The sequence below is a fragment of the Amborella trichopoda genome, chromosome 3 (assembly GCF_054954075.1).
Source record: "Amborella trichopoda isolate Santa Cruz 75 chromosome 3, AtrichopodaSantaCruz75HAP2 v2.0, whole genome shotgun sequence".
Classification (NCBI taxonomy): domain Eukaryota; kingdom Viridiplantae; phylum Streptophyta; class Magnoliopsida; order Amborellales; family Amborellaceae; genus Amborella; species Amborella trichopoda.
The window spans coordinates 12,956,888-13,101,066 of NC_142338.1; the positions used below are offsets into that span (position 1 = coordinate 12,956,888).

The 144,179-nt window shown below is 37.9% G+C and overlaps 2 protein-coding genes across 10 annotated transcripts; both read right to left on the minus strand.

Moving 5' to 3' along the window:
• Positions 1–1,628: 1,628 nt before the first annotated feature.
• On the minus strand, positions 1,629–19,902 carry LOC18432573 (uncharacterized). Of its 5 annotated transcripts, none has more exons than XR_016053079.1 (6): positions 19,387–19,902; positions 17,893–18,422; positions 17,709–17,774; positions 15,771–16,059; positions 11,129–11,214; positions 1,629–1,954 (listed from the first exon to the last, which is right to left on the minus strand). XR_016053079.1 is itself a non-coding variant. In XM_011624469.3 (5 exons), exons 2-5 carry the CDS (start codon positions 18,400–18,402, stop codon positions 1,935–1,937), a joined length of 885 nt encoding a protein of 294 aa, XP_011622771.1. In that variant the 5' UTR covers positions 18,403–18,422; positions 19,387–19,902; the 3' UTR covers positions 1,629–1,934. The 5 variants fall into 5 exon arrangements, 3 of the variants coding, with proteins under 3 accessions (XP_011622771.1, XP_088719623.1, XP_006842733.2); XR_016053080.1 differs by lacking the exon at positions 19,387–19,902 and adding an exon at positions 18,905–18,968; XM_011624469.3 differs by lacking the exon at positions 11,129–11,214.
• A 3,329-nt stretch (positions 19,903–23,231) lies between these two features.
• On the minus strand, positions 23,232–109,379 carry ALA3 (aminophospholipid ATPase 3). 5 transcript variants are annotated; one of them, XM_006842668.4, is made up of 27 exons: positions 108,848–109,379; positions 98,067–98,132; positions 97,863–97,924; positions 97,555–97,636; positions 97,080–97,190; positions 87,246–87,323; positions 87,043–87,139; positions 71,035–71,141; positions 50,741–50,806; positions 50,483–50,604; positions 50,124–50,208; positions 49,931–50,008; positions 49,711–49,827; positions 49,367–49,516; positions 49,170–49,274; positions 37,297–37,439; positions 35,884–35,985; positions 35,738–35,801; positions 35,440–35,652; positions 26,202–26,367; positions 26,015–26,094; positions 25,665–25,904; positions 25,091–25,312; positions 24,829–24,996; positions 24,361–24,723; positions 24,163–24,269; positions 23,232–23,809 (listed from the first exon to the last, which is right to left on the minus strand). In XM_006842668.4, the coding sequence occupies exons 1-27, from the start codon at positions 109,025–109,027 to the stop codon at positions 23,503–23,505; spliced, it is 3,681 nt and encodes a 1,226-aa protein (XP_006842731.1). In that variant the 5' UTR covers positions 109,028–109,379; the 3' UTR covers positions 23,232–23,502. The 5 variants fall into 5 exon arrangements, 4 of the variants coding, with proteins under 4 accessions (XP_006842731.1, XP_020521908.1, XP_088719621.1 ...); XM_020666249.2 differs by lacking the exon at positions 97,080–97,190; XR_016053078.1 differs by lacking the exons at positions 23,232–23,809; positions 24,163–24,269; positions 24,361–24,723; positions 24,829–24,996; positions 25,091–25,312 and having other exon boundaries at positions 25,872–25,904; positions 49,157–49,274.
• Between the last annotated feature and the right edge of the window lie 34,800 nt (positions 109,380–144,179).

Below are 144,179 nucleotides of genomic sequence, written 5' to 3' on the forward strand. Positions count from 1 at the left end.
AAAAAATTAAAAATAAAATAGTGTAGAGACATGACATTGTGATTGGGGCAATCTTAGCACTCGATTCAGAATGGACAGCTGGATAAAAAGAGAGTATAGAACTTCTATGTTGTAGGGAGAGTATAGAACTTCTATGCTGTAGGGAGAGCATAGAAAGCTTGCCTTTCGCTCTTTGTATTTTTTGCATATGTAATACTTTTCCTGTAAATATTTTCTTGTACACAGTTCCCCATGAACCAAACAACCATATGTAGGATGGTTTTGTAATAGATCATGTACACCTAATTGAAGTAAGGGAAAATTATAAATGGTTCATCAATTTGCGCTTTCGCTCTCTGGGCAGCCGTTCCTCCACAAATAAACAAATTAATTCTTTTGGATCAGAGCACCTTATTTTAACCTACCTTTGTTGTTTTCTTATGCCACTTTCTCTCTATAAGCCAGACGGTCACAACATGAATATAGAAGCAGTTTCGACACATTTCGAGCTAGACCGACTCAATTTCATTAAAGCAGGCCCAACACATTTTGTGTTGAACTAGCCAAATGTTATTAACATGAGCGAGTCAGGCACATTCTTTATATTAGATTGGCACATTTTGCCAGAAGCCGATCTAGTACATTTTAAGATAAGAAGTCGGTCCAACAAATTGGCAGACCAACACATGTGGGGCATCACATTTTGTAAGAGAAATGTGAGTTAAAATAGATGTATTTTAATTTTAAAAAAATCAACTTTTTTTCTCGGAAGATAGATGTAAGAGAAATAGTGTTGAAGCTAAAAATGTGATTGAAAAAGTATTGGGTGGAACAAGCCTCAAGTATAAATTGGAGGTACCATAATATTCCTAGAATTAAGGGGCTTGTTGGCTTTTCTGATTGGCAAGCGTGGAAGACATCTTGAGCTCAAAGCCCACTATGAATTGCTCAAGTCGTCTTTGGGCCCAAAGGCGCCTCTGTTTCCGAATTGCTAAGAAGAATCATCCCGAGAACCAAGCAACTCAATGTAAACCGTAATGAACCACACAGTTCAATATAGGGACTCAGGTAATACCCTAATCTTATTTCCCTCTCTCATGATTTTTTTATCACCAAGTTATTCTCAAGGCTCTAGATCAGAGAGAGCTAATTCAATCAGCGAGTGCCGTAGTCAGCTCCCTATTATTAGCATTATTAAAATTGGACAGACCATCGAATTGGTGAGTGGGTTAGTCCAATTGCCAGTTGAACCACTTGGATCAAATTTTTTTAAAAATAAAAAGAAATAATAAAAATTAAAAAATATAAATATATTAAAAAAAATTTGCCCAACTTTATTTTAATAGGTCAAACTGGCCAAAATGAATAGATCCAACTAGCGAAAATCAATAGTTGAAATGCAGAGAGGAGGGCGAGACCGACCATAAGGAGTCGTGACCCCAATTTTTGGGACCTTCTCCATCAGTCTCCCTCATTTACATTTAAATGGATTGTGAAGACCCTAAGAACTCTGATTTTCGCCAAGGCCTTGGAACTATAAGATGAATTCCCAACAAAAATAAATGGGACACAATGGCCAATAGCAATAATGTGAGGATATTTCCATATTCTCGAGTTATTTTACTTAATCCCATGCAGGCGATGAAATCTTCTCCAAAATGTATACATTCCATTAGACGAATTCAATTCTGGTATCATCAAATCAGATCAACATATATTCTGAATGGAGGATTGAGTAATATCATACACATGATGAAGTAACAAAACATCCAAAGTGGATTATGAATATGATATGCCATTGAGAAAACAATAAACTAACTAATGCCTGATGACCAAGTACAAAATGGCAATTACCTGATATCTAAAATTTATATACAAACTGTGGGGGAGGGGAAAAGGGCTGGGTTGGTTGTGTTGGTGTTTTCCAAGCCAAACGAGCTGTCCACTGATTGAGATCATCCAAAAGACTTTGCCACTGAGGAAAAGCAACAAGGTAAAAGATAAGGCAATTGAAAACAACAAAAATATGAAGCTTTTGAAATTAATTATCGTAAGGGCCATAATTCGTATTCCACACTAAAGCAGAACGTACTAAAATCTAACAACCTCTATAATACAAACTTCACTGCAGTATGTAAGAAGCAACAAATTCAAAGAAAATAAATAGAGTAACTTGTGAATATCTGACATTCAGATATAATCAACATTAACTACAAGAAGTGGTTATATGCGTAAGAGTCAGCATCATACAAGTCTTATACCAAACAAAATGCTTATGCATGCGCTAGTAAACGAAAGATCAGCGTGTGAAAAGATGGAAGATGAAGTGTCAACTAATAGAGATAAGAAACAAAAGTATAGCCATGTAAACTTTTTGGTAGCTAATGAATTGCACTTGAAAGGTAATTTCTATATCAGCTGGAGTACTAAGAAATAAAAAAGAGCAAACAATATACAATTTGGCTAATGAGGTGGTTTGACAGTGACTGCTATCTTGAGAAATTTTTTGAATATGGGATCATTAAAGTGTTAGAGAATTTTGTAGGAACTCTGTCAAAGGGATTATCTATCCAATTCGAAAACAAGAATTCCCAAAACATATACGTGAAAACATACAAAATTGTATATCAGAGCATCATATTATTATTTATTCCATCGATTTTGCAAAGCATTCTCAGCATAGCAGGCTTTTTTTACATATATCAACTAAAAGAAATTTCAAGCTAGTAGGTTTTAAGCTTCAATTCGTGCAACTTTTAATATTTCCATTGCAAGAAATTAACATATCTTTTCTTGGGGTGAATGACTTCATCTGGAGCAGTATTCTACAGAGTTCTGGATATTGCAGCTCTAGTTAAATATGACAAACTTTCAGAAAGGCTATAATAAGCATATGTATTTTGAGTTCATTAGTTGCTATATTTCAATAAATAGTAGCATCAGCCTTGAACAAAGTTCAAGAAACTGAAATCCGATTTTGAAGAATTTTAGTACCAATTTGGACATAAATTTCATTTAAGCAGTTCACAGAATATTTCAAGACAAGCATAGAGAAGTTTCAAAATTGTCTCTTGAGACTTAATCTTATCATTTTAATGTATCAGGGCAGGAAAATTCTCCCAAATCCTTGACTTATTTTATACCATTTCCATGGCATCCAATTGCTTCCAAACTGTGCCATTCATGAGGTGAGAAGTATATAACTCCATTCATGTAGAGATGCAATCTGCATTTTCTACCATGGTAGGAGGATTGCAGGCACTTTCCCTGCCCGTAAGCGACACCAAAACAAATTGAAACCACCAGAGGTTTCAGACATGATAACATGGTATCTCCTTAGATGACTGTTCACGATATCTTGTGTCAATGTGTTGATATGGGTATATTTTTTGAAAAGGATTCCAAATACCAGAGAGAGAACAATAAAAAAAAGCAACAATTTTCAACATATTTGGAAATCTGCATATGCAGGTGCAGGTTCAAAGTTCCCCAGGCTTGTACTTGTTAAGCCTCCCAACGTGTTTGGTACCAGCAAGATGCTCTTATTTCACCCCAAAAAATGTTGGAGTAGAGAAGTGAGGGGGACAAAACATCTCCCAAGGCAAGGAGAGTGTCCCTACACTTCAACTAGGCCAATGTATTTTTTTGAGCAGGCATGATCCAAAATCTGGAGGGTCGTTGGGCCTGAAATGGGTTGATTTGCCTAGTACCTAGGATTTCTAGCTTTATTTCAGTCTAGGTTGGTATTGGTATGAGGTTGGATAGGTTAGGGTTAAGTTTCTCTCTTTAGGGTTTTCTCTCACTAGAAGTCTTAAGCCCCAAGCTCACAACTAAATTTTCCAATCCAACCCCAAAAAATGGCTGACAGTTGGTGTATTTATAGAGTTTCAAACAAGGGCAGGAAATCAAAAATTCAGATCATACTAGGATGGAAACTAACCCTTTGCCCCATTTTTGATCTAAAGGACAAGTTATCCACAGTCTTTGCAATATCAACAATTTTCCCTTTGGGGTTTGAGTCACCTTAGAGCATCACGTTGTTATTTTGGCCAGATTTTGATGGCTTTGGCCCTTCGGGGCTTTCATTCACCTTATACAGTCACTTAGTTTGACCCTGAAGTAAAACTATTGATATGTATACAAAGGGAAAGGGGATGGAGTGAGGAACAATCCCTCCAAATTTCAGCTCATTTCATAGTAGGATTTGGGAGATATGGTCCTATCTGTGGCTGTTTTTGGGTCTCGAAAAAGTCACTGAATTTATGTTCATGTGCACCAGCGGTGTCTTAGAATAGTTACCAACAATGTACTTTGAGTGATCTCTTCGAAAGTGGTAACAAATGACATCGGATTGCCCTAAAATTTGGAACATAAGGTTTTTAGTGGCTAATCCATCACCTCGCCAAGTTTCAGCTCCATTGGACACTGTTTGCCAAGGGTCACTTTGTAAATTGACCCACTTCAAGGTCACAAATTGTATATGAATAATGCTCTGCCAGTGGCTTCTGTCTTTGAAACCCCATATCTAAAGCATCCGATATCGGCGTGCCGTGATATTTCGAAGATATCCAGGGGACATCTCAGATTAAATCTTCGGCCAATTTTGGTAAACAACTCAGCTCATTTGGTCAGGACTTGGCTCATCTCTCTTATGGACCGTCTGTGTAACAGTTCAGAGTCACACCGTTGACTTTTGCTGGAGAGGTCCCATTTCATATATTATGAGGATCCTTGTGACTTGACTCCAATATGAGACCATTTTGGTGGTTATCAGCAGGTTCTAGCAATTCCAGTGTATATGATATAGTTCGGATGTTTGACCAATCAACCCTGTGCTGCTGCAGTTGGCAAGTGACCGTTTTTTGGATCTCATCGTATTCTCTACCTCTCAAGGGTTTCTTGGCTAACATGGGTCCCGATGTCCATTCCTGAATTTTAATCCCACATTGCTGGAATGGGACAGCTATAGTATAATCCAGTCATGAGCTCCATACTCAATCATAGTAGTTGATGCCATTGTCAAATACATTTGATACAAAATACACCCAAACAATGACCCTACAAAAATTTTTATCCATGCCACTAGTGAGGCATTGGAAGAGTAGCAGAAGTACACATCAGTAACATGAAGGGAGTTGACATACAATTTGACAATCCATACACTGAGGTGTTCAAAATTGGCCTAGCCCACTCACTGATTGAGGACCCAAATTTCTCCATTCAAATAAGATCAGAAAGGGTGTTTAGACACCAGAGCAAGAGAATTAGACTAGTTCAAAGGTAGTAGGAGGGAAGATGTTGACAGACCTTAATGGTGGTCGATCCAAATCAACAATAGAATTGAGAGTGTGCGAGCAACAAGAGATAAAACCTATAATTGGGAATGTGTTAAACGAGTAAGACCATAGGCGTTGAGAGTGGGCAACGGAGTTGGATATGGAGTAAGGAATCATTGTTTGCCAAAAGCTCCCTAATTAAAGGATATTGATGCTTGGGATATCTTTGAAATTTAGTCCAGAAAAAATGTTTCCCCTTCTACAAAATCCAAAATTTACCTCCTGATCCATTTTGTAGGCTCTTCCTTGATAACATTAGTTTAAAGAGTTCCCTGGCAGACGAGGAACATGTGTACCCAAGAAAATGGGAATGCACTGGGAAACTGCTCCCATCCCCGAACTGCAGAACCACATTCCATGAGTGGGAGAGCCACCTTAGATGGAAGATACTAGTAACTATGATAAGAGACGGGTATTGAGGGGAGTAGAAGAGGTGTACCAAAGGACTTTGAAGGTGAAACTTCTTCATATAACAGGGACGAGGGAATAAATGGCTAGGGAATCACATTATACAAGGGACACACACATTGGTCATCAGCACTAGAGGAGCTAGCGTAGAACCTATAACTGAAGGGGCCTCTAACAAAGTCAAAACACATGTGCAAATGTTGCCAGGTGAACCAATGGTACATGTGTGCCGTAATGAATGCTCGGATATTCCAGCCATGTCAGTCTCTAGAAGAAGGATTTGTGTATGCTATGATTGATAAGCATAGATTTCAACTAGACATGGATCCGCAAGGGAAGAAGCCAAAATCTTGGTAGCTATAGGGAAAATTGTTGCTTGTCAGGCAAGGTTAGAGTAGGTGTTGACTGTAAAGACATATTTAGGTAGTGATGTCTACTTTGTAGGTGAGAGCTAAAGAGTTAGAAATTATAATAAAACGGACAAAAAGGGGTCAAAAGTGGAAAAACTTAGAAAAAAGAGGAAAAGGGGTGGACATGCGGAACGAATCACGACTATTAGTTGTGAGAAACACAGAAATCAAAAAGCAATGGCCCTTTGTTCATTAGAGGCCTTCTTTGCAATGCATCTATATGATGCGATCTATGATAGTTTTGAAATGTGGTGGGCTTATCCTTGGAGTCAATATTGAATGACCTTTGGTATAATTGCTTGCATATGTAATAAAGATAGAAAAATGCTGAGATGCACATAGGATATTGCAAGGTCCCATAACACTAGCTAAGGGATAACAAGTGCTTTAAAACCCAGCAATTCCAATCCAGCTCATTGATCCGGATGGGAACCGGTCGTGACGACCGATTTCAGAATGGTATGTGTCTCGGCCCAGTTCCCCCCTAAAATCCTCCTTTATAGGAAGCCCCTACGCAACGCCTATGGGTGAAAATGAACAGTGTTTTCGCCCATACGTTCGGCGCCATCCTATTTTTTCAGATGGCGTGGATAAATCAACTGCAACAAACATAGCATGTCCGATGCAATCAATTTTTCATGCAAAAAACACGGGAAACTGCAACGGGTTGAAACACTATTCATTTTTACCCTATGGCATTTTTAAGACTTTTCTATATATATATATATATATATATATATATATATATTTATAAGCTGAGCTAATGTTTTTTTAGATCCCATCTAATGCCCCTATTTTAATTTTTATTATATTGTTTTGAATTATCAATTCGGACCGATCCAAACCCAATCTGGATCGCCAATCCAGCGATCCAACACGGATCCATGAGTGAACAATCTGCCCCACCAATCCAGAATTCCTCAGTTCCCTTGATTTGAAGCACCTTGTTTAACGAGGGAATCAGTGTGAGAGTCGCTTTCACGCCATACATTTCACCACGACACCGTGAGACCCACACCTAGGTGAGGGATTTCTTCGAAAACATGCACTAGGGACCAGGGGTAAAAAGTGGTGCCAGAGGCCCAGCGAATTACGTTCTTTGAGTCGCCTTCGATTACCAGAGTTGAAGACCAGTTGCAATTGAAAAGCCTTAGGCCTTCAAGGAGAGCTACGGCCTTAGCCGAATGAGGATCGAAGTGGCCAATGTGTTTAGAGGAGGAGGCAAGGGTTGTGCCCTCATGATTCCTGAACAGATCACCAATACCAGCCGGACCAAGGTTGCCTACGGAGCAACCATAGAAATTAAGCTTGATAGAGTCGCGGTTAGCGGGTCTCCATAAAGAGGCGCAAGATATACGAGGTCTTGAGAGGTTGAGGAGGGGCAGCCAGTCGTGGTGAAAGGCCGAGAGGTGGATGCCTCTGAGTAACTTGTGGTTAGAGGCCAAAACAATTACTGCTGTTTTGATCTTGCGAAAAGGCCAGCTGTGAGGTTATACTGGCCTTAGAAAATTCGATGATTACGCTCATTCCACACAATACATAACAGGGCAAAGATGGATGCCTTTCAAAGGAGGATACTGGCTTGGGCTAGGGGTAAGGGTGAAGGGAAGAGAAGAGGTGAGGAATGGATTGGGGGGGGGGGTTGACCCGATGCCAGTAGAATAGGCAGAGAAGGTGACCCCAAAGGAGAGAAGCGACTGGCAGTGAAGGAACAGATGACTGTTGGTTTCCCCGGCTTCCAAACACATGATACATCGATTAGGAAGGGGAAGTCCTATCCTTTGAAGTCGGTTGACAGTGAGCACCCTTTGGTGGAGGGCGATCCAACTAAATACTTGGATCTTGGGAGGAGCAAGAGGAAACCAAGCCTTGGCCGTAATAGATGTAGGATTCAAAGGGAAAGTTGGTGGTTGGAGGAGCTTGCGGTAGAAAGATCACACCGAGATGAGCTTGTCCTCTCCATGGAGAGGAAGGAAGGTGGTATGAAGGATAGTGGGAAGGTCAAGGAATTCATGGACTTCATTATTAGAGGGAGACCTGCGGAAGAAGGGGGGAACCAAACTCTGCTAAACCCCTGGGTCCTAAATAGGTCAGCCATGATTTCCTGCCTCTTTAAGTGTAAGGAGGAAGAGGGAGGGGAAAAGATCTTTAAAGGGGGTGTGTCCTAACTATAACTCAGACCAGAACTTTGTACGGGTGCCATCCCAGGCCAGGATACAGGTATTGTGTTTGAAGAGAGTGAGGGTAGCAAGGAGAATGCACCAAACCCCTGAGGCTCTGCTGTTAACTCTAATGTTGGGTAGCCAAGCTGATGGTTCGAGGTTGTATTTCCGCTGCAAAACCAGTTGCCACAGGTGGTTACTTTCAGTGGCATAACACCACCACCACTTGCTCAACAGATCACTATTGTTCTCTTTAAGCTTTCAGATGCCAAGCCCCCCTTGGTGGTGTGGCAAGCAAACTGTATCCCAAGTTATGGGGTGGATTTTGTGCTTGTCTCCATCCCCTTCCCAAAGGAAGTTCTTCATGAGCTGGTTCAAGCGGGATAAGACTGTTGCTGGCATCTTGAAGAGTGACATTTGGTAAATTGGAATGTTGGACAAGGTGGCTTTGATGAGGGTTGACCTTCCAGCCAGTGAGAAGAAGCGACCTTTCCAGGCAGCGAGCCTGCGTTCAGACTTGTCGACAATGTGTGCCTAAGAGCTGAGTTTGGGCTTGCCAATGCACAAGGGGAGACCGAGGTAGGTGGAGGGGAGGTTTTCCATGCTATGTCTCCATGATTCAGTAAGGGAAAGGGTTGATTGTAGGTTGAGGGCCACCCCGGTCATTTTCAATTTGTTCATATTGACCTTGAAGCCTGTGGCCCAGTCGAAACATTTAAGGAAGCGGAGGAGGACATCGATTTCTTGGGGAGAAGCATCACAAAATACCAATGTGCCATCCGCGTACTGTAAATGCGCAATGGCAAGGTCATGGGGCCCGCAATTGAAGCCATACAAGAGCCATGCATGAAAGAGGTGAGAGATGGAGCGACTGAATACCTCAACCACTATCGTGAAGAGAAAAGGAGAGAGGGGGTCGCCTTGTCTGAGGCCCTGGGATGAAAGGAGGAAACCTCTAGGAGTTTGGTTAATGAGGTTAGAAAAGTAGGGGCTCAAAATACAGCCCCTGATCCACCTCATCCATCTTTATCCAAAGCCCATATGGTTGAGGGTCTCGTTGAGGATTAGTCAATCGACATGGTCGTAAGCTTTTTTACTCTCGAGTGGATGCATTCATGTGCCACTAGGGCCCCGTCAAGGATTTGGCGGTCCTTAACGAAGGCACCTTGCTGAGGCGAGATGACCAAGTGGAGGACCCCTCTGAGACAAGATGCCAACAACTTGGATAATATCTTATATGAACTATTAATGAGGGTCATAGGCCGGAAGTCCTTCAGCTCCTCGGGTCCTTCTACCTAGGGGACAAGGGTGATGAAAGTGGTATTGAGGCCCTTATGCACTATGCCCCTTTGGAAGAACTCCTCGAACAAGGAGAGGAAGTCTTAGTAGAAGGAGGTCCAATAGGTGCTGAAAATGGAGACGGGGAAATTGTAGGGGCCTGGGGCCCCTATCTTGGGCCAGGTCATTGATAGCACCGAGGATTTCGAAAATGGCCACCCCAACCAAGCAGCCATCTCGGGGAGGTGAGTTTGAAAAGACAGATCTCCCAAGGTAGGTCTCGACCTAGGGGGGTGAAGAAAAGATTATGGAAGAAGTCTAAGATTACCCTTTCAACATCGGCAGGGTACTCAAAAGTCGAGTCCGCAACCTTAATGTGGGTAATGGTGTTATCCCACCATGGCAATTAGCGATTTTGTGTTAAAATGAACTTGTACTTCTCATCTAATTAATAAATTTGTTTCTTATGCTTCACTTTCAATTTCCTTTCATGCTTACCTTTGCTCTACTTCCTATATTCCTATTCCCACAAAAGTTGCAGAGGCATTGGCTCATCCACACTAGAAAGCGGTCATGATTGAGGAAATGATTGCCTTAGAGATGCAATGAACTTGGGATACAATTAATCAGCCAGAAGGACGACATGTGGTTGGATGCAGGTGCGTGTATACCCTAAAGCACAAACCAGATGGTTTGATTGAGAGATACAAAGCTTGTCTAGAGGCTAAGAATTTTACACAATTATATGGGTTTGACTATAAGGAGACTTTTGCTCCTGTAACAAATTGGAATCAGTACGAGTACTTTTATTTATCGCTGTAAACAGGAAATGGCCACAGGCCACACCACCAAATAGACATGAAGAATGTCTTTCTTCATGGAGATCTGCAAAAGGAAGTGTGTATGGCATTACTACATGGGTTTTATCCTCAAAGGGAGAAAGGGAAGGTTGGTAAATTGAGAAAAGCTATATATGGACTGAAACAATTTAGGCTTAGTTCAAAAAATTCAGTATAGCAATATGTCAGTTCGGATTTCAGACAAGTGTTTCAGATCATTCAGCATTTCTTAAAAGAGATTCTTGTTATACCATAATACTAATAGTGTATGATGATGATATAGTGCTCACAGAAAATAATGACTACAATATTCAAAAAGTGAAAGCTTTCTTGGGTGATTTTTTTTACATCAGGATCTTGGTCCATTGAAATACTTCTTTGGAGTAGAGGTGGCTAAGTCTAAATAAGGAATTTTTTTTTCTCAAAAAAAGTTTTCTTCCGATCTTCTCAATCAAGCAAGAATGGTTGGAGCCAAACCAACAGAATCTCCTATTGAGATTAACCACAAATTGTATGATCAACAGTCAGAGCCTCTGCTGGTGTGTATATAAGAGATTAGTGGGGTAGACTTATTTACTTGATTGTTACACTTCAGACACTATATATGTTGAAAGTGTGGCAAGTTAACTTATGCATGCACATGCGCCCATCACTTGGAGGTTGTTTATCACATTTTAAGATATTTGAAATCTGCTCAAGTAGAGGGCTACTTTTACCAGTCATGGGCACCTTGGGGTGAGTGTTCTCTTGATCGATGATCTACAAGTGGCTACTTTAGGATAATTGGCGATAACTTAGTCACCTGGAAGAGTAAGAAACAGAGTGTTGTAGCTCAATTTTCAGTAGAAGCCAAGTATCGAGAAACGGAAAGTGCTACATGTGAAATAATTTAGCTTCGTTCTCTTATTCAAGAGATGGGTGTTAATGAATCAACTCATATTCCTCTACATTGTGTTAATTAAGCAACAATTTATATTGATTCAAATCCTTTATTTCAGGAAAGAACCAAGTATATTGAAGTTGATTGTCACTTCGTCAGAGAAAATGTCGCTTCAAAGACAATATGTACACCATTTGTTCGATCTAAGAATCAATTGGTAGACGTACTTACTTTTTTTTTGAGAGAAAGTTAACTTATTGGTAGACGTACTTACTAAGGCTTCTAATCGAGTTCGACTAGAGGATACTTTGGACAAGCTAGGCATCTATGATATATATGCTCCAGCTTGAGGAGAGGTCTAGTGACTATAACAACCTTGCATAATGGGTTGCAATAGCCAGATAACAGTCTTGCATAATGGGCTGTAATAGCAACATAATGAATTGTAAAGGCCATATAACAGACTTGCATAATGGGCTATAACAGCCATGAAACAGTCATGCATAATGGTGGTAACTCCCACAAGGATCAGTGTATATATAGGTCACATTGCCCCACGATGTGTATACTTTCTTTATCTTGTGCTTGAATTTACTTATCTCTCTTTCTCTCTTAATCTTAACAGAATTGATGCAAGAAAAACTTGTTCCTATTTTTACTTTATGTTTAATTTCAAAGTATGTGTATTTTAATTTAATTTTTATTTTATAGTTTTTAATTTTTTTTTAGGGATTATCGGATTTTTTTTTATATATTTTTAGGATTTTGGGAGTTGTTTAGAAAAGTAGTTAAGAGTGCTTATGGAATATTTCATTTTATTAGACGTGAAAATGTCACTATGAATTTTATGTTAACACTATTTAGTCAATCGTATTTTGGTGAAGGGTGTTATGGACCATGTACCACAATTAAGTTATAAAAGAGATACGTGGAGGTCTAAGGGGGATTCACATGATTTTGACATAATAAAAAAAGAGGAAATTTTAGCTTTGAAGCCCTAGTTAGGGTCTAGGGAAGAAAACATAGGTTTTGGGGAAGAAAACACAAGTTTCTTCAAACTTGTATATGTGCTTTGCTTGGAATTTATTTTTCTGCTTTCTTCATCAAATCTCTACATCAATTGGTATTTCAAGTACATGATTTTTCAACAGCAAGGGAGGAAATCTTCGGTCAAGTCTAGGGTTTGCTGGATTTAGGCCACGGTTTGTTGATTCCAGCACAAGGTTTACTGATTTCAGCATAGAACTTGCTCATTTTAGCTAGGGTTTGCCGATTTTCTGCCTAGGGTTTGTGATTTCCGTGAACATATGGCAGTAAGAAGGGATCATGGAAGAGAGTCTCTGGTAGACCGATCCCAAGATGCCAGAGACAAACAGATTGATGACATTACTACTCGTCAGCATCTATCATGGGCAAGATGGTGATCTTTCTGCCCAAAAAGATGTCGAGTACAACCCTTTTCATTGTCGTGCTCTACGTGAAGGGTCAAGTGGAGAGAAAAGTGGTAGAAGGCCTAGACGTGGAGAACATCACTCTAGGATTTTCAATACGAAAATAGACATTCTTGATTTTGACGCTGGTTGCGTCCAAAATCAGCTGGTTGTATACTGGAATTTGCCACCAAACGTAGATACATGCTCAAATGAATAACAAGACCTCTTAGGAGCTCCGATTTATGATAAGGTTCAAGATGAAGATCTTAAGGTTATCAAAGAGGTGGAACATTCAAAAGATTTAGGGTATTGGAATTATAGTACAGTGAACGCGTGGTCAAATTCATAAACCGCAAATTGAGGACTTGGATTCAAAATGTAATGAAATAGATGTCGTGAAAGCCTTTAAAGGCCAGAAGTTTTGAGTTTGAAGTTTAACACACGATTTTCATTGTGGGTTCAACGATAGATAAATTTATGATGATTTCTCAATATAAATATAAAGATCCATATCTTGAAGATTTCTACTTACCACAAATGATCTCTAAGCCAAGAAAGAAGAAGGTTAAAGAAAGTACTTTTGATGCTGAGTTCATCTTAGTACACTTGAAAACTCGAAGACACGTTTTCTCCAACCAAGAGACTCTGATGCAGGATAAAATTATTCTTATTTTTTTGTTTAATTTCAAAGGATGTGCATTAACTTAATTTTAGGATTTCTACTTTCTTTTAGAATTCTAGGGTTTTTCATATATTTAGGATTTTAGGAGTTATTTAGAAAGTAGTTTTCTTGTCAAGAGTAAAGCGTCATTAAGAACTTTGTTTTAAGTTAAGATTATTTAGTCAATCTTATTTTGGTGAAGGGTAATATAAACCTTAGGACCCCGATTAAGTTATAGAAGATATGAGTGGAGGTCTAAGAGGGGATTCACAAGATTTTGAAACAAAAACAAGGAAGCTTTTAGCTTTGAAGTCCTAGTTAGAGTCTAGAGAAGAAACCCTAGGTTTCTTCAAACTTGAGCTTGTGCTTTATTTGGAATTTCTTTAAATTTTTGTTTTCTTCATCAAATCTCAACAACAGGAATCCAATCAACTCCAACTCCCAATGGATCAAATGCATGGAAACCAGCTTTAGGAATCTAAATCAACAAGATTGGAAAGCCAAATGTGGCTCTAATTTGGAAGGCCTAGACCAACTAACAAAATTTGTCAACAAGGAACATGAAGATCAATTGGAAACAAGTAATTCGAAACTTCAGCAACAGTATTCAGATTCAAATAATTCCAGAGATCACAACCAACAATCTCATAATGGAAAACCCACCGCAACAGCCCCTTTCGAAGCCAGTCCCTTATGTTACCCCAATCTATGTTACCCCAATCTACCAGAGAAATTAAATCAGGGACTATATACTATGAGACCATTACCATTGTTACAAATAGGTCACAATCACTCCCAGTCATTAGATTGTTAAATTGGATAGCTTGGGCGAGTTACAAAATTTGAGAAATTTAATTTTGAACATTGAGTCTAGTTAATGACACAAGCACTTGATTTAAAATCTGATGGACAAAAGTGATTGTGACCTCCTTGTACTAAAAGTAAATAGTCTCTTTGTATACATTTCCTTTAGTGCACCAAGACTACCTAATGATCAAAACGTTTGGCAATTAGAGAAAGAGAAAACAAACACTTCAGCGATAAATCTCAATGGTCAAATAGGTCTTGCATAAGTAGCTTCTACCCAAATATTTATCCACAAACTGACAAATCATGAATAAACTCAAGTAACTAATTCAGTAAAGAGGTCTGGTCTGTTTGCCTTTCACTGATGGTTATGTAAAGCAAATAGTGAAGATCTGGAGCACCATTTTAGAATGGCCAGTAATCAAGTAAAGACCCCTGAATACTAAAATAGTCGGATCTTTGGTCGAACAGAATATCAGATACGGTCGAACGGCCAACACAATCCATTCTTTCACTTGGACCACCCACTCACTACCCGCTTCTTCCGCATTATATCATGGTTCCCTTCCGGCTGACTGAATAACTGTTGCCGTCGAGTGAATTACTGACGGTTTGATTAGATTGATTGACGGCCATACTAACTGATTAACTATGTTGGAGCACCATATTTCACTTATTGATTTGTTCAGATTTATCAAAGAGGTCAAATAGCGGCTCCAGTAGATTAACCATAGTCCATAGAATGGCACTCAGGAAGAATACTTGATGGGCACAAAGATTACAAAGGAAGCTCTCTAGCAGACAAATAAAGTGAAATATCTTTCATGTATGTTATTTGAGCCATACGGTGAAGAATTCATTAAATAGTCAGCTAATTCCAAAAAAAATCACCAATACTCGGCCAGTTCAACATGCCAACATGCCGCATGAGTGAAAAAACTAGGCCAAATGAAAGATCAGGAGCAAATCCAACAAGCAATGTTCATTCCAACCAGTATGTCGATGCTCAAAAGTGTTTGGTAACAAACATTGGATGGTGGATTCCTTTTTCTAGGGGCAATAGCCACAGTATCATCCTAGGGAACATGGTATAAATGATAGCAGCATCGAAGATATGTGCATTCAAGATTCCGCTCTCTCTCTCTCTCTCTCTCTCTCTCTCTCTCTCTCTCTCTCTCTCTCTCTCTGTATGTGATTATGCATTCGATAAACTCAGAAAAGGAGTTATCAATTACCATTACCAATCGGCACGTTGGAAGCAAAGGAACATTGCTATGTCCACACAAATTTATCTAGTTGACAAAATAAAAGAAAATCTTTAATGGAATCCATTCAAAAAGTACCAAGAAGGCAATTGGCCATGTTGCTCTTTTCAAACTTCAAAATAAGCAACAGAGAAGTGGAGAGTTAATGTCCAAACAAGCCAAACCAAATGCTGCATTCTAAAGGAAAAGTAAGCAGGAACTCAATATGATCTTACTAATTGGCAACTAATTTCAGTGACCAACTCTCCCGATAAAAACTAGAATAACAAGTTATATCAAACTAAACAAAGTAGAGCATGGGAAGAAGCATACACTTTGATGATGCGGGAACTATAACGACGTGCATAGTTGTATTGTTGGGGGGAAGTTGTAATCGCAGGGGATAAAGCCGCCCATTAAGTGGATTATGGGAACACACAATAATTTCACTAAGCCCGGTTTCCTCCTCCAGTTTATGGGTCAATTCGTGCAGATCTGTCCCTTTAAAAGTAAAGGAAGGCCACTCCAAGCCATCATTGACATTTCCATCATTGTCACCAACAGCAAAGTAAATAAGCCGTCCATCAGTCCTAGGTAGTGAGCTGGTTAAAGAAGGCATTGACTGCAAATATAACAATTTTTCAGGAATCAATATGTTAGGGACATGAATCTATAGAGAAATTGCCAACAAGTGAAGAGTATGAAATGGAGAACCACCATTGGATCAGGCCCAAGGGATAACAACCATGTATGACCAATAGAAAGTGAGAAAGTTTAGAGAATAAGGTGATGTCCAATGGTGGTTTTCCACTTTGAAGTATCGGGACTTGACTTGGCTAGGTTACTCACCAATTGGCCGAGGCAAGTTACTTAAGCCCTAAAGGAAAAATAAAAAGAAAACCAAATAACCATGTTATATATATACGACATGCCTTTCGTCCATAAAGTGCCTCGGTTAGATGTTGTGGGCTCTTTACAAGTGGTTTGGGGATCGAACCTTCCTATGGACAATTTTTTTAAGCCCCGTAATAAATAAATAAAATATATCTACATGGTATTTACGGGGCTTCGAACCCCAAATATGATAAACCACACATACTAGCCTCAAAGACATTTAGATATCATTTGAAGTAACTGGACATAATATTATTTTAAAACATAATATAGGGTGTAAAACTATTCAGCCTTGCCCATAAGTCCGAATGACTCGCACGAGTCTGATTCGACTCGGGCGAGTCATGGAACATTGGTTCTATAACCTAAGAAACTAATTCACACACAAGAGAAATTTTAACAAAATGAAACATCAAGACTTTGGAAGATTGCATTCAATGATAACGGGTTCCCATGCTAAACCCACTTCCTACATGTAATTATTTTGACCATCTAGGAAACTACATATGATAAACAAATAGATCCTGACAAAACAAAACAAATTCTAGCAAGTTTTTTTAATAGTACTTAAATGATAATGGGTTCCAATGCTAAGCCCATCTATTTTACTAGGGGAGAATAAATAAGAGCGTGAATTTGAATTTCGTTTCCATGACTGTTTTTTCCTTCCAATTTTCCAAAATTATTCTCTAGAAGAATCATGAAAAAGTTTATATCCTACATTATCTCATCATCACATTCCATTCTCAATATCTACCTTACATTAAAAAATCTACCTTTATCTCTGATTCCAATGAATTCTCTGATTCTCTCTCAAAAGTGTAGTGAAAAGTTTTTTTGTTTTGGTAATTCAGTGGAGAAGACAAGCCCCTACCCCTTTTTTCAAGTAGATTAGGAGTTAGCTTTTTGAAGGTGTTAGTGGGTCGTGTTAGTTGTGGGAATGGAAACCACAAAGTGGTGACTGGAGTGTGGGGTGCCACCACCACGACCCCAGCCCCTTTCCCTAGTGAAAAGTATTTTCCCATATAAGTCTTTCAATTCCCTATAATTTCAAATCTTTTATTTTATATTGGCATGAATTGCTTTTGTAAAAAAAAGAATATTCATAAATGCATTTTGTAAATAATTTCATTCAGAATAGTTAAAATTTAAATAGTTTTATTGAGGCATATAATATTAAAAAATTGTATAGAAAGTTAACATTCTCAAAAAAAAAAAAAAAAAAAAGTAAAAAATGACAAAATATGATAAATATTGTAAATAGAAAATTGAAAATTGGTGCAAAACACAAGTCATTCGCTAGTAAACACTATAAGAGAAGGAAACCAGACAAATGAAGAATAAGGCAGGTGAGACAAGATAAAACAAGAGACCAACCTCCAACCTAGCTAAACTGCTCGGAGTTTCATCGTCATGGCCATCAAAATCATGATTTGCAACTGACTGAAAAAAGTCGATCACAGAAAAAATTAGACAAATTATAAGATGATTGAAGTACACCGGAGCCAGGAATTTTTCTCACAAAAGAGTACATAAAAAATCCTAGGGGGAATACACACACCTCTTTGGACGACGGGCTTGAGGATTCAGCTTCAAGGGGCGGTCGAGGGGGCGAATCCGGCTGTACATCCACAATATCAACATCCCACAGGATCCAATCTTGGGTTGCAGTCCTATGGGGTATATCATGCGTCACAGAGTTCCTCCAGGGCGGAGGGCCTCCATTTGCACGCAAGAAGTTGGCGTATCGAGTCTTGAGCTTAATTTGAAACCCATCTCTAATGGCCTCCCATTCAACTGAGGAGTCCAGTTTCGTGGGGATGGTTTGCAAGACTTTGCGTCCTGTCACACCAAAGAGGAAGGGTACGTTCGAGGCAGTGAGGTAGCGGCCATAGCAGCTCTTCAGGCGGACGGCCTGAACGGCGCTGAAGATGAATTCGACAGTCCACTTAGCATTGCGGGAAGTGCCATTGCGATCTTGACGAACAGACTCCTCATCCTCTTCTGCAAAGAGGTACTTGTTGTGGTGGCTCCGGAGCCGAATGATCCTTGCTTTGTTAAAGAGCTCCATGGGTTGTACTCAATCTCAATCTAAAGAACCATGGAGAGAGAAGAACAAGAAGACAAGACCAGCCCGTCAAATCAGTACCGATAGTACTGAGAGCAGTACAGATGAAAGCTAGAGTTATTAAGAGTAATAATCATAGAAGAAGTAAACTCAAGAATAAAGGAGCAGACAAATTGAAAGCTAGAGTAATTAAGAGCAATAATCAAAGAAGAAGTAAACTCAAGAAGAAAGAGCAGAGGGAGCAAGCCAGGCCCTAAACCAATTCACCAATTACTTGCAGCAGCCAACTAGTGAGGTGTGAGAGAGAACACAGATTGAAACCAAAATAACTGAAAGATACAAAAATAAGATAAATTCGAAAGTGGGAACGACATAATGAACCCATAAGACAAAATAACTCGAAGGAACAAAATTAAGATAAATTAGAAAGTGGAACTACATAACCCAATAAAATAAAGTAAAAAATGGAAACTACATAATGAACCCAATACAACTGATCAATTACCCCCTGAATCTTCCAAATAATGAACCCAATGCAACTGATCAGTTACCCCTGAACTTCCAAAAACAGAAGAAATGAAGAGAGAAAAACAGAAAAAGAAAACAATATTCCGGGAGGTTCAGGTGGGACCCTCTCTCATAACAGCTCCCAACTACAAGCCAACAAGCACCTCTCTCTCTCTCTCTCTCTCTCTCTCTCTCTCTAAAAGGAGGCCACAATTGAAGTGACAAGTCAACGGGGGCACTGTCATAAAACGATTCCATGGACCTCCATACGGTGAGTGTGTGGCAGAGAAGAAAAGAGAGGAGTCATCGTCATATAAAATCCGTGATCGAAGAGAGAGAGAGGAATATAATAAAATTCACAAAAAAATCAACATAAGGGTACCTGGGGCAGGATATTCATCCATAAGTGGAGAGTGGATGTGCTAACAAAAAATTTAAAACCATAAAAATCAATCAAAAGAAAGGCAAAGAGAGGTGTACCTTTCAGAGAGGCCGAGCACGATATCCTTCAGGAGTTACAGAGAGAGAGAGAGGCCGAGCACGATATTCTTCAGGAGTTACAGAGAGAGAGAGAGAGAGAGAGAGAGAGGGAAGTTGATGACTGGAAATGATGCGGGGCGGAAATTGGCAGGAAGGGAGGATTAGAGTTGACACCGCCTTTCTTCGGTCTCGGCAGCGGTGGCGGGTCTCTCCCTCTTTCTCTTTCTCGATGGTGGGCCTTCCCCTCTCTTTCTCTCTCTACGGACACGCTTTCCACTCGGTCCGTGTTCTCTCTCTCCTCTATTCACAAGCCGGGAAAGGGTAATGAGAATGAATGATCTCTCTTCACAAGCTGGAAAAGGGTAATGAGAATGAATTTTCTCTTTTCACAAGCTGCAAAAAGAGTTACGAGAATGACTGTTCTCTCTTCACAAAGAGGAGAGGAGAGGAGAGGAGAGGGCGAGGCGGATTCAGAGGGCGAGGCGGGTTTCAGATGCGGCTGTCCATCATTTCATTAAGAGAGGAGAAGGACAAGAATGGTTTATTTGGGATTCGATGTCAGAGAGGCAGGCACACTTGGATTGAGGCGCGATAACAGAAACATGTGCTTATACTTGCACTTAGGCCGTCATATGTACGGATAGGTGCACCTTCACTTTTGCAAAGAGGTTCATGAAAAAAGGTCGCAACAAAAGTTAAGTTTGACTATTCAAAGAGAATTGAACGAATTAAACAAAGGAAAGGAAAGGAAAGGCAAGGGAAGGGTAGTCAAGAGGTGTTGATCATTTTAAAAGGAAAGCTATTAAAGAGGAAAGCAAAAGAAACTTATCAATAGACTGCTTTTACAGAGATACAAAAACCAGATGAGAGAGTTTTGCCACAAAGAAATTAGGGCTAATAGAACATAAATAAAAATACGCGGAGAGAACGATAAAAAAAGAAGTGAGGTCATGTCATATAGGCCCGAGTCGGATATCAAATTGCTTCGATTTGAATTTTCTGGTGAATTTTGAAACGTTTTATCAAGGAAAATGGTTTGATATAGCTGTTTTTCTATCAAAATAAGTAAAGCATCAGCTCACAACTCATTGGAAATTTTAATTTTAGCAATGAAAAACTTTTACATTGATCATCTCGACTTGAATATCATGGTCATAAAAAAATGCACTAGGACCAATTGGTGTGAAAAAGCTCACATCTAATCACGTGACGGAGTTTTTTTCATGTCAAAATACTTCCCGACAAGTATTTTCACGTGCACCAAACGTGCCCTCAAAGCCACAAAATGGTACAAATCGAGCTAATATATAAGCACTTAAAAATCTTAAAAATGGATGATCCAAATAATGTGCCACAAAATACATAATTTTAAAGACTTGAATTACAATTTCTTTCGTTTCACAGGTCTCGAGGTTGAGAAGATCAATCGGAGCATCAGTCCACTTGATTTTGCCGATGCACTTACTTTTATAATGTAAGGTTGACGCCTTAAAGTTTATATAAAAATCTCTTGTTTTTGACACCCATTTTTCACTCAATGTCTTTGGTTTTTTTTTTGAAAATATTCACAGGTGAATCCCAAAATTTCAAATAAAAGAATTTTCTCCCAAATAGCTCCTTCACCTCTAAATGCACAACATGCTCACGACAGGGAACATCAATGTACAATATGCTCACAGCAGCATAGGATACGCACTCTTCAAATTTTTCATTATTTTTCCTACTAAAGAAATCCTCTCTATTTTGTTGTTTTGGCTGTTTTGGAAGAAAATTTAGTTCCTTTCATGTATTAACTCATTTTGGCCCATTTTACATTAATTGGCAATTTTATGCCAGGAAATCTTTGTCCATGCTGCCTCCTCTTCATAAACAAATATAAGGATGATTCCCAAGGGATTGGCGGTTTAAAGTTTTAACATGTTCAAATGCCCGTTTTGTTCCCACAAATTACACTAAATAGCTCATCAATTTGGATATTCTAATGATAATTTGTTCGGTTTTCTCATTTTTTATTTAATTATGTGATATTTTATCTAACTTTAGATATAAAACCTGGCGTGACAAGTTCAACCACAAGTAGAGCAATAAAAGACCGGACCACGCATTTCCGTGCTCGGCGCTCGTCAGTTTTGAGCAGGTTTAGGAAAACTGGTCGGTTGCAAACGGAATCGGCCGGTTGGATCGGAACTGTTAGGGTTTTGAGTCCGGTTAGGACACGTTTTGTGTGTCTAGTAGCTTAGGTGATAACACGACAACATTTTCGCCCCAAAACCAACTGGTTTTGGGTTGAGCCGGCCGTGTTTTTGTCGAACTGGCCGGTTTTCAACTAACCAGCCTGGTTCGCCGATATAACGTCATTTTAGGAAATAACGGTAATATATAAATAACATCGTTGTTTTGAAATAGGGGCTATGTAGCAAGAAAACCATGAATCCAACTTTTCACCTTTTCTTATTTATTTTCCGGCCATTTGTTTTGGCTTTCTTTCCTGTTTTAATGTTGTAAATCACTATAAAATGAATATAAAACAAGGAACTTCGATTTTAACATTAAAAAAAAAGGAGTTTCTCTGATTGAAGCCGCGGATTTTTTAGATTTCTAAAAATTTCCACCATTCTTTCAATAATCTTCAATACCTAGTAATTCTTGAAGAAATTTGAGGGGTTTGATTGCTATTCAAAGTATTTACTAGATGCATGTTTCAATTTATTCAAAAAACCAAAGATCATGTGTTGATTTTTGCTAGAAAAGCTACTATTCTAAAAAGCCGTATTCGACAAAAAAACGCAGATTTTTTATCCAGCTTTTATCAAATTGAGTTGTGGATTTTAATCATTGAGGCTTCACATCTCAAATAAAATAGGTATGTTTATTTATAAATGAGTAAACTTTTTCAATTATTTGAACATTGAAGGCCATTTCTAGCTCAAAATGTTGCTCAATTTGAAGGGTTTTTGATAAATTGATTTTCTCCAAAAAATTATTTTGCTGAATAAAATTATGTTTTTTTATCAATATGGAAGTGTTGTCGATTTTGCTTAATAAAATCATTTTTTAATAAAATTACATTTTTTTATAAAAAAAATTATGTTTTTTAATAAAAAAATTATAGTTTTTGACGAATATGAAAAGTGTTTTTCCATTTTGCTTAATAAAATTATTTTTTTGATAAAATTAATGTTTTTTTAATAAGATTTTGTTTTATGATGAATATAGGAAGTGTTTTTCCATTTTGCCTAATACAATTATTTTTGTAGATAAAATTAATTTTTTAATAAAAGTGCGTTTTTTTGAAGAATATAGAAATTGTTTTTCTAATTTCCTTAATAAAATTATTTTTTGATAAAATTATTTGTTCTAATGTTCTTATATGGAAATGCAAAACAATAGCAACATCTAATCCTTATATGGAAATACATAACAATACCAGCATCCAATCCTGACTGAGGCATCAAAGGATGCTACTTGTAGAATAAATCATTGTCCTATCGCTTTCGTAACTGATCATTATATTTTCGAGCTAAAAGATCTGAAACCCTCTCAAATTTTAAGTTTTGGATTTGATAGCAAGCTTGAGAAAAGTGGTTATTGATCCTCCTTGGTTATCTACAAAAAAGGTTTTCTTAAGATAAATGTAGTTAATAAAATAATATACCTTAAATCTATGTTTTTCCCCACATCTGGATAACCATTCCTGTGCAATTTTTGCAAAACCGGTTTTTGAGAGCACTGCAGTAAATTCACAGTAAACAGAATAAAACGAGAAAAAAACACGCTGCAAACGGCACCAATCAAACTGCTCGGGAGCACCAGTAACGATTACTAATTCTTGCAAAGAGAAGGCAAGCTTGAAGGTATCCAATTCGTATAAAATTTCCCCAGAAGCCTCTTCAACCATGTTCTCGATACATCTCTGTGGAAAAGTATGGGCATGAAACCAACCTTTGGAAATTTTATACAAGCCTATGCGGTTGAAAAGGCTTATGTACAGTACATAAAATCAGGGGCAACACATTATAACCATAAAAGTGTGTGCGTGTGCGAGAGAGAGAGAGAGATGGCATAAGAAAGCTATTTTACATACTCTACTGGCAAATAAATAATATACATTGCCAGTCATCTTATGGATGTCCTGGGTTGTCGTGATCTCATACTTGCTCTGCGTGCAACATCCCATGCCCTCTGGGGCACGTTTACTCCATGAAGGGATGCAAAGAAGGATTCATACCCAGGTGAGTCAAAAGCAAAGCCAGTATGCTTTGAAGTTTCACGAGGAAGCTGAGAAATTGCGAAAGTTCTCTCCTCATCCACTGTCATAGCAGTCCCAATTTCAAGTAGATCAGGCCGGCTTCTCTGCTCTGGTTCGTGTCTATGGAGTTCTTGAATGATCTGATAATCATAAGGTGCGAACCACCTCTGAAGCCTGGCACAACCAGATGACCCCAATTCATTTCACATGTACCATATGAGATCAGCATGTAAGGTAAGGATAAAAGTTTTAGAGTTCCTGGTACAGTTGAATCCTTTCATACTCAAAAAGTTTCAGAACACGAAATAATCAGGTTTTCATTGGCAAGGGAGGATCATGGGCTTTCTTGGGACTAAACTTTTGAGGGATTTTGATGTCCTCTACAAATCAACCCAATAATGGAACGGAGAGCATTTATTGCAAAGCCAACAACTAGAAAAGCTACAAAGTAGTGGTTAAAGTAATTTATTCTTCTATCAAACTGAATCTAAATTTTCATCCAACAAAAAGCATTAAAAAGTTCTCACCCTTGATAAATTACGTCACCGAGCAGTGCAACTACAGGAACAAGCAGCAATGTGAGATAGAAGAAGAAAGTGCTCATCAACACATATATCACAAAATATATGTTCTCCTGAAATGAAATTTAATCAAATGTAAGCCCAGACAGCCTAGACAAATGATTAAAAAGAAACCCATATTAATGGTAGATCAGAAAGACTTACCTGTCTATCATAAGGAGTCATAATTCCTGAATATAAGAAGATAAAGATAAACCAAGCTAAGATGCTTCCAATGACACTTATGTGGTGCCATCTCGTGATGACATTGCAGGTCATGAGGAGACGTAAGTTAACAGTCACAACTACACAAGTGAAAGCCATTGTGCTCACATCCCAGAGCCCAAAAAGTTTTCCGGAGGCATTCTTGCTGTTACGACTGGCAGCAGTTGTGAAGTAAAAGAAGATCAACGACTGGTACACAGAAAAGACAGCCCAAACTGCAAGAACCCTCCATTTGAAGAACATGTTCTTTATTCCCTCCTTATACAGCTGCGGGTACCTTTTTGAGAGAGAGGCACTCACATCCTAACATAAGACAGATCGAGCATCACCTCTCTTCATTTTGTTTCTTACCATAATCAATATGATGTCACAAAGATGCGCCTATGAAATAATGATAGAATGGCATACCTTGTCAAATAGTCCCACTATGATCACGGGTAGAGCTGTAAATATAACATTATAGAGTGATTGAAACCAATCATCATAAAATCTCTGACCAGAGAACCCCGTTTGAAAAGTGAACCAGAATTGAGTCAAAGTGAAAGTAAGGTTTTTGTAGAAGAAGTATGTGACAACCTGCAAGGCAATAAGACATGCTAAGATGAAATAATCATACAAGGGACCAAAAAGAAGGAAAACAGAGTTTTCAGAAGGAGCATGAGCAACAAACTTTGCATATTCTGATATATGACCATCTCCCATGCACAAGAAGTAAATCTGTGAGGAAGCGGAACTGAGCTATTGCAAAATCACTCGCCATAACAGCCTGCATCCCTTCCAGCCCACTTATGCCAACGCCTACATGAGCAGCTTGGATCATGCTCACATCATTTGCACCATCACCGATGCTAAGAGTGATTTTCCGTGCTCCATTTTTTACTAGGCTAGTAACCTGCCATGAGGTAATTATTAATTCCAGAAACCTGTGTTTATCAAGGTGAAGCTGCATCATCATATTCATAGCATAATAGCAAGAGACAAAGAAAAACTTCACCATCAACTTCCATGCCAGTATAAAGCTTACGGATTGCTCTTATTAAAGAACACATAGATGCATCTGAAAGGAATCACAAAAATAATAGATTTCCCTAAAATCGGTTGCTTGATATATTTGATTCAACATTCTCATGCAGAACAGATTCTATATAAAACAAAACAAAGAAAACAGAACAAGAAATAAATTGGATGAATACGACCTCTCAGCATAATTCAGGTCCAAATGTGTCACTCTAAAAGAACCTTACCTGAGCCTTCTGTAAAGGGGACACTCGACAGCACACCACAGCATGGCAATTCAAGCTCAGATTGAGCAGAGTCACTCGTAACTGTGGGTCTAATGCATACATTAAGCACTTCCCATCTATTATAAGTGCCAGTTTGTTTCCAGATAAGGTATGCATAGAATGTTCTGCTTCCTGGATACATCTTTTCAGCTCTTTCTTCACTGATTCTTTCATAAAACGTGCAGTCTCAACTGTGTCACCCTAATCAGATCATATGGAAATTTAAAATTTCAGTGAAATAGTTCCTAATAGACAATCACCAATAGTTCACAAATAGGCAATCACAACTATGACAGTCATGAATCTCTTACCCGACTCTCGACCTCTCTGATTTCATCAGTTTCTGAACTGATGACAAATTGTTTCATGCTATTGTTAATTAAACTACAAGCTGTCAATGAAAACAGGAAGAAATTAAAGAAGTTTCTCAGAAGATTTGAACAGATCAGCGACGAAGAGATTAGAAAAATAGCATGTATAAAAAATATCAAAATTTACCATAGGCGATATTTATTGCCGTTTCCATCTTGTCGCCAGTCAAAACCCAAATCTTAATACCAGCTCTAGAAAGAGTCTCTATGCAAGAAGGCACTCCCTCTTGAAGTTTGTCTTCAATAGCTGTACATCCGATCAGTATAAGATCTGTTTCGATCAATTCTGCTACCTGTAGGCAATTCGCAAGCCATGACTGGAGTGAGCTTCTCAAAAGAATGGCCAAGGAATGTTCTTTACAAAAACATGCAGCTGCAAATACATGTGTATATCCTTCTACATAATAATAGTTCATATGCACATGCAGTATTTCTTTCTTTATTTGTTGATAAATGACTACGTACAAATAGTTATCCCAATGCAGAAAGGTACTGAAACACATCATGCGCACAGATGGGGATAGAAATACAGATGTCAACACAGAATAAACACAAATACAGAGACGCATAACTCACTGTATCAGCATTAGAATATATTTAACATGACATGTACCTTGTTTTTGAGGTGTACAATTCACACTATAACTGTCTAAACCCTGCCCATCTCAATGGAGCATTTATTGGTAGGTTTTGGGCCACTTATATCTTTGTGTTCAGTATGTGTGGGGTGTGTTTACATATATAGGGAATACGCCCTAAATGTAGCAACCTAATAAAAACAACAAACAGACACACATAGATGCAGCTGAAAAATCACCAGCAGCCAACAACCGGTGAATACAGCTGCGTTTTAAAGAGAAAAAATTTGAGAAGAGAATATACAAGAAAAGGCACAAACGTGGGGACCCGAGAGCTCCACCACGCACTATCAACAAGAGAAGACGAAAAGAAGAATAAAGAGCCAAGCTCTCTCTATCTCTCTCTCTTCTCTCTCCCTCTCTCTCTCTCTCTCTCTCTCTCTCTCCCCCACACACAAGTTAACTTTTCTTTTCATTCACTAAAACAAAATCATCCTTACAATGCAGTTGACACTGCATCCGTTTCTATCACCAATTCTCTAACCTCCTATCCTTGTCTTTCTAAAAAAGACTTCCCTTACCCAAAAAAAAAAGAACCTATCTTCCTAAAAGATTGGCTTGCTAAGAAAAAAACAGCCTCTTACTTATCCTACCCATGTTAACCATAGCTCTTCTCTTTCCATAACCTTCTATAGAATTATCTAAAAAGATAACTACTAGTATCTAAACCACTATTTCCTATCCTTAAAATAACTCATGAAATATATCTAAGAAAGGATGACCCATGTAGTCCATGTTCCTATCTAAAGGTCAACCTCCTATTTTTTTAAAAACAACTCTTCTAAAATGGTCTCCAAACAAAAAAAATGTACTTGTCATTCTAAAAGATCTCCTTATCAAAAACAAAAGACAAGCTTCCTTTCTAAAAAACACATAACATAACCTTGACTCTTAAAGTAAATATAATTCCTAAGAATTAACCCAAAAATCTACCTACATCTCTAAAGAATAAAAATATAAAAATAAAATTTGATTTCGAATTAACGTGTCTTTTATCTGCATCATTCTTCCTTGGTTGGAGAAAACCCATCCTCGAGTTTTGAAATAAGTTAAGATGAATTTTGCGTTAGTCCAGCAACATTTTTCAACCCAAATATTGAAAATATGATCCTAGGACTTGTGGTTTATTTCACTAGTCAAAACACAGTATGTGCATTGAAACTGAGAAATCCTCAAGGAAGTAAGTATCAAAAATTGACGATAGATCCCAATCAACCTTGATCTCCTTCAAAATCAACCTTGATCTCCTTCAAATGAAGTAGATCAATTGTAATATTAAAATCCCATGATCCACTCTCTCGAGCATGAGGCTCCCGACGAAGGCAACTTCTGATTCACTATCGTCATCATAGTGTGTCAGGGCTGGGGTTTTGCACTAAGTATTGAGTCAACTCCTCAACTTACCTTCTCAAGAATTCTATCTCAATGTCTTAGGGGTCTCGTTCTCACTGGATGGGCTCATTCCCAGTAACCGGCTGTCGAGCACTTCCACCAGCCATGATACCTTATCAACGAACACCGCAATCCCACAATAACTAATGGTTTGATACCAACATAGCTGAAAAATCACCGGCAACCAACAATCGACAAATACAACTGTGTTTTAGAGAGAAAAAAATTTGAGAAGAGAATATGCAAAAAAAGACACAAACGTGGGGATCCGAGACCTTCACCACGCACTATCAACAAGAGAAGATGACAAGAAGAATAAAGAGCCAAGCTTTCTCTCTGTCTCTCTCTCTCCACAAGTTAAATTTTCTTTTCATTCACTAATACAAAATCATCCTTACAATGCAGTTGACACTTCATCCCTTTTTATCAATGTTTCTCTAACCTCCTATCCTTGTCTTTCTAAAAGGAACTTAACTTACCAAAAAAATGAACTTATATTCCTAAAAGATTGGCTAGCTTAAAAGAACAGCCTCTTACTCCTTCCATAACCTTCTATCATCTAAACCACTATTTCCTATTCTTAAGATAATTCATAAAAGATATCTTAGAAAGGATAGTCCATGTAATCCACGTTCCTATCTAAAGATTAATGTCCTAAAAAACAATTCTAAACTGGACTCGAACAAAAAAAATATACTTATCGTTCTAAAAGATCTCCCTAACAAAAACAAAAGACACCTTGTAAAAAACAAAAGACAAGCTTCTTTTCAGAAAAACAAATAACATAACCTTGACTCCTAAAACAAATATAATTCCTAAGAATTAACCCAAAAATCTACCCATATCTGAAGAAAATTAATTAAAAAAAAAAATTAGATCTTGAATTAACCCGTTTCTTATTTGCATCACACATACATACACACAAGAAATGCAAATGTCAACATAGAATGAACATAAACATAGAGACACATAACTCACTATATCAGCTTTAGAATCGATTTAACATGCCATGTACCTTGCTTTTGAGATGTACAACTCACATTGCCACTATTTAAACCCTGCTCATCTCAATGGAGCATTGATTGGTTGGTTTTGGGTCTCTTATATCTTTGTGTTCTGTATGTATGGGTGTGTTTATATATACATATATATATATAGCTCTAAACAATCAAAGTAAAGCCCACCTTCAAATAGTGTCGAGAAATGTGGTTTTAATACTAGAAATCTTTGTGATAGATTTAAAATATATTTTCATCTTTAATTATAAAATTGAAAGCTTCAAAAATAGTGTAGGTCGAGTAGATCAATGAAAACTTGAAAATTAACGGTCCAAAAAAGATGCACTATTTCAAACACTTGAAATCCATTTTTTTCTCATGTCCTAGCATCTTGATGTTGAGATGATCAATGATCAATTTGAAGATACTTGGGTATCAAAACAACCTCTTCTAATGAAATTTTTGAGGTGGACTCTAATTTGATTGTTTAGAGCCTCAGCTCTATATAAACTCTTTTCTATACATATATATATATATATATATATATATATATATATATATATACCCTAAATGTACACATGCGCAGACACACGCATCCACACACACACACACACACAAACACATTATTTTAAAAAGTATCTAAGCTTCAAGAACAAGTGGTGACAAGTTCTCACATAGTCAAAACCAATGGTTTAAAAAGCGGATCAGTGACCCGGATCGGGCATCTCAAAAACCGATCCGGATCGGCAAATCGGCGATCCAGATAGGGAATCGACTGAATCGGTCGGATTAAAGCTTCAAAAAAATCCGAAAAAATGATTAAAATTCATTATAAATGTTGTTTTTTAGGAATCCAATAAGAAATGAGGGTACTACATTATTAACTTTCATTTTTCTCATCAATTTGTATATATTGAGATGCTCTTTCCCTGTATAAACTTAAATATTAAATTTGCATCACATAAAAAAAAAATCATAGAATTATCATGGATAAAATATATAATTATACATGGACTATTATAAAGTGTAGACTAATCAATGAAAGAATGGCCATTAAAATCTCGTTTAGGCGAAAAACTCTAATCCGCTAAAAAAACCCAAATTATTGCAGCCTAACTAACTATAATCCAAAATTATTACAACCTAACTAATTATAATATTATATACTGAAATTATAATTATTAGTTTACATTTTATAATTATTTTATTAGACAAATAATAACAAATTAAAAATATTTTAGAATATTATCTAATTGAAAAGTGATTAAAAAATTATTAGAAGAGGCTTCCATATCATATGACTAAAATTAAAAATAAAACCACCAATAAATTCTAATGTAATTATATTAAAAAATTCAAAATAACTTTATCCTATCGGCAATATGCACAATAGCTACAAAAAAATAAAATAAAAAATAAAATATTGTAATAAAACCCATCAAAAAAACTAGTTTACTAATAAACATTAAAAAAATTTATATGGCTATTTTTTAATTTGACACACTAAATTAATGAGTGCTATTAATTTATTTTTAAATTTTATATAGCTGTTTATTAGTGCTATTAATTTGACACGCGAAATTAAAACACTACACATATGGACAATGGCTTGCAATAGTTAATGGCTTGCAATAGTTAATGGCCGTTTATTAGGTAATGGCTTGTGTGACGATGGCTTGCATGTTGTTGAAGGCAAGTGGGAATTGTCCCACATCGGAAATATCAAGCGACTTCCAAGTTTATAAAAGATGTGAGGATGAGCTCTTCAACAACGTTCGGGCGAATGGTACATGGGGTAATGTGGTGCTGCCGTCCAACATGTCGAAAATTACCTTTATTTTTAAGACAAATATCCCAATTACCCTTGGAAACGTCATACATGCCGAGACATGACGTCACCATCCGATTCTATACAGTGATTTGGCCGGAATCGCCGATTCTCTTCTAGAAGCAGGCGATGTACAAAAATATTGGGCCAACCTTGCACCTGCGCACGTGTGAGTGCGCACAGACAAACGAGAGCATGTGCGTAAACCGGCTGAACCGGATGGGAACCGGCAGTTCTACTCTAGAACCGGGCGGTTCCCGGTTTTATGATGGAACCCGCACGAGCTGTGCCGGTTCCTGAGTCGAACCGGGTGAATCCGGTTCGACTCGCCGAGTTTTAAAACACTGGTCAAAACCAACGTTTAAAAAAAACAGATCGGCGTCCCGGATCGGTCACCCTAAAAACCTTGTCCGATCGGTGGATCGGTGATTCGGATAAGAGAATCTGCCGGATTGGCTGGTAACTATAATTTCTAAAAAATCTAGTGTTATAGGTTTCTAAAAGAAATAGTGGCAATTGCATTATGGTTTCTCATTATTATGTCAAAAATATGTAAATACCGAGAACCTCTCATGTCGAGTGTTTACTGTCTATTAAATTCATTTTATAGTCAAAATAAAGTTTAAAATGCAACATGACAATAAAATGAATCTTTTTAATCTTCTTTTTTTTTTGTATTAACTTAGGAGTTTTGAGTTTTGAAATAAGCTACATGGAAAAAATGTAGTGGTGTTAGTAGAGAGAGGTAGAAAGGGCGAGAGACACGAAGTTGGTGGGGGGGGGGGGGGGGGGAGAGAGAGAGAGAGAGAGAGGGAGAGATGAGAGAGAGGTTGTTAGCAGAGAAAGAGAGAATAACAGCGAAGAAAACTCTTACACCATGGAAGATTAGAGTGAAGCAGTATTCGTGCTTATAAAGTTGTGTCTTTAATGAGGTGGAACTTAATTGTCCCACATTGAAGGTTGTATGTAGCAAATGAGTATTTAAAATGGCTCACATATGGCATGTTGGTTGGATGGTGCAAGCAATGCACACTCATTAATGTGTGAAATGTATGACTAGTTGATGGGGCTCAAGTTAAGGTAACATTTTGAGATTAAAAATACATTGTCGACGGCTGCCCCTTGTTTTAATTTCTTTTTTTCAAAAGTGCCCTGAATTTTTTTTTTCAAAAAATGCACTTTTTTCATTCAAACCCGATCGAAACAGAACCTGTTGGTTTTGGTCAGACAAAATCGGACGGTTTCTATCAAAGATCTGGCCGGTTTAGGGAGAGACCCGGCTGGTACCCGATATATGACGAGAACAAGACCGGCTTAGACGATACCCCATCCAGATTGCCGAATTTTCAAACCTTGGTCAAAACTAAGCTCCGAACATCTAAAAAACCTTCCAACCACTATACAAAGAGTGCCCACACATCACACACACACACAAATGCATATAAACACATTATTTCAAAAGGCTTCAAGGCTTCAAAAACAACAAGTGGTGACAAGTTCTCGTATTGTCAAAACTAGCTCTGAACGTACTTCTAAATCAACTTTCAATCTCCGTAGGATCAATATTTTCTTGAAGAGGAAAGTATCCCATATAAATATAGGACCAGCAGAAAATTAAGTCCCAAATTCTTATTGCAACAGGGTCCCCAACATGTCAATGAACTCCACTTATTACCTTCTTTGACTCTTACCCTTCTTTTCCTCTTTGTCTATCCACAAATAATCCCGGACTAGACTCTTTCAAAGGCGAGATGATTGGCTATGGATAGAGGCTTCCCTACCTCAAAGTCGAGATGATTAGCTATGGAGGGTTGGCTCCCTTGTCCTGCATACCTTCTCTCACCCGTGATCTCTCATCAGTAATAAAAAAGGAACTTTCTCACGGTGTCTTTCCATAAAGGGAAAAATTGGATAAACTGGTTGCCCAATGCTTCCATCTCACTTCTCAAATCTGCTCCCAATGGACAGCAGTGGCACATACACAGAGAGAAAGAAGGTACGTACATGTTCTTTCCCGCATCAAAAAAAGGGATGTAGTTCAGTAAGTAATGAGAAATTGTAGTAGCTAGTCAAACGTTCAAAACTATGGAATTTTCCTAGTTTCATTGGACCATTTCGCTTCTTAGTGTCCTGCCCCGAGCTACAATTGGCAATCTAGGATTATAGAATTTTTCTGGAACAATGCAACATATTGATGCCATTTGTTTGTTGGTTTTGACTGTTAATGTCATCAAAGCATGTGGCAAGGAAGATAGGAGTTTACTATATAAGCTCATCACATCTTCTTTTAGCAGCCTGGTTACCCAAAAATGAAAATGAGACCACAGTTATCAGAAAAAGAGGTTATAGAACATCGATTTACAATGAAAACATAAAAACAATGCAAATGATGGACAAATATAGGTTTTTAGACCTAATAATCATTTTTTTTTGAAATTATTCATCTGGTGAAACAAAGGTATATTGCAAATTTTAAAATGATAAACATAGTTGCCGCAATCGGGAGAGGGAACAGTACCAAGATCGGGATCGGGAGAGAGGGAACTTGAAATGCTAAAAGATCCCTATGGTTGGGAAAGCTGTCCATACAATGCACATGTTAGGGATCGAGATCCCCAAATATTAGGTGTCGAGATTCCAACCTTTTGGGATCTTGATCCCAATTTTTTTGGGGATCTTGCTACCAACCTTAAACTAAGTGATAATCTAGGATTATGTGCACTATTTAAAGTTGGATCGAGATCCTTACTTTAGAAGTATAGCAGGCAAGCAATGCAACTATATTCGAAGTATAATTGTGCTGCTAACTGGCTATACACAAAGAAAATCATCAATTTGGTTGTTGTCTTGGTCTTTAGCATTGGGATCGATATCCCTAACAGCAGGAATCAAGATCCCTATCACTGAGGATCAAGATCCCAAAATTTAAAAATCAAGATCACTGAGAGATCTGTTCTAGGAGTGACAAAATTGAGATCCTACCAAAGTAGGATATCCAGGTAACTATGATGAAAAAACTCCTCCTAGGTGGGACTTTCGCCAACTGAAGTGTACAATCTACACCCATGGGATCATGCTATACACACGAGAGTGCACACAACCAAGCAAACACATGCACACGTGCATACACACATATTGATTGTGTTTCAGTTAACAAGCACAATACAAGCTACACAACGTGTAGACAACAAGAGACATAAACATGGAAGAGAGGGAAAAAGGAGAGGACTAAAGAATCTAAAGATGGAAATAGAAAGCTATGAATAATAATAACATCATCAAGCATTCTAACAAATTTAATTTATTTCTAAGTTCATGGTTCTTCTTTATTTTTTAAAATGTTTTAATGCATCATTTTGGAAAGTAGACATCAGTGATTGGGAGACCTTTTCCCTTAGAGAGATCATGGGGCACATCATAAATGCCAGATGGAAACGACTAGCCATACTTACTGCATCCCAATCATGTCCAATAATTTTTTCCTCATCAGATCATTTTCCCAACTATTTGGGGTGGATAATGTCCAACAATTTTCCAAGGAATGTTGATGTCCAAGAGGTTTTCCAGATGGCAACTTTGCTTGTTGAGAAGCATCCGGCTAACTTACCTTGGACGAGCAAACGAACGAATCGGAATATTTATAGCAACTATCACCAGGCCGCACTTCAGCAATGTAAATTAAATTCTCATTGGATGGTACTTCCTATAGAACATTAGGTAAACAAAATACAGCTTTATCTTACCTAAAAGGGCTGCATAATATTGTGCAAAATCTACAGATAGGGATGGAACTGTGTTTTTAGGAATAAATAATCAATCACTAAAGAAATCAAAACTAAAAAACAAAGGCGTACAACAGTTAGTGGCGGAGTAAAAGGCCTTGACAAAGACTAGTCAGACACTTCACATACTTTTAAATCTTATGTTTATTATTATATAGTTTCAGTAAGGCAACTGGAAACTGAAAGCAAGGCTCTGAAATAAAGCTGCAATCTTATCCATCATAAAAAAAGCAGATCACAACATTTCATATCCACTATTCAGCAAGGAAGTGCTGGTGAAATTTTAATGGCTTCATTTTTTAATAGATGTTAGTGAGAATGTTCCATTCATTCCAACAAATGCATGGTGTGGATGGGTTACAATCTAATTGCCCCTCTGGTCAATTGATTCGAAGCAAATAAGTTGACTAAAGGAAAAGAACATTGTGAGAAGAGAAGAGCTGTCAAAATAACAATATCCGTTGTTCAATTCAAAATCATTTCCTCCATGTCTTCATCTTTTCAAAGTTCCAATGGCAATTTGTTCCTTGCAGTATACAAGATAGGTACCCAGTATAACTTATGGCATAATCTGTTGTCCAAACTCAAAGGATTCAAGTATAATGAATGTCTATAACACTTAAGATTGATTTTGGGGGTTTTGCAAAGACAGTGGCATCCCATTAAAAGTGAATCACAGAAAATAGACAAGCTAACAGAAAACATGCAGGTTTTGAAGGGTCTGTACCTCATCCATCTTCTTTTCCCGATCCCGTAGAGTAGATTTGGCCTGGATAAATTTCTCATTCCAACTTTCATATAGCTCACTGTTCAAATCCCTATATGCAAGGCAGAGCGTACGCAAACCAGCAGAGCCAAACTGTTCTAAATGCCCCCTTGACACATTCTTTATGGTATCATTACCATAAGCTAATCTCTCATATATGACGGTGTCAGCTCCCTGAAAAGTACACATGATCCTGCAGGTCATCTAGCTTGGCATCCCAAAATTTGCAGATGGACCACATATAAGAAAAGAGGAATACCTTGCAATACAACACAAGCCTTCCATTTGGGTAGCGACAAATGACTGATTGACGCTTCCTCGTACTAATAACAAATGCAATTCAACATTATCAGCACAACAAATGATACAAGAATATATTTTCAATGTTGCATGATAGATGCATACCTGTTAAACTCTAAAACATTGAGAATCTCATAAGAAACATCTTGGATTTTACCAATCTTTTCAACATGTGACTCACGGACCATAATCATAGTTGGGGTACGTCTGGGAAAAATATAAACCACAGGAATATCAGAGAACAGGAAAAGAAAACATAAAACTTCACAATTGAATACAGGTAATAGAAAAGAGTGCATTTAAATCCTACTCAAATTCAAAGAACATGGATATTGAGTTCTTAGATAACATGCTAAAAGCAATATTTGCAACACAGCTGAGTCAGGTTTGGAGTCGACCCAATCTACAAAACCGAACAGAAAATGAAAAATTGGATGATTTACTAACTGAGAGACAGTGGACAGAGTCTTGCTCGAGTCACAAAACTCTGCCGATTCACGAACTAGTTGTAATTTATGGAAAAAGAATATATAAATCCATGTGAAGTCGAAACAACCACAAAAGCTGGTCAAGAAGACCAAATTATAAGGATGGAAATGGCACACGGCCCAACCTGGCTGGCCTGCCTCAGAAAAACTAGGGCCTCTGCCACAAAATAAGGCCCAAGGGCAGGGCCCAGGCTGCCCCAACCCAAGGATCAGGCTGGGCCGGGCCGGGCCAAGATCCACAAGTGACCCAACCCGCCACTATGCTTCCCTTATTTTTATTTATTGTATTTGTCAATCTAAGCAAGGAGCTTCTGTGGAGTTTCCCCAATCTGTCTCATATATGAGCTTCATTTCCCGGTTTTTGTGACCGTTTTGCGCATCTTTTGTACTTTGTACATATGCTTGTAGCCTTTTGTTTCACCACTCTTCTCGGTGGCTTTTTATGCCCTGGGCACAGGTATATTTTGTACTACTTATACTCTTACTCTTACTCTTAATACAAGGTTAACGGTTTAAAAATAAAAATGAATAGGTCATTATCATGGTTTAGCCAATATTTTTCAATCCATAATCCATCACCATAGGTATCCAAGTGTTAGCCCTAAACACTGCTGACAATTAATTCCTTCAAATACTCATTGGTTGGCTAAAGTATACAATGTACTAGAATTTTTGGTTACACAAATTGAGAAATACAGGACCAAGGGATGCTAGAAACAATGTAGGATAAATGAGAAATGAGATAGAGAGCATCACAAATCCAAGATAAATGCATCTGCAACTATTATGGAGTTTCATTTTACTGCACCACTGAAAATGTAACATCTGTATGGCAAACGGGTAAGAGAATCTCTCCATTTTTTTTGTAGGTGCTGAGTGTAGAAGTAATTAACATCAATCTTAGAGACAGAAATTCCAGACTCATGCCACTCAGGAAAAGAAAATAATAATAATTAAGGAGATTGTTAAACTGTAAAATTAGACATCCCTCAGAAAGATAGTACCCAAATATAAGGGAGGAAGATTATACCGGTAAAAAAAGAATCCAAAATTCTTGGCAGCAACAACCAGGGCAGCTTCATCTGGTGATGCAGCTTGATAAGTTATCTTCTCCGGAGATTCGTCACCTTCAGGAAGAACCGTGTGGCATATAGCAAGACACCTAAAGAACTCCTGCTTAACACCAAAAATTTTATATTCAGAACAAATAATCAGATATGAAAACAGACATGAGTTGTACCTAAAGATGTCCTAATCCAAGAAGAAGAAGTAAACAAATGGTGAGAGTACTACTGGAGGAATAAGGCATAAGGTACAAGAGAATATTAGAAAAAAAATGACATGGCAAATAAACTAATTTATCAAACACATAAAAGTAATTTTTAATATCGAAGGATAATGTTTACATACCATATAATGAAGAGTTCTATTTAATTTCCATCAATATGGCATATTTTTACTAGTAGACATTAAAAAAGATGTCGTCCTTTTAGAAGATCAAAGTCACAAGAACTCGTCACTCATCAAGTTAGCAACCACAAAACTTGGTAGTTACAGAATAACAAACAACAAATGCTTTTCACTCAACATATAGTTCAAAATATATAGCCAAGACACTTTCATGTTCAATGACTTACCAACTATCCTTAAGCAAATAAATGAATAAAAAGTAATACTCTACCCTCCACAAAACCTTTATACCAACAAAAAAAAATCTCAAGCATTTACTCCCAAAGAGGATGAGAGCCTGAGGTAGGTCTACAAATGAAACCAAGTAAAGCATATGGAACTAACCTGCATTTGTCTTCAATAGTAATCCCTACATCTATGAAACAAACTGATAGATAGTAATCCCCACATCTATGAACAAACTGATAGATAGTAATCCCCACATCTATGAAGCAAACTGATAGATGTGCATTTGTCTTCAATAGTAATCCCCACATCTATGAAACAAAGTGATAGATGGCATATATGCACCCATATTATGCCAAGAGACAATACATTTAGTTAATGTTGAATTGTTGACTTCCTATGGTTTCAATACGGAAACAAATAAAAATGTTGCACACTATTGCTTCACAAAGGACATTGAATTCTCTCAATCTCACTGTGCAAGCCAAGTCCTTTTCTTGTTTTCCTTCATCCTAGAATATAGCTATATTTCAACCCCCTCCGCCTCATCCCAAGAACATGTGTAAGATTTAAATGCCCTTGGACGGAAGTCTTGTACTAGGGCTGGAAAGCAAGCCCTAAATTAAACGGTAGGATATATTTTTTCTCATATCTGCTTCCAAAGACATCCCTTGTCTCGGTATGCTCATCAATGACTGATCCACATGATAATTGTTTTCCACATTATGGTATGAAAAATGGTTTATACTTTCACAATAGGTGATTCCTTCCGAGAATGGGCTCTCTTGACGTAATGGTGACCAATCAGATCACTTAACTCTTGAATGACATGTATATTCTATCATGACTAGTAATAAGGCTTATTCAAACATTTAGATCTATTTAGAAACCGAAAGGTAGAAGACTATTATGCGATCAGGCTGCATAGATTGTTTTGTTGATTTGGGTCACGTCTCATTTAAGACTCATCCAATGAAATCCCACTTATCACTCACTCATTTTTATATATTTTTATCTATTTATTTTAAAAAATAATTAGTGGTGAACAGTAATTAAATCGAGCTTCTAGAAATAGTCAATGGTCTTATCAATACACAAATGAGAATTTCAATTGTGCTAATATCCATCATATTAGGATGGTATGCAAGCTCTACACAACACCCTTTCATCAACGGATTTATGACATATATGAAGGATTTCATTCGACAAGGTCCCAACTCCATATCTATCTCTTGTCAAAGATGTTTGCATTTTCGAAACTCCATGGACATGCAGAAGAGATGCTATACCCACTCGTGCCAAGACAAATTTTACTAAAAGGAAACTTGACTGTGATATTTTGTTCCAAAAATAATTAAGGTGAAGCCAGGCCAAGAAAAACCACTTTCCGAGTGACAAACAAATCCATTTTGCAAGTCCGTAATATTGTCCATCTCTTTCTGCCATTCTATATCATATGTATTGTAGGTTGCGGTATCTATCATGTTCCCCAATCCCAAATATATCTTGAGCAACCATGAACTAAGATTCATAAACATTTTAATTTTGAAAACAACTATGATTATGATTGATTTTGATAGTTAGTTAATCACTGAAGCTGTAAGAATTAAAACTTGAATAGCACTTGGGAATAATCGAGGACCATGATAGGTACAAGAACGACTGAAGGGACCTTCTTACATTTGTATCTTTTTTAATTTATTTTCAAGTATTTTAATTTTCTCTATTTTCCAACGTAAATCTTTTTCATTTCTAGATATATCTGTATGCATTACATTAAACCAAATTAAAACTGAGTCTTTGTCATTCACGTTGTCGTCTAGTAGGTTTCTATAACATTTTTGCTCGAACAAAGCAAGTTAGAACATACCGCATTATCCAGCCACATTGAGGAAGCAGAAGCAAAGCCCATAGCTGCACATCTTCGGCCAGCCAAGGGAGGCATACATGATGCTCCCTAGGCTATACATCGGCCACATAAGTGGCCGCATTGAGGCGAGCCTATGAGGTAGCATAATTTAGACCTGTTGTAGGCAGTAATACAGCCCACGAGGAGGGGTAAATTTCATTCCTCCAAGAAGGGAAGGGGATGGTTTGGATGGCTATAACCCCCAAAACCCCTAGAATTGATTTTTTGTGGTTCTAAGGGGATTGAATAAAGAATATCAAAACCAAAGTTCTTTTATTTTAATTTTCCCAGAAAAACTTGTACATTTCACAGCAACAGGAGTTTATTTTGTGTGCACAGTGGCAGAAATTTTAGTGCATGATACTGGCGAATTGCTGCCACATCTAAGCTGCCACATGGTGTGTTACGCAGCTGCATTTATTAACTATGGACTGGGTCTAGTTATCTTTTAATTTTTTTTTATCATTATGTTTTGGTTTTGACTTTTTCCACTTTGATTGTACTAATCAATTACTTAGTATTTGGCTATACGCAACACTTGCTGCTTTCTAATTTCTTTTTTTTGATGACTGTTAACATTATATTACTTAAGAGAGTAAAAGTTAACAGGATCTAGAACTGAAAGCACCCTCACAGGGTGACTAACAGTAAAAAATACATTAGTCGTCCATTCTCGGTATAGGCTTATAAGATTCACCCAAGTTACAAGATTTACAAACATAAAAACTGAGTTGTGGCTTGCTTGTATGAAGTCGGGCTATGTAGTACGGCTGTGGTTCTGAACAAAAAAGGAGTTGGACCTGGCGTGGATATCCATATGTGAGCTAGCTCCCTCCTTCGCTAGTAGATCTGAGAGATTGTTGGATGTCTTCCAAGTATGCTGCCATGAGACGCTCGTACCCCTGCAGATATGGGAAATTTCATCAAAGATGGAGGACAGCTACCAAGGTGGAGGGGACAAGCCTCTTGCCCAAGATATGGTGTTCAAGGAATCTCCTTCCACAATCAGTGTTGTGCCCCAGGATGCATTGAGGTTTCTCAAACCCAATAGTAGAGCCATAGCTTCTGCATATTCGAAATCACAGATCCCGAGATGCACCGAAAAGGTGAAGAGGACGTTTCGCTGGCAATCTCTGAAAACACCCCCTGCGCCGGAAGGGCTAGGATTACCTAGAGAGCAGCTATCGAAGTTAAGCTTGACGCTGCCATCTGGTGGTGGTTGCCAATTGTTAGCTCTTAAGGGTTTGGAAGGCCCGTGGTTAAGAACATTTTTCCATTGAGAGAGAAGGGTGTTCCTAGAAAGGCCAGAAAAAGTCTTGTGATTTGAAGCCCAAAAGGTGGTCAGCGAGACAATCTTGTGGAAGAGAGCTAGCGGTAGTCGCTGAGCACCTTTGAAAATTCTGTTATTCCTTTCCAACCATAAAGTCCATATGGTGGCAGCCACAGTAGCCTTACATAATGATTTTCCAGCCAAGGGCCACTAAGAATCAAAGTTGTGACTGATCAAAGCACGGACCGTGGGTGGGGTGATCCATTGGATACCAAAAAGTTGAAGCACATGGGACCAAAGTTTATGGGAAAAGTCACAGAGGATGAAAAGGTGGGGGTTAGATTCCTCCACACAGAGACATAGAGCACATCTGTTGGGTGTAGAGAGGCCTCTTTTTTGTAATTGGTCAACTGCGAGGGCTCTTTGAGAGCAAGCAATCCAACTAAAAAACTGAATCTTTGGTGGGGCGATAGTGGACAACACTTTTGACAGGATAAAGGTGGTCAAATATCTTTGGTGGGGCGATATTGAACAACACTTTTGACAGGCAATTAATAATAGATGCTTGCTTTCTAATTTAATTGCCTGGTAGATTGACATGCCCTATTGTTTTTTAGTAAATTTGATGAATGGATTGAGTGGTTTTATTTTACATGTTGATTCTAGAGAATAGAGATAGGAAATGTCTTCAGTACTCAACAACAACTTAGCATGTATATTAGAGATAAATAATAATTTAATGCATCTACTATCAATTAAATCACATATTTGTATTAATCATTATAAACTTATAAATATCATATTTTTTTGGAATTTTTCATAGTTATTGTCTGAACAGGAAGTGATGTGCCTGCAATGAGGCGCATATCGCATCAAATTCCCCTAGTGCCTCCCACTACATCATGCATTTGGTAAGATTGAATTACAAAATAATAGTTGATGCAATGAATAATGAGTTCACTCATTTTCATAAATGATTGCTATATACTATATTATAAACAAATTTGATTTACTTGTAACAAAGACTGAGGTTTTGTCTAGCTAGCAAGAGGGCCCTTTCCTTCAAAAAGGAAGGAAGCAATGGTTGTCTTACCCCATAAAAGGAAGTGGTTTCATAAAACAATTCTACAGTAATATAATGAAAGAATCTTCAAAAGCTATGTTGTTAATATAATGAAACAATCTTCAAAAGCTATGTTAGGGCCATTTGCTTGACCCCAATTCTTAAATATACACTCTTTTCGATCCAATAGAAATCACAAAAAGGCAAAACTTGAAAATACACTCTAAAAAATGTTTAATTAGACCGATTAATATAGGCCATCCATTTTACCCTAAAAATGACGCCTAGGTGGCAACTGTCAAGTGTTTTTTGGAACATTGATCATATACATATAGGGTTATAGTAGGGTGCCCACACTATAGAGCATTTTATAATTGTAAACAAATTTTGGGCACTTATATATCCTTGTATTGTACATGAAAAAATTTTTTAGTAAGGGTTTTATGGTCATTAGGAAGGGTGTGACATCATCCATATGGAGCGTGACATCACCAGTATTTCAAAAAGCGCAAGGTGGGTCCTAGGAGGATTGGGGGGTCTAGGCTGCCTAGCGCCTAGGCGGGCGCCCAGAACCTAGGCGGGCCCAGTTGAATTCAAATAAGGATTTTGCAGTTAGACCATTTGCATGCTCTCACCTTCTTCCCAACCAGAGCCTTAGACCACTTGCATGCTCTCCACTCATCCGAGGTAAATGCCTCAACTACACTCTCCTCGAATGTATGCTATCTAGGCATCGCAAATCTCATGACCCCAGGCCTCACAATCACTTTCTTCTTTGTAAAGGTACGCATCATGTTGAGGGTGATATGGTGGCTATAAATGAAATTCGTAACATACTTGGCATTCTTCACTGCACCTGATATCTCGGTTAAACCGCCAAGAGCCTCAAGCATGAGGTCTATATAATGTGCTGCACATGGTGTCCAAAAGATTCTAAGATAAGCTATGCACAACAAATTAGATGCAGCAACATTGGGAGCAATATTGTCTGTGACAACCTGTACAACAAGATACTCCCCAACCTCCTTGATTCCCTTCTCTATCACTTGAAATATGTAATGGGCATCATGGATATAATCATAGACATCAATAGATACTGGACAATTCACAAGAAAATTCATTTGACTTCTCTCTTCCTATCACTCCAAGCATCAGTAATAAGAGAAACCCCATACTAAGCCCATGCATCTTTCTTAAGTTCTACAGCTTCCTTCGTGGCATTCACTGCCTTTTTAAAAAAAGGCTCTGAAAGCTCATATGGGGTTGGGGGTTTCATCTCAAGGCCAAATTGGCCAATTGACTCTGCTGCAACATAAAAGTTGTTCAAGCGAGCGGTATTGAAAGGAATGCCCGCCTAGCCGAATGATATGCAGCTCTATCTCTCTCTTCCTTCTTGATTCTATTTTCAATGGTGGTTTGCTTTTTTGTTTTCTCTCCTGCAATCTCAGGGTCAGGCCGAGGTAAGACACTATACCCGAGGCTTCTTAGTCCCAGAACCAGAAGCAATTACAACTCTCTTCCCCTTTCCCTTAATAATGGATTGCTGAACCTATTGACATCCCTCCCCAATCCTTTCCTAATCACTATCATCATCATCAAAATTGACTTGAACCCAAGACCTAATCTCTGCTATAGAGGCAAATCTCTCATCTTTTTTCATTTTCACCAGGTTCATAAAATTCTTTATTTCTTCTTTAACAGCATCAGGAGTCTTTTTACATGGGGCAACATCCCCCCTGATACCGGCAAGATGTTTCTTGAACCGGTTTATGCCTCCTTTTGTATCCTTTTCACAAAAATTGCATCTTACATAATTTTTACCATTAGGATCTGGGTTATAGCCATATTTCCAACCGGGATCACCACTCCTATGAGATCCCAAAGAAGACATCTCAAAAATAATGCAAATTACTAAAGCAATATAAAAAATCACTTACTTTGAGTTTGATTGCTCAATCTTCAAACTTCCACCTCAAAGATGTTTCTAAATACTAAAAATCTTCTAAACCACCCCCTAATAACTTTGCAAAACATCAAAAAGTAAATATAATACCAATGGGTGATGTTTTGATCAATTTTGGTTAACTTTGAGTAACCCTTTGATCATAAAAAATTTACCACAATCTAGTTTTATGGTAGTTTTCTCTCTCTAAATTTGGCTCAAACAAGGTTTAGGTTTCAAATGAACCTAAAACCCTAATTTTTGGGCCTTAAAAAAAAAATTACATAAAATGCCCTCACTATTTTTTCTTTCTTCCCCTGGGCGAGACGCAGGCCCTGGCGGCCGCCTAGGCGGCCCAGGGATAGACCGCCCAGTTTGGCCGCTTAGACTTGGGCGATGCGACCAGGTCTTTCGAACCACCTAGACGGCTGAGCGGTCCGCTTTTTGAATCACTAGACATCACCCACATGGAGCACACTATTGACATTTAATGCCCTAGGTGGGTGATGTCACACACCATGTGTAAGATGTCACATCCCTCCTAATGACCAAAAATACCCTTACTAAAAAGATCTTATATTATAAAACAAGGGTATATAAGTGTCCAAAATTTGCCGAGTACAATCATGAAATACTCTATTGTGTGAACACCCTAACAAAACCCATATATATATATATATATATATATATATATATATATATATATATATATATATATATATATATATATGCCACTATGCAACGCGTATGGGTGAAAATGAATAGTGCTTTTGCCTATAGACTCGGCACCATCTGATTTTTTCGGACGGCGAGGATTAAAGACCACCACAGACCTAGCATGTTCGAGGTGATAAAAAAAAACACGCAGAACCACCATGGACATAGCATTGTCCGTTACGGCTCCATTTAATAAACTGCCACAGACATGCTAGGTCTGTGGTAGGGTGAAACACTGTTGCCTATAGGCATTTTTAAAACTTTTCCTATATACGGAGATATTGAGTTACTCAATCTCCCCATGAGAAAGGAGAGACAAGGAAGATATTGCTCATAGAATTAGAGTTGGGTGGATAAGGTGGAGATGTGCTTTTGTCCATCGATTAAACTCGAGGGGAAGGTCTATACGACGGTTGTAAGACCATCCATGCTTAATAGGATAGAAAGTTGGGTGGTCAAGAAACAACATATGAGTGTAGCTAAGATAAGGATGTTGAGACAGATCACAGATGAGTGGTAAGACAAAAAAAGATAGAAATCGGATTGAATAAATTTGAGGGATCTTAAGGGTAATCCAATAGGTGATAAAGTGAAGGAAAGTAGACTTAGACAATTTGGTCATGTGCATCTGCAACCTAGAACAATACCAATTAGGAGGGGTGATTTGGTTCAAGTGGAAGGCTCTAAAAGAGAAAAAAGAAGGCTCCAAAGAACATGGATGAAAGTAGTGAGAAAAGAAATAGTGACTTATGGTCTAACTGAGGGTATGGCCTTTGATAATGCAAAATGGCAGAACATGATTCATGGACCCAACCCTAAATAGTTGGGAAAAGGGTCGGATGGTGATGATGATATATAACATTATAGTTACTGTGTTGAATTGCAATCTTTTAGGGCATTTGAATTGAAGAAATAAAAGAATCTTTGAAGACTCTAGAGAACAAACAATGAGAGACCGAGATATGATCATTTCTTAGGTTTTGATTCCGAATGAATTCTTTAAGTACTCAATCCAAGAAATCACAAGCAAATGGCTTATGTAGCTTGTAATCCAATAGAGACCGAGATATGATCATTTCTTAGGTTTTGATTCCAAATGAATTCTTCAAGTACTCGATCCAAGAAATCACAAGCAAATGGCTTATGTAGCTTGCAATCCAATAGAGACCGAGATATGGTCATTTCTTAGGTTTTGATTCCGAATGAATTCTTCAAGTACTCGATCCAAGAAATCACAAGAAAATGGCTTATGTAGCTTGTAATCCAAGGTGATAAAATCCATTTCTAGTGGAAGATGCCAGAGGGCTCTTATTTGTGGGTAATTCAGTGGGGAATACAAGCCCCTACCCGTTTTTTAAATGGTTAGGTTTCAAAGCAGTCAGTGGAATTGGAGAGCACGATTTGTGACTAAGGTATGGGGCATGCTACCACCACAACCTCAGCCACTTTCCTGCCAGAGGGTTTCCTAAAGCTAAACTTTGACAATAGCTCCTAGAGAAAACTAGTGCCCTTAGGGTATGAGGGGTGTGATTAAAGCAATGCTATCATATTCGCTTCGCTTCAGCCAAAGAGGCCAAAGTCTCTGGATTTTTGGCTTAGACCGAAGTGCAACAAAGCCCCGATGCATCCGCTTCAACCTGCTTTGGCTCGCTTTGGCCTGGCTTGGCCTCGTCAGCTGAAGCACATAATTGTCTGTTTTAAAATTATTTTCTTTATTTTTTTGAATTTTTTATTTTGACATTTTTTAGTATTTTAATATATTTGTAATATTTATTTATATTAAGTTTTTTTAAAAAATCCAAAATCTTGTTCCAAATCAACCAAGGCACCGAGTTGCTTTGCTTTCCCTACCAAACTGAAGAAGGCTCTAAAGCGAAGCACACAACACTAAATTAAAGATTAAAGACCACTCGGGGACCGTCCTCTATGGCTTTGACGACCCAACAAACAATGGTGATACAATATGATGCTAAGTGGTTTTTCATGGGTCTTGAAATGTCCCTAGAGTCCTTCATAGGCCCACCCATTGTGGAAGGGGCAGTCCATGAATGTTATCAGATGGTCCAGAAGGGAAGGACCATCCCCAAGGAGGTTGACTGATATTTTAGAGATGAAGACCTTTCTTAAACATTTCCATCTTCTCTCCCTCTTCTCCCCTTCCCACACGCATCTATCTTGGCTATGCCATTTGAAACAGCTAAAAATAATCAATTCCTGATGCAATTTTAGATACTTTTTGCAAGAAGAAAAAAAAATATTTTCAAAGTATAATTGATGCCAAATTTTAAAATGCTTAAAAAGTTTTTTTTTTTTTTTTTGAAATTTTGATTTTATTAATTTGATGATGTAAAAGGAATGTCGTAAACAAAATCGTGGCATATGTCAACATCAACTCAAACAAATAAAAACTAACAGAAAAGCCCATCAAAAGCAATGCAATATACACAATTCCTGGTGATGTATTACATCTTAAGCTATTAAATCAGCTAAGCTGATTCACTTCATTGCATCTTAAGCTATTGAATCAACTAAACTATTCACTTATCTCCATATAAGTGCAAAGCTTATTGAATGCCTATATTGGTAAAAAATTTGGTCAAAATGGTGAGCCAATCATAAGGGATGGGCATTCATTCCTTTGCTCATTTACTAACATTTGAAGGATCACCTTATATTTGTATTGATGTCTTGGGTCAAAAGACAGATTCCTAAGAGAAATGCAAGAGCATCTTCACTGGAATCAGTTGATCGTGCTGGTCCTGAAAAACTAACTCGTGTTTCGAGAGGGTTGCCAATCGGAGTGGGTCAACCGCCAACCAAGGTCCAGCTTGAGTCAAATCAGACCTAGAGGGTCGGGTCCAAGTCCAGATATTTGAACAAGCACATCCTGGATTTAACTAGGTCTAGTCAAGCTTGGATTGGGCCCAACCCGAACAGGTAGTTTTCATACACTTTATATCACAAAAAAATATGACATTTTATAGGGAAAACATCATGTCAGCCCATGGGCTGATGGAATAATATAAGCCCAACGGCCCAGATTAAATCTAGGCCAATCTAACGGTCACGATTGTATTTCGTATTTGAATTTTAAATCTTTTTTATACTAATCCAAATCATATGAAATTTGGGACATCAACTCTTCTCATCAATGCACACCTAATAAAAATATTAAATAAATTATTCTCAAAAAATAAATTGACCAAACTACTCCTAAAAGTTTCATAGATATTTGGTCCATTTAATATTTGGGTATTATTTTTTTGATATTTTTATTACATTCGCCTACTTTTTAAGAATATACAGATTTGTAGAAAAGCATTAAAATTCAAATACGAACTACAATCGTGACCGTTGGATCGGTCAAGATTCAATCCGAACCATTGGGTGTTTACTGTAGCTGTCGGCTAGCGGGATGACCTCAAACTCTCCCTATTTTATATAATTTCATTTACTTATTTTTATTTTGACACATACCCAACCCAACTGACCCGGTGGGATGAGTCTAGGTCTAATCTACATGGACCCAACAGGATCCAAGTCCATACAATTACTTTATAGCGTCAGGTCTTGGTCAGGCCTACCTAGACACGACCGACCCATTTAAACCCCTATATTGTACTATTTTGGCCTTGAAACACTCCCCAACACTGCTGGGACCTGGCTTCCTACCAAACTACCATCAAAACTAGATCTGATCGTATCCTATGGGGAAGTTTCCAGTCTCTTGATTGATTCTTGCTTTGTAAGTATAGAGTAATGAGGGCGAATGATTGAGAAATTATGAAGCACTCCAGAATTCCTATTTGATGCTTGCCCATTATACATTTGAGCGTTTATACCCTCCTTGATCTTGGAATGGTTGTTATTGGATTTCCAAAAGTTCCTCCTATTTTGTTCCCTCCACGATAACCAACAAATGGGTGCCAAGGAACGTCTGTATAAGTAGGAAATTATTCTATGTACTTATTTTTTATATTTTCAATAATTTCGTATAATTCCATTGCAGAAGTCCTCCATAAATGCCAAATAATTTTCTTTCTTCCTCGGCCAAACTGAAATGCGGGCCAAAGCAGAGGCAAAAATGATGGTTCAAGATGAAATTCATGTTAAATTAGGCCTTCCGGCAAGCTTCCCCTGGTTGGATAGAATTCATTCAATGTGATACTCAAGCATTCATGCAAACAATCAATCGCTCCTCTTGGATTTCATTTCGTTGCAATCATTTGTACATTATTACTAATTTTCACTTATGCAAAAGAGAGAGAGAGAGAGAGAGAGAGAGAGAGAGAGAGAATAGCCAGAACATAGAACAAGAGAATAATGTTTTAAAGACATACAATGTTCCACTTGCCTCAAACACAAACCTTGCAAGCATCAGGATCGTGCTCATTTCTCCACGCACCACGCATAAGCCTTGCATCATCAAAATTGAAACCCTTTTCATGCACTGCAGTACTTGATTTTTTTGTCTGAAAAACACTAGGTAAAATGAAATAATTAAATGACACGTATACAGAGAATAATATAACTTTCTACTTCATAAGCAATCATGTAGCCACACCTCATCAATTCGCAAACCACTTCTTTGTGCTCCTCCGCTTTCTATTTCAGTAATTCCATGACCATAAACCTCTCCAGCAATGGAACACTTGAAGAACTCCATCAGATTTCGCGTTAGAGTTCCTGTCTTGTCAGAAAATATATACTCAACCTGCCATATGTGTGAAAAAACTTTTGTATTGAGGTCCCTCAAATTTTTGATGAATTATGCCAAAGAACATACATTAACAGAAAAGCCCAAAGTAGCCAATGTTTTGATGAATGAAGTTAGTCTAAATTACAAGAACCAGTTCTCATTCCTAGATGCTGAAATAGCAAACGCAGAGCATCAAAAGTCAAAAGCACCTGTCCAAGCTCTTCATTCAAGTTGGAGGTCCGTGCCAATGCAGGGGTATTGCTTTCCCTGTGATACATATTCAGATCCTTGTTGATAAACTGAGTAGACTGAATGAATTTAATCATCTGAATCAAGGAAAAGAATATTAATAAAAATATCAATCAGCACGGCAAATTATGTTAAAACTGCAAAGGAGACTATCACACTGGTCAAAGATATAACCACAACCTCAATTGAGACGTAAAGTGAGATGGGAATAATGGTGGAATACAATGTAATGAGAGTGAACATGGTGAGAATAGCAACCTGTGCAAGAAATAGAAGAGGGCATTCAGTTTTGTAGACCAAATGGCAAGATTATAAAATTTAATGGCACAATCAGTTCAACAGAGTATAACAGGCTAACAGGAGTAATTTTTACCACAAATCTGTTGTTAGGATTAAACTGATCCTCTACACGATCATTGAGACCCAAGTAGTAGTGCTTACGGTTGATAAAAACTCCACTGAAAGATGGGAGAAAATCAATAGGCCATGTTAAATGTTTAAAAAAAATAAAGAGAAAAAAAAATAAATTTAGCTCAGATAAAGCATAACTAGAATCACAAAAGGCTATCCTCTCCTACAGAACAGCCTTGAGGAAAAATCACATTCCGTAAATTAAAAAATTCTGCATTTTCCAAATTGAGTAATTTACCACCCTAACTAAGGGTAAGATATGAAGAAAAACAGAATAACTCAGTTGCTCTCTTGAAAGAAGCCACAGGGACAGGAGAATACCTGCCAATAGCTCCAATGAAACACATAACAAAAAGTACACCAAAAAGCATCAGTATAAGTTTGTCAAGCTTTCTCTCCAAGGTACTCCGTTTGGAAGGAACATTCATAGCATTCATCATAACCTGGACAAAAATTTAATGCCAGTGAAAATTATGCGACAAAACTGGAATTTGTTATCTAATGACCAGCTTGAATCATTTAAGTCGTGAAAAACTGGAAACAAAACACTCAAATTATTTGCTAGCATAAAAATCTAACCTTTGTTTCATGTCCTGTAAAAATGACAGCTCCAACAATGTACTCAGTATTCCGAAGGCTGCAGCCCTGCAATGCATATTAGCTAACTAGTTATGGGGGGTGATTTTGCATCGTATTCAGAGCATGTTATATGTGGAGCGACCATACAGAAAGGTGAATAACAGATTCTTAAAGATAAAATAATGTGTCCACTACTTCTAAAGAGAAAGAAACAAATCAAAAGTAAGTTATCAATGACATCCCAAGGTCACCAGAAGAATAACTTGGAAGTATGACTTCCTTGTACTAATCATCAATTGCCTTCTATTCAGTAGTAACTCATATATTACCACAATTCAACAATGGCAAAAGCAAAAGATTGGAGGCATTATGCTTCAGAAACAACACTGTAAATCTGGAGGTTAGGATGTCATCTAAAGTTTACATAGAAGAGAAGTTCACAGCTATATTGTGAGTAACCAGCCAAATAGACCACAATGCAACATGCACTACTGATTTCCGAAAAATAGATTACAACTTTCTTGTTAGAAAAGATCCCCCCCAACTCTGTCCTCCAATTGAGCGGAAAAATAATTTACACAGGACTTTTGCAGGAGCCATCTAGATTTTACATACAAGTGAAATGCCTGCAAGATTATAAAATAAAAAATCAAGGCAAACTAGGGGTTATGCATGGAACCAAGAGAGGAAAAGGCAAATCTAAGAAACAATTTGCAGAACAAGAATAAGCATACATCCATAACCCGGTGTTCTTTTTTACTCAAGGAGGCAAAAGTCAGGATGATATGATCATCATGTGGCTATGAGCTCATCTGTAAAATTGAGTGATTATCCATCCATAGTACAAAAAGCATATAGGCCACAAGATACCCACTAAACTTAACGCCTCATGAAGTACGGAAAAATATACCATTGGCATGATAGGCTAACAAGGCTATCTTCTTCTGAGTTCTTCATAAAGATATTGATTTTGTTAACTACATCAAATTAAACAACAAATATAGAAATGCTGCTAAAACTGCATCTCTGCATATTTTTCATCAGTTTCGTTCCACTCAAAGACACATTCAACACTTAGGCATTGTACATTAACATTCAAAAAGGTTTCTCGACATTTTGTACCCAAAAGAAAAAGGAGGAAGCCTGAGGACAAGCCCAAGAGTAGTAAAAAATCAAATGAAGTCCGGCATAATATCCCTGTCCTACATGAACCCCAGCCATCAACTGAATACAAAGCCCACAGGTTCCATTTGGATCTCCATTAAGATACAACCAATATCAACCAGAGTGGGGTGGGATGTTTCAAACTTGTGGCAGCGGTGAGATCTAAAGCTGCTAACCACCCACCTCAAGCCAACATTTTCAAAATTTTGTCCTAACACCATGCAGAACTAGCATCCAAGACACTCAACTAATGATTCATTCTATACTCCAAAATAACACTACGAAAGGGAAAGGGTCAGTCAATAGCATAGCTCTTTCTTTCCCCCTTTCGAAGGAAAGGCCTTCGTATTCCTAAACTGGTAGGGCTGGCTGGCTTTGTTTGCCAGGTGAATCCCATCCCCGCACAACGCAACTTTGACCGCCCCGTAAACAACACTGTCATTCATGGAAATGCCTTTAAATACCAAATTGCTTAGTTGTTTCTTCGCTCTCCACACATCAATTGCAATGCAAGCCCTCCATAAAAAAGTGGTCATTACATAATTCCATAGGGGGGATCGGATAAAACATCCAGCAAAATAGTATCTACAATTTAACAAATGATAGCCAATCAGAACAATTTATGATTGAATTGAAATCATGCAGGAAATCAAGTAGTGAAAACTATAAACAATTCATTGTTTGATCAGTGTTGAAAAATTCAGATTTGGCTACCTAGGCAGGTACCTAATTTCCTAGGAGGCCCAAAGAAGGGGGACGTTTGAAAATATATCATTTTCTTTAATGAGCATGAGTGTATTAGGTTTTTGGAAAAGAATTGTCATCTCTCCTCACATATAGGCAGAGAGATTGACAACTTTACCCTCGCCTACCTCTTGTTTTCCTCTTTATTTATACTACATCTCTCCTCAGTTAATGCAGTCTCTCACCAATGTCGTCTCAAGCTTCTTTAATAATACCCCTTTTTCTCTTTCCGGACACTTAATGCATGTGTCTCTCTCTCTCTCACGTTTAATGCAAGCCTCTCTCTCCTTTAAAGCAGGAGATTGACATCTATGCACTCATCGTCCTCACTCATTTATCTTCTTTAATAAATCCCATCTCTCTACTTCTCTCCTCACATCTAATGTAGTCTCTTTCCACGGTCCTCTCACACTTCCTTAATAATACCCCATCTCTTGTCTCACATTTAACGCACACACAGTCTCTCTCTCCAAGGGGTCAATCTCCACACATTTAATGCAGTTCGTCTCATAGGTATCAATCTCCTAACAGTTAATGTGGTCTCTCTTCTTAACACATTTACCCTATATGTCAACCAAGTTTTAACAATATGTTGAGGCACCTAGGTGCAGGCGGGTGCCTGGTAAGTCTTAGGCAAACAGGCACATAGCCTGCTAGGTCCCTACGGTGGCCTGCCAAGGCCACCTAGGCAGCCAGGCAGCCCCATTTTTTAACACTAGTTAGTAAGCAAACAAATAACATTTCTAACCCATGAATTTCAAGAAATTTCTTTTGAAGAATTTTGGGCAGGATGGCTTTTCCAATTATGCTGAAGGCAGTGATCAGGTTTTATGCATATAGCAGCATCAACCGCAGGTTCAACCTATTTCATGCCCTGCATTGAAATTTGATAGAATTTTGAATTAACCAACGGAATCAATGCAATTGCAAAAGTCTATTCCACTCTACCCAAGATGCCATATTTGTTATGCTAAACTACAGTCTCATAAATAGGGTCACTATAAATTCAGTTCCAAGGGTCACTCTTAAAATTCAAACACCAGTTCGGAATTACACATTTAAAAAAAAAAAGTACTGATTTACCAAGTATCCACTTGTCTCAAGGCTAGTTCATATCCAATGACAGTATATCAGTTCATATATAAATCATGATACTAAAACAGGAAATACTTTTTGCTACTTTGCCATTTTGAAGGAGAACCACCCTGAGATTTCTTACGTTGTTTTATTACAAAAAAAAGAAAAATCAGAATGATACAATGTAAAACATGAAGAGCTGTTGCCATGTGCATAAGGCAATAATTATAAACATAATTCCACTAAATGTGTGCAGTTTTTCATTTTCCATCTGGGTATAACTAAAGTGTAAGTACAATATGCAAGCACAAAAGAGGCATTTTGTCATATAGATTTGGATCACAACTTTTTTTTTAGAGAAGTTCACTATATTTATATTTCACAATAGCCATTACAAAGGGTGGTGACCGCAGTGGTCACACCAAACAAGCCCAAAAAGGGACCAAAAAGAAAGGCCAAAACACAGAGGCCAAAGCAAACTAAAGGCGGAAAAGCCAAAGAAGAAGAACTAAGGAGAGCCCCTTCTTTGGCCAAGCAGTCAGCTTCAGAATTGGCTTCACTGAAAGCATTGCGCCAAGAGATCTTGTAGTTGCTTGACAAATACATTATCTCTTCAAAAATGTTGTCAAGGCGCCAAGGCCATGAAGAATGGTTGGATGCCCAGAGTATGATGTTTTTGATGTCCCCTTCCACCACTATGTTGTGACTTCAAGTGTGATCAAACTTGCGAAGGCCCTCCAAAAGGGCCAGGGCCTCAGCAAGAGTGGAGTCCCCAAAACTAATAGGTAGTGAATAGGTCAACAAGGTACTGAAGTCACTAAGGAGAGCCCCTTCTTTGGCCAAGCAGTCAGCTTCAGAATTGACTTCACTGAAAGCATTGCGTGAAGAGATCTTGTAGTTGCTTGACAAATACATTATCTCTTCAAAAATGTTGTAAAGGCGCCAAGGCCATGAAGAATGGTTGGATGCCCAGAGTATGATGTTTTTGATGTCCCCTTCCACCACTATGTTGTGACTTCAAGTGTGATCAAACTTGCGAAGGCCCTCCAAAAGGGCCAGGGCCTCAGCAAGAGTGGAGTCCCCAAAACTAATAGGTAGTGAATAGGTCAACAAGGTACTGAAGTCACTAAGGAGATCTTTGGCCAAGCAGTCAGCTTCAGAATTGACTTCACTGAAAGCATTGCGTGAAGAGATCTTGTAGTTGCTTGACAAATACATTATCTCTTCAAAAATGTTGTCGAGGCGCCAAGGCCATGAAGAGTGGTTGGATGCCTAGCGTATGATGTTTTTGATGTCCCCTTCCACCACTATGTTGTGACTCCAAGTGTGATCAAACTTGCGAAGGCCCTCCAAAAGGGCCAGGGCCTCACCAAGAGTGGAGTCCCCAAAACTAATAAGTAGTGAATAGGTCAACAAGGTACTGACATCACTAGAGTGAGAGAGCCCCCCAATTCTTGAAGGACCAGGGTTACTGAACGAGTAGCCATCGAAGTTAAGTTTCACCACTCCCACTTCGAGTGGTCTCCACCATGATGCCCTCGAAGTTCTAAGGTTTGATAAAAGTAACAAGTTGGACCAATTGCTATAGTAAGTCAGAGAAGGAAGAAAACTTGAAGAGAGAGTGATTGGAGGCCCAAAAGGCTACTAAGTTCTTGATTTTCTCCACCAACTGATAGACTGTTAACCTCACACCCGGAAAAATTATGTGATTTCTCTCTGTCCACAGCATCCAAGTGGTAGCTGAGACCGCAACTTTCCAAAGAAGCCTGCCTGCCTTGGGCCAAGGGGTAGAGAGACACCCTTGAAACAAATGAGGAATGTTGGATGGGGTTACCCATACCCAGTCGAATAAGCTCAGGGTAGAGCTCCAAACTGCTCGGGAGAAGACGCAGTGGAGGAGAAGTTGCGAGTTGGACTCCTCCATCAAACAAAGGTCGCATCTGTTTGGGAGTTGCACTCCTCTTCTTAGGAGCTGGTCCACAGTCAACAACCTTTCGTGCAAGGCAATCCAGTAAAATACATGTACTCTGGGAGGAATACAAGGGTTCCAGGCCTTGGACGCAAGGGCCTGGAAAGGCCCAAGGGGTTGGCAGGGGCAGATAAGGTGTTAATAAAGGAAAGCACCGAGGGGTTAGAAGGGGCAGATAAGATGTCAAAAAAGGAAGCCACCGAGAAAATACCCAAGGCCGAGGGTGTCTAAACAATCCTGTCCTCCCCCGAGGAAGGAAGGAAAACCAAGTGTAAGCATTCTGCCAAAGAACTAAGGGATTGGAGCTCATGGTCGAAGATGGGTCTCCTGAACAAAGGCCTCCAAGTTATGAGGGCTCTGAGAGACTAAAGTTCTTAGCTACTGAGGACTGACCATCTTGGGCTAGATGGAAAAGAGTGGGAAACTGATCCCTAAGGGGGGTATGCCTATCCAGGTATCGGTTCAAAATTTGACCCTTGTCCCCTCCCTAGGCCGGAAACGGATGTAGCTGAGAAACATCCTTCGAGTCCAAGGATGGACCTCCAAAAACCCGAGATCAGGCTAGTAGTTTTGCATTCCGGAGTCCAATGGCTATTCCCGTAACAATATTTGTTCCTAATGACCTCCGTCCATAGGTGGCCCAGTTGGGGATTTGGACCACAGCTTCCTCGAAGCTCTTCCAACATTTAAAAAAATTGTCAGAACTTTGTGCAGCAGTTACTCAACCCACATTGAAACAACACCAATGATGCTCACAACACCAAAGTCTCTTTGGCATCTACTTCAAAGACCTCTATTTAGGAGCTTTGAGCACCATGTGCCATAGCTTTCTTTGGTACTCTTTTAACATGTAGAACACTCTTTCTAGCATATATTTATTAATATGCACTCTTTACATGCACATATACTTAAGAATAATCCCTTCAATTAGAAACTTTTTAATTTTTGGAATCTCTAACTGCTAGTCTTTATTGTTGTTGAGCAATGGTAAATGTTGAGACACCGCCAGGTGTTGCCTCTAATGGATTGCCCATGTTCTTTAGTTGCACAAACGCTTTATTACTGAGCCAAAGATGGCCATCAAAACTGCATCCCACATCCTGTATGCAAATGACGCCAACATCTTTTGCAATGCATGTCCCACCCAACTAGATAAAATCCTATTATTCCTCCAAAGCTTCAAGTTAGCATAAGAGATTTTGAAACACTAGAGCAATGTTTTAAAACATGGGGATTTGGATCAGAATCACCCGATCCAAATCAGTAATCAGCGAGACTAGTTTGATTCCCAATATATATATTGGGAACCGCCTAGTCCCAGAAACAACCAGATGGTCTAGTCATGGAATCGAACGACTCAACCTGGTTCCCAATTTTTTATTTCTTTTCAATTTCATTTAAAATTTTGGAAATTTTTTATTTTAAAAGAGGGGTAGTGGAGTAGCCCACCCCTCTCCATGTGCAACCACGAAGCTTCTTCCGTCTCATGACTTAATTAGCCGTGCACCTCCTCTTTATAACCTTGCCCCCCTAATAAAGATTCAAACATCCCCAATGTGGGACTAATAAAAGAAGGGTTTTTCAAAAATGGAACATTTCAAGCTGGAAACTATCGTTTTATTGAAGGCGTGCATTTTATTGAAGGGATAGAGTGATGTCAAAATTATGCAAATGATCTATAGTTTTTAAGGGATAGGCACTTAGAGAGGTGAAACCATCTGCTTACTATTAAGGACTGTTAGAATGATCCATATCACACTTACCCTTGAATAAAACCTGGTTCTTATTCGATTTCAAAAAAATAAAAGAGCCTAGTTTTACTTGTATTCTTTTTCTCATTTCTTTTTACTTGTTTTTTCCTTCCTTTCTTTTATTTCCCACATAAATTATAAGCTCAATATTGTCTCTTCTCCATACAGACTGTCCACACAATAAAACCTAGTTTTACTTGTGTTTTTCTTATTTTTCCTTCTACTTTTGTTTTCTTCTTTTTCTTTTCTTTTCCATATAGATTATGTGCTCAATATTTTTTCTTCTTTTTCTTTTTACTTGATTTTTTTTCTCTTTGGTGTGCTAAAATTACGTATTTTTGGTAAATAATAAGAAAACATAATGCAATACACTTATTTTCTGGAAAACTTAAAAACTAGATTTTTAAGAAATTTAAGCAATTTTTTGAAATTTTTAAAACCAGTGACCGGTTTTTAGGCAAGTGATCCTGGTCACTAATCCGTTTTTTAAAACATTGCACTAGAGTGGCCATTAAAGATGCTAGGGATCAGCATTTGGGCTGCGGTGTTGCAAATTTACATACAAAATACCTTGTCTTACCCTTGTGTGTAGGAAAACCAAAGAATTGCCAATTGGAAAGATCGTTTCCTTTCTTTGGGGGGGAGAGGGGGATTAGTCTAACTAATGCAATTTAAGCCAATGTTCGCATTTACAACATGTCCCTTTTCCATGTGCCTTCTACTGCGCTCTCAAAGCTGGAAGTCTTTACAAGAAATTACCTCTGCTCAGGACCGGACTTTGGCCATAAGATACATCTCATTGGATGGGAAAAGATGTGCTGCCCAAAAAAAGTCAATGACCTTGGGATTAGATGTCTTAAGCAGACAATTTGGCTCTACAAGGAAAATGGTGGTGGAAGTTTGCGGTTGTGACAACCAGCTGTAGAGGAGCCAATCAAGGCGAGATATGGGATGGAGAAAGGAGGCTAGCTCCCCAAGTACCCGCAATACCGAACCTCGGGGGCTCAGAACAGTATTGCAAAACCCCTTCATAAGTAATATCAGACACCAAGTTGGATGGGGAAATAGAATTAGATTTTGGAAAGATCCTTGGGTAGGGGTCAAGACCTCGGGGGTTAGATGGCTAGCCCATTATTTAATGGCCCTTGATGTGGATACTCTGTTTTGGAGTCAGTTAAATGAGAGGGGGGCCACCCTGTTTGGTCACCGATGTTCAAGAGAGCCCTCTTGGACTCCGAAAGTTCTCAAATTGTAGCCCTCGTCACTACATTCCAAGATTTTTATGTCCCACTCGGAGGTTTCAACTGACTACCTAGGTCCCCTACCTCTTAGGGTAACTACACCATCGCTTCCTTCTATGCGACCCTCAGCTCGCCTGTATCTCCTCTCCTACCCTAAAAATTTGGCCAGCTCCTGCCCCCGCAAGGTCCAAAGCTTCTTTTGGATCATGGCTCACATTAGGGAGCTTACAGGGGAACAACTCCTAAGGGAGGTTTTCATCTACCTAATAGATATGTGATGTGTCTCCAAGCAAAAGTGACTATAGATCACCTCTTCCTCCACTGTTAGGTCACTTACTCTCTTTAGCCTAATCTCCTCCAGTTCTTTGGTGTGCTATGCATCACCCCTCAATCAGTTGAGCAGATCCTCATTGTGTTTATGTCCCCACCCATTCCTAGAATTGGTTGACTTCTTTGGTCCGCCCAAGTTTTTGCCCGGTATTAGGGTTGTGAAAAGAAAGGAATGAGTGTATTTTTCGCAATCTATGCCAAATATTGGGCCAAACGCTTGCCAAGGTGCAGCAATTTGGGTAACATGGTCTTCCTAAGCAACTAGCAAAACATTGCTCATCTTACCCACAAGTCTCAGCTTATTCGTGGTATCCAGTCCACCTCACCTACAGGGTATCTAATGTTGACAGGTGATTCATCGACAATCTCGGCCCTTCAGGTTTTGGAGGCAGATTAGCCAACAATGAGGGAGTCATTTTGTCTTTCTTATGGTACATCGATCATATGGACACAACTATGGCCGAGTCAGTTGTAATCTTGGAAGGCCTCAGCACTCCCTCACTTTCATTTCCGCTTTTGATAGCCTTATTGTAGAGGTCTAGAGGGTGACTCAAAATATGTGATGTCTGGGGTTCCGACAGAATCCCGACCATCTTAAAGATTTGCCCACTTATTCTACCTTATCCATGTCTTACGCAGGAAGGCTTAGGTAACTTCCCGCTATATTCCGAGGGCAGCCAATATTGCTGCTGACCTTTTGGCAAAGGAGGGAGCTGCCAGCAGCCTATCGTTCATCTGCTCCACTTCTTGATTGTAGCTCCTCTCTCTTGGAATATGTGCCTTTCGCTTTTCTTCTCTTCCTCACTTTTCTAGCTCTATCTTCCTCTTCATAATTCAAACTTCCACTCTCCTCTTACATTACCTCTTTTTTCTTTCGAGCCAGCTCCTCTTTTCCTCCCCATTTCTCACACTATTCTCTCTATTCCCTAACCCAATGGTTTAAAAACCGGATCGGTGACCCGGATCGGGCTTTTCAAAAACCGATCCGGATCGGCGAATCGGCGATCCGGATCGGCGAATCGGCGGTCCGGATCGGAATCGGGTGAATCGGTCAGAATAAAGCTTCAAAAAAATCCGAAAAAATTATTAAAATTCATTATAAATATTGTTTTTTAGGAATTCAATAAAAAATGAGGGTACTCCATTAAGAATTTTCATGTTTTTGGATGAATATGCGAATATTGATATGTCCTATGTTTGGCAATTTTTTTACCTTTGCTAGCATTAAGAATTGCCACCATCTGTTTTTTTACATTACTAGGGACACTAGTGCATGCAGAAACTTCTCCCTTAACCCCTGCCAAGTGTTGCTTGAACCTATGTACCCCACTACTTATCACTCTTTGACAGTAATTACAAATAATTTTGTCTTTCTTGTTGAGATCAAGTCTGACCCCATGTTGCCATGCAGGGTCTTCTATAGATCTTGACATGATTCAACTGTTTTAAGATGTAAAAAGTTTAAATTAACCTGACAGTTCAAAAAGAAAAATAATCACAATATGTAGTGATAATATGTTGCGGTAGTTCATGTAGTCATATTCGTTGTTATTTGTTATTGCAAAATACCTTTTTTGACAATAATATTTCGTACATATCAATTACAAACATTTAGAATAATACAAAATGCAAGCTCCAAACATGGCTACAACTCAATTATCAAGAACATACATTTTTTGCATTAAAAAATTAATAATAAAAACAATTCTTCAAAGAGCCGGCTAACATCAGTCATTCCAACTTAAAAATCCATGAACAACAAATAAAAAAAATACAGTTTTGTATTGAAAATATAATAACATGCATTTTTTTGCATAAATAATCCATCAACATACAATTTTTTCAACAAAAACTTTAACAATAAAAATTTAAAATATGGTTTAATACCTCATGATAATTAAAACCTTGTCACGATTTTCACATCTTTTCGGAAAATCATCAATTTTCAAAAAATTCGATCATGAAAAAAAAAAAAAAAAAAATTACAGCAAACTCAAACAATAAAAATTAAAAATTAGGTTTAAATGTTTAATACATCATGATAATCAAAACTTTATCACGATTTTCACATCTTTTCGAAAAATCATCATTTTTCAAAAAATTCGATCATGGATAAAAAGAAATAAAAAAAAAAAGTACAGCAAATTTTCAAAAAATTCGATCATGGATTAAAAAAAAAATTAACAAATTTTCAAAAAGTTCGATCATGGATTAAAAAAAAAAATTCATAAATTTTCTAAAAATTCGATCATGGATTACATAAAATTCGATCATGGATTACATAAAATTCGATCATGGATTACAAAAAAAAAAAAAAACATAAAAAAACAAAAAATTCGATCGTGGATTACAAGAACAAAAAAAAACAATTCCATCATGGATTACAAAAAATTCAATCATGGGTTACAAAAAAAAAAAAAACACAAAAAATTCGATCAAGGATTACAAGTAAAAAAAACAAACATTTTGATCATGGATTACAAAAAAGTTGATCATGGATTACAGAAAATTCGATCATGGATTACAAAAAATTCGATCATGGATTACATAAAATTCGATCATGGATTACAAAAAAGTCGATCATGGATTACAGAAAATTCTATCATGGATTACAAGAAATTCGTTCATGGATTACATAAAATTCGATCATGCATTACAAAAAAAAAAAACAAAAAAAAACAAAAAATTCGATCGTGGATTACTAAAAAAGAAAAAAACAATTACATCATGGATAACAAAAAATTCAATCATAGATTACAAAAAACTCTATCATGGGTTACATAAAAAACAAAAAACAAAAAATTCGATCATGGATTACAAAAAAAAACAAACATTTCGATCATGGATTACAAAACATTCGATCATGGATTACAAAAAATTCTATCATGGGTTACAAAAATAAAAAATAAAATTCGATCATGGATTACAAGAAAAAAAAACAAACATTTTGATCATGGATTACAAAAAATTCGATCATAGATTACAAAAAATTCTATCATGGGCTACAAAAAAAAAAAAAAAAAAAAAAAAAAAAAAAAAAAAAAAAAAAAAAATTTGTTCTTCACAGAGTCGTTTTATATAAGCGATTTTAACTCAAAAATTCACCTCCAAGTGAATAAATTACATCCAATTGACTATATTTTCTGATAAACAACAATATAAGGAATCAAAAACCTAAATTTTTAACACATTATTTCTAATATATCATGAAAACAAAATCAAAAGGCGGAAAAAAAAAAAAAAAACAGCGGAATTTTTTTCCCCTGACATCTCACTGTTCATATCAAATTTCTTGCTGTAATTGACCAGATTACGTAAAATTAAAAATTTTAAATCATACTAGACACAATAAAGATTAAAAACCCTAATTATTGAACTCATTTTGTTCAAAATATGCCATGAAATAAATCAAATGGCGGAAAAACAAAAAAACCCAAAGTTCTTACCTGTTTTTGTGAACCGAAGCCTTCAATCTCCAAAAAAGTCTGTTTTTCTCAACGATTTTCACAAATTAGTAACAAAATCTTTTGATTCACAGCTTTAAGATCAATATGCCAACAAATTTTGAAAGATTCATGCCCTATTTGGCATGAAATTTCAAAAATGGCGGAAACCCTAAACCCCGAATTTTTCTTGATCCAAAAACAACCAATTTTTCCACCATTAAATCGTTAAAAAAGCTGAATAAAGCTGTTTACAGCCTGAAAAACAGATCATGTGCCGAAAAAAACAAAAAAAATGATCAAAAAATGACAAATTTGAAAAAAATCCGTGAAGAACACTGTGCAACCCGTGTTCTTCACGGACTCGCCGATTCCGCACAGTGAATCGGCGAGTCACTGTGCGGAATCGTCCGGTTCTCTCTAGAACCGGACGATTCCCGGTTTTTGAACAGATCCGGTCCCTTTTTCGTGAATTCCGAGTCGAACCGGGCGAGTCCGGTTCGACTCGGCGATTTTTAAAACGCTGCCCTAACCTATCTCTCTTCGCCCCTCTCCTTTCATCTCATGCTTCCCCTTCTTTATCTCTCTTTCTTTCTCGATCCTCACTGCTCCAGTCTTGAAAGCCACTGGCTACTTCCTTCAGGAACTGCAAGGCTCCCCTTTCCCCTTATAATTGAAGAGCTCCAGATTTGTCTCTCTCTCTCTCCTTCTCTCTCTCTCTCTCCCTCTCTCTCTCTCTCTCTCATATTCTGGCAGGGGTTTGGCCAGCAGTCTATCTCTTGCAGGCTGTGCATGTACATGTTTTGGTTCTCATATGCACCATTTTTTTCTATTATAGCTCCCAGTCAGTGGGGTAGCCATATTGGGGATTTTGTACAAGATAATTAATATTAATATGGTCCATCTCTTCCTCAAAAAAAAAAAAAAAAAAGGAAAAGAAAAAGGAAATATGAGGAAAATAAAATGGAAAGAAGATTTTTTTTTTCCAGGTCGAACTCTCTGATTTTTGGTTTTCAATTTTCTTCTAAGGAATTTATTTTCAGCAATAGGGGCTATTTCGTTTTCTCCTGGAATAAGAGAGATTGATAAAAGAAAAGAAAACCAAAGGACTTCGAAAGAAGAATTTAGGGGAAATGACTAAAAGAAGATTGATAAAAGGAATTAGGGTTAAAAGGGAACGATTCAAAGAAGATTGAAAAAAGGTATTAAAGAAAGGAGTAATCAGATTGGGGGTGGGGGGCGGGGGGAGAAAACCAAAAAAAAAAAAGAGATAGAATTCTTTTTTTTTTTATAACTAAAAAAAAAAAAAAAAGAGATGGAATTCAGGATTACCTGGACAGAACTTTATCGGCTCTTGTACAGTGTAAGAAATAAATGCTGAAAAAGAAACAGAGGCAGCACATGGTAGGGTTGCAAGTAGCTTCCACCTTTGGTATCAGTGGATTGACTAATCACATTGCAACTTAACATTAAATTAATATCCCCTTGATGCATAATATATGACTGTACATTAAGCCGAATATAAATTTACAGAACTCCTAGATGACACTTACTAACAGTATCGGCATAAAATAGAATACAAAAATTACATATGAGATGCATCCCTCCTCCAGGTGAGGCTTTTCAAGAAAGTTATTCCCCAATACCACCACTATAAGGTACATAGACCAAGAAGAAAGGACCATATTACCGAACAATCTGCACACCCTTGTGACACTTATGGATGCTAAGCATGCAGAGAAGAGGTATCAATTCCACTAAGAGAACTCTCCCAAAGGATTTTGATAAATAATAATTTTATTAAAAACAAGAAATAATATTATGACTTCTCTTGCTAAAATTTTTTTGAGACTGTAAGAAAACCTAGTCTCACAATGACATGCACACTTGGTTCTGTTCATAAAATTAAGGCAACATAGATATGAGAATCACAAATCTACCCTTGAAGGAGAATTCTAAAATACAATTTACACAATGATTACATAAAAAAAAAAAAAATACAATTTACACAATGATTACATAAAAAAAAAAGAATCTCTTAATACTCCCCCAAAAGATGGACACGAAAGCATGATAAAGGGCAGCATCTTTTTAAGCTACTGAAAGTGAGCTCCTTAGGTGAGATTCTTACAAATAAAGTGAAAAATCAGCCTCAACATGCTTTGGCCAAGCACAAGAAACTGGATAGACAGCTGTATAAATGGCACTGAGCACACAAGGGAAACTTGAAACACCATGCATGGGGAGCTTTCCTATCACCATAAACAGATTTGGAGAACATAGGCACAGATTTGGAGCCTCAAGCCCAAGAGGTTGTTGCATATGAACCTCATCATTGACTATACTATGAAAATAGCATTCGGAGTGTTAAATTGCTGAACAAGCCAACGTCATGAGGTAGAAAGGGGTAAATCTCTACGAATATTGACCAGCTTAAATGCTGGACCAAAGGCCTCATAGAAAACAAGACCTTTTCCACTAAAGTAGTGTGGGATTTGGTGGGAACTCCAACGTTTTTATTAATTCAAATATAAAAAATTATAGTTGAGCATGTGACGAACATCACACTAAAGAGGCTCATGAAGCCTCTTATTATTACATATATTTACAAAGAAACAAAATTGTCTTTGAAATACTCTCTTTTACTCATTTTTATGTTATCCTAGGCTTTTGTTGATTCATTGGGAAAATTTTGGGGCATGGTCCTCATAAAACATTTCTTAGGCATCATTAGACTACCTTCAAAAGGAAATTTTGATAAGGTCGCACATTATAGTCCTACAGATTATACGTCTTTTCCCTCATAGGAATATGAAATATCCTAATTTGTTTGAGGCCCACAAAACCATGGGATGGCTCTTGGCCTATCAAGAAACACCATGGTACTAATTGTACATAGCCTTTGGCAAACAATCAAGCTTCATGTTATCCAATGATGCAAATAGACAAATACTTCAACAGTAAGCCCAGTGACTTCCAAGGTGAATATATCACTTCAAAACACTAGTAGTGCAGTAGATAGTTCTGGTGAAAGGGCATATTTGTTAGAAGTTCCTTTCGAAGCCTCAAACTCTCTACAGCAACCCACCCCCTCCCCCCGAAACCAAACCCCCCAGTCCGTCCACAAAAAACGGGATAACAATTTTCTTTTCCGCCCCAAGGTCTTTCCATTCTCCCCAACCAGGTCGCCACACTTTCTATAGAAAAACATCCATAGACAATGGTAGATACAAGTAACCCGAGGAGACATCATCCTAATTTTTCCCCCATTACCTTATTAATTAAGGACAAAATTTCTACGAGTCCATGTAGAATATACCTCGTGTACCACATATGTAGAAATGCAGTCCACACCACATGAAACAATTTTCCTTTAATTAAAGCATACAAATGAAAACTATAAATTCAGCAAAATGAATATATCAAAATTCAATAAATTCCACTCTTTACTTTTGCGTGTTAACTTCTCAACTCTTCCTCGTCTCCATGAAGATTGTCTCTTGGAATATCAAAGGCCTGGGCCACCCTAAGAAAAGGAAAGCCCTTAAGGACCTGTCCTCCATACACTACCCTCTCATTTTAGCCATTACTGAAACAAAGTGTCATGAGCCCTCCCTACTCCAAGTCCGTCAGATTTGGAGCAGACGACCTTGCCAGTGGGTAGCTCTACCGGCAGAAGGTGCATCGGGGGGCATTTGGGTTATTTGGAAACCCACTGATCACACCCTTGTTTCCTCACATGTTGGGGACTTCTCAGTCGCCATTCTGCTGTCCAGAGTCTCTGATGGCCTGGAATGGACATTCACGGCCATTTATGGCCCCTGCTCTTCAACTAATAGACCGCGGCTCTAGTCCGAATTGGACTATGTTGCGTCTCTCCCCCACCCTATCTAGCCTGGGTAGGGACTTTAATACCACACGGTAGTCCAAACGTAACTCCACCTAGCGTATCTCTCAAGGGATGGTAGAGTTTTTTTACTTTATCACCAGGAATGACTAGCTTGACATTCCCCTCCAAGGTAACAGGTTTACCTGGTTTAGTCACTCTTCCAAACCTGTCCTTTCCAAATTGGATAGGGTTTTGTTTTCCCTTGCATGGGAAGAAAATTTCCCTGGCTCTCACGCTCTCAACCTGCCTAAACCTATTTCTGATCATTGCCCTATCCTTTTGTTTACCTTAGCTGTTGCCAGGGGTCCTAAACCTTTTAGGTTCGAGCTAGCCTGGATGGAAGCAAAGTCCCTCTCCACTCTGATCCCTACCGGGTGGACTTCCTTCTCTGCTCAGATCAGCGGTAGAGCAAGATTCAGACTTCAGTCGAAAATTCAGCTCCTCAAGGCTGCTCTCAAGTCTAGGAGTATGTCTGTTTCGGGGAATTTTAACCTAATCAAGGCCGAACTCCTAAAGACTCTACAAGAACTGGGTAGCCTAGAAGAATCGCGTCCCCTGTCTCTCCCTGAAGCTGACCTCATAAGCCAATCTACACTTAAATACCTCTCCACTCTGAAAAAGGAGGAGATCTATTGGTACCAGAGGTCTAGGGTCAACTGGCTTAAAACACACAACCACAATACCCACTTCTTCCACAAGATTGCTAATTGTCGTAGGAGAGACAATACAATCTCGACCATCAAAGTTAACAGCTATTTTCTGGAACAACCGGCAGAGAATGAATCTGCAATCATCCCTTATTTCCAAAACCTTTACACTGCTACTTGTGGCCATAAACCTCCCATGGCTGACCTAGATTTCCTGAGCCTCTCCAATGAACAGGCCATGTGGTTCGAGCGTCCTATTCTCGAAGAGGAAATTCTTAAAGCTCTGGATGATCTTGCTAAAGACAAAGCTCCCGGCCCTGGGGGTTTCCAATGGCCCCCTTTAAGACCTTTTGGTAGACTTTTCGGTCGGATTTCTTACGCTTCTTCACTGAGTTTTTTCATTGAGGGATTCTTAACAAATTCATCAACGCTATGTTCATCGCCCTGGTCCCTAAGGTTGAAGGGGCAGAGGAACTTAAGGATTTCCAGCCCATAAGTTTGCTCAACTCCTCCTAAAAAATTCTTTCAAAGGTTCTGGCCTCTCGGTTTCAGCAGGTCCTGCCTTCGGTCATCTCCCCCTCGCAGTCGGCCTTTATCAATTGTAGACAAATCCTTGATGGGGTCTTGATAGAAAACGAATGCTTTCACTTGAGACACCTAGCCAAAAACCCGATCTCATTTTTACGATTGACTGGGAGAAGGCCTATGACCATGTTGACTGGTCGGTTTTGAATGAGACTATGGCCAGTATGGGCTTTCGAGATCGCCGGTGAAAGTGGATGAGGGGGAGTTTTTCTCACCCATGCTTCTCTATCCTTATCAATGGTACTCTCAAAGGGTAGTTCCAGTCCTCGAGAGGCCTGTGGCAAGGGGATCCGCTTTCCCCCTTCCTTTTCACAATCTCAGTCAAGGTTTTTAGCCGATCCCTCGATCGACTTTACCATGCTAATCTTCTTTCTGGCTTTGGGTCCTTTAGAAGAGCGCCCACTATGTCACATCTGCAATATGCAGACGACACCATGGTCTTCCTTGACGCCTCCCCCACGGAGGTGGAAAACCTCAGAATCTACCTCAAGTGTTTCCAGAGGGCCACTGGATTCAAGGTTAACATGGTGAAATAAAAAATGATGGGTATTGCCATCACCACCAACACTATTAGAGACCTGATTCCAGAATGGGAATGCAAGGTGGAGGACCTCCCAACTTCATACTTGGGCCTTCCCTTTAAGACTTGGAAAACCTAAAAAGAACCACTGGTCCCACGTTTTAGATAAGGTTGGCTGGTTGGAAAGGGAGGTATCTGTCTCAAGCAGGTAGAACCACCCTTATCAAAGCAACTCTAACCAATGCACCAATATATATGATGTCCGTATTTCAAATACCGGTCTCGATGGCTAATCGCCTGAATCAGCTCATGAGGAACTTCCTCTGATCAGGACAAGCAGATAAAAGTAAATTTCATCTCATCTCCTGGGACAAGGTCCTTTTACCCAAAAATCAAGGGGGGACTGAGAATTAGAAACTTGAGAAAACACAACATTGCCCTTTTAGGGAAATGGTGGTGGCATTTGGCCACCCAAACTGAATCTCTGTGGGCTCAAGTACTTCGAAATAAGTATAATACTCTGGTCTAGTCTTGGATCCTAGAGACTAGACCTTGGACCAATGCTTCAGGGATGTGGAGGTCCCTAACGGCATCCCTTGATTCATTTAGAAAACACATTAGACTACGCCCAAGAGTTGGTACAAGAGTGAGATTTTGGACTGACATATGGATAGGTCATGTCCCCTCAAAGGAAACCTATCCTTTGTTGTTCTCAATCACGGTGAATAGAGATGCAACTATTGAGGATGAGTTCAGAGTCGAAGAAGGAAGAAGACGCTAGAACCCCTCTTTTAGAATGAACCTTTATGAGGGGGAATCTCTTCAATTCCTCTCTCTATCATCTCTGCTCTACAACACTTTTATCCCGGTCCAGGGAAGGGACAAGTTGGTGTGGTCGCTTACCCCTTCAGGGGATTTTACTATGACTTCCTTCTACAAAAGGCTCATCCAACCCCCCACTTTCCCCCTCAATCCTACGTCAATCCTTGCAAAAGTTTGGCTGACCATTGCACCCCCAAAGGTGCAAACTTTTAACTAGATCGCAGGTTCAAATAGGATGCTCACAGTGGATCACCTACAAAGGAAAGGAATTCTTATTCCTAATAGGTGCGTCATGTGTTTGTGCCAAGAGGAATCCAATAACCACCTGTTTCTGCATTGTAACGTGCCTCATGAGATTTGGAGTCTAGTTCTACAACTGTTTGGGGTGCTTTGGGTTTTACCTCCAACGGTAAAAGACCTTTTCGCTTTGAATCTGGCTGCACATTGGCCAAAGGAGGGCAGAATCCTTTGGAAAGCAACTATGGCAGCAACAATTTGAACCATTTGGAAAGAAAGAAATGGGCGTATTTTTCAGGGATAAGTCTTCCCTACTCCTTCGCTATTCTCGAAGGGTACATCCTTAGTAACCTTCTGGGCGGCTAACCACCCCTGCTTCAAGGGCATTCCTATGGACTCTTTCAGCCGGAATTGGGAGCATATTTTATTCCACAACCCGAAGAAAAACAAAGTTAAATCAGCTTAGATTGCTCCTCCCCAAGGAGCAATCAAACTGAATTTTGATGGTTGCTCTTAAGGCAATCCTGGCCACGCAGGTGCAGGAGGGGTCTTTAGAGACCATCTTCAAAACATCCTCTTCTCTTACTCCGAACTCATTAGTGTCCAAGATTCGTAGTTCGCCTAATCAATGGCTCTCCTTAGAGACATACAGAGCTTCGATCGGTCTTGGGGACATACTCTCTTTGTGGAGGGTGACGTCAGGAACATTATCTCTTGGGCGTCCAAGACAGCTTCTCCCCCTTGGTACCTCATGCCCATTTATGACGAAATTGAACATATTTGTGGGGATACGCCAATGTTATGGATGCCTATCTCAAGGACGTCGAACGAGTTCGCCCATACACTAGCTAAGGACGGAGCCATGGCCTGCACTAAAGTTTTGGCACTATAGCGGTTTGTTTTTGGAATGGACACAGCTTGCACCCTACTAGAACCCTTCTGGACTGGGTCCTTTTTTTAGCTTTACTTATATGGTCCTGATTGTATCTTGTTTGTACATCTACAGTTCACCTTGTAAGGGGAAATTCTTATAACCCCATGTTGTATATGGTCTGTTGACTTATTCTTTTTACCAGGAGTCCTAGGTGTTAGGCACTCTTGGACTAAACTTCTTCTCTTGTACCTATCTTTTCATATCTATACAATTGTTAACAGTTATCAAAAAAAAAAAACATTAAGCTTACATAGAAATACTAGGAATTTATTAATACCCAAATGGAAAAGCAAATCATATTGTATCCAGCACACAATCAATATGTTCCATTTAACCTCGACCGTCCATTGTCAACAACAGAGTTCAGATGAACAGCTCCACAGCCCAAGCCCATAAATGTGCACTTGAGCAAATGCTTCCCACGGTTGACAATTGATGGCTGAGGTAACTTACAGCATAGTATAATCCCATAATCCATTTGGCCAAAAAAACACGTATTATTTTGTTGTATCAAACATCATTTCCTACCCAAAATTCTACTCATAGAGAGGCCTACCTCTTATGTCAACTAGCCGAAGCATTGAGCTTTGAAGCACATAAAATTAAGGATCTAGGGCTTAAGCAATCAACAAATAATAAATGCACAGATTCATAACCATGATGAAAATAGGAATCCCAATAAGACTCCTTTGCCAAATAGGAATCCTTTGAAGATACAAAAGATGTCATGAATTATCTATTACATAAGAGTATTCAACTTGTCATACTAGTGGGTACAACTCCCAAATTTAGCCAGCAAAAAATAAATAAGAAAAAACAACACAAGTAATAGGACAAAAATAAACAAGAAGTATTTCAACAGAAAACCATAAAATGCAATGAACAGTAATACAACAACAAAAGTAGTTTTCTGAAAAGAAATATGAGAAAAAGGACCTTACCCGCAATAGAATTTGATTTGGGGAAATCGGTAAAGTTTGTTTCCCAATAATAAGGTTTCCAGTGAAAGTATATAGAGAATTATTTGGCTGTTCACATTGTATTTCACCTGTATTTTTGACAAGTGCAAAAAAAGAAGTGTCAAAGAATGTGCCTACAAGAAAACACATGCTTTAAGCAACAAACTTGAACTTCCAAAAATTAGTCAAAAAGTGATCAGGAACCACTCCAATACATTTCCATCCCACTGATCCTAACAAGAAAAGGCACTCCTTTTGAACCAAAAAAAAAACAGAACAACCATTCCTAGTCATAAGCATCCCAGTCAACTGGCATTTTTTGTACAGCATCACAACACCATGTGGGCATCACACCAAGATTATCAAAACAAGAATGTCCAAGTTATACACATTGAATAATTTTACCCAGAATTGGATATAGTATTCATAAGCCTTGAAATCATAGTTTCTCAAAACAGGAGGGGTAACGAATGAGGGATTCGTGGCAAGAAGAAGTCCCAGTTTGGGAACATCATAGGAATGCTCTCACAATAAACATACATTAAAATGTGAAAACCAAAACAATTAAAAGTCATGATTTCTATATTTTACATACACAGACATATGAGTAATATATTCGTTTTACTTACAATATTGTTTTCTCAAGTAAATTATAAAACTCAATTATTTATTCAAGTCGGATCATATTAAAGTCATGCATAATAATATAGCAAAGTTATTTATTTGATCAATATATTTAAATTTTTAATAAACAATACAAATAGATTTCAGCAAAAATAGACTCCATCCTTTCTTCTCCTACCCATTAATTATAAATTTAAAAAAAGAAACTAATAGATAGAAACCAATTAAATGTAGAGAGAGATAAAAGAGATGAATATTCATAGAGTTGCTAAACCTACCACCCTCTTTAATGTGATTATGGAACCTTGGCATTTAAATTATCTCTTTTTTTTTAATTGATCTGGATATAAGAATCATTTCCCCTTAAAAAACATACAAGAATTTTCATCAATGTTTTTTTTCTTTTTTTTTGACATTCACTAAAGATTTTCATTTTCTGATGAGTAAGGATTAAAGCATCTTTTTTCCTTATAGAAAATTTAAGGAACATGACTTTGCAACACAATTACTTTCTTTTGGAAATTTATCAAAATACACCTAGAGGTGAACTATTTAACATTGCAAAACGTTTATATAAGGGTGCAACCTTAAAATGTAGAACTAAAGATGCACCTTAAAAATCCATCAAAAAAAGCTGTTCAGATGTTGAAAAACCCTCTAATTGCTATCTCGTCATCAAGATGTACAACTATGGAAAAAAAATAAAAAAAAATTTGAGTGCTAAAAACAGTGCACCTTGCAACACGTTATCTAGAACATCCATTTTCAAGATTTTGATATGTTTACAGATCTACTTGATTTCAACCATTTTTGGAATTTAAAATTTTATAATTAGTTATAAAAATAGATTTTGAGAAAATCCTAAGAATGTTTTACACCAAAATTACACGTTATGATAAAATTTAGAGGTGCACCTTAATTGGATTGTTTAAGGTTGCAACCTTATAGAAACCACACCCTTTAATATTTCACCTACCCTTTATGGATATGCATCTAAACTTGTCTTCTTAATGAAGATCCATCTAACATGGGTTTGAATTATATTGAACAAAAAACAATGGGATAGGATCTTTTATTCATAGTTTCTAAACGGTCAAATGATGCGACAGTGAAATTAGAAAAGACAACCAAGCAATGATAGGCCACTGGACAAAAAAGACGGCCTTGTGAGACAGAACCCAGAGACAAAAGATACATAGAGAGAGGGGAACCACTATTCAAATCAGAGGAGGCTACCACTACCAGATTGTGGGTGAAAGACATGAACTATTGAAAGGTAATCTAACTGGGAGCTTCTGTCCAACATAGACCATACAACAGGAATAACCGAGTGAGCAACAGTGCTTGGCAAACCAAAACTCCACTAACACGAAGGAAAGGAGAATGAAGATAGACTCTTTATTCTACATGTTTAATCCGAGGCTAAAAGGATTCTTAGATCGCAATGGTGGAGATCTAGAAGTTCAGTATTGACCAAACAAAATGGAATTAGGAGAGAAGACCATTCATCAATAGACACGAATATGTTTGGAGATTTACAAGTTCAGTATTGACCAAACAAAATGGAATCAGGAGATAAGACCATTCATCAATAGACACGAATATGTTTCGATCAGAATAAGGGGCATTCCTCTACATGCCAAGCCTATAAGTGTTGTATAGGGAAGGCATATGGAAGGGTAAACCAAGCATACCAAAACAATTCAAGAGGACATAATGGATGTTGTTCGACTAAAGGTCAAGATGATGGATGTAAAAGAATACCAAAAAGGATGCTCTTGGCCGCATTCCTCTACATGCCAAGCTTATAAGTGTTGTCTAGGGAAGGTATATGGAAGGGTAAGCAAAACATACCAAAACAATTCAAGAGGACCTAGTGGATGTTGTTCGACTAAAAGTCAAGAAGATGGATGTAAGAGAATACCAAAAAGGATGCTCTTGGCAGTGGTAGAGAGAATTTCAGCTGAGTTATAAGGAAAAAGGGTGAACCCTGCTACCATCATGAAACAAGCACAAAAGAAAATAAGCAGGGTGCAGGACATAATGAAAGGAGAGAGAAGTACGATAAAGAGCGGTAGCAGCACTAGTGAACCAATTTAATCAGTGAATGGAGGAATTTATAGAGAATAAGAGAGCGGAAACAAGATCTGCTGGATCGAGAAGAGATTCCAGTCTGGCAGCCACATCAATGACCACAAAAAAAATGACAATCTGTTTGGATGTTGCTCAATCCTTGAGTGAATGCTGGCAGTGAGATATTTCTAAGTGCTCTGAACCCCATCCAATCCAAAAATAAAATGTCATGGAGGTTTCTAATGTCGAATCACAATCAACTAGGGCAGAAATAAAGCATTGCATTGAACTCTACTTTGGTGTCAAGGTAGTAGCTATGACTAGTCATCGACTCCCGGTCCCAGGAAAGGGTAGAAGAATTGGATCTGTTTTTCCAACCTGGCAGCACATTCAAATTAGCTTCAGAGGCATTTTGAATTTGAATTCAAATTGAAATCAAGACGAGAGAAATATGGCAAATATTCAGCCAAGTGAAGTAACAGAAGACCGATTGGGGGAAACATGGCCTACACCAAGCATGTTATCAGAGGGCTTCAATGGCTCAAAACAATTGATGCATAGGCAGGCAGATTGTATGGCAATTGTAACATCACCATTAAAGCAAATACACTGGGATCCAAATCCATCAAGAGAGTGGACAGCAGAAAACCCCAAACCCACTCACCCACATAATCAAAGGACAGTCCTGCAGCAACCAAGAAATGAACAGGATCGTAATGTGTGGAGCAAATTGGCTGAAGTAAACCAAACACAATCAAGGGCCCAAAATCATGAACAGATCATTGGTTGCAATGGAAGCAACATCATTTCATTGAAGAGCAGGAAGAAACATGTGTGGCCACAGACAAAGCGGAAATCAATACCCATCCCAAACAAAACCTTTTACCCCATCCCCCTCGAGAACCTCGCCTGGATAAGAAAAACTGCAACTTTGGGTTTTCTCCCCATAGGCATTACAGCGACGAATATACAACATCTTCAGCTCAGTAGAATAGAAAGAATAAACCCAACAACGTTTCAGGCATTATCCAACAACAAACTCAGGCTTGTCTGGCGCTCAAACGTCATATATCCTCTAGCAATAGCACAGGTTCCATCGGGAAGGATTGGGAGGACCAAATGTCCACAGTGAAGGAAATTAAAGGAGGATATCATATACGCACCAGACGATAAGACATGATCCAGCTCCTTCATGCCCTTTCCGGCTCCTTCATGCCCTTTCCGGCTCCATCTCCAGTACCACTACAGAAGTAACAAGTAAGGTATGGGCTAATGGTTGGGGAAAAGAGTGCTCTGGCCTATTAACCAACTTGAATCTGAACAGGAGAGAGGAGAATGGTCCTCCCTGGCTGACAAATGTGAGCAAAGTAGGGAACAGTAGCAAGTATGGAACCTAAATAAAGAGTGCATCCGCGATGGTACATGACAAGACAGCCATTGCCTTTCCACTAACATGTCCAACAAGAGGTTCTCGGAGTAATCGTTATGAAAATTTGAAAGGAGTGGCTATGTAGAACTCAAGGTAGCAAATTAAAAAAGAAAAAAAATATCTTCAATATACCTGAATTTTACTTACATGGGCCACCATACACTGTTGTAAATCAAAATTAGAACCATAAATACAACCTAAGATCTTTATTTTACTCTCAAAGTAAATAGAAATCATCCAAGAGCAATAACCAATCTATCACTATAGTTTTGAGTGCAAAATATGTTCCTAGAAATTCATATAAAATATGACTGAAAAATAGTTCAATTAAATGAAAAGACTCACTAGATAATGCCTGGAGTGGCCCTCACAAGGCTTGATACACCCCACACTCGATTCTCTAACCGATGGGGCACTTTTAATCCTTTAGGTCATGCTGGAATTACGAGATAGGGAACTTTTTCAGACAATACCTTTCAATCTAGGGCTTTAGAGAGAGTAGGAACCTATTTAGGGTTTGTAGGAACCCTCTAGGATCAAATTTAGCACTACGCTTGAGGGTTTATTTCTCTCTTGGCTGGCTGTACCTCTCTTCTTCTTCAAAAAACAGCAACGTCCCAACCTAGGGTTTCAAAGTGCCACCGCCCTTTTTTTCTTTTGTGGGTGGCGTGACTCTATGAGGCAAGAGGGGAGAGAGAGGCTTGATTAAACTTTGAAAAGAGAGAGAAATATTGGGGAATGGAAGAAAAGAGAGACATTTTTCTTGGGCGTCAGGAAGAGATATTTTGGCATGAGAGAGAGAGGTATTTTGGCATGAGAGAGAGAGAGGTTATGACATCATTTTATAGAACTAAACACAGGAGACTACACAATTCTTCTGGCCTACAAACATCATCCCTGGGCATCTCCGACCTCAACAAGGGATGACCCACTGTAAACCCTTCTCGGTAGTGCCACATGCCCTGGGATAAGAGTTTCAAACAAAACCAAAGGCCATAAAGGACCCAACCTAAGGTCAATCAACACACAGACTCCCACTTAAATGAATATTCCACTATAAAGTATTATTTTTACAAGCTCTCTATGCTTGTAAAGGCCACAAAACCCAACATCTCCCACTTAGCCATTGAAGGTTGTATAATCACTCCCTCTTAGTTTCAGTCAAGCCCATTTCATGTAAATGTTTGGCAAAAACATTGGCCACCAATCCTTTCGTCTAAGGCCAAAATAGCCTTTATCGATAGATAAGCAATCTGAATCTCTCATGCTCGGATCTCGTTGTGAATGTGGTAGTAGCACGGCTTTATATGCCTCGATTTCTTGCGAAACCTAAGCTCTTTTGACAGACAAATAGCTACCTGGTTGTATAATGTCACTCCCACCAACCTTGACATATATACAGTAATCATCCTGATTCGACACAAAACCAACTAATGACAAGGACTCCTGAAAACTAATGGACCACTGCCTAGTTTAAGACCATTAAGGGACTTATTGAGTTTACACACTCTGGTTGTTTTACATAAATATCTTCTTCTAGCTCCCAATTCAAAAACGCAGTTTTAACATCCATCTGGTGGAGTTCGAAGGTGAAATGCGCTGCTATAGCTATTAGGATTCTAATGGAGGGAATTTTGCAACAGGGGAGAAGGTCTCATCATAATCTATTCCTTCTTTCTGATGCATGGCAACATGCTTCTGATAAGATTATGAAGGTGCATGGCGACATGCTTCTGATAAGATATGTGTGCATGGCAACATGCTTCTGATAAGACATGTGTGCATGGTAACATGCTAATGATAAGATGTGAGCACATGGAGACATGCCTCTGTTACGATCTGATAAGATATGTGTGCCAGCAGGTGTGATTTATCATGACTCTCTATGATAGAATGAGAGTTAGGAGTGGATTGTGTTTGGGAGGTTGTACCCCACAAATCTGTGTGAGGCACTACTCATTGGGACCCCTTTGGTAGTGTAATGCTCTCTCACCAGATGGGCACATGAGAGGGCCGTGTCTTGCAAGGCCAGTGCCTATCAAAAGTTCTAAAGCGCGCTGGGACATTGTGCGTGTGTGAGGTACCACACAATGGATTTACCCGTTGGTGGTGCTTTCCCCTGCGGGATGGTAAAAGATCTAACCTTGGACCCAAGGTTAGTGCTTCTACTGCAGGATTTCTGTTGTGTGAATGTTTGTAAGGTTAGAGCTTCTATTGCAGGATTTTTGTTGTGTGAATGTTCGTACAGTTAGTGCTTCTACTGCAGGACTTACGTTGTTGTGAATATTTGTAAGGTTAGTCCTTCTACTGCAGGACTTTTGTTGTTGTGAATGTTTGTAAGGTTAGTACTTCTACTGCAAGACTTCTATTGTTGGAATGCTTGTTTGATTCTATCTGATATTTAATTACAGTAATGTTAGAATATTGTTGACCTTGAAATGAATCGTGTGTCTAAGTGGATGCTGGCGGGGTATATAAATGACCTACTTGGGATGCAAGTAGGGCATCTTGTGAAATCATTTGTATTATATTAAACTGGGCATAACACTTTAGCAACTAACTTGGCCTTGTATTCCTCCAACTTCCATTCTGAGTTCAATTTCTTCGTATGAATCCACTTGCAGGCATAGTTTCAAAAAGCACTAGGCAGGTCCTAGGCGGCCTGGGGGGTCCAAGCCACCCAGCACCTAAGCGGGAGCCCAAAACCTGGGCGGCCCAGTCGAATCCAAAAAGGATGCCCAGGACTAAAAATCTTCTAAAACGACCCCCCAATAAATTTATAAAACATTAAAAATTAAATCTAATATCAGGGTGATGTTTTGATCAATTTTTATCAACTTTGAAAGAAAAAAAAATTCCACCTTTGGGAGGGACGGCCGCCTAGGCAGGGCGCAGGCCCTGAGCGACCTCCCTGGGCTGGGCGCTGGACACCCGCCTAGGCGGGTTCCATACCGCCTAGGCGGCCACCCAGGGACTGCCCCCCAGATTGGTCGCCTAGGCCTGGGCGATGCGCCAAGGCCTTCTGAACAGCCTAGGCACTAGGCGGTCAGGTTTTTGAATCACTGCTTGTAGCTTATGCGTTTTCTATCAGGAGGTAGTTTCACTAGTTCCCAAATATTGTTTTGTCTGATCGAGTTAAGTTCATCAATCATGGTTTCTTCCCATTGTGCCCTTTCATGACAGGTTATGGCTTCTTGATAGGAACAAGATGCATGTAGGGATTCTTCTTCAATTCTCTCATAAAAATCTCTTAGGTAGGTGAAGAACTCAGGTTTTCTTCTAATTCAGTTACTTCTCTTAGGACGAGGTGGTTCAGGATCTAGGGTCCGACTCGTTTCTGAGTGGCACAACCATCACGGAACTCTTCCTCAAGGAAATGATCATCCCTACTCTCAAAGACAGCCCTTGTGTTAGGATTATAGAAACGGTATCCCTTACCAATTGGTAGGATAGGAGAGAACTTAACAGTTTTGGGATCTAATTTGGTCCTATTCAATGGAGTATTAGAACATGGGCCGAGCATCCCCGCATTCTAAGGTGATCATGGGATAGAGCATGACCAGTGAAAATCTCATGAGGAGTTAGGGGGACGGCTTTCGTGGGAGACCAATTAAAAAAGGGTGCGGTTTGTATAGAGCCCAAGCTCTAAACAATCAAATTACAACCTACCTTCAAATATTGTCGAGATATGTGGTTTCAATGTTGGAAATCTTTGTGAAAGTCTTAAAATATATTTTCATCTTTATTTATGAAGTCTAAAGCTTAAAAAATAGTGTAGATCGACAGATCTATGAAAACTTGAAAATCTTGAAAATTGACGGTCCAAAAATGCGTTACAAAATACACTATTTCCAAAACTTGAAATCCATTGTTTTCTCATGTCTATGCATCTTGATGTTGAGATGATCAATTTGAGGATATTTCGGTATCAAAACAACCTCTTCAGGTGAAATTTATGACGTACGCTCCAATTTGATTGTTTAGAGCCACAGCTCTAGAGAGCCGAGGCTTTAAAGAATTTTGTAGGCTATAGTTAGTTTTTAAAACCACTTCTCCCCAAAAATCTAGAGAGCTCCTCACCATTTCCATCAAGGTCTTATTCCGTCTCTCAGCTACCCAATTTTGCTGAGGAGTGTACGACATAGTATATTGAGGTATGGTACCATGCTCAGTACATAATTCTTTAAATAGTCGTGAGGAATATCTCCACCCTAATCGGATTTAAGGACTTTAATTTTCTGGTTCGTTTGGGTTACTACCTCGGCTTTATACTCTTTGAAACAGTCTAGGGCTTCAGACTTTTCTCTTAACAGATAGACATGGCCAAAATGGGAGTGATCTTCAATGAAAGTGGTAAAGTACCTCTTGTGGCCTCAGTGGCCACATTCATAAGTCTATAAATATCAGTATGGATAACTTCTAATATGTCAATAACGCTCTGAGATTTTACAAAGGATTTCTTAATCAACTTTCCTTGAACATATGATTCACAGATTCTGGTTAAGTCTCCATTCAAATACTTTTAATAAGCTTCTCTATAAATTCTCCATCTTTTTAGGATTTATGTGCCCTAATCTCATGTCTCATATATCTGCATCATCATCGTTATCATTATAACAGAAGACATAAGAAATGAAATTCTTTATTGCAACTGAAAAGAAACCATCTACAACATGACCATTCATGACCAATTCATTCCCCATATTTCACCTCCACCTTGTTAGCAGTAAAAATGACATTCTTTATTGCAACTAAAAAGAAACCATCTACAAGATGACCATTCATGACCAATTCATTCCCATATTTCACCTCCACCTTATTAGTAGTAAAAATGGTGGAGTAGCCTGCCTTAGCCAATCTAGCGACCGAAATCAAATCCTTCCTCATTCCAAGAGCATAAAGAGTTTGCTTTAGGATCATGCTTTTGCCATTAGAATTTCAATCTTTTGATTCCCACCCATATAGATATACTGATCCCCAGGGGTAACAGGTTTAAAATTTCTATACCCATCCTTGGTGTTCAACATATGGGCAATGGACATTGAGTCAAACACCTTAGGGTCAGCTAGCATGGCAGCATTGTCCCAAGGACCACAAAAGCATGCTCCCTATCGCCCTTGGGATTCATATTCTTAGGTGTTCTACAATACTTCGTAATGTGCCCAAATTTGTTGCAGTTGTAGCACTGGATAACTCTTTAAATCCTTCCTTTACTTAGTCCCATTATTCCCCTTTTGATTCTCATTAGTTTTGTTTTTATACTTGCCCTTACCCTTCTTCCTGAATGAATCAAAGTTCAGTTTAAGGTTTACCAGATTTACGGAGTGAATCAAGGCTAAAGTATCGCGAGTCAATCTCTTTTTTCTGCAACTTTAAACTTCGTGATGATCTCGTCCAACTTCGGCATGCTCCTCTCGTAGTGAGGGCAGAAATGAAGATTTCCCACGAACTCGGCATTGAATTCAGCAATTGGCTGATTTGCATGTTTTCATCTGGCTTAACTTCTGTAACCTCGAGTTTGCGAACAAAAGCTCCAAACTGTAGTATATGTTCAGTTAATTTGCCTCATTCCTTCATCTTCAATATTATTTCATAGCCATTGTTTTTCTAGTGAGAGGAGTAGCACAATCAGCCTCAAGTTGTTCATGAATCTCCTTTGCAGTTTTCAAGGGCTCATACTCGAGAGCATGGTCATCCATGGCCATAAGTAGAATATGCTATGTCAGGGTGTTTTTGCACACCCACCTTTCATAAACATTACCTCATGGTGCAAGTGGGGATTATCAGAGCATCTGGCTAAGTCCTGCTTCGAAGAGGACATAACTTATCTTTCTCTTCCAATTAGCCTAGTTCTTCCCATCAAATCTTTCAGATTTATTTAATGCAAACAAAACTTTTTGATGTCAAGTTTCTAAACACAAAATTTTTCTTTTTACAAAAAAAAAAAAAAAAAAAAAAAAAAAAGAACGAAACTCTTAGACTATGGCAATAAAATATAGAAGCTCTGATACCAAACAAAAGAATGGCTATGTGGAACTAGAGGTATTAAATTTAAAATTTTTCTTTTTTTTATATTCAATACATGAATTTCACTAACTATGGGCCACTATACACTTATACGAATCAAAAGTAAAACCCTAAAAACAATTTAGAACCTTTACTTTTACTGCCAAAGCAAATAAAAACCATCCAAGAGCAATAACCAATCTTCCACTATAGTTTTGAGTACAAAATACATTCCTGAAAATTCACAAAAAAAATATAAAATGACTAAAAATAATTAAATCAAATGGGAGGACTTAATAGATGATGCCTGGAGTCACCCTCATAGGGCTTGATACACCACACACCCGATTTCCTAACCGATTGCACACTTTTAATCCTTTAAGTCTTACTGGAATTTCTGAGATAGAAAAGCTTCTCAAGCAATACCTTTCAATTTAGGGTTTCAAAGAGCATTTGTCCCTCTCTTCTTCTTTAAAAAACAGCAACATCCCAACTTAGGGTTTCAAAAAGTCACCTCCCTTTTTTTCTTTTGGGTGGCGTGACTCTATGAGGGAAGAGGGGAGGGAGAGGCGTCATTAAACTTTGAAAAGAGAGAAATATTAGGGCGTGGAGGAGAGAGAGATTTTCTTGGCGTGAGAGAGAAATATTTTGTCATGAGAGAGAAAGGTATTTTGGTGTGAGAGAGGAAGGTCATGACATCATTTTAGAGAAGGATTCAAATAAGCTTTAAATGAAAGGGAATCTATCCCCCACTTGAAATAGGATTGCTTCTAGGTATGCCTTATCTTATTTGCCCAGCTTGACCATTAGGATATCAGGAAATCTATACGGTGAAAGAGATTAAATCTGAGCCATACATCCCACAAATTAGCCATCATGATTTTGGGTGGAAATTAGCAACCTCATCCCCTTATAATTCGAAATGTAGAGATCTAGACCATATTAAATGCATTAAGGGTAAGGATTAAAGGGTTTTGGTGAAGGATGAAGAGGCCAATAAAAGCTGGAGAGTTTATTTTAAAAAATTATTAAATGACCAACATAAAGGGAACATAGAGGTATTAGGAACCGTTGGCATAAATAAGGGCAAAGGTCATAGATACATTCGTAAGATTAGGACATCGGAAGTGAAAGAAGCTTTAAAAAGAATGAAGATAGGAAAGGCTTTAAGACTAGATAGTATCCCGATAGAGGTCTGAAAGTGCATGGGGAGATTGGCATTGACTGAATGATCACGTTGTTCAATAAGGTGGTGAGAACAAAGAAACAGCCAGACGAATAGAGGAAAAGTATTAAAGTACTATAGTACGTATTTACAAGTATAAAAGACACATACAGAATGGCGCGAACTATCGAGGGATCAAACTTACGAGCTATACTATGAAGCTCTAGGAGAGAGTGATTAAGCAACAAGCAAGACATAAAACAAGTGTATCAGAAAACCAATTTGGTTTTATGCTAAGGAGGTCAACAACCAAAGCTAATTTCCTACTTAAGCAATTGATTGAGAATTTTAAGGAGAAGGGAAAGGACTTCCACATGTCTTTATTAATCTAGAGAAAAATTATGATAAAATACTTTGAGGTTTGATTAGGTGGGTGTTGGAAAAGAAAGGAGTCTCCAGACACTACATTGACTTGGTGAGAGTCTGAGAGATGTACGATGGGGCTCGCCAACTAGTGTACAAACAACTAGTGGAGAGACCAGTGAGTTTTCAATGGCAATAGGTCTATAGGCATTGAGCCCATACTTCTTGTCTTAGTTATGAACGACTTAACTAGGCACCTACAAGATAAGGCACCATGGTGCATGTTGTTCGTAGATGACATGGCTTTGATAGATGCAACCCGAAACAACGTCAAGAAAAAGTGAGAATTTGGAGGGATACTCTAGAATCTAAAGGTTTTAATATTAATCGGACTAGGACAGAGTATATGAAATGCAAGTTTAGTGATAATAGAAGTAAAGACCAGAACGTAATTAAGATTGACAACAAGGAAATACCAAAAAGAACGCACTTTCAATATCTTGGATCAATAATCCAAGAAAATGGAGAGATAGAGGAAGATGTGCAACCAAAATTTTATGTGATCGCCGCGTACCAATGAAGCTGAAAGGCAATTCTATAGGAAAGTTGTGAGACCAAGCTTGCTCTATGAGGCAGAATGTTAAGCAATTAAAAAAAAATATACCCATAGAATGAGTGTAGCAGAGATGAGGATGTTGAGATGGATGTGTGGCCCGACAAGGGATAAAATTCGAAATAAATACATTGAGAAAAATTTAAGTGTGGTACCAATAGGTGATAAGATGAGAGAGAGTAAACTAAGGTAGGCTAGCCACGTGTGGCGTAGACCCAATACATCACCTGTTAGGAGGTGCGAGTTAGTTCAAGTGGAAGCCCAAAAAAGGCAAAGGGACACGGTTGGAAGTAGTGAGAAAAAATATGGGAACTTATAGCCTCAATGAGGGTATGGCCCTTAATAGAATAGAATGGCGGACCACGATTTGTGTAGCCGACCCCATTAGTTGGGAAAGGACTTTGACAATGATGACCCCTTTACAATTTAACCCAAGTTCAACTTCTATTTAAAATTAAATTATAAACACTTTTAGTATTACCTAGATCTTCCAAAATCTATAAGAAATCAAAGATAATTATTTTTATTTTTAACTTTAATATAAAATCAAATCTTTTTAATTTTAAAAGATTCCCTAACTAACTAAAACTTTTAACTAAAAGAGGTACATAAAATAAATAAGTGGGGCATACCACCCAAGGGACATCATATGGGCCCCACAAGGCCACACGTCCAACTCATGGTTCACAGACACGTGGGGGTTGGATCCTAGGTCCGCACATATGCCCTTCATAATTCTAAAAATTTTGAAACCACCCTTTTATTGAATTTATAACAGAAATAAATTTTTAAAATCCTCAAAAAGGTTGTAAAAAAGACAAAAATATTTGTAATACCAAAAAATAAAATATTTAGAAGTTTACCGACCAATAAGTCAAAATTAACGACAATAAGGGCACTCCACTTGACTCAAGAACCATGATCCACTACTGTTTTCTCATCCAACCCAACAAAGACTCATGACCCACAGGAAAATGAGTCCGGCCTATGAACAGAAGAGATAAGGGTCCAGGCAAGTTAGGTTCAAAACGAGACATAACCGCCGGCCAATGAATAGAAAATGAGGATCCAGGAAAGTTAGGTTCATAATGAGACGCAACCGCTGGCCTATGAACAGAAGATGAGGATCTAGACAAGTTAGGTTCAAAGTGAAACCTAGCCATCGGCCTATGAGCAGAAGATGATGATCCAAGAAAGTTCGGTTCATAATGAGACCCAATCGCTTAACACTCGGTCCAAGAACAAGAACCAATAACCTGCCCTATAAGCCTTCCAACTTGAAACTTGAACTCAAACATCGAAACCTGCGAAGGCGAGTGGAGTAGACAACGAGTGGAGTGCATAAACACGGAACGAGCCAACAAACTATGAACAGAAGATAAGGATCCAGACAAGTTAGGTTCTATAACCACACATATGAGACCACACAGTTCTTTTGACCTACAAACATCATTCCTAGGCATCTCAATCTCAACAAAGGATGACCCACTGTAAATCCTTCTCAATATTGTCACATATCCAAGAGTACGGGTTTTAGACATATCTATGGTTATAAACCACACAACCCATAGTTAGTCAACATACACTCCCATTGAAGTGCATATTTTATTATAAAACATTATTTTTACAAGCTCTCTAAGCCTTTAAATGCCACAAAACCCCCCTTGTCTGTATTATGAATGTATATGAGGAAAGATGAGATCACAAGACCGCAATTACTAAAGATCAGGGATTGGGTCTGGGAAGATCAGAGGACTAGGATGAGTATGATGAACAAAAAGACTCCAGATTAGGGGACTTGGAGATTATCCAGGCTCGCTCTTATGTTGGTTGTATACTTCAAGCAATGAGTCATATGCTGTAAGCGACGAGATACAAGGACTTTATTAGGAATATCACATGCTTTTTGAGCAAATAGAGCAAAAGAGATAAAGGAAATTAAAGGGTGAAATAGCATACCAGCAAGGGCAAAGGGAAAGGTACTCGAGAACTTAAAAACCCCATAATAGGAAAAAGTATGATAAAAGTAGATCCACTCCTGAGAAACAAAAAGAAGCAGGCATCTGCTTGTACGCCATTAACCCCAACAGATAAATGAAGATATTGTCATGGAATATTAGTATATGAAGGATGCCAGAAAGAAGAGAATGGTAGGAGCCTTTAACTAATACAGGAAACCTGATATTCTGATTGTGTTGAAGATTAAATTGGGAGAATCCAACTTGTCCACAGTCATATGTCCAAAAGGGGATGCAATCCAGCCAGGTGGGCTGCCCTCCCATCTCAGGGACCTTCAGGAGGGTATATGGGTGGTGTGCAATCCTTTGACACTCAGGAAGTCTAACATAAATATGGGGGCCTGATCCCTCTCTGTTACTTACAAAGGTATTGTAAGTGACTGTGGATATATACCTACAGCAATATATGGGCCAAATATCCAACAGACAGAGAGGCCTTCTAGGAGGAAATGGATCGCATGGTGCAAAATACAAATGACCTTCATGCTTGATGGGGTAGCAATATATCCAATTGCACAATCAGAAAGATCACAAGGAGAAAGAGAACAGTAAGCATGGAGGGTTTTGAGGAATTGTCAACAGGCACAAGCCAGTGGAGATCCCTTTAATAGGGGTCAATTTACATGGTCCAAATATAACAAATCAAATCCACTACTCATGAACCTAAACCGCTTTCTTATCACCATATTAGGAATCGAAATTCCCTACAAATGGCCTTCAACCCACCTACAAACCTTTCCATATCATCTTCATTGCCATGCATATCAAGTTCACTACCAACCCCGTCCCCCATCCCAAGAAAAATTTCCACTATCCCAGTTCTAACTCCCATAGCCACTATCTCATAATAGATAAAAGCAGAGTCCAAGCATAGTGTCCCTTACAAATTCCATCACAATGGGACTGATCGTATGCTAACAGGAATACGAAAAACTTCAATGCTCACTCATCGACAAGATTGACAAACACTACCCTCCATCTCCACATGCTCAAGCATCACCATAATAGACCCCATATTTTCTAATCTCATGTATCAGCTCAATGGCCATTCCCTAATTTAGGAGCTATTATCTACACATTTCTAAATTAATTGCAAAACAAAATCTCTTCAAAAAAAATATGTGCAATAAATTCCCTAGCTTTGATACCATGTAACAAACCTAAAGCTCAAAATTATTATTAGACATTTGGCTTCAAAGAAGAGTGTGTAGTGAAGTAGGATTAACGTAAAACAGCATTAATGTAATTACAAAAACATAAAACAAAGGCATTATATGCAACTAAAGAACAATAGAACCTGAAGGACATGAATCAAAAGAACTAAGGTTTCTCTCCAGTAAAATCTACGACTAGTGAATTCAAGAAGCATCAGTACAATATCAGATGCCAAGGAAAGCAGTAAATTTTCAAACGAACCAAGTATAGCAATACGAAAAGTGCTATTTCTAAATTTGATCCCAACATTTTCTAACTTTTAACCTTAAATCACGTAGACAATGAACCAAAGTAATAAAATTAATGAGGAAAAATAGCAAATCTTAAAAAAAAAAAAAAAAAGAAATTGATACAACCACCATACAAAGGAGAGAACTGCTTCATAAACAGAACCTATACAAATATCTCAAGCATCATTACGACAAAAATTAAGAAAGATACATAAATTGCTCCAAAACAAGAAAGTAACATAGGTTAAATAAACCTTTGAATTCGGCTGCCTTCTCAGGGAGAAGATAATCCCACGTCCTTTCAAGTGCTTTTCTGATCTTCAAATTCGTTTCACCATCAAGATTTGCAGTCTGTGAGGTACCAAAGTAATGTATAAGAATATGACAGCAATTTTTCACGATTCTAAAATTATAGAACTTGCCCCTAAATCCTTAAGTCCATTGTTCAAAGAAGGACCTCTATATAGCAAACACCATCAGGATTCGAACTAGCAAGAAACAAAAGATCAGCAGGAAAAAATCCATCCTGCTTAACCTGCAAAAGCAAGCAAACACAATGGTAAAAGGTAGGAACATGGCATGAGAGTAAATTAATTAAAAAATATATATAACCACAACTTTAGAAATGCTGCGACTAGAATTGTGAGAAAGTTATATCTAAGCATTCATGATTAATGCCATTGAAAAACACACTTTCCAGAATTAGTGCAAAGTTACTATCCGAATGATTGCAGGATTCATGTCCTTCTTTCTGTCATAACAAGAAAATTCTGAACCCAAAAACATACAAAACATCATACTAGTTACACCTCATACTGACTCATAAACCCATAATACAATGCCTCCCCAATGCAGTATGACACTATCAATCCATTAATGAGTGCATATATTTTTCCTTCGCATATACACAGACACGTGCACTCACACACACAGTAAGCTTTTATTGAATCAGATGTCAGTTATATCGAGTTGCTTGGAAACACACACACACACACACAGTCTTTTTTTTTTAATTAGATGTCAATTATATCTAGTTAGTCTAAGAAAGGTGAGGACCTTAAACTTTCCCTTAACCCGTCCCACGCCCGGGTAAAAGAGCTAGGTTGTGTTAGGTAGGCAGACAATGTAAAACTTTGCTAAAATATATCATGTATCCTGAACCCTACAGTATCTTCTTATACTAGGGCGTTCCCAGAAGCGATGTGTTATACTGGAACCCGGGTACAGTAAGAAGTGAAGAATGATGAACCAGGATTCATGTAGTCAACTCCAATTAGTTAGGAAAAGGCTTTGTCGATGATGATGATGATGATGATGATGATGATGATGTCAGTTATGTCTAGTTGCTTGGAACAAACAAGCATAGACATTCTCGACAGGAGGAATAGGGAAATGATGGAGTGAGTTATTGGGCAAGGGGACCTAGCCTTATGGCAGATGTAGGACCTAGAGGGCTTGGCTCCTCCACGAGAGTGACATGTAAGGTGAGCATAGAAAGAAAGGGTTCAGATATGATTGAGAATTCCAATTCGGTTAAGATTTAGGAGGTCAAAAGGTTCTTGGTTTCCTTTACAATTGGGACAACAGCATTCCGCAAGTCACGAGGATGACGGGAGGCATAAAAGAGGTAGGACTTAGGGTAGGTCTGGAGGGAACAATTTAGTCTGATTACACCAATAATTACGGTTTGATTTAAGGTAAGGTAGGAACGGTTTGCTGAAATTTGGCAGGTCCAGCAAGATAGGACTATAAGATGAATTCCAGGGCTGAATTTGGGCAAATATAGGATTTAAACTTAAGTTTTAAGGCCACGGAGGGTAGGTATATAGTTAAAGTAGCTATTAAATTCATTTATCTAGATTTTGTAGAGTTTTAGCAAGGATTTGTAATCGTTTAAACGGGTGACAAATTTTTGTTGAGAGGAATCATTCTTGGGGATGTGCCACATAAAAAAGTGATATTCCAAACCAGCTGCCTGTGACATGCCCAACCCAATTGAGGAAAGTGTAGTAGTGAAAGACTTGACAGAGAACCTACCCCATGGAACGAGTGTCCATATAAGACTAGTGTTCCTTGCCTAGGAATGAAGATGGATGGTATCCATATCAGCACGGCTAAGAAAGAACAAATATTTTCTGCTTCATGGTCCAGTGAGATTCCTATGAAAACTTAAGCCCCAAGAATTCTTGTTGTGAAAAATGAGATTTTAATAGAGAGAGAGAGAGAGAGAGAGAGGAGACATTGGCTGCAAGTCACTCAACACCTTTTCAGATTGGCGAGATGATCTATTCATTTCACTTTACATATAACAACTTTAAGGTATGATATTAGAAAATACCATCTGCAGATATAATATATTACATATACACTTCTTCAAAATTATATAATTACATAATGGCCCCCACACTGCTCCTGCACATCGAAATCACAATTCTGCCCATTATTGTTCGGTCACATCACTTCCTGACAGACCCCCTCAAGTTGTATACCGGTTTAACCCATGGCCAGTTTGGCCTTAAGAAACCAATGCATGATTTTCATCAATGCCTTGGAAAAGATCTCAACAATCCAACTTTCAGTCCCAACAAGCATAGCTTCAACATTTTGCTCCTCTAATTTTTCTCAAATGGAATGCTAATCTGTATATGTGTTGTTTTTCCATGATGCAGTCGATTCAATAATGTGTATCACAGGTTGGCCGTCACAGTATCGTAATAACCACCAAATGTTTTGACCAAATCAATTGAAAGGTGACAAATCCCTGCAATTTCCCATGTAACAGTAGTCATCAATCTGTATTCTAGTTTAGTTCTTGAGCATGTGACAGTCATTTGTTTCTACTCCTCCAAAAGAAAAAATTCCTACCAAGAAGTACACAATATCCATAAACAAGGCCTCCTTTTATAAAGGTCTCCTGCTCAATCCACATCCATATAAGCTACCACAACCACGGGATCAATCTTTGAGAACATAGCTTGGGTGTACACCAATCCATCACTAACTGTAGATTTTATGTACCTTAATATTCATTTGACTGCATCCATATGTCCCAGTCCAAGTACATGCATGTACTGTGACACTTGATTTACGGCAAAGACCATACGTAGCCTTTAGAACATGAGGTACTGTAAAGCTCCAACAATGTTGTGATATTGTCTTTGATCGTTATATTGATCACCCTATTCTTCTTTTACTTTTTTGATCAATGATGTTAGAACTAGATCATCAAACTGTCGCTACAAACTGGGAACTGCCAAACCAATACCCATTCCAATTCCACCAGGTTCCTACACCGACTGGTCCAGTGAACCAGTCATAGAACGGTGGATCAATAGGTCCAATGTCTAGACCGACCAGTCCACTAATACTAAATCGGCGAGTCCTGTAAAAGCAAGAAAATGTTCACTTAGAATCGTTATATCTTATGTTTTACAAAACTAAAATAAGGGTTTAGAAGGGCGTCCTTGTACTTTTATGTAGGGCCATTTCAGGAATTCATAAGGTTGAGGATTTCATGGTGTATAAGACAGAATTTAAGTGAGAGGGGCTCTCTTCCTTTCCCCACACCCCCCGCCCCCCTGGGCTCTCTATCGGTCCCAAACAAAACTTTAACGAGCTTTGCGGTCAGATCCAAAGATAGATTTCCAGCTACTTCTGGATACAAATCCAGCCACAAGACAAATCACTCAACACACAACGAAATTGTGGATTTGAAAATGCAAAAAAAAAAAACAGATGGTTTTTCGCAATTTCTGCCTTTTTGGGTATAGAAAATTATAATTTTACTAGTCTTTGTTAGCACATATTTTCCATTTTCAGTTTTTAATTTGGAATCCTTTGAAAAGCTTTTACAACTTGTAAAAGCCTCTTCTTCTTTTTTGAGTGAAGTTAACAATTGTATTACTGGAAGAGCATCAGGAAACAAGAGTGGGACCCAAGAGCACCCACAAGCAGGGTCTCTTGGACAAAAAATAGATCACTACACAGTGACCCTATACAAAAAATTGGGGCTTATAGATTCGCCAATTACAAGCAATGTACACAAGAAAATCAAAATGCAATGTACCCACAGTGGTCCAAAGCAAGAAAGGAGATCGACCAGCAACTAAAGTTTGAACAATACAGCCACCCAAAAAGTCACGATTATGCGGGGGCATCTGCTTGGGCCCTAGCTCCATCCTTAACCAGAAGATCTGCGAACTCGTTCAACATCCTCTAGATATGCTTTTAGGAGACGACTATATCCCTGCGAGTGTAAGCAATCTCATCAAATTTAGAGAATAGGTACCACGAAGGTGGTGAATTCCCAGCAGCTCAGGATATGATATTTTGGGCATCCCCCTCGACAAACAATTGTGATCCCCAAGAAATGACGAATCTTTTAAGTCCCAAGAGTAGAGCCATGGATTCAACGTACTGAGAATCTGCATGGCCTAAATGCTCGAAATAGGTGGCCAGAACATTGCCGCAGTGGTCTCAGTAAACTCCTCCGGCTCCAGCGAGGCCAAGGTTCCCTAGCGAAGTTAAAGCTTGATGGTGCCTTCTGGTGGTGGCAACCAGTTGTTTAGTCTTGATACCCTATATGGTTGGAGCTTAAGGATGTTTTCCCATTGGCTAAGGAAAGTATTAGTCAATATCCCAGTAAAGGCCCTGTGATTAGAGGCCCAAAAGATTACTAAGTAACCTTATGGAAGAGAGCTGGAACTTCATTCTTGAGACCTTGAAAAATTCTGGAGTTCCTTTCTAGCCAAATAACCCAGATAGCGGCTGCCATAGAAGCCTTTCACAAGATACTTCCAGCCTTTGGCCAATGAGAGACGAGAGACAAAGAGATGAGAGCCGGGACAGCGAGTGGAGTGACCCATTTGAGGCCAAACAGCTGGATTAAAAGACTCCACAGGTCGTGGGCTAGGCTACAGTGAATGAACAGGTGTGGGTTCAATTCCTCCTCACAAAGACATAATGCGCACCTGTTGGGGACCGAGATCCCTTTCCTTTGGAGCTAGTCTATTGTGAGAGCTCTTTGGGAGCAAGCAATCCAATTGAATGCCTACACTTTAGCGGAGCGATGGTGGACCAGACCTTTGAAAGGACCGAGACAGGGTTGAGTGGGAATGTGGGTGGCTTAATAAGTTTTTTATAGAAGGAGGCCACTGAAAGTGATCCAGAAGGGGAGAGAGTCCACACGAGAGTATCCCTCCTTGAGAGAGCTATGAAGTTGGAATGAAGAGAAGCCGAGAGGGTAATGAATTGGCTTGTTTCCTCCTCTATTAAATGTTGTCCGAAAGAAGGATTCCAAACTTTGCGATCCCTAAAGGCGACCATTTCCTTTGCGATAGTGGAGGCTTTATTGGAGGTAAGAGAGTAAAGGGAGGGGAAGAGGTCCCTTAGTGGAGTGTGGCGTAGCCAAAAGTTTGACCAGAAACTTAGTCTTGTACCTTCTCTAGGATGGAGGCGGATGAATTGCTTGAACAAAGAGCGGGAAGACAAGAAAGACTTCCACGCTCCTGAGGCCCTATTCGTAGATCTCCCCTCGGGCACCCAAGCGTCTTTCGGGATTCTATATTTGTTGCGAAGGATCCATGCCCAAAGAGAGTTGTTCAGTTGTTCTGATTGGCCAATCTCCACCATTTACCTAGGAGTGCTAGGTTATGTTTTCTGAGGATCCTGATCCCCAGACCTCCTTGAAGTTTAGGAAGGCTCCCAAGAGATGAGGTGAACTTTATTTTTCTCAGCTTGTCCTGACCAAAGAAAATTTCTCATCAGTCGATCAAGACGATTGGCGATCGAGACAGGTATGTGGAATAAGAACATTAGGTAGACAAGAGAGTTTGCCAGAGTTGCTTTGACTAGCGTGATCCAGCTAACGTAAGATAGGTACCTCCCTTTCCATCCTGTCAAACGCCTGTCTACTTTGTCAATCACATGAGACCATTGTCTCTTTTTTGGTTTTCCCAAGCCCAGGGGTAGGCCAAGGTAAGTGGTGGGGAAGTCCTCCACTTTACATTCCCAATTCAAAATAAAAGCTCTGGTTTCAACGTTTGAGAGGGCAACCCCAATCATCTTCGATTTTTCCATATTGACTTTGAAGCTCGTTGCTAGCTCAAAATATTTTAGGAAGAGTTTCAGGTTTTCTATTTTTTTGGATGTAGCGACGAGGAACACTAACATGTCATCTGCATACTGCATGTGAGACACGATTGGCCCTTGAGAACTACATTTGAAACCAATGAGACGGCCTTCTTGGTACAGTCGACTGATGGAGCGACTAAAAACTTTGGCTGCGATGGAAAAGAGGAATGGGGAGAGAAGGTCCCCTTAGCGGAGCCCCCTCGAGGAAGGGAAAACACCCTTCAGCGCCCCGTTGATAAGGACAGAGAAGTGAGCCGAAAATGGAAAAAAAATATAGAATTTTTTTGTGCATTGTTTTTGCTTTTACAAAAATCTTTGTTGGTGAGTTTTTGTGCCTCTTTTTAAATTTTTGGTTTTTGAATGTTTAAGAGCTTTTAAAATACCAACTCTTAAAAGTTTTTAGAAATTTTTTAAATCCCTAAAAGCAACAACCAAAAATGCCAAAAAAGAGAAAAATAAAGACAAAAACGCATAAAAAAAGGAAAAATACATTATTGGTTTTTGTGATTTTTCTTTTGCATTTTTGGTTTTTAAGGGCACTTTCAATTTGTAAAAGTCCTTAAAATTTTTAAAATGCAAACAGAAAAAAGAAAACTAAAAGTTTCTAACTTTGTTTGTGCATTTTTTCAACTTTTGAATTGCAAAAAAAAAATGTAATGGCAAAAATGAAAAAAACAAAAACAAAAAACAAAACAAAAAAAACAAACAACCAAACTGTGTAATATAAAAGTAAAAACAAAAAGTTATTTTGAGCTTTTTTTTTTTTTTTTTTTTTTTTTTTTAAGTTTTCACTCTTAAGGGAATTTGTAATTTGTAAAAGTCTTTAAAAATAACAAAAATAAATAAATAAAAAAGGAAATGCGAGGAAAAAAAATTGTCTATTTGTTGCTTTGTGGCTTGTGCATCATTTTTCACAATTTCAGTTCTCAAGTTTAAATTGAACTCGTGAAGCGCTTCTACAATTATTGAGTGCCTTTCCCATTGCATTTTCAGTTAGTGTGTCTACTTCTAACATGTGGTTATAAATCGAACTTGTGAACTAGTGAATTGTGAAGCTGCATTAGTGTTTCAAAAAGCGCTAGGCGGGTCCTAGGCGGATAGGGGGGTCCAAACCGCCCAACGCCTAGGAAGGCGCCCAGAACCTGGGCAGCCCAGTTGAATCCAAATAAGGATTACGCAGTCCAGTTGAATCCAAATAAGAATTCTGCAGTTATTTGAGTATCAGACTATCTATTATATTCAAATTATACTACATATTAGCATTTAGCACACATTCCATAAGCATAACCATAATCCATAAGTCGGTTCATACTCCATAATCCATATCCAATTAAAACTTAAAATATGTCAACCAACCAAATTATAAAACTATGAAAGTAATACTTGAAGACTCAAAAGAATCTAGTTCAAATGTTCAATACACAATACTTCAATCAAAGTTCAAACTTCAAAGTAAATAAGTTTAATAATTATTCAACAATCAACATTCATTCATCATCATAAAATCTTGGGTCAGCTACATTGGCATCATATTCATCAGAGTCGACGGAGTCGTCACCCTCCTCGACATATTGCGACTCGTCTTCCTCCGTCTGTTGTGAACCTCTTCTTCCACCCCTTCCTCCACCCGTATTCTCTGTGCAGAAGCTCTAGTGGCCCTAGGAGGGTCAGCTAATGTCCCTGAAGCATCCCTGACCATGTCCCATATCAATCCTTCATGCCCCTGGACCTCATCATCATCAACTAACCACTCCATAGCATTGTCCATATTTTTTTATCTGATGGGATCTCTATTATCTCTCTGAGCAAATCTGTCCTTCAAGAATCAATTGCACTTGACATAGACAAGGTCCTTGAGCTTCTTTGATTCAAGCATGTTCCTTTTCTTTGTATGAACCTAACAAAATAAAATGAAAATGAACTAATAAAAATCTAATATTTATGGTTCATGTATTATTTATAAAATTATACAAATTACCCTCATGGCCTTACCCCTTCAAAAGTACTCCAATTGCGCTCACAACCGGATGAAGAAGTGGTTAGGTTTAAGATCCGAATGGCCAACTTTTGTAAATTTGGAGAACTACGCCCATGTTGGCTCCACCAATGGGCTACAAAGAAATAAAAAAATCATAAATAAATAATAAAAATACTTGATTACTTGAACAATTGAACTTGATGAAGATGATTATTAATATAATAATATTTAACACCAGGATTAATTTTGGTCCTTTGCCACATCGCCATTAGACTCCCAAAGGAGTTTAATGAGCACTTGTAATTTATCAGCTCATCAGCGCATATAATGTCCTATATTTCAAGATCAGGGACTAGCACCTCTACACACTTAATAAATCCATCCATAATTGTGTGATTTGTTTGTATATCCTTGTCAATGTAAAACAAAGCTGGGTTCAAAAACTAACCAGCCGCATGCAATGGCCGATGTAGCTGCTTATCCCACTTATCATCAATAATTTCCCAAACAGGCTTGTAGCGAGTTTCTTCATCATTGAAATTTGGGTTATCTCTCTTTTGCATTTCTCCATAGCATCTTATATATAGCCCATAGAAGGCTTGTCACTATCAACCATGCAAAGGACTTTGATAAGAGGAAAAAATACCTTAAGAGCGTCCTTCATCCCCTGCCAAAAAGCCTTAGAAAGTATAATATCTCTCACCTTCTTCCCAACCTGAGCCTTAGACCACTTGCATGCTCACCACTCATCTGAGGTAAACATTTGCCTCACCTGCACTCTCCTCGAATGTATGCTATCTAGGCATAAGTACAAAGTCGCAAATCTCGTGACCCCAGCCTCACAATCCCTTTCTTCTTTGTAAGGGTACGCATCATGCTGAAGGTGATATGGTGGCTATAAATGAAATTCGTAACATACTTGGGCCTCTTCATTGCACCTGATATCTCGGTTAAACCGCCAAGAGCCTCAAGCATGAGGTCTATACAATGTGCTGCACATGGTGTCCAAAAGATTCTAGGATAAGCTATGCGCAACAAATTCGATGCAGCAACATTAGGAGCAGCATAGTCTGTGACAACCTATACAACAAGATGCTCCCCGACTTCCTTGATTCCCTTCTCTATCACTTGAAATATGTAATGGGCATCATGGATATGATCAGAGGCATCAATAGACCTCAAAAAAACTGTCCCTACTAGACAATTTACAAGCAAGTTCATTTGACTTCTTCTCTTCCAATCACTCCAAGCATCAGTCATAAGAGAAACCCCATACTGAGCCCATGCATCTTTCTTAAGTTCTACAGCTTCCTTCGTGGCATTTTCTGCCTTTTTAAAAAAAAGCTCTAAAAGCTCATATGGGGTTGGGGTTTTCATCCCAGGGCCAAATTGGCCAATTGCCTCTACTACAGCATAAAAGCTGCTCAAGCGAACGGTATTGAAAGGAACGCCCGCCTCATAAAACCATTTAGCCAAATAATACACAGCTCTATCTCTCTCTTCCTTCTTGATTCTATTTTCAATGGTGGTTTGCTTTTTTGTTTTCTCTCCTGCAATCTCAAAGTCATGCCAAGGTAAGAAACTATCCATAAGGCCTCTAACTCGAGGCTTCTTAGTCCCAGAACTAGAAGCAATTACAACTCCCTTCCTCTTTCCCTTAATAATGGATTGCTCAACCTCTTAACATCCTTCCCCAATCCTTTCCTCATCACTATCATCATCATCAAAATTGACTCGAACCTCAGACTTAATCTCTGCTATAAAGGTAAATCTCTCATCTGTTTTCATTTTCACCAAATTCATAAAATTCTTTATTTCCTCTTTAACAGCATCAGAAGTCTTTTTACATGGAGCAACATCCCCCCTGATACCGGCAAGATGTTTCTTGAACCGGTTTATGACCCCTTTTGTATCCTTTTTCTTCTCCCATATTGTCTCACATTGAACAAAAGCAGACAATATGGGAGAAGAAAAATATTCACCTTGTATGAGCCAGGAAGACACCCAGTAATATGTCAAGTCCCATATAAAACATCCAATTATTGTCACATACAACACAAGTTGTAATTAACCATCTAGTTAATAAACAAACCACGTAACAGAATTATGTTCTTCCATGGAATAGCTTCCATTTCCAAATATCATTAAGCCATTTCATCATAAAGAGTTACAGAAACTTACTTTTATGATGTCCCCAACTTGAAGCTTCTTCCATGGAATACTTTCCCACTTCTGATCTTGCAAAACATCAATAGGGCTACTGTTTATCACCCTATCATTAAGTAATCGTTTCTGAATACAAATATAGAATAATCCGTCAGAGATCATTAACCGTTACAAGTTCTGTCTCCACAAGCCACAAAGAACAAAAGAACCAGAAATCCATGCAAATAAAGGATAATAAACTCCAAGACCAATCATAGTATTCTGTCTATAGAAAGACATATGAGAACAAAAATCACATCAAATGAATGTTCTCAATGATCTAGTTTTGTGGGAAGGTAGTCTGCCAGAGCTATCTTTTGGATAGAGTTAACTTCAAATGCTGCTATTTATAATACTACGAATAATCTATCCGAAAAACTGATTCCATGAAGGTCCAAGCATCCTATAGAATATCAATCATTACAGGGGAAGAATTTCCAAATTTACTCACCCAGTCCTCAAAAGCCTCCTTAACTAGAGAGACAAAAAGCACTAGACTCAAAGGAACTACATTTGTGATGGGATGCACTGGACTGCACATAAAAGCAATGTATTAGTACAAATGTATACAACTAATCCAAATTGACAGCCTAAGAACACAACATTCAGATCTAACAATATTACAATCCCACATGAACAGGTACGCCAAAACAAAGGCAAAATATTTTATAGCCACGACATGCCACAAGGTAGCGACATTATTAGGTAATGTTCACAAAACTTCCATAGCAAATGAAGGATATGCATGGGATGGATTACCTGATTGGAGTTGTGGATAAGATGGATATCATAAGAAAGTATAAATTTGCCACCCGCCTAAACTGTCAGATCAAGCAGAAAGTACATTTCAGGGAACAAAGGAGTTAACTAAAAGATGGGTAGTACTGCAGAAACAAGATGGGGCAATAAACATATTTATGACAGTTTCCGAAACCTTTATCCAAAATCGTCTTATGATCTTACCTGTTCAAACAAACCTTTTGGTAAGAAAGTTAAGAGGTTGTACTTTGTTGTTGAAATGGAGTTCCCCTGCAAAGTTTAACATAAAATGCAACCATTAAGACACAAGAGAAAAAGGCATACTTGAGACAATTTACTACAGATAATCATCTCCAATTTTCACAGGCAAAAAATTATTTGCATCACTGTTCAAAAACACGGACTTGCTCCGGGACAAGCCAGGCGCCAGATGTATTTTCATTTGCAGCCAAAGAAGACTATCTAACTTGTACCCCTCTTGTTTCTTCTATCTCTCCCATCCTCATTTTTTCTTTTTCTTTTTTTTTTCCATATTTTGCCTTTAAAGGAGAATAGATATATTCAAAATTTGAATAGTATCCAATATCTATGATATGAAAAATCAAAGAATGACACTAGCGAATTCATATATTGAAAGTAAAAACCCAACATTTTATAGAATTCTCATTCACACTTTTTATTAAATTTCTTATTCTTTATAACAAATGAGCAAAGGTACTCTCATAGTTGTCAATTTCTTTAACAGAAAACAGAACACTAATTCTGTCCGACATATCTCCTGTGAGACGTAATTCCAAGGAAATCCTTTACTATCTGCATGTATTTGGATGTGCCTGCTTTGTTTTGCCTCTGCATGAAAACCTTGCCATTATGCAATAGCTCACCCATTGTTACTAACTTGATATATTCAAACTCTGGTTGAGGCATGTATTGCCCTAAAGGGGATGATTTAGGAGAAAATTTGAAAGCCACAGATGAGCAGCAACTTCATGTTACATGTTATTGCTGATGACATTTGTAAAGAATACTTTGTATTGATAATAATCATGAATGTTGGCTGCTCCCATTTCACTTGACACAAATATGCAATCATTTTCGCTTTCTTTTCCTCTAGCTACTATGATGTTTCGGTATCATGCTGTCACCTGCCTGCCCATGGTTTCAGCAGCAGTTTAGAACGTCGGGCCACTCCAGAATCTCTGGATCTATGCTCTCCCCAGAGAATTTTGTCACACAAGCCTTCATCACCTCTAGGTACCCAGAAATGCACCGCAAGCCTTTCCTCATTTGAAACATGCCATTCATGTCCATGCCATCCAAACCTAGGTTGCTAAAAAATTGACATATCTTATCCACATCCATGAAGGTCAAATCATAGATTGATGTATTGAACAGCGGAACAGGAAGAATCCAGCACCATGAAGTTTTTGGGTAGGTTCGTTATTTCCACACATTAGTTACCCTCTTGAGAATAATGAGGATCAACATCTAAATTCATCTTTGCCCCCCACATGTGAAGTCAATAATCCAATGAGACACTCATTCTTCGATTCACCAAGTAAAGTATGAAGTGAACTTTTTATTTAGAACCTGAGATAAAATCCAACCATCAGTCCACCCCTGCAAGAATCTTTTAGATGAGTTAGATTAAAGCATTCTATGATTGTGACTATTTTCATTGCTCACACATTGCTTGATCAACAATTCCTTCATTCCAGAGTGCAAATATTAAAAATGGGCCAGAAAAGAAGTGTTTTAGGCTGTTGCAAGTAATCAAAGTTATGATATAGTTCCTCTACCTAATGGGGGTAAATGTATCTATAGTTAAATTGTTAAATTGTCTGACAAATTCATATAGCTAGATTGGTAGCCAATGATTATGCCCAAGAGTACATAATAGATTACATTTTTACCCAACTACAAAACATTCTATGATAGAATTATCCTCAAAAGGGGAAGCCAAGGAAGTTACGAAAAGCCTTTCACATGGAGACCTAATAAGGAAACCGACCCCAAGAGAGGCAGATATAACCACCGTTCTCAAGTATTTAGTGTAGAGAATTGGGACTTGTGTAGAGAATTGGGACTTACTCCTGTTAAGTTGGAGTAGACCAAACAGTTCCGAGTAAATGTGGAAGAGAGATGGAAATAACAAAAGTATGTTTTGCATCCAAACTGGCCTTTAGTTTATAATAAAGAAAGCATTTTATGGCCTCAAGAGAGCCCCTAGAGTTTCGTTTCTGCAATTTCAGACTTATTAGTGTTAAGAGATACCTAATATATATTTCTACACCTCTAGGTGGTAAGCATTGCTCCAAATAAACTCCGCCTAGTGCCTAGGCCTGGGTGGCCCTCTCTACGCGCCACTTACCGGGCACCCGGCGCCCAATTCTGGGCTGGCGCCTTCTTTTACGGAAACAAAAAAGCCCCTAAGAGCAGTTTAGGTCTTTTTGACACACGAAATAGAGTAAAAGGGGTGCTTGGGGGTATTTTAAACCCCCCACAAGGGCAAAAACTCAAATCTAGAGCCTAGAAACACCACAAATTGGTTATTTTGCAAATTTCTTTGAATTGAAAGGAAAAAAAATGGGAGGCTTGAAGAAGCATCAATGCTTCTTTTTTTTTGAGAATAAAAGCATCCAATGCTTACCCTTTCTTATTGGAAACTTTTTTAGGGTGCTAGTGAGGCTATTAGAAGAACTTCGGGCAAAGTTCTAGCTCGATCGACATCAAAAAAATGGAGAGCAGAGATCGAGCAAAAAGGTTAGTTTACAAATTACAATCTATATCTGAGATTCCTTTTCTGGATTTGAGATGTATTCCTCGGGGTCTACTAGGAGAGGGGATCCAGGATGGAAGTATTGTGTTAACCTAGAAAATAAAGACAAAAACAAAATAATGTGCAATTCTTGTAAACATGTTCCAAATGCCGGGATAAATAGGTTCAAGAAACCTCTTGCCGATTAGGGGGGATGTTGCCCTAGGTAAAAAAGTTCTCAAACTTGTAAGGAAAGAGATTATTGAGTACAAAGAAGTCGGGAAAAATAAAAAATTAACATAGGAGAAGGGTATAGCAGAATTGAAGGCGAGAATTAATATTTTTTATGATAATGATAATGATGAGGATGATGAAGGCGAAGAGGAGGTGGGCTAGGAAGAATATCTCAAAGTTTCAGGAGGGGTTTTGGGTCTAAGAGACCTCGTATGGAAGGGCCCATTGATGCTTTCTTTACACCTGACCCCAAGGCTGCAGTTGCGAATGGGAAAGGCAAAGCAAAGACGTTAGTGACATTAGAAAAAAGATTCAAGAAGGAAGATAGAGGTCGAGGTAATTCAATATATTACTTGGTGGTTTTATCAAACACACATTTCTTTTAATACTACTCGCTTAACTGGCTTCTATACATTGTTGGAAGCAATTAGCCAATTTGGATCAAGTATGAAAGGCCCAAACCTATAGGAGCTTTCATAGGCCCTACTAAAGAAAGAGTTAGAACACACTAAGGAGTACCCTAAGTCCCATAAGGATGGGTGGGGATCAATTCAGGATTTCCATATCATGAACATGTTGATGAATTGTCCCTTAGGTACAACATTTTTTAGATACATTGATGCTTCAGAAGAAGTTCGTGATGTACATTATGTATTCTCTTTATTGATAAGGGCATTGAGGAGGTTGGCAGGAGCATGTAATTCAAGCTGTCACATATAATTCAGCTCCTCATTTAGATGCAGCTCATTTGCTTCGCCAGAAGAGGCCTCCTATGTTTTGGACACCTTGCACTGCACATTGTATAGACCATATGCTAGAGGTCATTGGGAACATGCCTTATGTTAAAGGCACACTTTCTACGACCAAGGAGGTCACATTTTCCATGTACAGCTACACCTTTACTTAGCATAATGCACAAGTTCACAGCAAAGAAGCTAGTGAGGGCTGGGGTCACTAGATTTGCTATAACGTATTTGAGTCTTAAGAGCATATATAACAAGAGGATCCCATTGAGATTTATGTTCACTTCAGAGGATTGGATAAGGTTTGAGCGGTGTAGAGATTCTAAGGTTTTTTGGGGTGGGATAACGTACTAGCTAGCAGTATTTCCACCGTTGGTCAAGGTCTAGTGCTTGGCTGATGGTGATAAACCCTCTATGGGCTACTTGTGCTCTGATCTCCATCACAAACCCTCTATGGACTTTATATATGATGCACTAGATGGAGCTAAGACGAAGATAGCAAAGAGTTTGGGCAATGATGAGGCCAAGTATGGCCCCATAGTAGGATAGGCAGCTTCATAGACCACGGACCTAGATATTGAGAGGAAAGATACAAATATTGTTGGATTTCTTGAGTGCTTTGAGAGACTTGTTCCTAAGCCAAAAATCCAAGATAAGATATATGCTTAGGAACTCATTTTGTAAAAGTGTGTATTGAAGTTGTTCGGGAAGGATGGGAATGAGACGAAGGACCAAATCAATTCCAGGTGATAAATTTCAATTGAAAATTTTATTCAAGTTTCTAATGACTACTGTTGTATTTTAAATTAGCAAAAATTCTTTATGATAATGTTAAATTAATTATAGAGATTGCACCCAAATTGCAGCCCAGTGGTGGAGCCACCATGGGGGTAGTGCTCCAAACCTCCAGAAGATGGTAGTTCAAGTCTTGAGTTTACCAACTAGCTCTTCGGATTGTGCGCGAAATTGGAGCTCATTTGAGATGGTATGTTTAGTTGAGGTTCTTGTATATCAAATAAGATATAGACATATCGTACCGATTTAATAAGACTTCTACAATTTTACTTTAGTTCTCTTTAAGTTCAAATTTAAAAATCTGGATGGGTCAAGTAGTAGTAGGCATGCATTTTTTTTAACAAATGCATACAAAGAGAAGAAACAGGCTTGGGCAAAGGAAGCTCAACGATTTAGTATTTGTTTGAGAGAATCAGAGGCTTAGGAAGAAGCTTAATAAGCAGAAGAAGGATCCCATCACTGCCTAGGACAAGGAGAATGCTACTGAGTGGTTGGTTGGGGACCCTAGGACTGAAGAGGTCTTCCCTAAGAAGAGTTTGACAGGATATGATTAAGGAGGCTTCAGGACCAGCTTCCAATCCTAGGAGGGCTACACAAGTTTCAGTTGTTGCTAGTAATTCACATAGGGTGAGAGAGATAAAGAAGGATGAAGCAGATTCAGAAGAACTAAGGAAGAAGAGCAATACGTTGAAGAGGATGATGATTCTAATAAGGACTGGCAATAGGCCAGGTCAGCCCTGTCCCTAGCCTAGTCCTATTCCCCTGAGGTCAGGCCCAAGCCCGGCCTTGGCCCTATTAGGACAGGGCTAGGCCCGGCTAGGTAAAACTAAAAAAGAAAAAAAGGAGGGGGGTAGGGCCAGGCTGCTCCAATATTTTCCTAGCCCAGTCTCAGCCCTCAAGGCACATTTCGTGGCTCAGGCCCTAGCTTTTTAAGGCTGGGCTGAGCGCAAAGGACAGGGCCACCCCCACCCGGCACATTGCCACCGCTAATTTGGATGATGATAGCCGTGATTGAAATGGAGGTGCAAGTGATGATAAAGATTTTAACTAATGATTGAAGAATCAATGATCACCTCTCTCTTCTTTTGTTATTTAACCTTATCTTTTATATTGCATCATATAGTATTGGTTTTATATTTCTATTGGAGATTTGGAGTCCATGTGACTATGCCTATGAGTGAGTAAGTATGCATCATGATTGTATGTCACTGTAGTACGAGTTGCAGAGTTGGATTCTAATACACTATGGACATGTTTATGTTTTTCACTAAATTTTCAATGATTTGAAGTTTTGAACATGTTTCAACATTCATGTGTATATATTCGCATGAAAAAAGTTAGTTTGAATACATATAATACAAAAAAATACAAAAAAAAAATTGGGTAACTAAAAATTAAAGAAATACAAAATCAACACAAATAATTGTATATATGTGCATTTGGATAGCACATATATGCATATTTCTGAAAAGTTCCACCTCAGTGCACCTAGAAACCGCTTAGGCGCTAGGCACCAGGCGTAAGGACGGAGGCCTAACATTTTCTGAAACACTGGTGGTAAGATGGTCCTTCTGGATTACGTAGTTGACACAGTCATCGCTGCTGATGATGCTCTAACGATATCTTTTCTAAGCCTACTGTCCAAGGAACATTTTAAGATGAAAGATTGGGTAACTTATTATTTAGACCTCAAGGAGACCAACGATGTTAAAATTGGATTGGAAAGGCTCGTCCGATCTAGAAACTGGTGAACAAATGCTTATTCCGGTCCGATCGACCCACCAAACTAGATTGCCCACCGATCTAATACTAACCCATTGCTCTTGACAAGACCTGAAAAAGATTAAAAAAAAAAATCCTTTTTTATTCAAATTTTCAGTGAAAAATATCATTCCTTGGGGGTTATTTCATCCTTTGAAATAGTTTAGGGGCATGTCAATCTTTTCCATGATAGGAACTGTTTGGGTTTAAAAAAGTCGAGTTTTAGGAAAAGAGCTTCTCTCTCTCTCTCTCTCTCTCTCTCTCTCTCTCTCTCTCTCTCTCTCTCTCTCTCTCTCTTTGTGTGTCTATACACACATAAAACACTAAACGTTTTTTGCCAAAATCCAGAGGAGGATTCTGACCATCAATCCACCTTTTTTATTTTTCATATTTGGAAAATAGAAAAAAGAATTTTTAGGGTTTTTTCTGGGCAAGAAATGTTCTTTTCTCAAATCAACGCAATAGGTCGTTTCTTCTCTTCAATTGCTTTATTGTTTAATGGAACTATGGAGTATGTAGATAGATGAAATTTGTTCCATATCATGAATTTAGGGGTATTCTCGGGTTTTTATTTTAGTGAAATTTTGATTTTTAAGACCTTTGTTTCTTTAATGCACAAATGCAACTCAAGAAAATGTTAAACTATGAAAATATTATCATTAATAGGATTTTGTGCATTTTTTTGTACTTTCACTTGTATTTAAATCGATGATAGTAATGATATTGCCATGGTTCTGTGAATAATTGATTATTTTTTGTTCAATTGTTTAATAACTTAATTCAGATATATTCAATACTTTTAAAGAAAAGTGAAGAGTTTCTTTAATTTTCCATTGATTATCCTCAATGGGCTTGCGGCTGTGTTTTATTTCTTGCATTTTGTGAACTTGTAAAATCACGTAAGTGTGTTCTGCTCGCTAAGAGAAGATTATTTATTACATGTCCTTTTAGCATCTATATATAAGTGATCAGGTTGTAATAGTGTGAATGTAACAAACTATGGGCGTGTGGCTTATGGGATGTGGACGTGGAGTTGCAGACTAGTTTATTTACTTTTTTCATGGTTCATAACTTAAATCCTTTATGACAGTTTGTCTTGCTTCAATTTCATTGTTATTAGCTTGTTGCTTGATGGGTTTTGAGTGCATCATGAGAATTTAATTGAGATATGGACAGATGGTGTGTTAATATGCATGATTTTATTTTTGTTCCAAATAACCATATGAATTTTTCTGAATTTTCTAGATTTTCTTTTTTCAATATTTTCTCTATTATTGTTGTAATTTCCCTTTTACTTTTTTTTACCCTTCTAACCGGTGAATTAATCCAGTTTGACCAATCTGACAGAAGCAGTGCCCTCACTGGTTCCACCACCAGTCTGGCCTTAACAACATTGGAAGAGAGAAGGTTTGGCAGGCATACTGCAGCTATTAATAAAATATACGTGTAGGAACTTATATGTAAAGATTATCTTACAAGGAAGACCATTAAGACACAATTGGAGTTTTACTTTAACGTCCCTTCAAGAGATGGTAGCCTGGTTCTAGAACAAACCTTTTACAAATAATTTGTTAGTCTTAAAAAGTTTTTATATTAGACCATTACCAGTTCTATTGCTTACCTTATGTCAATACAACACATCATTTGTTATGCTTGCTGCAATCTTGTCTTGTTTGTTTCATCGTCTGCAAATTTTTACTTGAGAGTTGAGAATATATGCAATGATCAATAAGTCCAAGGCGGCCGCCTAAGCGGTGGGGGGGGGCTGGGCCGCATAGGCGGGCGCCCAGACCCAAAGGCAACCAGTATTTTTTAAAAAAAAAATTTGGATCCCCCATACGTCCAAGGTTTCAAAAAACGGTCCGCCAAGCGCCTAGGAGGCCTGAACAAAAAAACCTCACAAATCGACTCAGGCAGCCCTACGTCCCCCCATTTTTTGAAACCTTGCATACGTCCCCCCATTTTATTATATATAGAATTGCATGTTTTATTATTTAATAAGTACGTTTCATATATAATATATTGTTAAGATGTCGGAAGCCGGAAGCACATATCAAACATAAACATTTACATCTTTAGACTGTAAATGAAATAACTATAACTCAATTATTTAATATGCATTAAGCAAGTATTAAACTAACTAATAAAATAATTATACTTTATGAATCATACATCGAGAAAACACATTACACATGCAATTATTTAATAAGCAATTAAGAATTAAGCAATTATTAAACCAATTAATAAAATAATAATACATATAGATAATAACATGTCAAATATATATCACAGAGTATCAAAGAAAAAATACAAATAGCAAATAATAACAATCATTAGACATTAAGGGAAAAAATACAAAACCTAATGAAAACTATTGAAATATACCAACCTTCTTGCAGTGGACTCGATTTCGGGCCAAACCTTTGGAATCCCAAATCCCCTCTTTTACAACCCCTATAAGCCTCAAAAAGACTGGGGATGAATATCCTTTAATATTGTGACCATTCGAGGATTTTGAAAAAACTTTCGATCTCTCAAAAAATCTTCAAATCTAGTTTTTTTTCAAGTTGTTTCTCACTCTAAAGTTCACTAAAATTATTTTTTGGGGCAAGAATGGCCCCCCAACCCTTATCCCCCCTTTTAAAGGGGTAAAATGACATTTTTGCCCCCTCCCAAATTTTTTCTCCGCCAAACTCTTACTGGCTGCCTAGTCGGGCGCCTAGTTCTAACCACCTAATAGTGTGTGCTTTATAAACGCCTAGGCGTTTTATCCAAAAGTCCGCCTAAGCAGTCGGGCAGACAACTTTTCGAACATTAAATATATGCAATCAGATTCGAACAGTTGCCCAGATACTAGAAAGTCTATTGCTGGCTATTGTGCTATTCAGAGTGACCGATTCTACTATTTCTTGGGATTATATGCAGCATTATCTTGTCGACATGTCCAATGCCAGAGCATAATACCATGTTATTCCTTCATCTAAAGTGAAACAGTTGTGCTCAAGGTGGTGAATACTGGGTGTTCACCTCATAGATCCCCCACCCTTTCATGAACATAAAATCATTTACATAAAGAACGGATTCTAATTTTGTGTTCAATGACATAAAGGAAAGGTCTGGGCTTGGGCATAATTCATGAACGCATTGAAATCGCAACACTACATCCCAAGTTCGAATCCTAATGCTGAACACCCGGGAAAAAAGAAAGACAAGAGAAAGCACATTGTAGATTGGGTACATGATGGATCATTATCCTTTTCTATTTCTCTAAACAAGCAAATCATAGACATGTTAATTGAGGCTTAGACAACAGATAGGTACAAATACTAGGTGGAAGAACTGCCACTCATCTCCATAGATGAGTTTATGGGGGGTGTTGAGTTTCCTTTTTTTTCCTTCAAGAACTGGCGGGCCATTGAGTGTTGTAGATGTATTTGTAGCTTCATAAACTAACTCATGATTCAAGTAATTTTACATATTTTTCCATGATAATTTGTAAATAATGTGTGGGGAGTTTTCTTGTCTGTATACACTTACGTAATCTGTATATAAGGCTTCACGAGCTAATTCTTGAATTAGTAAGAATCAGTTTTTACCAAATCTTGTTCTATGTAACGAAATTTACTTCCACACACCCACTGACCATAACATCACCCACAATTCCTCACCATCAAAGGTTCTGTTTCTTGAACTCTAGGCTGACTAACCTTTCCTCAACCCACCAACTCTTCTAAAAAGCATCCCATGAATCTAATCAATAGCTCGACACATGACCAATGCGCTTCAAACCTGAAATACCAGCAGTAACTTGCACATGACCCACAAAACACTCTCAATGAAAGCTTTTCACCAACCTACGTGAGGAACTAACAAGGGTAATGCAAAAGAAACAGCTTTCAAAATTTGCATAACATAAAAGAACAATGGAATGGGGCTCGAAAATCAAAACCAAGTGCAAAAACAGACACTAGAAACAGAAATTGCTAACTAGATGCATAATGCCTAATATCAGCTGAGACATACACTAGATCAAAAAACACATGACTATATATAATATCATAAATCAATAATCACGTTAGGAATTGAAGAAAGGGGCAGAGAGGACACCTACTTCTGATAGATTTTCATATCAATCAGAATGGTGGAGCAATCTGAGCAATTGCTTAAATTGTTTACAAAGGTAGATGTGCAGTTTCAACTACCACAGTCCTCTGAAATCAGCAAGAATCAATTATGTAGAAATCATGCTCTCGGTTAGAATTAATTCTATAGAAAGAATGCTCTCTCAGACTATTAGTACCCATAAGAGGTATATTAGCTCCGAGAAAAATCCAACAGCACCTTAGTTCATAATAACCAATGGCTAAGCTTGTTTTCAACGGTTGAGATCAAATGAATATTCAGATCATCAGATACCAATGCACTGCTTTTTCTTGGTAACCCAGAAAACAATTTACTCAAGAGATGCTTAACAAATCAAAAATCAAATCCAGCAATTCTTCTCCTGAATTCAATCCATGTCCTTAAGAACCTTCCAGATATGCAAATAAAAACAGTTACAGACACACAAAAACTCCCACTTTTCCAAGTCACATGAAGCACGACGATTATTTGGAGAGTAAAAGATAAATGGAAATTCTACATGAATCAAGTCCAAGCCGAAAGAAATAGCGGTTGATGATGAAGGATCTAACCTTGAATTTGACAGGGAGGTTGGCTTCACGGTCATTGCAAAAGATGGTGCGGTGGCCCGGTGCCTGGGGCTGCACACGTCCGAGACGCACCGTCCGCGTCTGCCGGTCACCCCTCATCGATGAAGAAGAACTGCGAACCCTATCCCTCACCCTCTCCCATCTCCCTCCTCCTCCACTCATTCTCTCTCTCTGAACTACAAGAATGTTTCACCAGATTGGTGTAGGCAGAGAGATGGTCACCACCACGATCCCTGCCCTCTCCCCTGTTCGCTTGCAGATCTAAATACCTAATAAACCTACAGCCAAACTAGAGAGAGAAATGATGCACCACCGAAGCTAGAGAGAGAAACAAATGATGCATCGGGGGCCGTTTGGGCATCCGAGTCGTTTATAATTTCAAGTGGAAAACCTATACGAAAATATAGCCCCCACGCACCCTCTGCTTCGCCGTATCCCCCCTCTGCCTTCGCGCGCTCTCTCTCTCTCTCTCTCTCTCTTGACTCCCAACACGTTCGCGTGTTGTAAGAGCCACGGCCTCGCAGTTGTCTGATGAAACGGTCTTGTTTGGCAGGTCCACTGTTCAAAGGTGACATCAGGAAGCAAAGCAAAGCTAATGGCGACAATGACAAAAGAAAAAGAAGCTTCTTTATGCGAGTGTTTGGGATATTTTGGTAGCCATGTCAAAGTCCTGTTTTCTTGGCGGTTGACTCATAAATGACCATCAATAATACCCAAGTATTTGCTGATTGCATAGTTAGAGGCCGATAACCAATTTTTCTGTTAAAAGCAGCGAAAGATGCTTTTTTTTTCCCTTTTTTTTTTCTTTTTTTTTTTTTGTCACCAGCTATTGGTGAAAGCAGAATGCTTCATTTGGGCTTTGCAACTAAACACCTCCCTTCCACTTTTCCATCGGGGTGCAACAATGTGTCAATCATCTTCGACGTCCTTATTTTTTACGGACCCCTGAGGAAGCAAGGAGTAGCAATGTTCGGTCAGCTATTTTTTTTTATTTGGACAGCAGACACTTTGCGTAACAGTGCATTACCATAAGCCTATTTTTTTGCAATCTCATTGTAAATCTTGTATAATTTCGGGTAGATCTATAAATCCATTTTATACAAGGTCAGCTAACCTATTTTTTACAGAGAGTCCCACATTGTAGGGACTCTCGGTTTAAACACTCAATGTACAACAAAATTTTATAGCAATATAGTTAACTCTTATAAAAATAAAAGTGAAGCCCTTATTTTCAATGGGATCACAGTTCAAGGGGCATCAACCATCAGGTCTATTATTGATGTTTGCTGCATGGTCATTGGACCGCAACTAAACTGCAACAAAATCGAAGCGATACTCTTTGGGGTTCACACAATTTTGAGAGCTCAAGAGCTTGATACCCTCCAGAGGTCTATGACAATGGTCTACCCCTTTTTCATGGACCTCCAAGTCATTCACATTGTCATAGCTTGATTGGAAAGACCCTAACTTAGATCGGCTCTTGAGAAGCATTATCTCTATTCTTTGTAGGGCGGCCATAGCTTCTAAAATCAACCCTCGGTGCCTCTTCTATCTATTGGTTGCTCTCTTTCTCCCTCACGAGTCCCACTTGCAATATAATTGAAAGGCTCAACGCAATTTTCTGAAGGTGGGTTTTTTTATAATAGGGGATTGCATCCTATAAGTTGGAGTACCATATGCCAGAAAAATAAAAAAGGGGGTATTGGGATTCACCATATTATTGACTTCAATATGCCTACAATGATGAAGTTAGCTTGAAAAATCATCTCAAAACCCATCCCCTTTTGTCTCATTTATTTGAGCATAGATTATTTCGCCATTCATTGGTTTTGTTTGTTATAAATTATACTTACAGGTGCCACAACACAATAAAAATAAGCCTGACATGGTCTAGGATCTTTCAAACCTTCCAGCCAAAACTAAACTTTATTCAAATTGAATACAAACTAACAATTTTAAAAAGCAAAAACAAGATAAGAACAACAAGAATAAATTAAAAAACTAAGTGAAGAATTAACTAGACTTTTGCTTTTGGTTATACCTTTAGGTAGCACGCTCTACACCTGATCACTTGACCGATGACACATTTAATTCTAGGGACTGCCAAATCTACTAATCTGGAAAATTTGGAAAGCACCTCTATGCTACCCTTATCCAAAACTTATGGGAATGATAATAAGACCACAATTAAGAACCCCTTTTTAAGTCTAAAACTAGGGCTGGCCATACCCTCTACCTCTCTTAGTGGGTGTGTGTCACCTCCGAGACTTATGGGGGTTGGCATTCCTCCTAGAGAGAGGTGGAGAGAAAATGACCTGGAGAGAGAGAAACGAAGAGAGAACTGATGTGTACATAATATGGGGTTTTTCCCCCTTTTATATACGTCTCTAGGGCCTTACGGTGATGTCATCAGATTTGAATTCAACAATATCCAAAATTATAGAGGTAATATGCAAGGTGAGAGAGACCTAATATGAGTCATTCATCTCTAAGATTAGTTATTATGATTTAGAGTGAATATTTACGAACCTTATACCCTAAGATTTGACCCATTATTTACTTCTATCTTTATCTAGACCTTATAACCAATTAAACTTATCTCTTGTAACAATTTAGAATAATATGAGATAATCTATAATTCATTTTCTATCACAAAGAGATAATTAAGAATTCAAATTAGTGTAAATTGGTCAAAGATTATCTAGATCTAAAAAAATTGTCCATACCAATTTCACTAAGAATAATTATTTTAGGATAATAACAAAATGGGACACTTTAAAATAAAATGTTCTTTAGAAGAATCTCTCCAAAAACGTAGTAAGGCATCCCACTTAATGGAGGCATATGGACAGCCCACATGTGGGCCCCACACGTGTGGAGCAAGGTCCTTAGCCCCCATGCAACCTAGCCCACATGTGGGTCCCACCCAATTTAAAATAATTTCTAAATTGTCCACCACATTTTATAAACATATAAAAATTCCCTCTAGGGTTTTAACGTAAATTAAACATTTTAAAATTCTTTAAAATATATAAAAATCATAGATACACAATTTTAGTTGAATTCAACAATTCTGAAGTCTTTAAAATTTTAAAACACTCATAAATACTTAATAACAATAGATTGGTTCCTAATAGGTAAAAAAGCAAGTGAATGTCAAGGCATTCCACTAGTGCATATAATTATAGTATAAAGGCCCTCTCTATGCATATGTATACGTGTCCCTCTATATTGCCTCTCAAAATGTGATTATCATGTATACATGCTATCCAAAATTTACCACACAACTCTTCCGTCTTAAAAACAGCATCCATGAGCACACCCATACCCGTACCCAAACATTACTTCTCGACCCATACTCATATCTATACTCATACCCGACGAGTCCAAAAATATGAGAACTAAACCCGTACCCAAAAAGGTATTAAGGACCAAGGGCCAAACACAAACTTAATATGCATCTCTCGTGTAATTATATGTTTGACTTTAATGTACCCCACCCTTTTTATAGTTTTTACACTCCTATAAATTTATTCCTTTTTTTGATATGGGATTAATCCTTCTTGTATGCATTTTCTTTGAGGTGCATAAAATTGGTTGAAAGTACTGCCATGCCATGCCATCCCATTTAATTGCCCCACACAACAACTCAATGACTCATTACGCGTGGGCCCCACCTATACCAAAGGCACACATGTAAGGACTGCCACCAATGTGACGCATTTAACTCTCCGTTGTCATTATTCTTTTTCTATTGTTATTTATGTGAAAACCTAAGCACCAAAGCCATGTATTTAATTATCAAATGCAATAAAATGAAGGAGAGAGAAATTAGTTACTAATGGATCATTATACTTTCCAATAATTACTAATAGTGTGTGGGATTAATCCCATATCCAAGAGGTGTAAAGAATCTTTGGGGTGTAAGCTTTATAAAAAGGGTTGAGAGACTTCAAGTTCGTTTAAAAAATTAAAACATATATAAAGCAATAAATTAAGGTTAAATTATATATAATAATTATGGATCTAGAGACCCTCTGGGATGGGTATAGCCATACCTGTACCTAGGATTGTTCATATATCACTTATTGAACCCGGACCTTATCTGTTGGTCCAAAACTTGGACCCATACTCGAAACTGTATTAAGTATACCCGTGTCGGGTCTCCGATCAGGTCCGGTCCCATTGCCACCCCTAGGGTTGACTTTTATATAAATCCTCAATGATAGTGTTTATGCCCAAGGGGAAAGGCTTGGGACCTTGGGTCATAAACTGCCCAATCACATTAGGTCAAATACATACACTCTTATTAAAGTGTTGAATCCACTATAATTATTTTGGTTAAATGCTCTCTAACCAACGTATAAAATTTGGAAAATTTTATATAAGGATGCAATCTTATAATATAGAACTACGTATACACCTCAAAAATCTATCGGAAAAGGTAGTTTTAATATTGAAAAACTCTTTGATTGATCATCTCGATATCAAGATGTATGACCATGAAAAATAAAAAGATTTTAATTCTCAGAAATAGTGCATTTTACAACATATTATCTAAACCGTCCATTTTCAAGATTTTCATATGTTTATAGATCTACTTGATTTTAACCATTTTTAAAATTTAAAATTTTATAATTAGATATAAAAATAGATTTTGAAATAATCCTAAGAACATTTGACATCAAAATTATATGCCATGATAAATTTTGAAGGTGCACCTTTCCTCTACTGCTATGGATGCATCCGTATGCCAACTGCACCCATAAAATATTTCATATAAAAAACCAAAAAAAAAGAGAAGAGAGGTGTGAACATAAAAACAAAAAGTTAAAGGAGATGCTTAAAACAACGAGAATACAAACTGGTGACGACTCGGGACTCATCGAATGGGACTAGGAGGATATCGGGCCAGGTCCCGCCTAGACTCGCTGGAGACCGCGCAAGTAAAATATGTTTTTTGCTTTAGTTTTTTGGTTTTTTGCTCATACTAAGTCGTACAACACCCATTTTGAACGATTTAGGGCCAAATTGATATGTCGTAATCCCAATACATCAATATTTTAATCAATACTAGCAGTTGGGAGATATTTAAAAACAAAGAAAAAATTCACCATTTTTAGCCTTCAAGCTCGATCCACCTTTCGTGAGATCTCTTTCTAATTCTTCAACAAAATCATCATAATTTCGATCCAAAGTGTGGTTATTGTATCCCTCTAAAAGATCCATATTACAATTTGTGGGATCTAAGCCCTTGGTTTGAAGAAATTTATAGTTGAGATTCTTAGATTTTTCCCAAAATCAAATATTTTGATCTCTCTCTCTCAATGTTGACCAAATGTTTTTGAATTTTTTTCAATTGCATAAAATCATTGCATATATATATATATGGAAAAGTCTTCCCAATGTCTACAGGAAAAAATAAACAGTGATTTCGTCTACCCTCATCACCATCCAAAGTTCATCGTACGGTCACATTTGTCCCGTAGTGTTTTTTTTTTCATTTTTTTTCTACAATCGGAATGACCTAAAATTTGGAACATGTGTACATCTTAGTGAGACGTATCTAATAAAAATATAAAAAAAATAATTTGTTAAAACAACATTGACCAAAATACCCTCAAAATGTTTTGGGGTATTTTGATCAATTTTTTCATGTAAAATATTTTTTTGATATTTTATGTAGATTTGTCTATTTTTTATGAACACACACTTCAAAGTTCATATCATTTTGATTTGAAAAAGAAAATGAAAAATAAAATACTACCGGACAATCGTGACTGTGCGATGAACTTTAGACGGTGATGAGGGTAGGCGAAATCATTATTCATTTTCGCCTATAGGCATTTTATAGTATCTTCCTATATAGGCATTTTGACCAAATGTTTTTGAATTTTCTTCACCTTTACATGAAATCATTACCCATATATATATATATAGAACATTTTTCTCAATGCTTATAGGGAAAAATGAACAGTGATTTTATCTACCCTCATTACCGTTAAAAGTTCATCGCCAGGTCACGATTGTCCGGTAGTGCTTTATTTTTTTTCTTTTTTTTTCTACAAATCTGAATGACCTGAAATTTAGAGCGTATGTTCATAAAAAATAGGCAAATCTACAAAAAATATAAAAAAAATATTTTACATGAACAAATTGACCAGAATACCCCCAAAAATTTTGGGGGTATTTTGGTTAATTTATTTTTTACGAATTATTTATTTTTTATTTTTATTAGATGTGCATCACCAAGATGTACACACACTCTAAATTTCAAGTCATTCCAATTTGTAGAAAAAAAAATGAAAAATAAAATACTACCGGACAATCGTGACCGTACGATGAACTTTGGACAGTGATGAGGATAGGTGAAATCACTGTTTATTTTCACCTATAGGCGTTTTGTAGTATCTTCCATATATATATATATATATATATATATATATATATATATATATATATATATATATATATATATATATATATATATTATGGATTCTATGTGCAGTCAATGACACATCATTTGATGGCCGATAATGTTGTGACCTCCTTATAATGATCTTATTGTGTGTGTATGTGTGTGTGTGGAGAGTGATGTTATATAACAATTTTATAATAATACAATGATACATTCTTTAAAACCCACAATAGAGCCATTTGTTTGGCCCCACTTTCTGAAATTTGGGGAATACAGGTCCTTACCCATTTTTTAAATGGCTAGGTTTTCAAAGTTGTTAGCGGGATTGGAAAACACGATATACGACTAAGGTATGGGGTGTGCTACCACCACGACCTCAGACCCTTTCCCAAAGGATAACTCAAACATAAGTTAGGATTGGTCAATTGTGTCCTTGGATTATGAATATAAAGATGGAAGCCAACAAGAGACCATGCTAGTAGCTTTTGTTATTGCTGCAAGGTACTATAGAATATACTTGGAAAAAATGACTTGTCGAACATCTGGTCTTCAGGGTACTAAGTATATGCAAGAGCTGCATACTAAGTACATACAAGAGTTACTAAATGAATATTCTATTTGTTGTAAGGAGAATCTTCGTAAGGAGCAACACATCCTCAAGAATCTTTGTAATGCCTTATGAAGGGAGAATCTCCTCAAAAAATCTTAAGTTTATTAACCTTGAAAAACATGTAGATATGTTTCTATACACAACAACTAGTAACTCTACCATATCATACAAGAACGATTCCAACACTCCGGTTAAACGTTAGTTGGTACTTTGGATATGTTCTCAAAACGATGTGTAATTAGCACTTCTGCTTGTCATCAACGAAGACTCCTCTAGAGATCCGTTATAATGAATTGCTTTCCTTTCTTCAAGGTACAATTATATAACATTACTTTCAAAATTATAATTGTTGTCAGTAGAATCTCACCAAAATGTTATCTTGTGAAGGATTGTATTAAAGCAATTGACGGAACTCGTATCCTTGTGACAATTGATCCTAAGAAAAAAAGCCCCATATCACAATAAAAAGCGTTTCTTTCCCAAATTATGCAAGCATGTTCATTCAATCTATTGTTCACATATGTCTATGTAGGTCTTATCTAACCGAACTTTATCATAATACATTTGTGAGATTTACCCATTTCTTATTCAGGTCACGAATGATAAGGACTAGCTCCAAACTAAGTGTTGAACCTACGTAAATTTAGCTCAATACTTTAGCATTTTTGTAAAAAGGCTAGGTATAACATCTAAAATGACAGCCCTAATCTGCATCTTTGACCTTTAGCTGTATTTTAGACCTTAATTTACCCTTTACGAAACCTTATTATGGATTTGCACCCTATTATGAGGTTCTCCGGTGAATCAAATCCTTATTCCAGTATTCTCCAATGAACACCTTCTCTTATAACAAACTTTCTTATTACCTAGTATATTCATTCTCCTATGCTCAGCTGCATAGAAACTAAAAAATTCCTTTTCTTACTCACCTCAAGATTTATTATTAACAAAAATACCCTTCTTGTAATTTTTATGGGGTCAAGAGAATTGTGAATATGTTTCGGATGAAAACAACTTTATCCTTGTGAGAGGGGCAAATTAGAAACATAATCCCTTTCCTATAAGTCACTCCTGATGGAAAGAATGCATCCTTCTTGAATGATATATCAGATAAGGTATGACACAACACACGCTCAAGATATGTTACTGACTTCAAACAAGCTAGATAAATACTACTTGGTTAATACCTCAAAATTTATTGGTCCATATCATGGAGTTCGTTACTACCTCAAATAATATGGCCGTAGAGATAATGCTCCAGAAGATTACAAGGGGCTAATTCAATTTGATGCATTCTTCTCTAAGAAATGCTATAGAATGCGTATTTAGCATTCTTAAAAAATGCTTTGCTATGCTTTAAAAGCCACCTACATACCCAACTAAAAGAATAAAGCGAGTTAGTTATTGTAACGTGTTTCTTACATAATTTTATTCATATACATTTTTGAGGTGATGACCGGTTCCATAAGGAATATGATAAAGAAAATCAAGCTCATGCATATCAACCAGGGGATTTTCAAGAAGAGTATGACCCACAAGCACTCAACATGAAGTGGGTAGTCGATTGCCATAAAACATTGCACATGATATATTGGTTGATTACTGCAACAATAGAAGCTAGAATATTAGTTGGTTGATGATATTACATTAGGTTATATGGGTTATATTCTTTAATATACAGATTATGTATATTTTTGTTGACTTGATTTTTAACTTTTGCACTATGAGCTTAGTCTGTAGAGCTTAGTTTGGGATCATGTCTCTTTATTAATTTTTTTAATAGACGTAGTTTCTTATTTAGAATGCCAATAAACTTTCAATTCAAAAAAATAATCTCTCTCTTTCTCCCACTCGTGTAATCTTAATATCTTGATGGTTGAATATCACTATAAGTCGATTCAATATCAATAAATAAAATATATTATGGAGATATTGTGGACCACATATATTTGTCAGTAAGTTATCAAATAAATGCTCTCTCTCTCTCTCTCTCTCTCTCTCTCTCTCTCTATATATATATATATATATATATATATATATATATATATATATATATATATATATAGTGTGTTATGCTTCTATAAATTGTTGAGTTTTACACCTACTTTTATAAGTGGTGCCTATTTTTTTATAGCGAGAGAGGAAGCAAGTTTGGTATAAATAAAAAATGTGCCAAATAAAATTCAATAAATTCTAATTTTGTCTTCCAAACCGTCAAATATTTCAAATCTAAGGATATTTTAAAATACAAGTAGTCAGTCAAACAGGCACAAAACAACACATAATAGGATAATATATAATTCATATTTATGAAAAGCAAAAAATTCCTTTATTTAGATATCCAAAAGTATGAAAATCTAGATTCCATTTTGTCAAACAGACCCTAAATTTTATAATTAAGAGTGGAAAGAAAATGCATTATCTGACGAGGGTCTAGAGGTACCTTACTTTAATTGTTTGAGGTTAATGCCTTATATTATTAGGAATAAACATACTTGTGTTACACAAGACCAAATCGAATAAAAAATAAAAAATGGTATAAAACTTTATAATAATACAAAGAAATGGAAATTATATTTTATATTAACTCAATCACTTGAATATCAAAGAAAGTTTAAATAAAAAAATTTAAAAGTAGAACAGTAGACACCCCGCTAAAAGGATTCCCAAAAACCTTGAGCCCTAGGGACCACATTGATCCTAGAGAACCCTAAATGTACCTAGACTTCTGGAAACTCACCCAAAATTGACCAAAACCAAAATTGTAGGGGAGTCCACTAATTTTCCAACAGCCCAAGAATCATCTAAATCTGATGCATTGCTTGAAAGATAGGACCTTTACAAATTTATATGACCAAAATCACAAACAAGTCCCATGCACGAGCCTCCCCGTGTTGCGCATCGGCTCCATGAGTGGCAGGTCGCTGCGGTCCCATGGGTCGTGCAACAAGAGGCGTGTCGCGTAGTCCCAATGGGCCAGACGTGTCCAGACGCACCCATACTTTCTCAAAGCCACTTCAAATTGCTCTAAAAATTGGTTTTGACCCCAAAGAAGCTTGTTTTAGGACAATTTTATCTTTTAAATAATTATAAATCTTTATTAGTTTAGAATATTTTTAGCTTTTAAGGGTTTAATTGGCGTGAGATTTAGCTGGCCCTCCCAGCATATTGAAAAGGGGCCAGATCGGCCTAAATCTGCATCAATTTTAAATTTGTAATTCGACTGCCCCTATTTCTTTATCGATCTATCAAAATTTTATATGCATTTCACAAATTTGAGGAGATCTCATTTGACATCGCTCCAGCTTTACGTGTAAACAACAACAACTATAATATCATAAATAATTGTCAATAAATTGATATGCATTACAAACATAAAAGGAATATGTTTGATAAAAAAATTATCATAGTTATCCAAAAAAAGTCAAAATAATTAATGGAATAGAAACGCTTAAATAGAGAAAAATAAAGGTTTTTATGTAAGCCACAATTAAAATAATGATGTAATAAATAAAACAAAGTTTTCTACATTATGAGATGAATATTTGGAAAAATCTATATAAAATCTTTGTAAGAACATCAAAGTTAATAGCTCCATAAAGCATATTCCTCCTCAATAAAAATAATGATGTAATAAATAAAACAAAGTTTTCTACATTATGAGATGAATATTTGGAAAAATCTATATAAAATCTTTGTAAGAACATCAAAGTTAATAGCTCCATAAAGCATATTCCTCCTTACGCTCTATATTTTAATAAAATAGAGAAACATGATTGTATATTTCATTAAACATCCAAATAGAAAAATGAAACAAAATAACTCATACGAAAAAAAAAGAAACAACACAACCATAATGAATAAAAAAGAAGAAGAATATCAAATAATTGACAACAAAATAGTTGAAAAAAATTACAATAAACTAAAAGTGTATCTCAAAGGCAACTTCAATACAAATTCACAAAATAATAGAGAAATATGTATTTTATCAGGTACTGATATATAATCAATAAAATAAGCAAACTTACAATATCAAATAATAAATAAAGTAAAACTTACTGAAATGACACAAAAAAAGGATATAAATTGCAAAAGAAAAAAAAAGTAAAAATGAATTTATAGAAGCAAAAAGGTAGCATACCTCTTAACCTACGTTAATCAACATTGCGATAAAAAGGATAAAAATAATTAAAATTTGAAATAATTTAATACCATAAATTTTTTTTAAAAATAGATGTTAAAATCTGAAATAATTTAATACCATAAAAATTTAAAAAATTTAAAAAATTAAAAATAGATGCTAAAAATAAGGAATTGCATAAAAGTTACAATAAAGAAATAAATGGAATTCTCAAAGTGCATTCTTTTCGTACCAATTTTGTGGTTTGGACATGCTTTGTACGTGGCAATGTAAACATCAGTTTCCTATATCTCTGTCTTATTAATAAACGTAAATAATATAAAAATGTATTATTTACCTTATGTGTAAGGAAGATGGTGAATCAAGGGCCTATTTGTTTATGCATTGTCCATTTGTCTCTAAGATTTGATGCTATTTTGAATTGCCAACCACAAAAAGACCTGAACTTTGTCAGGAGTTGGCCACTTCCAAATTTGAGCAACTTGTGGTAAAGACCAATGTTAACGATCATGAAATAGCAGCCTGTATTCCGATTTCACTGAGAATTGCCTATCACTTTCAACAACCAACACAATCTCATCTTTTATTCTAAGTGGGATATATACTTGATCCAACTCCTCAAATAATCTACTAAACCGAGAATATAAACTATCATTCAACCTGTTATAAGAGAAATTTAAATTCAGACCACTTGATTTCCTAGAACCTGAAAAATCTCAACGACCTTAGCATTTGGTTGAGCCACTGTGTCAAAGATCTCAGAAAAGCAATTTTTAATGGCCCATCCCCAAGCCACTTGTGATGCCAAAAATGCACCTGGTTGCCATTACCCACACACCACCGTTGATTCCGCTCTAACAAATGATTACATAGAAAAATGGATTTCTAGAAGATAGATATATTCAAACTTCCCCTACTACTTCCAATCCGCATTTATTGAGTATCAAGACCATATTTTGCATATAAAATTCAGTACCATAGATGATATTTAAGCTAAAAACTCCATTACCACCATTTACATAGGAGAGCCTTATTGACAAACAAGATTTTCCTTATTCCCAGGCCCCCTTCACTCTTAGGGGTGCAAACCCTATCCCATCAAAAAAGATGTATTTTTCTTGCTTCGTCATAAGATCTCCACAGAAGTTGCACATCATTCCTTCAATATTTTAGCAACTGAACTTGGCATCTGAATGAGAGATATCTGATAAATTGTAAGATTTGCCAAACAATATCTCTTAAAAGAGTAACTCTCCCACCCAAAGATAAGTATTTGGGCTTCCACAGATTCAATTTAAATTGAACTCTCTGCACAACTTTATTCCATATTGAAACTGATAATCTAACATCTAAGATAGGAGGGCCCAAGTAGATGACAGGGAATGTTTTTACCTTAAATCTCATAGAGTTAGCCAATTCATTAACAAGAGGCTCACTACAATTAAACCTTATCAAGGAAGTTTTATTGAAGTTAACTTTTATCCCCAAAGCCACTTCACAAGATCTCAATAACCTTATAATATTATTCACTTGGAATAAGTTTGCCTCGCAGAAAATAAGTGTGTCATCTACATATTGGAGATGAGACACACTCGGCACTTCAATGGTGACTTTGAAGTCCGAGAACTTATCCCTATTTTCCACATTTTGAATGAAAAAACTAAAAACATTCGGCAGAGTAAGCAAGAAAGGCGACAAAAGATCACCTTGAGGTAAACTCCTAGAGGCTCTGAAAAAACCTTTAGGGCTCCCATTGATTAGGATCGAAAAGTGGGCTGAAGGTATCCAAAAATCCAACTTCTCCAACTAGCTCCAAAGCCCATCATATTTATTGCCTCCATAAGAATACTTCATTCCACTATGTCATAAGTTTTCTCTATATCCAACTTTATAACCACGCTTGGCGATTGAAACAAAATTCTAGAGTGAATGCATTCTTGAGCCACTAGTATGTTATTAGTAATCAAACGATCTTGAATAAAAGCCAATTGTGGACCATAGAATAAATGGTAACACCAATTTAAGCCTTTCAACTAAGATTTTAGCCAAAATTATGAAGAGACTTGTGAGCAGACTAATGACTCTAGTGTCGGATAAACCAACTATAACTGATTTTTTTTGAATCAGTGCACATAAATGGAATTAACTCCTTTAAAGAGTTCCCCCTCAACAAAAAGCCTCTAACCATCTGCAGTAGCTCCCCACTAATCATAGCTCAAAATTTTTGGAAGAAGCATAGGTGGAAACCATCAGCTCCAAGTGTCTTATCTCTCAAAAGTGAGAACACAACCTTCTTAGTTCTTCCAAAGTAACATCAACTTCCAAACGATTCACTAAATCTATCGACACCACCTTAAAGGAACTCGATCCATCCTTGAAGTAAATCTAACTTCAGAAGTGAAAGCATTATGAAAATGTTTAAAATTCCATCTTCCAATCCAGCTCGATCATCTTTTGCAACACCAGGGATAATAAGATTTGAGATGTCATTTTGTCTCCAACAAGCACTGCAATGGCATGGATGAATTTGGTATTGAAAACGCCCTCTTTCAACCACTTAGCTCTGGATCTTTGCTTCTAATAGACTTCCTCCAATCTAATATACTCATGAAGAGACTTGAGATTAACATTCTTATCCACCAGTATATCTTCTATTAAAACCCCTGTTATCTGAATATTTTGATCTAACAATTGAATCTCCAACAAGACCGCATCAATTTTTACTGTCAATTGATATCTACTTTCAACCTTCCACAATATTAATTTGTGCTTAATGTTGAGAAGTTATTTGTAAAGTTAGAAATCCAGAGAACCAAAATTGATAGTATTTTCCTAAGCACTTCTAATAATATCTACTAGTTCTTGTTCCTTTAACCAATCAATCTCCATTCTAAAAGGCTTTAGACCCCCACACATATTCTAGAATCAAGTAAAATGGGAGTATGGTTCGAGGATAACTTAGGAAGAGCCTTGCCATAGGCCAAAGGAAAAGCTTCCATGCATTCACCAGAGACCAGAAATCTATTGAGATTAGACAAAGTAAGATTAATCATACTATTGTTGGGCCAAGTAAAAACATCACCTGAAATGGGCAGATCCAACAAAGAATGACTTTCAATAAATCAATTGAACGTCCTCATAGTAGAATTAATAGAACTCCCTGAAGAAGAGCCCTCTGGCTATCGAATAAGATTGAAATCCGCCCAAGGCAAATAGGAAAATTAGAATTATGCAAAATATCAGCCACATCATTAAGAAAGAGGTCTTTATGTATTGGTACATTTTGACCATGGACATTCATCAAACCCAAGAAAAACTAGGCAAAGGCCCCTAGAAAAAGACGCCTACCGGTCTTTTTTTTTTAGTGTTCTCAAAATTTTGTAGGAGCAAAAGGTCCCACAAATCTCATAACCTGCCGAAAACACCTATAGAGTTTATTCCATCAAAATTAGTAGCCTTAGAGCCCCAAACTTCCCTCACCCTAGAGACATTGGAGCTAGGAAGTTTATTCTCCTACAAGATCAAAATATCAGGTTTGTATTTTCTAACAAAAAACAACACATCCCTCTAACGTCTAGGGTCATTTAAACCCCTTACATTCCAGCTAATTATAATCAATAAAAAGGTTAGAAGAGGAACCTGAACCATCCAAGCATGCCCCAAAAAATGCATATTCAAGCATCAATGCCTCGTCCAAAGAAGAAGGACTCGAAGAAGAAGATGAATCACTGTTGATCTCCATCAGCATAATACCTCTAAAAGAATTACTTTCATGAGGAACGCCACAAGCAGCACGCCTTGCCCATGTGACCTAAAAGGCTTTGCCACCGACTTTCTTTCTTTTTCTTCCCATATGGCCTTAGAAATATGATCATATACTAGAGCATCTATTTCAAATTTGGCCTTAGAAGCTTTCTTAGTTTTAATCCTATCTTTTATCTCCCGATAGATGGTACCAATATGGACCTCAAAATCCATCCCCATATCTTCCATCATGTTCGCCACAAGAGCCTCCTTTACATCCACATGGTGGTCCTCCGCCTGGGGCAAAACCTCATTGCTTGGGAGAAATATAACAGGTTCCTCAACCTGAGGGATGACATCTAAAGGAGAATAATATCTGCCTCTACCATTGCATACTCAGGATAAAAAAACACATCATCATCCTAAGGTTCTGGTCTAGCTTGAGCATCCACATTGTCACCTCCATCAAGAAACTAAGGTCTTCCTCATCAGAATTGAAAACAACGATCGCCAATCAGTCCACTGCCAAAGGATCAAACATGGGTCTTACTCTAGGAGGCATACCCGTCTTAACTGCATGTTTGAAAGGCAAAAAAGGCATTCTGATTCTCAAGAGCAACACAGCAAGGAACCAGAGAGTTTGGCCTGAGATTATTTAGTGAAAGAAGCCTAAGTTTGTAAGAAGGGAGAAAAGGTTTCCGAAATCTTTAAAGTTTCCAAAGTGCGTCTTATTATTCTCTATCCAAAAAGAAAGAAAGCAAGTCGACAAAATTTCTTGAGCTTCTCTCGAGGGGGTACGAAGTTATCCACAAACTATATAAGCATGCATATTGATTTTCAAGGCCAAATCATCACTATCGAAGACAAACGAGTCCTTACTACATGTCGCCTTCACGATGTGGGGGGTGGCTTTGGCTTGGCACGCATGTGTGAGAGAGAAAGAGAGAGTGAGAGATGGATTTTAGGAGTGAGAGATAAGGAGCGAGAGATGGATTTTAGGAGTGAGAGATAAAAGAGTGAGAAATGAGTGAGATATGAGAGAAGGATGAATGGAAATTGATTAAATCAAACAATTTATGAAAATTTTCGGGTATAAAAAGATAACCTGGGGTGTTTTGGCCTTTCAATTTATACTACAAGCCAGTATCATCTTATCATTGGCTCCTAAGAAAAGTAGGAAAAAACTCAAAAAATAGTTTTATTTAAAGGACGAAAATGCAATGAATATATAACAACAATTTAGGAAAAAAAAAGTGATATTAGAACGGCCTTTGAATGGCTTGTTTTTGCCCCTAATTTTGCAATTTTTCTCATGATGACCAAGTGCACAGAAAAAATAAAAATAAAAATTTGTTTCAATTCTTTGAGGCCCGCATCTCTATTGGCCAGTTGGTGCTTACCAAATTCTCTCTCTCTCTCTCTCTCTCTCTATATATATATATATATATATATATATATATATATATATATATATATATATATATATATATATATATATAACTCTTCCCAATACCTATAGGCAAAAATGAACAGTGATTTTGCCTACTCTCATCACCATCCAAACTTCATCGCACGGTCACAGTTGTTCGGTAGTGTTTCATTTTTCATTCTTTTTTCTACAAATCAAAATTACTTGAAATTTGGATCGTGTGTACATCTTAGTGATGCGCACATGATAAAAATATGAAAAGAATAATTCGTAAAATATAAATTGACCAAAATATCCCCAAAAATTTATGGGGGTATTTTAGTCAATTTATATTTTATGAATTATGTTTTTCATATTTTTATTAGGTGTGCCTCACTAAGATGTACACATGCTCCAAGTTTTAGATTATTTCCATTAGTAAAAAATAAAAATAAAAATTAAAACACTACCAAACAACTGTGACTGTGCGATGAAGTTTGGATGGTGATGATGGTAGGCGAAATCACTGTTTATTTTCACCTATAGGAATTTTGTGGTATCTTCATATATATATATATATATATATATATATATATGTTAGGGAATGATTTCATGCAATAGTTATATAGTAATATAACGCAACAACCTTCAAACACCATGTTAGTGCCATTTGTTTAATTCCAATTTTTAAATGTACAATATTTTTATTCCATTGAGCAATCACAAAAAAACAATATTTGAAAATGCAACCTAGAAAGTGTTATTTTATCCCAATCAACATAAGCCGTCCATTTTGTTAAGGTGCTTAGATCTAGGCTTTAGAAGAATTTTACTCTTTTCAAAATTTTTAGATAGCTTCATTATCATTAGATGAACAATGTTGAAAAATGAAAAAATGATTTTGAGTTCGTAAAGGCTTAGATCTTGAAATTAACCAAATGAACGGTCTAGATTTAATGTTGAAGGGGACTCATTTTAACCATATCTATAATGTAAATTCAATTTTTTTTTTGTTTGAAATTGACTATTGGGATGAAGAGAAGATATGTGCAATTTTTTAGGTGATACAACTGCTACAAACATCATTTTTTTAGAAATGTGGTTGTATTATATTACTATACAATTGTTATATGAAATCATTCCCCATATATATATATATATATATATATATATATATATATATATATATATATATATATATATATATATATATACACACACGTCATCGTCATCATATTTTTTTAGCCTTTTTTAAATTAATTGGCGTCGGCTACATGAATCCCAGTTTTCTATTCTACTATATTAAAGGACATATCCTCGGTGAGGCCTTAAGTCTCTATATCTTTCAGACTATATCTAGCCACGTCTTTTTGAGCCTATCTCTTTCTTTTTTCAGTCATTCCACTTGAATTAACTCGCACCTCCTAATATGTATTGTACTTGGTCGACGCTACACATTGCCAGCCCACCTAAGTCTACTCTCTCTCATTTTATCACCTATTGATGCTACTTCTAAATTCTCTTGAATAGATTCATTTCGAATTCTATCATTCTTGTTTTGCCATTCATCTATTTCACTATCCTCATCTCCATTACACTCATTCTATGGGTATATTGTGTTTTGTCCGCTCAATATTCCACCCTATAGAGCAAAGCTAGTCTCACTGCTATCTTATAGAACTTGCCCTTCAGCCTCATTGGTATGCGACGATTACATAAAATTCTAGTTGCACATCTCCAATTCCTCCACCAAGTTCTAATTCTGTGTGCAATCCTCAATCTCTCCATTTTCCTGGATTATCGATCCAAGATATCGAATGTGCGGTCATTTTTATACTTCTTAGTCGTCAATCTTAACTACTTCCTCGTCTCTACTCCTATTATTACTAAACTTGTACTTCATATACTTTGTTTAAGTCTGACTAATTTTAAAACTTTTAGATTCTAGAGCATCCCTTCAAAGTTCTAACTTTGTATTGACGTCATTTTGGGTCTCATCAATCAAAACTATGTCATTTTTGAACAACATGCACCACAGTACCTTATCTTATAGGTGCCTAGTTAAGTCGTCTGTAACTAAAACAAAGAGGTACGGGCTCAATGTTGACCCCTTAATGTAGACCTATTATCACTGAAAACTCACTCGTCTCTTCATTAGTTATCTGTATACTAGTTAATGCTCCATTATACATCTCTCTCACTATGTCGATGTAGTGTCTAGAGATGTCTTTCTTTTTCAACACTAGTCAAATTAAATCTTGAGGTACTCTATCATAAGCTTTTTCTAGATTAATAAAGATTATGTAGAGATATTTTCCCTTCGCCTTAAACTTCTCAATCAGTTGCCTAAGTAGGAAAATAGCCTCAGTTGTTGATATTTATGACATAAAACTAAATTGGGTTTCAGATACACTCGTTTCATACCTTAATGACTCTCTCTTAGATCTTCATAGTATGGGTCATAAGCTTGATCCCTCAATAGTTTGCACAATTATGTATGTCTCATTTGTTATTGTAGATAGGTACCACAATACTTTTCCTCTATTCGTCTGACATTTTTTTTGTTCTCAAAACCTTGTTGAACAACTTCGTCAACCAGTTAATGCCAGTTTGCCTCATGCACTTCCAAACCTCTATCGGGGTACCATCTGGTCCTAAAGCCTTCCTATCTTCATCCTCTTCAAAACTTCTTTCACTTCTGACATCCTAATCCTACGAATGTATTTATGACCTCCACCGTCACTTGTACCAACATTCCCTTTTACCACTAGTTCCCATTGCGTTTATCATTTAATAATTTTTTAAAATAGACTATCTACCTTTTGTTGACCTCCTCATCCTTCACCACCCTTTGATTCTCACTCTTCATATATTTAATATGGTTTAGATTCATACACTTTCTCTCTCTTATTTTTGCTAATTTGAATATATCTTTTCACATTCTTTTGTTCCCAATTTATTGTATAGATTATCATATGCCTTAAATTTAGCTTTACTTACTATTGTTTAGCATTTTGCTTACAATTTTTAAGTTTGGATCATTTCTATTGCACTGTAAAGTTTTTATAACATGATCATTTTTCGCTAATGGCCTTCAGAACCTCATCAGTCTGCCACCAAGTTTCCTTATCGAAGTTTCTTTTTCCTTTAGATTCTCTTAAAACTTCTTTTGCTACTTTCTTGATACATTCAGCCATCTCATTCTATATTACATTGACATCATGTTCAGAGTTTCATTTTCTTTTTTTAGCTAATTTATCCCTAAATAAGTCTATTTTCTCATTTTTTAAATTCCACCACCTAGTTTTTGGATACCCATTACTTTCAGCCCTTCTCCTCCATGTTCTTTATGCAGACATCCATGGCCATGAGCCTATGTTGAGTAGTCAAACTCTCTCTTAGGATAACCTTGCAGTCTTTACATGGTGGTCCATTTACCTTCTTAAATAGGAATAGGTTTATGTGACTTTTATGTGCTTCGCTTTTATAAGTTATTAAATAACCATATCGCTTTTTAAAGTAAGTGTTTGTTATTGCTAGATCACGAGTCATAGCAAAATCTAGAATAATCTCACCCATCTCATTTCTTTTCCCAAACCCATATCCCCCATGTACCATTTCATATCCTCTACTATCTTTCCCTACATGACCATTTAAGTCCCTTCTTAAAAAGGTCATAGCTCAATTTGGTATGTCTTGGACTATTCCACCTATGTCATCCCAAAATTGTCTCTTAATTCTATCATCTAATCCTAATTGTGGTGCATAAGTGCTAATTACGTTAACTATCTCTTCTCTTAATACAAGTTTAATTAATAAAGGCCTATCATCTATTTTTTGACATTAACTACTTTATCTTTTAAATATTTATCTACTATTATGCCTACGCCATTTCTATTATTATCCTTTCATATATACTATAGTTTATACTCATCTATTTCCTTAGCATTAAACCTTTCCATTTAGTTTCATGTAGACAAGCTATGTTTACTCTCATTCGTCTCATTGTATCTACTAACTCCATACTCTTACATGTAAGTGTTCCTACGTTCCATGTGGCTAAGCGAATCCTATTATTCTGGAGTAGTTTTTTGACCCATGCTCGTCCATGATGTCGCTAGAACCCTTGCCTATTTTTCGTAGCAATCGGGCGGCGCTGTGGCGCGTCGCTTCTGGGCAACGCCCTAGAGAACCCTTACTCATTTCTCACTGTACCCAGGGTCCGGTACAACATGTCGCTTCTAAGGAACGCCCTAGCTACCCCTTCCTCATTTTGCACTATACTCAGGTTCCGGTGCAGTGCGTTGTTTTTGGGGAACACCCTAACATAAACAAATACTATAAGTTTATAATTCATGATGAGTTTTGGTAAAATTTTATATTGACTGCCTATCTAACACAACCATGCCCTTTTACTCGAGCATGGGATGGGTTAAGGGAAAGTTTCAGGTCATCACCATTCTTAAACCAATATATATATATATATATATATATATATATATATATATATATATATATATATATATATATATATATATATATATATATATATATATATATATATATATATATATATATATATATATATATATATATATATATATCGTGAGATGTTTGCCAAGTTCAAGAGCATGTACATGCAAAATTTAGGTTCAACCGAATTCGTGTCTCATAATTTCCATTTTTTGGGGTTTCAAGGTCGGCAACTAATGCACTAGAGTTTAGCTCATCGATAATATGTAATTCCTTTTGACATAAAAGAGTTAGAGGCATCGATGTCCATAAACACAAGATCAAGCCCCCAAGAAAAATTATTGCAAGTTTATTTCTTTTATTATCATCTTACCAAACATAGAAAGAAAATTGACATATCATCTTTGATCCACTTTGTGAGCAACTAAAAAAAAAAAAAAAATTAAATAAAAAATAGAGACACTTCCAAGCTCTTAAAACCCTAGATCTGATCATCTCTCTAATGGACAGTTTGGAGCCAGCTTTTGAGGGGAAACTAAATTGGAGCAATATTTGAGCTGGAAATCTTTGTGTTTTTTTTTCCTTTTTGGATGTCATCTTAAGGTTGATTAAAGGCATCTGAAATTTCAGGGGAAAATAATTTGCTTATGTATTTTGGGGGCTTGAAATGTGCTTAAAGTGGTTTGCCTTCTCTACATGTTTTTGGATACGACACCTGTAAGTAGTATTCTGTCCCGGATTTAGGAAAAAACCAATTGAGTGGGGTGGCAATGGATTGGGACCTGTGGGATATACCCAATCCAGGATTGGGTATGGGTCTAAAAATTGAACCCAGCTGGTCGGGTCCGGGTCCAAATCCTGAACTATCGGGTTTGGGTCCAAATCTTGGACCCGAACACTATTCAGGTCCCAATATACACACACACACACTTTAACTTTTTAGTTGGGTCCGGGTCTGAATCCGGCCTTACCTGACCTAACCCCTACATTTGACATTCTATTTCTCATATCTGTATCTGTGTCCTTGTCCTTTTTTTTTTTTTTGGGTAAATCAGTGGGGATGATGAGCCCCTACCTATTTTGTTTTATTAATGACCACAAGAAAAATGTTACATTGCATAGGAGAACAAGTACAAGAAATTAAACAAGCCTTTCAAGGGGGACATTGGCATTGTCCCATGAAATGAAAGGAGTGACAAAATCAGGGGGACAAGCCTAACAAATTGTGGCTTGAGCCATGAATGCAATCTGTTTAGCCAAGCAACCAGCAGTCAAATTCACTTCCCGAAATACATGCAATATCTACCATTGGTTATCTGCGAAGGAGGAGAGCTTTGCCCTACAGTTGGACAAGAGGATGCACAACCTCCATGGGGAGAGCTGTGATAGGTAAGTGAGTCAACTAGCAGCTTGGAGTCACTCTCAATGATAAGAGGGGGGCAATTCATCTCATACGCCAAGGAGATGCTTCGATCCAAGGCATAGAACTCAACGACATTATTGGAGTTGGTACCAAGATGGACAACAAAGGCCACCACGAAGCCACATGTGTCATTTTTAATGATCCCCCCACACCCCGCGGTGCCTGGGTTACAAAAGGACGAGCCATCAATGTTGAGCTTAAAATACCCTGTGGGAGGGAGAGACCATGCAATCAGGACTTGGGTGGAGGGGGCTCGATATGCTACTTAAGCTTGAGGTTTGTGGAAATATGAAGCTCAGAGGGGTGGAAAGCCCAATCCTTCCCTTTTACTAGCTTGCTCACAAAGTGAATGATGCGCCCAAGAAGGTGCTCCCTAGAGGTCCTTCTCCCCTCATGAATATGTGCACCATGCTCGATCCATAAGTGCCAGACAGTGAAGGAGAAGATGGAAATCCATATGTTCTTCATGCTGTTGGATATGAACTGGAACTTTAGTCACTTTGCCATCATCATGACAACAGATTGCTCGAGTGGTGTGCATTTGTCAAATCTCCAAAAAATGGATCTCCAAAGTACTTGCGAAAACACATATTGCATAATGATATGGTTAGTGGTGGAAGCAGAAGGGACATCTAAAGACCAAAAGGCGGCCCCTAGACTGGAGAAGGCTCTTGGTGGGCAGTTGAGACTGCAGAGCGAGCCAACTAAACCACTTTGCTATGAGATGGGATGGAGTTTTCTAGAGAGCCCTGAAAGGTACTTGTGTGGGCGCATTTTGTCTGATGTGGTCCCAAACGTCGCTCACAGAGAACTTTCCATTGGTTGAGTGAATCCATACCAACTGATTCGAAGTGGGGAAAATAGGGAGTATATATGAATAAATCTCCTTCCATGCATAGATGAGTGGGTTAGAGGTAGGTATCGGAAGAGTCCATCTTTGGGGTGTACCCTCAATGTAATCTAAGACATTTAATTTTTCCAGGTTCTCAAATGTCTCCTGAGCATTGGCGCCATATAGTTCCTATAAGGAGTACTCTGAAAGCCATGGGTCAGCCCAAAAGTCCACTAGTTTGCCATCACCAAATATCTACTTTACATTGCCTTGCAGTCTACTCAAGCCCATTAGTAGTCCCCTCTAGGCATGTGAGCATCTCTTAGGGTGGGTAGTCCAGACAGACTAGTGGCGAAAGTACCTATGCTTGAAGAAATAGGAGAAGAGAGAGGAGGGATTGGAGATGATTCTCTATGCTATCTTCATCATGCCCGCAATATTAAAGTCATGAAGTTTATGAATCCCACGGCTCTCTTCATCTGTTCTCTAACATATGGTATCCCAATTCACCAAGTGTAGACATATTCTCTGAAATCCTTGCCCACAAAAAGTTATGTTGTAGTCTTTCAATCATAGTGCAAGTGTGACTGGGGAGATAAAAGGATAGGAAGAATCATTGAGTACTGATCTTAAGAGTTGTAGTTGCTCAGCAAAGGATAATATAATGCTTGCCATAAGCCAATCCGAGCAATGGTCTTCCCAAAGAAGATTATGACAATGTAGATGCCTCAAGGGGCCATGAAAGAGTGGAAGTCCCAAATATCTGGCTGAAAGATCCCCCAAACCAAACTGAAGTATATGAAGCACTTATTCTCTCAGATTGCTACTAATCCCAAAGAACATGACCTTGCTCTTATGGTAGTTGAGTTTTTGACCTTTCATCTGACAAAAGACATCAATGATGTACCTAATGGTCCTTACCACTGAGGTCGAAGCCTCACTAAAGATAAAGGTGTCGTCTGTATAAAGGAGATGATTGGCCTCATAGTTGCACCCTGATGGGAAAGGAAAAGGGAGTGATTTGTCGACAGTAGTGGCATCAATCATTCTACTGAGATAGTCCATTATAAGTAAGAAGAAGTATGGGGATAAAAGGTCACATTGTCTAAGGCCTCTCTTACCTTTGAAATAGCCCACAGGAGATCCATTACGTAGGATGGAGAAAGATGGGGTAGTGATGCAATGTTGAACCCAAGCTATAAAATGACTGGAAACCCCATCGCATGTAGTCTATTGGATATGAACCCCATGAGACCCTGTCGTATGCATTGCTAAGGCCCAACTGAAGAGACATCTTCGGTCTGGCCAAATTCTTGTGGCACAAGGAGATCAGTTCATTAGCCATGAGAACGTTATCAGTGATTAGCCTCCTTTTGAGAAACACAGGCCGACAAGGATGGATTAGTCCATCAAGTACCCTCCTGAGCTTGTTTGCTACTATCTTACTAATGATTTTGTACAAAACATTACAAAGGTCAATAGACCTAAAATCCTTCATGGTAGTGGGGTAGGATTAGCTTTCACATTTCGCAAGTGGAAATGAGGCAAACTCTTCATTAGTGGAATGCCAGCACTATAAGTAGTTTTCCCATTCCAAAATTAAGACTTGTAGGCACTTGAACCCCAGACTTAAATGACAGCCCCCAATTTCTACATTTCCAACTTCCCATTTATTTACCAAGTTGGTGTCAAGAGTTTGGTCCATTTCACAGTCATCATTTCTCTCATGTCTTTTTGGATATGTTTTCTTATCATCATCATCATCATTATCATTATTATTATTACTACTACTTTTCTCTCATCATCATCATCCGATGGAATGCAAATTTAGTATTAATAAGAATGTAAACGAGGAAGTAGTTAAGATTTATGGCCAAGAAATTACTAAAATAGAGTATTTTTGATATTTTGGCAAAAAATCTAGGAAAATAAAAAGATTGAAGAAGATGTTGGACATAGAATTAGAGCTGGGTGGATGAAAGGGTTTTATGTAATCGCCGCATTTACCAATGAAACTGAAAGAGAAGTTTTATGGGACAATTGTGATACCAGCTTTGCTTTATAGGGTAGAATGTTAGATGGTTAAAAAATAGCATTCCATAGGATGAGTGTACTAGAGGTGAGAATGTTGAGATAGATGAGTGACAAGACAAGAAAAGATAGAATTTAAAATAAATATACTTGAGAGAACTTAGAGATTGCTCCAATAGGTGACAAGATGATGGAAAGTAAAACTTAGGTGGGCTGACCATGTGCAACGCTAACCCAATACAGTACCAGTTAGAAGGTGAGATTTGATTCAAGTAGAAAGCTCTAAAAAGGCAAGAGAAAGGCCCAAGAAGGACATGGATGGAAATAGTGAGAAAAGATATAAGGATTTATAGTCTTACTAAGGGTATGGTCCCTGATAGACCAGATCGGCAGAACAAGATTCGTGTAGCCAATGTCAAATAGTTGGATTAAAGCTATAATTTTTTTATATTATTATTATTATTATTATTGTTATTGTTAGCATTATCATTATAATAATAATGATAATTATTATTATCATTATCATTATAATTATAATTATTATTCTATTTTTATTGTTATTATAATTATCATTCTATTATTGTTGTTGTTATTATTATTATTATTTTTTATTTATTTTTTGTAGAAGGGAACACAACAAGCAAAGGAGTTGATAGTAGAAAACTCAACTATGGGAAGTTAGAAACCCTAGTAGCCGTTTTCTTGCTAGGTAAAATTTGCTGCCGTATGCCATTGCACTACAACACGCAGTCTAGCTCCTTGTTTGAAGACCCGAGCCCAGGCTCTGTCTCACCTGAGCCCGAGGTAGAGGTAGACTTGGCTGGCTCGCTTGGACCTCTTGATGTGTCTTGAATCTCAAGTAAAAAATACATAAACTATCATTATTGGCTCAAGTCATACTGACCCTGTTTTTAGTGTTAGTCATGTGGACCTGGCACCCAGACAGGTCTGAGCGACTCAACTGAGTCCAAGCTCGAGTCAATAAGTTGTTAGTCAATGTGTGTAGATAGACGATTTCTGTCACATAAAAAGAAGAAAACAAAGTTTGATTGCCCAACAAACACCCATCAGAGAATGGGAGAATGGAATGGCAAAAGCGACCTGAAGATATTCGAGGAGAGAATCATGATGATGCAGGATTTTGTATAATTACTTTTCTTTTTAGGTTAGTTCGGTGTGGTAGGAGTTGTTCTTAGGGATGGAAACTGTGAACACCATAACCAGTCAAGGCTAAGCCCGATTCCGTTATAGTTACTTCTCAAACTCATAATCTTGATAACAACAAAAAGAACAAGAAGCACATCCACCCATGGCAGATTACAACTACATAGCAGATCAGCATACAAATTTGACAATCTTTCCTGTATCACATTGCGAATGGCACACAGTTTCGACCAGCATCTGATTCCATTGGTAACCTAAAGCTAATATTCAAGGTACTTAAGGATACAGGGAAACATAACACCAGCATTCTTGCCTTAGGCCTACTTCCACTCATAATGTCAAATCAGCATGTATGCAACACAACCATTTTCATGCCCTTTGTAACCTTCGTATCCTCATGGAGTGATATTCTATGTAATGTCATCTTGTCCACAACCCATTGAAAAAAGATTTGGACCTTTCATGGTACTTAAATCACTGTTGATATACCTGTCCCAAGCAAAATTGCTTCCCAAGAATTCCATCTCAACCTCATATATAACAATTTGGAGAAGAATCTCCATAGAGACTCAAGTACAACTCAATTTTTATGAGAGTAACTCTTAGCAATCCAACTAAAATAATTGAGAAATCCCTTTCTGTTCTACACTATTGACACTAGAATCAGAATTGATTTTCCCAAATCGTAGCTTGAATCCCCCCCAAAAAAAGGTTATCAGTACTGAAGTTATGCATTCAGCTTACTGCCAGCAAATTTGGGTGATATATTTTGACACAATATAGGCTCTCAATGAATGTCTAAGTGCACACAAAAAGCATGAACCTGTTATCACTTTTATAGCTCGAACAACAATGCACGGTACACAATTTACTCATATCTTGATAAGATTAAGCTATTTAACAAGGATAGACCATTTGTTGGACCTTTATTTTGACTACTTGGGGTTCCATGCTCGATGAAGAGTTCTATGCCTCAACCCTAACTATTGAACCAAAGTTAAATCCCCATGTGTTTGAAAATCACGCACATGATGTTGTATGATATTATTTGGTGGGAAGTTTGACAAATGAATAGCAGTCGTGGATTTTTCCCATGTCAGGCACTTATCAGCACACGCATTGATGCAAAATCTTTTGGATTGTTTATTACCATTGATAACATCATTTTATAGGCCCTTATTTTTCTCTTGGGTAGACAAATGTGAACTTTGAAAATGTCAAAGAAACTTCAAAAATATCTCAAGAGCAACCACTTAAAGTATAATTGATTATCTTTGCTGAGCGAATGGGTTTGAGGCATCCATGGTTGGGGCCTGATGCCTCAACATAACGTCCCACCCTCCATTTCCACCATTATTAACATATCAAAAAAAAGAAGAAAGAAAAGAAAAGAAAAGAAGATTATCTTATGCTCCTCATGACATGAAATACTACTAAAGCATTACTGGATTTGATTCTCTAGTAGCTGTGTCACCGAATCCTCTTTTTCAACTGACACCCTATACCTGTGTTAGCCACTGACACAAGCACCCATGTCCATGCAACAAAGGTACCCGTAAATACTCTTAGACACTTGGTAACTTCTTTTTCCTTCTCTTCAATGGCACGGCACATAGGTGAGCTTTTAAAAGGGGGTTTTGGGCCCCTGGCAGTTCAGTTCTCTCAATTGGAAGTCTTACCACAAACCAAAGCGAATTTTATGATCTAGGTCTCTGGCAAACCCTGAATTTTCTCTAACAAATTCATCCTATTGTGTTTATTATTATATTGCTTTCTGTCTCTTCAGTATCAAAATATTTTTATTTTGCCATTCCAATTTTTTGATTTTTTTTATGCATGAATACAATTGAAAATGCATTGAAGCACAGAGCTTTGTAACAAAGATATGTGCAGGTCAGTTAACAACTTCAAAAAAAAAAAAAAACAAAGATACGTGCAGGTCTTTCAACATGTCCAATAATGAAATGTATCCGACAGGCATATCAACATGTTGGATGTGCCTAATGGTACTTCTGGGAGAGACAAGCAAAGGCAACCACTCCTATTTTTTTTTTTCATAAATGCTCTTATGTACACATCCCAGCATGTTAATACAGTACAGATATGGCTTGTTCATGTCAGACAGACACACATGCCTATTTCTGGCAACATACAACGACATTAGTCGGGTGTATATATATATATATATATATAGTACATACAACTGTGTACATACGCACAGCACACAAAGCGAAAGGCAGATATATAGCTACTCAATAACATCATCATGACTCTTGAATTCATGTGCGGTGCAATTCCAAGCCAAATATGGTAGAGGGTTCTTGAGCTAAGCTTGGCTAAACCTCGGAAATCTTAATGCCATATTGCCTTTCAAATCCTCCTAGCCATCGGGTAGATGGGTAGACATAGATAGATATGCATGCACATACACAAACATATCGCTAGACAGATAGGTATAAGTAGCTAGATAGGTAACTGCATAACACAGAATGACACACATACACAGATATATGCATATAGTTAGTTGCAAACATACATATACACAGTGCTCAAAAACTCGAATTAGCTGGCCGACTCAGTCATTGCAAAAACCAAATCAACTTGCTGAGTAAGTGAGGTGACACCCAAGTTTTAGCCCGTAGTATACCACAACTACCACGTTGGAAGACAACCATGTATTTGTCAAACCAACACATAAAATTAGATACAGTAAACACATTAAAAAAACACAAAATTAGATAAAAGGAAAAACTCAGCACATTCTGCATTTCATTTATAAACCCGCCATGAACTAGTTGACTTGCTTAAGTTTTTAGTTTTTCCCAAAACTGATGCCCCTATCCATGTCACAGAAAAGCAGACAAGGAGCCACAGAGTTGCATTTCATTCTAGTAATAGATTTGTCACCAAAACAATATACTTACTTTGGGAGTTACAGTTGTCTGATATGGGGTAGATAAGACGCCTTCATCTAGATATATTGTTCATCCTATTCCCAAAGAGTCACTTTATACATTGAAGTTTCTTTATTGCAATTTGAATGTATTGTGTTCTAAACACTAAAACATTGACACAAATGTTAAGAGTTGAAAATTTAGAAGCTAAGTTCTACTCAGGAATGCAGATCAACAATGGAAAAAGTACACTTTTTTTTTTTGACAAGGTTGCATAGGAATGGAACATGAGACATTGTGCTATGAAATGCCAGCCTCTACAGTCTTGACCCAAGCCCAATTCCTGGGAAAAGTGAACATATTAACTGCAGCATTTACAAATAAATATCTAACGGTGTTGGAATTTCAGTGGAGTTGCCAGGGACTTGCATGACAGGACCTGCCCGATCAGAACAAAAGCCCTGTGGCATCGTAAAAAAATATCCAGCCAATGGTGGAGAGATATGAATGTCCTTAATGACTTGCCTATGATGGGAAAGAACCAAATTGGTCCTCGTGTTTAGAACATAAAAAGACAATCAAGGCAGGACAGTCACATACCTTAACTGTTAGGCACACCCTGAGAATAGTGCCGGCTAAGCCCTTGAGAGGCCTTCGCTGAAAACAAGACGTGCATACCATTGGTGAAAGATTCATAAAAAGCACACCCTTTCCTGGTTAAATCAGCATTCATTGACTCATAAAGTTGTAAGACAGAACCAAATGCATGACATCATTCTAGGATGCTTTTGGACTGTCCTGAAATTTCACACCTGAAATACTTGCAACCTGACCTTTGGTGGATGGACTGTGAACTGTCACATTCTGACTCCATGTATCCAGAAGATGAACAGTCAAACCTGGATTCTTCTTATTTAGAAGATGACCAATAAAACATAGTAGTGGCAGGAAATAGGTTGTGTCGACCTACCAACTTGGTGGATCTATCCGATCAGGGTCGGGGTTTAGTTACCCATTGGGTTGGGTCTGGGTCCACGTTACCTAGACAGACCTAAGTCAAGTTGGGATCCCTGTCAAGCCTAGACCATACTGGATCAAGGTCAACCTGATACAATCAAGTATATATACATGAAATATGTATTTGAAAAACATACATACATATTTCTTTTTTTATTTGAAGTCGTTGACAATATATAATTAATATAAAATTTACAGCATTCTCATGAGAAGCATTAGGCAGCCCACATTCCGGTGTTCTGTGAAAATATTATAAGGTAAAAATCAGAAATTGGCAAGTAGACATCCCATGTCGGGTACTCAACTACTTGTACTTCTTTGGAGAGCCTCGACCGCAGCCATTCTTTGGACCCTGTGGCTGGAAAGGAACCATAGAACACTCAGGGGCGAATTCTCTACCACCGACACCCTGTTGGAAAAGGAGTGATCTCTTGTCATTTTCTGGGCAACCAATTCCAAACCATTCAAGTACCTCTCCCTGGCAGATTTCCACCAAAATTGGAAGGCCCTACTCTCCACAAATACCCCGGGCCTCCTTTTGGTCCCTGCCTGTCCCTGGCCTTATTAAGCTCAATTTTGAGGGTTGCTCCCTAGGCAACCCCGGTCCGTCACGTGTGTGGGGTATATTCCTAGATTGTGAAGGCCAAACCCTCTTCTCCTTCAAGTAATCCATTAGATCTACTGATTCCAACCAGGCTGAGGCGATGGCCCTTCTATTTGGTCTGAGAAGTTACAACAGGGAGTGGGGTAACTCTTTGATCATCAAAGGAGTCTCCACCAACGTTATCTCGTGGGCTTCCAAAGCAGCCCCGTGTCCCTGGAGACTCGACCCCCTTTTTGACGAGATTTGCCATAGAAGTTCGGACCTGCATACTATCTGGAGGCATACTTGGAGAGAGGCAAACTCCATCGCCAATTCTCTCGCTAAATAAGTGGCCAGAGGCTCCATACCCCTGGGATCAGCTGTCATGCCTCCCCGTTAGTCTCTTCCCTAGTTTGTTCCACTGAGCTTGGCTTTACCTTTGTATAATTTTTAACCTTGTTAAGGGTTTTTCCTTGACCACCCGTTTTTGTGGTGCTCGACCCAATTGTAATCTTTTATCTATCTAATACACCAGTTAACATTCTCAAAAAAAGAAAACCAGGAGTGTAAAAAGAAGGGGAAGAGTTGAGGAGAAAGGGAGTGAGAGTAGGGAAGAGAAGGAGAAAGAGGAGAAGAAGAAGAGTGGGGAGCAGGTTAGGGGTATAGAGAGAAGTATAATAAGAGGATGCATTAAGAGTGAGAGGGAGGAAGAGGGGAGAAGTAAAGGGACAGACGTTGGTTAGGAGAGAAGAAGGTTGGGTTGAGAGAGAAAGGCTGAGGGTGAGGAAGGAAAGATGTAGAAAAACCCAAAAAAACATGAGAACCACCAAGTAAACACCAAAAGACAGATTATAAGCCCACGTTGAACCTGCGTAGAAAAGACATCAGAGAGAGATGAGTAAGGTTAGAGAAAAGAGGTGAGAGATGTAGAGAGTTAGGAGGGATAAGATAGGTAGATATAAGAGAGGTCGAAGGGAAAAGATAGAGAGGTGGACAGAACAGCAAGAAAGGAGAAGTACAAAGTTCCATTCTAATTACTAAAAGATCGTGGTGGGGTAAGACTGGCAGCATCGCCCTCCTTGGGCAGAGCATCTGCAGCCGCATTGGCTTCCTGTCATATATGATGGACAACAACTAGAAGTGGCCTGCAAAGATGAAGAACTTGGTCAAAGATGTAAGTGAGATGCCAGGGATGCTATATCCTTGTTTGACCCAAAGTATGACATTTTTGGAGTTCCTTCCAACGACTAGGTTTTGACATTTTTGGAGTTCCTTCCAACGACTAGGTTTTCACCCCAAGAGGGGTTAAACCTTTGGAGACCCTCCAGCAAAGCATTAGCCTCAGCCAGGTGGAGTCACATGTGCTGAGAGAACCACAAAAGCAATGCCTTTGTAGTCCTTAAAGATACACCCAAAAACACAAGGCCTTGGGTTCCATAGGGAGTGGGAGTAGCCATAAAAATTGAGCTTAACAGAGCCTCCACTGGGAGGGCACCACAAGGACGAGTGTTGGGGTTTTAAAGCAACGAGTGTTGGGGTTTGAGAGCTCTATGGTGAGGATGTTGCTCCACTATGAGAGGAAATCAGATTTTGAGAAGTGCTTGACGTGTTTGAAATTTGGAGCCTAGAAAATAGTGAGGTTTTGGCACTAATCTATAATATTGGCAATCGACATTTCAATCGCACTGATCACCCTTGTGTTTCTCTCCCTCCAAATCAACCAAAGAGTGGCGAAGACAGTGGCTTTCTAAAGGATAGCAAAGAGAAAGGGGGTGATGGGGTCTCATCGACAGAGGCCTCAGTAGGTGGAGAAATGGCCTTTGGTGGAGCCATGAATGAGGATGGAGAAGGACGCCAAGGATACAGAGTGAAAGACAGTAGGATGGGCACCATTGCTGTCGCAAGGCGAAGCATCATTAAGAGGGTCCTTAAATGCTGTGATAGCTTAATGACAGGACAAAATTCAAGGGGTCGCCAGACAAGGGCTGGGGGTTAGGTCGGAATTGATGGCAGATTTGAAGGCCTGTGGGAAAACAGGCCATCCACGTGTCCTATTAGATATTTGGTTCTTGTAGACCACCGTAGTCCACCTCGACTGATTTGCGAGACTGTGGTTGTCTATACAATGATCCACATGACCCAGTTTGTGATCCTCAATGGTGAAATCATCTCTAAGGGGTTCAGCCGGTCGTGATGAGGCAGAAAATTTGCAAGACAGTTCCAGTTTGTGAAACAAGAACCCACGTATATACTCTAGAGATGGTGACTGGACGAGGAGCATAATGAAATCCAGGGAGAGATTATGTGGTTTAGGCTCAAGAAACCTCCATGGAGTTCTCCAATAGCCTTGTAAGTGACAAAGTGGCTGGCGTGAATGGGATTCCTTGGACATGAAACCAGAACCTATGAAGTTCAGAAGCAGAGAAAGACGGGCTGCAAGGCTTAAGAAAGTTTACCCTTTTTAAAGAAACGGTTTTTGCTGGAGCCTGCTGCATCCCTTGACACCCAAGAGGGGAAGTAAAAGAGGTGAGCTCGTTAGAGAGAATGTGACATTTATGAGTTTCGAGTTCCAAGTGAATATAGCCCATATTTGGATATTCATAGAGTCATGCATAGGGGGTTTAAATTCAGTCGTAAAGGAGCTAATAAGATCTAACTTGGTTGGATAGAACTTCCCTGGAAGTGTGTGTCTCCTGATCCTTTAGCTCCCAAGATGAACAGCCGGTTGAGTGTGTCACCCTTGGGGTGTCAATAGATTTTGGCATTTGGTTGAGGGAACAAGAGGGCATGGATCTACAAGGTTCAAGGAGATTGCTATAGTAAAGTTACAAGGGTGGTGTTCGTATGGTAGGCTGGTGAATGGCATTATAGCGATGAATGTTAATGGGCTTGAGTTTTAAGGGGATTTAGTTGAGAAGGCTAAAGTGGGGCATGCAGAGAAGGGCAAGGGTGGGTTGGTTAAAGGCTTGAGAGTATATAAAAATAAAAGAATTATAGTGGATGCACACTCTGGTGCGAAACTGTAACTAGAATTACTTTGTTATTAATAAAAGAAAAGTGAAATTTTTTGAATTTATACCTCAGGAATCGTACCTAACCGCAACTTTCATTGGTCTCAGAGCAGCTCCTCTTACTGCCATAGTTTAGGAATTTCTTTATTCCTTGATATAAGGACATGATAACCAAAGGTTTCATGGCTGAAATTTTAAAGACCGAAAGGTTCGATGGGAAGAATTGTGCGTCATGGAAAACTTAAGATCGGATACATTCTCTTTGAGGAAGGACTTAGTCAGATGCTAATGGAGAATTCCCCAGTCGAGCCAAGAAGTAATGCCTATCAAGCCAATAGGGATGCTTATGCTTGGTTTGGGGTGCAAAATACCCTAGCCATGGATAATTCCCATGCTCTCGAGTATGAGACCCAAAAGACTGCGAAAGAAATCCAGCAGAAGCTCGATAAAGATTATGATACTCCTCCCTCACTAAGAGAACCCTTACAATGAAAGGAGGACAGTTGGCGGATGACATCCAGAATTTCACAACCCGGTTCGAGTGCTTGAGGTGGCTCAAGTAAAGCTCAACATATACAAGTATACCACCTGCTCAATTTTCTTCCTACCTCTTGGGAATCCTTCACCCTAGCCCTAACAACCCAATAGAGAATGCCTTAGATGGAAAAGATCAAGATGAAACTCAAAGCAGCAGCTAGAAGGATGACTCGTGACACTCCAACTTCAAGAGGCTTTGTGAATCTGGTAAATCATCATCAAAGCCTTTTCCCAACTAATAGGGATCGGCTGCACGAATCCGGGCCTACCATTCTGGTAAATCTAAAATGCAACTCTAAGTCTTTTAAGAAGAATGGCAAGGGAAAGAATAAGAGGGAAGAAAATCAAAAGGGATCAAGGGCCTAAGAAAAGAAGGATTTAAATAATACCCAGTGTGATAATTGCTAAAAGTATGGGCAAATAGCGAGATATTACAAAGCCTTAAAGAATGCGAATCCTGGGGGTAATCAGAAGCATGCTTGCATGGTCCTTGAGACCATGCTAGACGACCCTAAGGAGAGTTCATGGTGTTTTGATGCGCGTCTAACACCAAGGACAGTTTCAAAAATTTGAAGCCTGTTGCCCTAGGGGATCAACATAACTCTATGGCTGGTAATCAGTAGACATAGGAATTGGGTATTAGTGATTATGTCCTTCAGTTAGAGAATGGCAAGTGCATGGTCTTAAAGCAAAATCTTATGGTCCAGAGATATGAAAGAGCTTGGTTTTTGTCTCAAGGTTGGCGCAGGTAGGATATTCCACCATAATTACTAACAATAGGGTGGAAATTAAATTGGCCAAAGAGATTGTGATAACTAGTCTTCTTGTAGATAGTTTCTTTTTAGTTGCAATAAATAATTTTATTTCTTATGTTTCATAATGATGATGATGTATACATATGGCATGTGATATTCATCATCTCAATCTTATTGCAACTATTTGGGATCAGCTACAAAAATCTTGTTCTGCCATTCCACTCTATCAAAGGCCATACACTCAGTCAAACCATAAGTTAACTACTTCCATCC

Bases quoted from the DNA above. Each gene is read 5' to 3' on its own strand.
- LOC18432573 (XM_011624469.3), bottom strand. From the start codon at position 18,402: ATGGAGCTCTTTAACAAAGCAAGGATCATTCGGCTCCGGAGCCACCAC. The intron at 16,060-17,708 runs GTTGGTCTCTTG...TTATATTTGCAG, and splicing joins GCAGTTTAGCTAGGTTGGAG to TCAATGCCTTCTTTAACCAG. The intron at 1,955-15,770 runs GTATGCTTCTTC...GCTTTTCCTCAG, and splicing joins AGTTCCCGCATCATCAAAGT to TGGCAAAGTCTTTTGGATGA.
- ALA3 (XM_006842668.4), bottom strand. From the start codon at position 109,027: ATGAGTGGAGGAGGAGGGAGATGGGAGAGGGTGAGGGATAGGGTTCGC. The intron at 97,637-97,862 runs GTAATCCATCCC...TTTTATGTGCAG, and splicing joins TTATCCACAACTCCAATCAG to TCCAGTGCATCCCATCACAA. The intron at 87,140-87,245 runs GTCCTTCTTTGA...GGTACCTCACAG, and splicing joins ATGGTGTTTGCTATATAGAG to ACTGCAAATCTTGATGGTGA.